Below are 144179 nucleotides of genomic sequence, written 5' to 3' on the forward strand. Positions count from 1 at the left end.
TTCACAGATAGCTGTGGGGGGGGGGAGGAGAGATGCACTCACACACATTGTGCTCATTCCCCCTTCCTGCCAACAAAGTTAATTAATAATGTAAGGTTTCTCTCTCTCCTTGGGATCTGATTGGTGAATGCTGTACAGGAAAACAAGCTGCTGCCCTGCAAGGGGAGCCCAATATCTGCCTGCTGCTGGAAAGTATAAAAGGAAACACAAAAACTTTTTGGTGGGAGGGACTTGTTACAATTTAGTTTCCCACATGTGGTTATGGAAGCTGCTTTAACAAGCTGAACCAGAAATTTCTGTGTGTCTTTTTGGCTGTTTTTTTCCATTATGCACACCCTATTTTATGGTCTGCACAGCCCAGTAAGATTATCAAGGCATTTGCCTCTCTAATGGAAACCATTCCGTGCATCCCTACTTGGTATCCAGGTTTGCATAAGAAACAATTATAACTCATAAAAACCTCAGCTATGGAACTTTTACTCAGCTGGAATTAAATGCTTTTTTAATGGAAATGGAAATGTATGCACGATGATGCAACTTTTCTAAATAAAGTAAAAAGTTTTCCACAGCAAGGCTGTAGGGTTCACATAAGAGTGTTCTGAAAAATAATCTGCTGTGGCCTTTTGCTCAGTATGAAATGGTAATTTCATATTAACTTTAAATATGCTATGGGACCTTTTCTACACAAAACACAGGGCTTCTTATGTTGAGTTCATTATTAGATACTTATTTCTGATGTATATTAGCAGGTTATTTTGTGCACCAGGGAACTGAATTATTTTAAACATTAGGCAGCTGTTGAAAAACTGTGTAAGGAAGTAATGAGCTTTTTCTTTTTTTAAAAAAGGCTTGCTCTTTATGTACAGGAATCACTGCCGTGGAAAGCTAACATTTTCCCACCCCTATTTTATACTAAAATCCTCAATTCACTTATTGGGGACTGAGTCCATAAATCTAGTTTTGTTCTAGTGAATCTAAAAAAAGAAAGGAGCCACCTTTTTAACTCTCCTGAATTAAAACCACTCTGATCTTCAATTTGGTTCTTAGATGAGCAGCTTACCTAACAGTACAACTGGATTTTTATAATATTATTTTCTGTAAAGCGCCATGGCCACACTTGAATAACCTTCATGGTACCATAAACTGAGCTTGTGCTTCATAGTGTGAAAAAATGCAGCTGCCAGAATTCTCTATTCACACAACAAATCATTACAAGTATCATTTTCTGAATATGATCTTTCTACATATTAAAAAGAGAGTAAGGGTGTAGAACCACATAGACCTACAGCATATTTGATACAGCATTCTACTGCTATCATTCCCCAAATGGGTAGGAAATCTTGATAATGTGAGAATGTATTGGTACACATTTGAAAGAGCTTTGCTTGAAGGGGAGGGGCTGTGGCTCAGTGGTAGAACATCTGCTTGGCATGCAGAAGTTCCCAGGTTCAATCACCAGCATCTCCAGTTGAAAAGATCAGGTAGCAAGTGATGTAGAAGACTATTACCTGAGCCCCCAGAGAGCTGCTGCAAGTCAGAGTAGTAGTACTAATCTTGATGGTCCAATGGTCTGATTCAGTATAAGCCTCATATTTTCATCTACAACAGCAATATTAACTAAAACCAGTGGGATCCTTTCAGAATAAACTTGTTTTTTGCACCCAGTATGACATGCTTGATGGCAACTCTGTACCAAGTGATTTTGTAAAATAAAAATAAACTTCATGTAACCTGAATTGTGCAATATAAAGAGATCTTGGCATGGAATTTCTCAGATGGTGCACAGATGGGGATTTTTTTTTTCCAATGGATCCTATTCATCCCTGTTTTTATTGGTTTTAAACAAAACAAGCTCTCAGGATGTGGCAGTCTATTACAAAACCTCCAGACATCTCTAAACATCTTCTGCATCAGTAACAAGAAAGAAGAACATCAGTATATCAGTGCCTGGTTGTAAAATTATTGTAAAAAGGAAATAAACAAGACACAAGAGTCTGCTTAAAATTACAGAGCAGTAACCTGAACACAAAGATAACGGCTCCTTTTCTTTGTCCCAGCATAGTGCAGAAAATGATGTAATGTAATAATATGATGTATAGCGGTGAGTAAGGAAACATGACTTGTTTGCAGAAGAAACAAGTTCCAGAGCTAACAACTGTGGTTAGCAAACTCTATTGAGAAAGATAAAGTTAAAAGGAGAACAAAGATGGTGGGAACCAGTACCTGGGATCTGATGCCTACCAAGGTAGAAAGAGCTAATGTTCAGCACTGTTGCTTGGTGAAGTAATTTCGATCATAAGTCTTGTGCCGCACCCATGCTATACCCTCAAAATCCATAAAGTAAAACCTAATATGTATACAGACTGGTTGTGGTTAAGTAATGTTAAGAAAAAACACTTTGCGTATGCTCAGAAACAATTTGTTCTTTTCTATGTTCCAAGATTCAGCATTGGCATGAATTAAATCTAGATTCTGTGGATGGGATTCTTATCAATCATTCTTGAAGTTATCAGTGTATATTCAGGTATAAAAGACTGGGGAGAGACTGAAGGTGGCAGTGCAAGTTATAGGAAATGACAAACAGCAGCTATGCAAGAGAGTAGTAAATTTTTCATAGCACCTTCACGAGATGAACTTAAATCGAAAGCTCATTGTGGCCCCACCCATAAAAAGCATATACAGTATGCTTTTTATGTCATACAGTATCAGTCAACAGGAATAGATTCTAGCTCTACCTAGACAGTCCTAGCTGGCATTTCTCCTCTTTCCTGTTTATATATTCAGTCCTTATTTGCTACCCCTTCCCTCTCTCATCTCTTTTTTTATCAGCATTCACCTTCTCTCACTCTTTTCCATCTGTCTCCATCCAATCCTCCCCTTCTTGTCCTCCTCTCCACCAGATTTCTCCAGTGCAGCTTTTGTCCCCTTGACCCATTTTGGTGCTCAGCCCAGCTCTTCCTATGCTGCTTTCCTTTGGGCCATCAGGGTCCTCTACCAACAGACTTGCCAGGTCTCCCAAAGGACTCCTACCTGCAAACTCAGTTGCCTGCTGCCGCTCAGAGTGGCAGAGGAAGAACAATTTTGAAAAGCAGCAATGCCCCCAATGTTGCCACATTATTTCCAGACAAAACCTAGAAGTGACAAGAGTTCTAAGAATCATTCGATTCCTAGAGCTACCCTTTGCCATTTCCAAGTTTTAATGTTAATGCATTGGTTTTGGTCTGACCCTCTGGCAGAACAGTAAATAAAACAGTGCTCCATCCTCTGTGACAGCCCTTCAAATACTTGAAGATTGCTATCATATCATCTCGCAGTCACCTCCTCTCCAGGTTAAACATCCCCAGTTCCTTCAACCTTTCCTCTCAGCATTTGGTCTCCAGACCAAATGCCCTCCTTTGGATACATTCCAGTTTGTCAACATCCTTCTTAAACTGCAGTGCCCCACAACTGAACACATTACTCCAAGCAAGGACTAACCAGAGCAGAGTAAAAGAATACCATTAATTCGCATGATCTGGACTCTATACTTCTTCTGATACAGCCTAAAATTGCATTTGCCTTTTTAACTACTGCATCACACTGCTGACTCATGTTCAATGTATGATATACAAAGACCCCTACATCCTTTCCACATGTACTACTGCCAAGACAAGTCTCCTCCATCCTATAATTATGCCTTTGATTTTTCCTACCTAAATGCAGAACTTTACATTTATCTCTGTTGAAATACATTTTTTTTAGTTTTAGCCCAGTTTTCCAACCTGTCAAGGTCATCGTGAATCTTGATTCTGTCTTCTACTGTATTTGCTATCCCTCCCAATTTAGCATCATCTGCAGATTTAATGAGCATCCCCTCTATTCTTTCATCCAAGTAATTTATAAAAATGTTGAACAGAACAGGTCCCAGGAGTAGAGATGGGCAAAAACTGGAAAAAAAACTGCATTTCACGAATCACAAACCACGAACTTTCACAAACCTTCCCCAGTTTGCAAACAAGTTTGGTTTGTGAAAGCATCACATCCTGATCAGCAAATCAACACTTCTGGGCCAGCAGAAGGCCACTTCCAGTTCAGCAGAAGGTCCGCAGAAAGTCCATCCCCTGTTACTTAGGAAACTGATTGATCAGTGCTAGGCTGTTTGCAGTGATGAACCAAAAAATGAACCAAATGAACTAGCCTAAAGTTCGTGGCGGTTCATCAGAAATGGGCTCTGACGAACCACCAGTTCACAAACTATGAACCGACCTGGTTCATGCTGAATTTTGGTTCATATTTCGGTTCGTGCCCATCTCTACCCAGGAGAGATCCCTGAGGCTCTCCACTTGTCACTCCTCTCCAAGAGGATGAGAAACCATTTACAAGCACTCATTGAGTGTAATTTGTCAACTAGTTACAAATCCTTCTAACAATAGTAGGAGCCAAACCACATTTTTTCAGCTTGTCTGTGAATTACCTAAGCATTTCCAGAGGGAGGCCTCATGTGTATCACTCCCAAAGCTTCAGGTACCTTGCGATCTTCAGATAGAGTCTCCACAGCCATTCTACAACAGCAGGCTCCAATTAGAGATTCAGTAGAGACCAGGCAAAGGAACACTTGCCTGGTAGCTCAAGGTATCCTGGCCTTTCCTACTCAGGAAGAGAACATGGCACTCTGTCTTGGCAGGATCAGGTCTCCCACTCTGGCAAAAGAAAGAACAAAGCTATCAGTTTCCTATATTAGCACTCAGACATATTCTGTCCTCTGCTGTTCAGCACACTGTAAAACCAGCGTGTGTATTAGTAGAAATAGTTATATTTTATTTTGTAGCAGAGTTACTTAGTCAGAACTGTTTCCCCCCAATGTGTAGTAATTAATCCTCAGGCAATCAAATTGTAGAAAAGATACAATTTATAGTATATTGAAGGTAGATGCCATTCATGGCAATATCTTGGAGTCGAAAGAAAGAGTCCTAGTCTGAAGAGTCATATTCCCTATATGCCACAGCCAGCTGCCTGGCATTGAGGCTGCAAGTGGGTCTGTGGAGGAGGCCTTCATGGCAGGAGCTCTGAGAAAAGTATCTTTACCCTTGGAAGGCCATGAGCAACAAAGAAATCATGCAAGAGACATAGAGATAGAGAAGGAGTCAGGAGGCACTTCCACCTTAATCAAGGAGAAGCTGTATACTATCAAGAGAGTTACATGAACAGAAAAACATGCAGCACCCCTCAATGTCCAAAGGCATGCTGAGTTGCCTATTCCAGCATGTATCAGCCTGGACAGCTCTTTTCTGAGAGGGTTTTGGGGACTATCCATCCCTCACGTGTGCCCACATACAGCTTTTGCTTTGTTCTCTCTTGGCTGCCTCTCTAATAACCTGTGACTCTCAGGCCTTTTTAGCTGGCTGGCCAGGTGAACAATATAACACATTTTATGTTTACTTTAAGTCTTTCTACTGCAAAGTACATTGGGATGTTACAAATATGCACATTTCCCCTCTCTGCTTGGATGCTCGCTAGTGTTTCCATGCATGCAAGGGCTTCTACTTGAGTAGTACAGTTTTCTCACTTTTCCCTTCTCATGGAAGTCCAGTATATCCCCCAAAATCATATTCCTCAGGTCTTCTGTCCTCCAGGAAAAGGAAGTCAGGGGGCATTTGAGGCTTCTGTGAGTAGGGGAGAGGCAGGAAACGCTCATTCATTAAGTAGAAGTGCTTCCACCTGCAAAAATGCTAGATAGCATCCAATCTTCCTTTTTTTCCTACTAACATGATTAAATAAATTATTTTGAAATGTACAATCAAACAATTAGCATGAGCATCAGCCACCTTGTAGTAACTTAGCAAAAATAGAGCAAAAATCGGCACAACCAAGCTTCTGTGGTCTTTCTTTGTGCATTATCATATACTCAAAAGAATACCGTGTGTACACTTTCATTAGTTTGGCCTAAAGCTACAGTCGGACGTCCCTGTATATCGAGAAGTTTGTATTGAAGACGTAATTTCTAGCTACAACATAACTTTCTTAATAATATGTAGTTGGGTAGATTAGTGGTTTCAATTTGGGACCCTTCTAACTGGATCATAAACATAAAAAGCTGAGTGTATTACTTCAGAAACTCTGCTGAGAGATTATTTACTGGTTATAAGAAAAGAACATGAAAGCAATACAAGAAATGAATATGCATTTGCCATTGCTTCTCCTTCAACTACCTCCAACAACATATGCGATCTGCTGTAGTAATTTATGTTAGCAAGATAGAACAAGTTTATTTATAAATTCATTTGCTATAGTGGGTGACATTTTTTCATTCAAATAATATAACAAATAATGATTTTGAAATATAAGTTCATGATTCCAATAATGGTTCTTTAAAAAAAACCCCTCACAAGTCAATCCACAGAACAGATTTTAAAAGAACTGCAAAGAATACTTAAATATAAACTAATTTGGTCCCAGTGATACCAGTGGGACCAAAATGATGTAAATAAAGCCTATCAATTAATTTACAAGATTTGATTTATTAAACTGCACAAATTAGCATGTGGGAAAATGCCCTCCACTTTGGATTACATTACTCTAATGGGAGGGTTGGAGCTACAAATACCTCACATTCATTCCAAGTAGTATCTGAGTAAAAGGAGAGGAAACAGGAGAGAGGTTAATTGCTGTAAAGCATCCCCCATTTTAGCAATGGCTTTCACAAGCACCCAGTACATAAGGTATGGTTATACAAATGCTTCTAGCCAGCATAGAACAAGCAAAGGGCCCTCTCACACCATGGCAGGAATGTGACACTGAGGAGGGAACAGAGATGCGGGAATGCTAAATGCAAGATTGTACCTCTTCCTGAGAATAACAGGAAGAGAAGAACTGACAGAGTAGATAGATCCTTTCTTGACAAGAGAGGAATACAGTCTATTTTGTCTGATTCCATCTGGGCATAACTTGCAGGAAGGAGCTCTGTCACTTGGGCTCTATCTTGATGGCTACCATTACTGCATGGAACTAGCAAAGGGCAGGCAGCCTGGACAAAGACTCAAGGTAATAGATGACTGATGAATACTGTAACTTTAAAAGTAAATAGCCTACCTAGAATAACAACATGAAGAGTAGAGGAGAGGTAAAAACAACAAGGCCAAGGCAAAAAAAGACCGTTGTAGAACAACCAATTCTTGTACTCAATGTTGTTTTAATGTTTTTCCTTAGGCAACGTCACAATCACACGTAGTAGGCAACATCCGTTCAGAGAGTGACCACCCGGGGGGGGGGGGTCCTCCTGACGGGAGAATGGCAACGGGTATGCCCGGCTGAATATCCCGTTTCGCTACACACACGCTTCTTCAAAAGCCTCCGTACAAATGCCAATAAATATGTTGATTACAAAGCAGGAGTCGTCCACCATAAATTTCCTCTACTTAATATCGGGCTCAAAGCCTCTACTCTCTCTCGATCCCCTGTAAGGACCTTGAGTACAAGAATTGGTTGTTCTACAACGGTCTTTTTTTGCCTTGGCCTTGTTGTTTTTGTCAGTGACCGTTCCCCCCCCCTTCTGTTTTTTGATATACTAGAGGAGAGGTAGACAACTGTGTCTGTGCACCTTTACTTTGTATCCTTGCTCTAGCCATTGCTGTGCAGGGTGCATGTGCATGTTTTTAAAATAATTTTGTTTACCTTGAAGGTTGGAAGTTCTTCAAAACCATATTAAATCCCACTCAAACATGTTACTAAAAGAGCAAGGGGAAGAGAAATGGTGGGTAAATATATTGCTAAGAATATATTGTCAGAAATGTATCACTAAAAATGTTTAAACACATAGTGAATGTGTGGTAAGCTATATGTCATGGGCTGGGCCAGCCCAAGTAGGGTGGTTCAAGTCCAAGCACCAACACAAAGCCCAAGAGGAGTTCAAGGGTCAAAAGCCAAGTAAAAACTGTGGTCAGAGCACAAACTAAACACCAGGAGTGAGTCCAGAGTCCAAGAGCCAGGTCAGGTACAGTCCAAGGTCAGTTCCCAATAGGGTCAGATCCAACGGCAGGCACGAGCAAGGCACACGGAGGGGTTGCAGGTGGTTTGTCACTTTGCTTCCACACCTGGCAGTTCCCTCAGCTCAGCTTTTATAGCCAGGCATGGATTACAGCCAGCTGCTGGGGCTCCATCCTACTGCTACTCATCATTGCTCTCCAGCAGCTGGCATCGGTTCAGGAGACGAGTGCTGCGCCATCTCTCCTGCAGCTCCAGCCTCAGCCTTTGTCTGTGACGTTCTTTAGACGTGGGCAAACCTGGGCGGGGGGAAGCCCCTGGCTGGGCTTCCCCTGTGGTGCTGGCAGTCCCTGGCTGAGCTTCCCCTGTGGTGCTGGGGCTGGAGAGTACTGGTGGCTGTGCTTCAGCTGCTGGCTGTAAGCTCCAATTAGCCAGAAGCTGTGGCTCCTGATTACCAGCCTCTGCAGAGTCAGGGCTGGCTACATGGAGCTCCTCTTCTCCTGAGGAGTCCTGGCTGGCTACACAAAGCCTCTCTCCTCCTGACGAGTCCTTTCCCTTACTGAGCCCAGACTGGGCCATGACACTATACCTATGGTAGCTAATCAGAGTCAGCAAGAGACACAGGCACTAGGTGGAGCATGTAAATGATGATGCAGGTGGTGCACTAGGAGTGTTGGACCTGGTAGGAGGAGATACTCAAATGACCAGCTTATGTCAATGTAGATACCGGAGACAAGTGAAGAACCCTCAGGGAGTCAAGTAGTGCTTTAGGCTCTTTCCTACTGAGAGTTTTAAAAGGAAACCCTGCTACTGCAGGAGAGAAGGAAAAGGGCCCTGAATCTAAATTTGAGGGACATGTGTATAATACATTGCCACATGTGTACTTCTACATAATTTGCACTATTAGAAAGGAGTAGAAGAAGAGAGATTTTTGATCATAATTATGGGCCCATAGACTTCTGCTCCATTCTGCTCCACGAACTTTTGCTGTTCTTAAAACTGTTACATAGCATTTTGTTCCCAGTTATACCTTCAACCATTATTCTGGCTGACCTCTTGAGTCTCCATAAAGGTCATGTTTTGGAGAGGGATGGGAATCTGCTTAATCAGAAAGCTTCTTGCAAAGTTGTTACAATGAAATTCTGCCAGATTGAATTATTTTTAATGATTTTGAATGATGTGAATTTGTTTGCATCTAATGTGTTAAGGAGAGTTCATAGTTCAGTGATAAGTAGATTTCATAAGTAGATTTCTCAGTGATAAGTAGATTTCATACATTATAACCACAAATATATAATGTATATTAAAATTACTTTAAATGATTCTCTAGCAGCTGGTCTGACATTGGCAATCATCTGGCAATTTGGTAGAATTCATTAATCATTAGCAATGGAGAATGGGAAGCAAACAACCAGAAGTCCAATCTGAAAATGCTCTGACTGTAACCAAAATAGTGGCTTCCAGGGACCTTGTCTTGCAGACAGAGAAGCAAATAAGAATGGGAATGGAACAAATCCAGATAAACTTCCATTTGAGGTCACAACAGAGTGTCTGCTGCTACAGCAGATAAATGGTTTATGTACCTGCTTTTATCTGTTTCCACACAGTATGGTAACTGTTCAATGGCTTTAAGCTGAGAAACAGCAAAAAAAAACAGAAATATAACTGGAAAATAAATGGACCAAGTAGATGCTATGAAAAACTTAGACAAAGAAGCTCCAAGCCTGGCATATCATTATACAGAGTGAGGGTGCCTACCTTAATGACACCATTGGGGATACCATTAAAGGGTAACAAATTGCCAATTATTCTGTTTCTATTTTTACTGTCAAGGGCGTGCAATTTGCATTTTCTGCTATAGACACTCAAATCTCAAGCACCAAATGGCCTCTCTGAAGAGGCTGCTTTTCTGTATCCTGAGGATTAACAAAAGCAAAGTATGAGCTGTGCTCTGTGTTGTACATTTATTATTGCAGTTTTAATTTATTTTTCCCAATTGCATGTTATGAGCAGCTTTGCACATCTGCACTGAGCAACTATTTCCCTAAAAATACATCTGCCACTCTGATGGAACTGGTGGCAACTCTCCCCAACAATCCAGAACCCATGTGGGGTTTTTTTGTTTTTCAGTTAACAGTGATTCTCATTTCTCACTTTGCCTTCTTAAAGAAGACTGCAAGACAGACAGACAGACAGACAGACAGACACCCTTGTTTCTATTTTTACTAGAATAAGCACCTCTGTGGGCTATCTCCTTGAGGCTTGCAGTGGGATTCTGTTTCTGTTGAATTGTCTGTAATCTGAATGGCTGTTGGGAAGAAAGTCACACAGATGCATAACCCTTTAACAATTTTCTTCCTTACCATCTGTCATTTTATAGTTTAGTTCATCCCTGAAGAGAATGGCCTTTTACCTACTTCTGCACTTTGCTATTATATGGTAGTCATGTAGATTATCCTTGATTTCCTGAAGGATTTCCATGTCCCTCCCTGTAGGAGACTACACTTTTCAGACCCTATCCAGTTTATCTTGCAAATAATTCTTTTACCACTACATGAGTTACAAAGCCAGAATCATCTTTCCTCCCAGAGGTTCCCAAGCAATTTAAAACCTTTATGCACAAAATCATTTTTTTGCTATGAAAATTCTGGCACTTGGAAGGAGGGAGGGGATGAAACAGACCATGAACAGCAACGATTTTATAGACAAATAATATATTCAGAACAAATATTTTAAAGGAAGATTTCTATTGAACTAACGCAGATATAGATGAGTCACTGTATCCATGGTTTGCAAATACATTGGTAGCACAGTCTCTTCTATCACTAGTCTTGGAAACAATTTTCCCAGTGGTTTCATTCCTGTAGTTAACCATGGGTTTGTAGTACATATGTACTGCTGCATAGCTAGCTACTACAACCCACAGTTCCCTAATAAACCAAAGGCTGAGACGATAGATTGAATTTGTTGTGTTAAGTTTATGTTAAGTACAATTTGTACTGGTGCAGGGAGGATATAGTTGAGATTTGGGAAGAGATAGAATAAGGGAACATGTTTTCCTCTGTCTGACTTCCAATGTACATTTTGCAGGAAACCAGTGTTATATTTGCCCCATCACACTAACCATGGGTTATTTTGGAATAGGCTCCCTGGAATAGAAACTACATTATGAAAGTGGCAAAGAATATAGTCTTTTCACAACATGAGCTGGAATGTCCTAGATTGATACCATCCCTGATTTGTTCTCAACTACCTTTTTTTGGAAGAAATTATGTTATTCTGCATACCTGGTTATTATCATAACATGCTAGATGAACAAGTACAATAGGCAACTGAAGTAGAGTACATCCTGTACTATCCATTAGGATTAAAAGTAATTAGGAAAAATACACATCATAATGTTCCAGTCAATGTGAAGCCTTCCTCTCATTTTTTAAATGGAGCTTAATGTCCTCAGTATTTCAGGCTGATAAAAAACAGGAACTAAGAAACACAGCATAAATACATGCAATGAACGGTTCCACTATATTCTTGCTTATAAGGTCTATACTAATTTAATTTAATAAAGGTAAAAAAAGTGTAGAGTTTGTTTTAAAATTAGGACTTGTCATGTATTTATTTTTCTTTGGGAAAAGTAGAGAGTGAGTCCACTACCTCATGTTTCCCCAAGGAGGAAATCTTATCCAAAACCTAAATTATGACATTTGTTTCCTATACGTCACACTGTCTTCTCTGAAACATTCTTCTTGTGTGTTAATCCTAACTGAAGAAAAATACAACTGTGTTTTATTTAAATGTAACAATGTGAATGAAATTAATTAAGCAAATGGGTTACTCCATGGTGTCTTTAAATTATTTTATTTCCAAGGGTTTCTTCACAGATTATGAAGTACAGGGTCCAGGTTCCTCACTGTGTGTTCTGTGTAACAGTTGCACATGATTTGCCAGTCCTCACCATTTGTTGTGCTTGGGTACTCAATTTGAATTGTGATTGTGGCATTTTCTAGAGAAATGCCACGGTCACACACACACCCTCTTTTTTTCTGAGCTGAAATGAACTTGGGGGTACTATTAGGACTGTTGAAAAAACTCACAAGTGTCCTCAAGGTTTCCACAATGGGTCAAATAGCATACCTCCAGGACCACTGCAGCTCAGGAAAATGCAGGTGGTGCTTTAGGCTCTTTCCTACTGAGAGTTAAAAAAGGAAACCCTGCTACTGCAGGAGAGAAGGGGTCCTAAATATGAGGGACACATGCATAATCTATTGTCACATGTGTCCTAATTTGCACTATTAGAAAGGAGTAGAAGAAGAGAGATTCTTGATCATAATCACAGGCCCATAGACTTCATTCAAACCAGAACTCTGCCTTTATTCCCTATGGAGGACTTTTATACAAGGAGCTAGAGTGGCTGTTTTTCAATCAAATGATACCAAAGTTGCAGGGCACCTTGTGCTGCCTGTCCACTGAAGTACCTACAAGGTTCAAGCAATTTGGACCAAGGGGTCCAATTCTATTGACCTCTGAACATAACACCCTCACCATACTACTTGTAAGGGGGGGAAAGGGCCCCATTCCCACAAAGAATGGAGGGAAGGAGAAAAAGTAAGCCAGAACTGCAGCTCTGCTGGAACCTGCACCTGGTTTCTTTCCCTCCACCTTCCCTGAGCCACTGCCTTGGAAATTTGAAGAATCGAAAACAGGATGCCTGCTTTCTGCCTAAGAAACTTGGATTTGTGTTACTCTTCTGGAAAATCACAGTAACAATTGGAAACAAAGATTTGTGTGTATTTTTTCGACTTGAGAATTGCAGAAGGCATATCGCTACTGCCTGTTACAAAATATAATACTTAGCTAGATGGCCCACTGCCCTAACTTGGTTACTTACTTGGTGGTGGAAAGTGCCCTAGTCATAGTTAACTTATGGTGACCCCTGGTGGGGTTTTCATAGCAAGAGACTAACAGAGGCCATTGCATGCCTCTGCAACCTTGGTCTTCACTGGAGATCTCCCATCCAATTACTAACCAAGGCTGACCCTGCTTAGCTTCTATGATCTGATGAGATCAGGCTCACCTGGGCTATCCAGGTCAGAGCAGTTATTTACTTACTTAAATGATATTGCTTTAACGGTCAACTGGCCACAAGCAGTATCACACTGAAACAACCCTTTTTTATCCCGTTACATTTAATTACTGCTGACAAAAATTTAGCAACCAACACTGTAGTCCTTTTATCATTATCTAATAGTAATATCTGAATTAATCACTGCAAAGAAGGAGATAGTTTATAAAATGTAAAGTGCCTATTTCTTCCTCAAGTCTTCCCCAAAGCAACACAACAACAAAATACGTTCCAAAGTCTCAATTTGACTACCTCCATATTTACACAATCTATCCAAATAACCATAGACAAAAAAACTTAGCCTGCATAAACACCCTTCTATAGTGGGCCGCCATTAAGAAATAAACATATTGTGGAACAGAAGTGGCCACTGAGCATACATGTCATGCTCTCTCCTGCGTTCTACTAAAATTCAAGGATGTCACAGTTAACTCATACATTACTGGGGTTAAAGCTCAACAACTGAAACCTATTTTCGATGACCTTTTTCCGAGGACAATGACGAATCCTTTCTTATAAAGCTTAGCAGCCCCTCATTGTTTGTATACTGCATTGGAATTGGATGGTCTAGCTGTTTGGCTTCTACAAACTAACAGGGCAAACTCCTTTGAAGCCAACTGATACACACACCAAAAGGAGATGTTTACATATACTAGCAAAGGAATGTTTTGATTGCTCCCTCCCCCTCCCCCCCTAATTGCCTCTTCCCTCTGCTCTTCTGTGTTTGACCAGTCTCTGTATCAGGCATCTGAAGAAGAGAACTTGATTCTCGAAAGCTTATGCTAAAATAAAATTGGTTAGTCTTAAAGGTGCTACTGGACTCTTTTTGTCATTGTTTGTAAGCATCTTTCGATATAGCAGAAATGATCTTTGCCACATTGAAGCTTCCAAAGTGTTCTGATTTAGCTCCACTCTGAGGGCTACCCCCGAGACACAATTTGGCATGCCTGATATTCTGTGAAGAATGTGCGTTAGTAGTTAGTCAATTGATTCATCTACCACATCAATCAGCACCCCGATACCATATAATATTAGGGGAATTACTTTGGCATCAAACGCTCTAATTGCTCCAGGTATAACATTCCCACTCAAGTATGAAAAAGGTGAATTTGTGTTTAATACTTTTCACTTTGTGTTTAATACTTTTCAGATGTAATTTCCTGTGGAGATTTGCTTGAAATATAATGCCCAGATAATCAAATTGTATAACTTGATCTATTGTCTTTCCATTAACTTGCCATTTATATTCAGGAATATTTCTTGCTTTGAAAAAGATCATGATTTTAGATTTCTGTGTATTTATAGAAAGTTCCTCATTTAGACAATATTCAGAGAAGGCCTTAAATAATTTACAAAGGCCTATTGGGGAGCAAGAAAGGAGCAAGGTATCATCCGTGTATAGCATTAATGGTATTTTCTGATTCGCCAAAGAAGGAGCATATGACAAGTGGGAGGCTAAGAAAATAGCTAAAACATTTATATATAGATTGCAGAGAAGAGGGGCCAATAAGCATCCTTGCCTAACACCTCCTTTGGGGGGATATCTTGCATTAGCTGCCCTAAACTTCCTGTTTGAACTTGTGCTGTGGAATACAGTTATTGGGTTAACCATAATAACCTTTTATCTATTGAGGATTTTTCTAATTTATTCCAAAGTTGCTCTCTTGTGACTGAATTGAAAGCTTGTTTTAAATCCATAAATGCTGCAAAGAGAGTACCCCATTTTACCATGCTGTATTTTCTCATCACCATTCATAAAACCAAACTACAATTTTCTGGGGATTGTCCTTTGTGAAAGCCAGCTTATTCTATTCCCAAAATGTTGGATGAATAGATCCAAGAAGTTATCTTATTATACAGGTTTATAAGTTTGTGGGTCAATAATTGTGTGGCTCTGAAAAGCTTCCTTTCTTATAAATAGGAACAATAATAGCTCTCCTTCAAAAATCTGGCATAATTCACATTAGATTGGCCTTGAATAAGTCGGCTGGACATAAATCTGGAAAAGGAGCCTTACAAGTTTTTAATCCTTTAATTAAACTTAATATTTCTCTGCTGGGGACTGAAGGCCCCTCAGGAGCCACTGGTATATTTAGTTCCTTTGACCTTACAAAAGTGGGATCAAAAACAACTGTCAAAAATGTTGTTCTCACACAGACGGAGCAATGTGGCACATAAACTTCCATCTTGACCCTGTAGCCTCAGTTATCATTTTCCAAAAGACACTAGAATTGGCTGATAATGATGCTTCCTGCAGCAGTTTCCAATCCTTTTTTTTTTTTGAAAAATTTTTATTGGGTTAGAACATTTTTATTTTTACATTACAGTCAATTTTCCCCTAATTTTTCGTTTCTAACCCCCTCCCTTTCCCCCCCTTTTGTTGACTTCCAACAGCTTTCCCACCCTCTGTCCCTTTTCCCTTACTTCTATTAAGTTCCTCTGTCTAAAACAGATATACATTCTCCATTATATTAAGCAGTACATCTTTAACTCCTTTACTTATTATACACCCAAACTATACGTCTTTAGATAAACAATTTATCCCATTTTCCAGTTTTGAATAATTCTATATAAACCTATATATCATAAACCATAAAAATTTCCCACATTTAAATCAAACAATTTGATTTTTTTTTTGATTTGTTCTCTATATATTACTCATTTCAACTTTTTATGGTAATTCTATATAACTCCTCAGATACTCAATCAATTTAACTCTTCTATACATTCAGTTTGGTGCATATAAATCTTGTCAAAGAAAGAAAATATTGTTAGTTAGTCAATCCTCATGTTTAAACCTTATCATTAATTATTCTCTATCAGTTGACCTATACATATCTATATATATCTCAATCAATTAATCTAACTGCTTATAAATTCACATTTCTCTTCCTCCCCCGGTAAAGTCACCCCTCTCTTTTATACTTTTATTATATTTCAGTAGTTCTCAAACTGCCACAGTTTTCCTCCCACCTCCCATTTCTTCTCCAGGTATTGTTTCAGCTTCTCCCAGTCTGTGTTGAACTGCCCTGAGTCCAGATCTCTCAGTTTTCTTGTCATCTTGTCCATTTCAGCCATATACAGCAATTTGTAGATCCAATCTTCAATAGTTGGTACTTCTTGTACTTTCCATTTCTGCGCATACAAAAGTCTAGCTGCTGCAGTCATATAAAAAATCAACGTCCTATGATGGGCTGGAATTCCCTCCATTCCCAAGTTTAGCAGCAGGAGTTCTGGGTTCTTATTTATTTGAAACTGTAAAATTTCACTCATTTCTCTTATTATTTCCCCCCAGAACTGCCTAGCTACCTCACACGACCACCACATATGATAGAGGGAGCCCTCATGTTTCTTACATTTCCAGCATTTATTAGAGGTATTCAAGTTCCCTAGCGCAATCTTCTTTGGTGTCATGTACCAACGATAGATCATTTTGAAAATGTTCTCTTTAATATTGATACATGTCGTTGTCTTCATTGTAGTTTTCCACAAGTATTCCCATGCCTCCATTGTTATTTCTTTATTGAAATTTATAGCCCATTTCACCATCTGTGTTTTAACTATCTCATCCTCAGTATACCATTTCAGCAATACTTGGTATACCTTGGATATTCTTTTCTTGTCTTCTTTAAGAAGGGTCTGCTCTAGTTCCGAGTTCTCTGTTCGTATGCCCCCTTTTGCAAAGTCTGAGTTGTATAAGTCTCTAATCTGTCTATACTGGAACCAATCATAGTTAGGTGATAGTTCCTCTTGCGTCTTTATTCTAAGTTTAGATACTTCAATCTTAGTTATTTCTTTGTACGTTAAACATTGTTGTTCATTATCCACAGCTCTCGGATCTATCACCTCATATGGAACCACCCACAAGGGGGTTCCTTCTTGTAGGTAAGTTCTATACTTCTTCCAGATTGTAAATAAACTTCTCCTTACAAAATGATGCAGGAACATCGAGTTGACCTTTACTTTGTCATGCCATAGGTATGCGTGCCATCCAAAAATTTTTTTATATCCCTCTAGGGCTAATAGTTTCTTATTCTTTAATGTCATCCACTCTTTTAGCCAAACTAGGCAGATTGCATCATGGTAAAGTCTCAGATTGGGCAGTTGCATTCCGCCTCTCTCCTTTGCATCTTGTAAAACTTTTACTTTCACTCGAGGCTTCTTGCCTGCCCAAACAAAATCTGATATTTTCCTCTGCCATTTTTCAAATTGTTTAGAGTCTCTGATGATTGGTATTGTCTGTAACAAAAACATTACTCTTGGTAACACATTCATCTTAACTGCTGCAATCCTGCCCAACCATGACAGGTTCAATCTATTCCATTTGATCAAGTCTCTCTCTATCTGAGTCCATAATTTTTCATAATTATTCTTGAACAAATCTATATTTTTTGCAGTCAGCTCAACTCCCAAGTATTTCACCTTACTAGTTACTTCACAATCCGTTGTTTCCATTAACAATTGTTGTTTCTGCTTAGTCATGTTTTTGCATAATATCTTTGACTTCTTTTTGTTGATGAAGAAACCTGCCAAGTCTCCAAACTCCTTGATCTTGTCTATCACTTTTGGCATGTTCTCCAGTGGGTCTTCTACAATTAACATTATGTCGTCTGCAAATGCTCTGACCTTATATGAATAGTCCTTTATTTTTATTCCTCGTATTTCCTCATCTTGTCGGATTTGTATCATCAGAATCTCCAATACTAAAATGAACAACAATGGAGATAACGGGCAACCTTGTCTTGTTCCTTTACTAATCGTCAATTTCTTGGTCAGTTCATCATTCACTACAATTGCTGCAGTCTGGTCTCTATAGATTTCCTTGATTGCTCTGACGAATCTTTCTCCCAGTTGTAGCTTTTCCATAGTGGCAAACATAAAGTCCCAGTTTAAATTGTCAAACGCTTTTTCAGCGTCTACAAAGAAGAAACCAACCTCTTTGTCACAACGCTTGTCGTAGTATTCAATAGCATTGATCACTGTCCTTAAGTTGTCTCTTATTTGTCTGTCTGGCAAAAAGCCTGCTTGTTCCTCCTCTATGACTTCCGAGAGCCACCCCTTCAATCTCTCCGCCAATATCTTCGCAAAAATTTTATAGTCATTATTAAGTAGTGATATAGGTCTGTAATTTTTCACGTTGGTCAGGTCTTGGCCCTCCTTTGGGATCAATGATATATTCGCTTCACTCCAAGTATCTGGAATCCTTTGATCCCTAAAAACTCCATTCATCACCTCTTTTAGGAATGGTGCCAGTTCATTGGCCATTGTCTTATAAAATTTAGCCGTAAGTCCATCTGGCCCTGGCGCCTTTCCTAGATTTGCAGATTGTATTGCCTTGCTTATATCCTCGTCAGTTACTTCACTGTTCAACTTACTTCTCCAAGCTTCCGAGATTTCTGGAAGTTTGGTTTTCTCCAGATATGATGCTATTGATTCTTTGTTTACTTCTTTTTTATTATACAGCTTAGCATAGAATTTATAGAAGGCTCTACTAATGGTAGTCTGCTCCAAGTACGTTTTATCTTCTTCACAGATTTTATTTATTATTTTCTTTTCCCTTTTCTTCTTCAATTGCCAAGCCAAATATTTCCCAGGTTTATTAGCACCCTCAAACGCTTTTTGATTCAGTCTTTTAAGATTCCACTCCAATTCTTTATTACTCATTGCTGTTAGCTGTTCTTGAAGAATTTTGATTTCCTGGTATATTTTCTTTTTCCCTGGTCTCTTTTTTAACTGTACTTCTTTGGCTTTTATTTTCTCCTCAATCTCTTGTCTTTTCTCCTCTTTCTTTTTTCTTGCTCTGCCATTTAAGTCCATTAGTATGCCCCTTACAACCGCCTTGTACGCATCCCAAACTTTATTGGTTGGTACTTCTTTATTCACGTTGTATTGTATAAAAAACTTAGTCTCTCTTCTCAATGTTTCCATATTCTCACTTTCCTGTAACAAGTCCTCATTTATTCTCCAGGCTTTCCTTTTTCTCCTTTTTCCGAATTTCCACATAATTGGGTTGTGATCTGAGCCTACCATCGGCATTATTCCTACCTCCTTAGTCCATAACGCTAAGTCCTTTGAGGCCCAGATCATATCAATTCTTGATAATGTAAGATGCCTTGCAGAATAAAAAGTAAACTGTCTGGTTTTAGGATATTCTCTCCTCCATACATCTTCGAGAGTCTCTTGTTGAATCAACTCAAAAAAAAGCTTTGGCAATAATCCTCTTTTCTTTTGTGCTTTTGTAGTCTTTTTGTCTAGTTCCAAATCTGTCACTCCATTGAAATCTCCAGCAAGAATTATCTGGTCATATACAAGATCGTCTAAGTGCTTCCTTAAGTCCTCAAAGAAGCTTTCCTTTGCACCGTTAGGTGCATAAAGTCCGACTACCAACACTCTCTTTAAGTTCCAGTTACATTCCACTGCTACAAATCTAGCTTCCACATCTCTCATAACAAATTTTGGCTGCAGCTCCTCTTTTATATACAACACCACTCCTCTTTTTTTCTTGTTGGAAGCCGCTACAAATTCTTTGCCCAATTTTCCAGATTTTAAATATTTTACATCCTGTTTTCTAATATGGGTCTCCTGCAAACAAACAATATCACATTTTTGTTTTAGTAGCCAATGAAAAATATTTTTTCTCTTATTCGGTGAGTTTAGTCCATTTACATTCCAAGATAATACTTTACTCTCCATATTCATGGTTTTGTTGGTAAGTCTTTTTCATTGTCCTTAATAAATCTCTCCATCTCCCGCTCAGATCTGATACGCTTTTTTGCCCCTCCAAACTCAAAGGACACTCCTTCCGGTAACTCCCATCTGTACCTAATGTTCATGTCCTTCAAAGTCTGAATTAACATTCTATATTTTTTCCTGTCCAGTAACACTGATCTGGGCAATTCCTTCATTATGATAATCGTCTTGCCATCAATCTCCAATGGGTCTTGAAATTGTTTTGTCACAATCCTCTCTTTCATATTTCTAGTTGTAAACTGCACGATCACATCCCTTGGTAGTTTCCTCTGGGTTGCAATTCTCGAGTTCACACGATACGCCACATCTAGGATAGCCACAATTTCCTCCTCCTCCTTCCCCAGGTATTCAGCCAACACCTCAGTCATCTGTTCTTGCACTGACTTCCCTTCAACTTCTGGCAGACCACGAAAACGAAGCTGCTTCTCCATGTGTTTAGTTTCTGCAACTGACATCCTCCCCTTTACCGATCTCATCTCTGTTGCGTTTCTATTAAATTCTCCATCGCGTCTTCTACTGTTTTGACTCTCTGTTTCGTTCCTTGTAATTCACTGCTAATCGTTTCCACGCCTTTTTTCACTTCTGACAGCTCCGACTTTACTGTCTGTGTAACTTCTTTGACCTCTTTAATAAGCTCCAATTTCAGCAGTTTCCAATCCTTCATTGAGTCTTCTTTTTCTTTTGGTGTGTTAGTTTTTTAAAATTCTTTTTCAGTCCTAGTAATTCCAGCAGATCCCGATTAAGATTGTATTTACGGAATCTTCTTTGCATTTGTCAAACCAGCCTTCTTAAAGATCTACAATCATTGTCAAATCATTGACTTTTAAAGAGGCCCTGGTTCTTAGAGAAAAGGCATTCCCGGAGAATGGGTGCCTCGATTTGCCCACCTGCACGGTGGGAGAGATGGATGCTGCGTTCCCGGGCATCCAGGTATTTTTTAGGGGGTGGGGCCTGGGCCTATATAGGCCAGCCCCGCCTTCCACCCTTCAGCAGTCACCACAGAAAGCTTGACCCACCCGCCTCACCCTTCTTTACAGTACAGGATTAGCTGGTCACTGTTTTGACAGGGCCAGGTAGGAATTTTTTTGCCCTTTCCTGATTGGCCTCAAGGGGAGGGGTGTTTTTTGCCTACCTTGTACTGCTAGTTAGTGAGTTTACTGGGTTTCAGTTGGTAGTTGTTGAGGTTCCTGGCAGGTTAGTTTGGGTAGGCAGAGCGGGCCAGTGAGCACTCAGTGGCACCTCCCCATTGGTGGGGAATGGGGGTCTGCCTGGGATCAGCTAGCAGGCTGTATGGCTGCCAGCTGAGAGAGCAGGCTGCCTGTGGGACTCCCTGTATTAGTCCTTCCCTTGGGCTTCACGGCTGGGGGTTTATGGAGCTTTAGGGGGGGAACCATTTGCCTGGCCAGCCAGGTTACAGCCATGCGCTTGGATGGCTCGTGCCTGGGGCAGGGGGTGCTCGCCCAGGCAGGTCGAGAAGGAGGTCTAGTAGACCCCTTGGCACAACCTGTACCACTAGTTATACCACTTGTCATTCTTAAGTTATGGTTGGTAAATAAATTTATTTTATTTATTATTTTTATTTCATCTTATTTATATTCCGATCTCCCCGCAAGCAGGCTCAGGGCGGATAACAACATTAAAACATTTAAAACATTTCATATAAAACATTTAAAAGCATTGTACAAGAATATTAAAAAAAATAGCAGCACTCTTTTTCTTGATGGCGGCAATATCATTAATTACAAATAGTGCAACAGTGCAGTTGAACATAGCAGCAGCTTAAGAACAGTGGTGGACAGCTCTCATAGGGAGGGGAGTAGTTGTATCCTCCAGCCAGTGGAGGCCCAGCCTCAGCCATAAGCCTGGCGGAACAACTCTGTCTTACAGGCCTGGCGGAAAGATAGTAGATCCTGCCGGGCCGTGGTCTCGGTAGACAGAGCGTTCCACCAGGTAGGAGCCAGGACTGAGATAGCTTTGGCTCTAGTTGAGGCCAGGCGGGCCTCCTTGGAGCCAGGGACTGATAACAATTTCTTTTCTCCTGATCGGAGGGTCCTCTGGAGAATATATGGGGAGAGATGGTCCCTCAGGTACGCTGGCCCCAGTCTGCACAGGGCCTTATAGGTCAATACCAAGACCTTGAACCTGATCCGATACTCCACTGGCAACCAATGCAGCTTGCGCAATATTGGTGTAATATGCGCCCTATTTGGTGCTTTCATAATGATGCACACCACTGCATTTTGCATCAGCTGTAATCTTCGGGTCAAGCACAAGGGTAGGCCCGCATAGAGCGAGTTACGGTAATCTAACCTAGAGATGACCATTGCCTGGATCACTGTAGTTAAGTCACAGGTAGACAGGTAAGGGACAAGTTGCCTGGTCTGCCGCAGGTGGAACAAAGAAGACCTGACAACCACTGTGACCTGTGCCTCCATTTTCAGGGAGGCATCTAAGATCACCCCCAGGCTCTTAACCCTTGGAACTGGCACAAGCTGTGCCCCATCGAGGGTCAGGAGCCGTAGTCCCAAATCCAGTCCCCCATGGCTCAAGTATAGGACCTCCGTCTTTGTTGGGTTCAGTTTCAGTCGACTCTGTTTCAACCAATCAGTCACGGCTGCAAATGCATGTTCCAGGACGTCTGGGGCTGAGCCAGGCTGGCCGTCCATCATCAGATGCAGCTGGGTGTCATCTGCATATTGATGGTACCCAAGCCCAAAACTTCGCACCAGCTGGGCAAGGGGAGCATATAGATGTTAAACAGTAAAGGGGAGAGTATTGCCCCCTGCGGTACCCCGCACACCAATGAGTGACGGTGTGACAATTTCTCCCCAAGCACCACCCTCTGTCCCCAACTGTGGAGAAAAGAGACAAGCCACTGTAAGGCAGTCCCTCATGTCCCCACATCGGCGAGGCAGTGAGTCAGAAGATCATAATCGACTGTGTCAAATGCTGCTGACAAATCCAATAATATCAGCAGTGCTGAACCACCTCCATCCAAATGTCTGAGAAGGTCGTCAGTGAGGGCGACCAGCAGTGTCTCCGCCCCATGTCCTGGCCGGAACCTGGACTGAAAGGGATCTAGGGCCGAGACATCATTCAGAAAACCCAGTATCTTTCCCACCGCCACCTGCTCAATCACCTTTCCCAGAAACGGGAGGTTTGAGACTGGGTGATAATTGACCAGGTCAGTGGAGTCCAGTGATGGTCTCTTCAAGAGCAGTCTCACCACAGCTTCCTTTAGTGGACTAACACTAAAACCCCAGTGCCCAAGGATATGTTAACAATGGCCTCCAACGAGGACCACAGACCATCGGCACTGGCCTTTACCAGCCACGATGGGCATGGGTCCAGGGGGCACATGGTGGGCCTAACTGATTGCAGGGTCCTGTCAATCTCTTCCCCGGAGAGTGGACTGAACTGATCAAATATTGACCCTAAAGACAGCCAAGGGGTCTCTAGTTCCTTCACTGTATCAACTGTGGCTGGCAGGTCACGGCGGAGAGACAAATTTTTTTCAGCAAAAAAGCTCCCTAAAGCCTCACAGCTGATGTCCAAATTCTGAATTTGGTGGTCTCCCCTGGGAGGGAGACTAGTGACTGAACCACATTGAACAATTTTGCTGGGCGTGAGCTAGCTGATGCTATGGAGGCTGTATAAAACTCCTTCTTCACAGCCTTCACCGCCATCTCATAGGCTTTCATAAAAACGTCCTATAAGATGATCTTGCCTCTTTGTCGCGAGATCGCCGCCACACTCACTCAAGCCGTCTTAGCTCCCGCTTCTTTTCTCGAAGCTCCTCTATATACCAGGGAGCCCGTCTTACACGGGGGCAAAGAGGGCGACGGGGAGCGATTTCATCAATGGCTTCGGAGAGCCAGCATTGCCAGTCCTCCACCAGCTCATCTAACGAACCACCGTGGAGCATAGGATCCCGCAGAGCATTCTGGAAACCAATTGGATCCATAAGTCTCCGCGGACGAACATAAATCAGCTCACCACCCTTGCGAGGGGGGGTGGCATCTCCAGTCAAGCCCTCAAAACCGAGTGGTCTGACCATGGGACTGGTTCTATTGCCTCTAGATCCACATCAAGGCCCATCTCGAAGATCAAGTCTAGCGTGTGGCCCACTCTGTGTGGGGGGGTCGATACAAATTGGGAGAGTCACAGTGCTGCCATGGAAGCTACTAGGTCCGCAGCCTGTGCAGAGGAGGCGTCTTCAGCATGGACATTTAAGTCCCCCAAGACCAACACTCTGGAGAACTCCAAGGCCCACCCCATTACCACCTCTAGCAGGCACAACAGGATATCTGCTGGTGCGCTAGGCAGCCGGTACACCAGACAGATGGCCAAACTCTCCTCGGCACCCCATACCAGGCCTACACATTCAATGTCAGAGATCTCAGGGGCGGGGAGCAGCTTGAAGGAGAAAGACTCTTGAGCGAGGATTGCCACCCCTCCCCCCCAGCCTCCTATTCGGGACTGATGAAGGACTGAATACCCTGGGGGGGGGTCAGTTCTCCCAGGGCAACCATTTCGCCCTCCCTCACCCAGGTCCATATTGCTCACTGCAAAAAAGTCTTGCAATGTAGCAGTCTTATTATTTATGGACCTGGCATTGCATAACATCAGTGTCGAAGGGGGGGGTTCCTTCTAGCTCCATCCCCAGCGTATTTCGGGATGGGACGCAGGTTAGAAGGGCACCGAGCTAAACCATATCTCCGTGCCCTTCTCAGCCGAGACCAGCTCCCACTGGGATCTCTGACTCCATACTGGCCCCCCTCCCTATGCCCACCACTATCCAGTTCACTTCTCGTTTCGACCGGCAGCAGTAGACAAGCTCAATACCAGTCCAAACAGCAGTGACCTATGACACTGATATTAACCACATATCTTATAGCAAAGACCTAGCCATATGCATATCTCAGACCTTATGAAACATTCCTATCAAATACAATTTACTCTTCAGTCAATGTATTTGAACACAGTCCTCAGTAGCATAACCCTAACCATGTAGTTTAGCTCCCCACCACTCATCAACTTTTTAAAGCGTCAATTTGCAGCAGTCTAGGAAAAGTTTTCTTTCTTTTTTAATAGTTTCAGGGAATGATTTCCCTTTTTAGGCCACACTAACAGGGTAGCATAAACCAAATTCAACCCTCAAACTAACAACCCTTTTGTCCAGAGGTTAGAGAATATGTTACTATATTAAGGCCACAGTAGATTGTGTGGTGCAGTAATATATCCCCCAATTTAGTCGGTTCAATTTTAGTTTAATTAACCTCAGCAATACCTCGCCCCCCCTCAATCTAATATAACACCACATTAACTTCAATTACAACCAGCAGTTTTGATTTACTCAGGTTGATATCTTAACCCCCCCTCCTTTTTTTGTTACTTTAAACCACAGCTAAACAGGGTGGTACAGTAGTTGCAATCTTCCAATCCTAGGGCACAATAATATAATCAACAGAGGGCCAAGCTACACATGACAAATGACACTTGAACAGCAAGTGGATTGAGTGGAGGGCAAGTGAACAGGGAGAAATACACTTGCCGTTCAAGTGTCATTCGTCATGTGTAGCTTGGCCCTAACTCTAGATTTCTCAAGCCCTACTCTTCTCTCAGTGATTTAGTTCTTCAGGCTGATAACTCCAAGGTTTAACCAGCTATTTCAAGGCTCAGCAGGTTACAGCTGTAATTCTGTTTGTTATGCACAGAAGAAAGGCCAGCAGCCTCCTACGGCCTCTCCAGAGCTCCCAGTCCTGCTCCACCCCGAAATTCTTAAGTTCTCCGAGAGTCTCCGAGGGAGCAAAGGGAGCAGTTTCGTCTTCCAATCGCCTTACAACAGCTGCCAGTTCACCACTGCTGGTTTCCTCTTCGCCTTCCTCCCAGTCTCTCTGTCGGCTCCCAAACCTCCAGGTAAAAATCCTTTCCAACTGGGTAATTGGGTCGCCAACTTGAGTTTGGGCCTAGGCTGATCTCTCAAACACAGCCTCAGTGTCTTCGTCCTCCTCCTCCAGGCTCAACTCACTTGCCAGAAGCAGCTGTAACTCTGTTGCTGTTGCTGCTTAAGTTAAACGTTGCTAATTAAAGTTATGGGGCAGTTGTAGCTCCGCTGTTGTTATTGTTGTTCTGCTTGCTGCCCGCTTTGTTGCTGTTAGGTACTGTCCTGTTGCTGTTCCAGACTTAATAACTCAGTAAAAATTGTAAAAGTTGTTTTAAAAAGTTGTTTTAGGTGCTCAGAATTTTCCACTGGCATGTTATTTCGCAGTGTTTGCATTTTTTCAGCAGAGCACTCACCAGAGACTCACGCCTGTGCCATTTTATCTAACAGATAAGATGGCCCTGTTTTTCACCCAAGCCTTGTGTCTGTCTCTTTATTTTGAATAGGGGGGCAAAACTTGTTTTGAAATAATAGATTTGAATTTTTCAAAAAATTCTCTAGTATTTTCAACTTTTGTACAACCAAAGAATTATCCCTAATTTGTTTAGCCATACTTAGGCATAGATCTGAAAACATGGTTTCCCTCACTTCCCTTTCCAGATCTTCTGTTCAAGGTTTCACTTTTACTTTAATATTTCCCTTTATTAAAGAATCATGAGAAAAATAATTCACAGAGAAAACTGTCACTAGTTGTAATGCATTTTCATTAGTCAGTATGTAATCAATAATGCTAGCCGCCCCCCCCCCCCACCCAGTTTATATATGTAAACTTTGTGTTCTAGGATCTGTTCTAGGATCTTGAATAGACAAGGACTTTCAATAGTCACTTCCTGAGAAGTTTCTGCCCTCTGTAACAAATCTTGCAATGTTTCATCTTGCCTTTGCTCCTTGAGAAATTCTGCACTATGGATTCCTTTAAAAAGCTGCCTGTATCTATCACTCTGTTTGCAAATCTTCCACTAGAAGGCTAAAACTAGTATCCATAGCAACCCCTTGAATCTCAGAACTAGACATGGGCATGAACCGAAAAAATTTAACGGACCACAACAAACTTTTCCTGTTGTTGAACCAGTTTAAGGTTCATGGTTCGTGGGCATCAGAACGGCCCCCGTTGGAATTAGAGAGCCCATATTCCTAGAGAGTGTTTAACAAGCTCTCCTCCAGCCATTACCCAAGTTTTGTCAAGATTGCAATAGGGATCCAAGCTCCAATTAAATTCTCTCTGTCTCTCTCCCCAAAGGCTAGCAAGTAGCAAGCGACAGCTCTGTCCCACTCCACTGCTTGCTGAAAGTGAAACCCAGCCTGGGAGCCCACGGCTATTTATAAGCACAGGTCCCATTGAGCAACGCAGGAGGTCTGTGTTTGGCCATCAGAGATGCCTATCAGGGTTTGCAGGGATGAGATTGGAGTGCCCATGGCTACAGAACACCCCACCCCCTCCCTCCCCCAGGTATCTTCTCCCAGGTTGTAACCACTTTGCGGCTCCATGGTTGGAAGGAAGACCTGCCAATCAAGGTAAGCTGGGCTTCCATTCGGGTTTCCAGGGCAACAGAAGGAGTGCAGACAGAGTTCAAGCATTCCCCCAGCTCTGTTTCCAAGGGAATTGATTGATGGTGCCTGACTGTCTGGCTTCACGAACCGTGGAAGAACACACCGAACCGCGCCTTTAACGAATGCTGGTTCGTTGGCCATGGATACTCATGAACCGCCGGAACGTGAACGGATGATTGGGCGGTTCGTGGGTTTTTTTGGTTCATAATGCGGTTCGTGCCCATGTCTACTCAGGACTAGTCTGCTGCTCTGAAGCCTGACTTTGCAACCTACTCCAGGTCACTACTTTAACCACCCTAGCCTGTGAGGACAGGTCATTCCTTAACAAAATAGTAACATCTAATTCTTCCCTCACTCCCATAATCCATTTTCCCTGGAATTCTTTATACCTAATAGGGAGTTTTGCCAAGTTCACCTCAAACCTTGGGTCACTGATTCCTTTAATCCTGTATGTTTGTCCTGGTTAATATTGTTCTTTCTTCATTAAGTTAAGCTTTATTAAGGTGACTTCTGCCCCTGTATCCCTCCAGCCTATCACTTCTTTGTTGTTTAAGTCTACAGACTCCAAGTCTTCTCTGTTTAAATTCGTCTGCACTTTCCAGACTTGTAAGATTCTAGCTGGTCTCTCTGTTTGGGCTTTCACTGCAACAGGGACTGGGAGGAGTTCTGTGACCACTTCTGTTGTTTTAACTAATTTGACAATCTTGGCTGAAGTTTCCTGTTTTTCTTTGTCCATTTTTGGACACTAGGCTTTCATGTACCCCTCTTCCTCACTGTTAAAACACAGTATCTCTTTCTATTTTGCTCAGGAGTGTTCCACCTCACAGGGTTGGTTTTAGATGGCTTAGTTTTTTTCTGAGGTGCCCCAACTTTATTTTTCTTGATATGGGGTGGGAAAAGAGATCCTCCCAAGCCCCCTTCTATCCCATTGAAAAAAAATGGTAGCTTCATCGACGGTTTTTAACTTTTTATCCCTCAGAAACCATCTAAGTTGTGTGGGAACTTGTCTGTAAAACTGTTCTAAGCCTATTAATTGCTTCAGTTCTTCAAATGTCTGTACTTTACCTAGCTGCATATATGTTTCGCCCTGTTTTCTTTTAATTTTCCTGGAAACTTTTATACTTTGCTCAGCAGTAAGTCCAAATCTAATCTGACCCTCTCTTTGAAAAGCAAATAATTTGAGGTTTCCTCATTCCTCATCTCTGAGTAAACTTTGCTCAGTCCTCCATAAATCTGTGGGCACCACAAATAAATCATTCTGCCCTCATCTGGGCCCCCAAAATTGTGACGAGTTCATTCAAGGCTGAAGAAAAATGCTTCTACCTCATCCCCTTTTTGACAACGTGGAAATTTTTGTCCCACTGAGGCGCTTTCCTCACCTCTCTGCGGAAGTGAATTTCCTTTATCTTCATATTATACATCTCTTTTTTATATTTCCTTTCAGCTTCCCTCTCTCTCTCCCACTGTGCCATTTTAGCTAATTCTTTTTCTCTATCTGACTGAATTTTGGCTAATTGTATTTGTTGCTCTTTTTCCACTTCAGTTCTGGCTTTGTCTTTATTTGCTTCTATTTTTGTCAGTTCAGCTTTTATTCTCATAATTTCTACCTCCTGGCTAGGATCCTCCTCAGCAGATGTTTCTTCTTCTTCACTTCTGTATGCCTCTCTAGGTGTATGTGGTGGTACCATTTCTGACAGGAATTCTATGGTAATTCCTCAGAAATTTATAAAATAATAATAATAATAATATGTTTATTGCTTTTCCGGCCGAAGCCATAAGCCATACAAACACCAACAAAATATGAACTGTACACTTGAACATACCCAATTCACATAGACATAACTCGTCATTATCACTTTGAACTATCTAAACTCAAGAAAATCTTGTTTCTTTATCACCGTGGCTAAAAAGGAAGCCACTATAGCAGAGGTTTGATTGTCAGGAAAGTTATCAGACAATAACACTGAGATTGCCCAAGGAAGGAAGGGAAGCTTTTCTTTTAACATAATAGGAATAATAAATCTCTCTCTTTCCTTACTCCACTTAGGGCAAAAAACTATTATATGAATCAAGGTCTCTAACTTTCCTTGTCCACAGTCACAAACTCGTTCAGAATAAGGGAGTCCAGAGAAACGACCAGAAAGCACTTTAGAGGGGAAGGAGTTAAGTCTAGCCAATGTGAAGGCTCTGTGTTGAGCTGGATTCTTTAAAGAATAGCAATAAGATGGAATAGCCTCTGGGGGTGAAAGTCCCAGGGATAAGCCCGAACATGTACGTCTGGCTCTCTGGAGAGTACTGCTGTAATCGAGATCCTTTAGTTTTAATTTTATAACTCTTAGGGCCTCATTTGTCTGTAAAGATGTTATATCAATATCCAGAATTTTTAGTTTCTCGTTAATTAAATTAGTTCGGCTACTCTTATAGGTATCCTGCGAGATCAAATGTGCAAAACCTACTTTCCCTGAATTGTCCTTGTAAATTTCCTTGTTCAAGAACAACTTAAAGGCTGTAATCCATGCTCTCTTCTCAATTGAGGGTTGGGCGAATTCCACCCAAAGTGCAGTACCTGCTACGCATCTCGGGACTGCCGCTATCTCCCTCAAAAATGTGTGTAGAGGGGTGTCAAGGTTGTCGGATACACCTTCAATCCACACTCCACACCCATAAAGTATCTGTGAATTTATAAAATTCTTCCTTTGTATCTGTGATAGTACAAACTACTTGTGGGTTTTATTTTCATACTACCACCAATTATGAATTCCCCCTGCATTTTTTACTTAAATAACTTAAATGGCACTAGAGGTGTTTTTAAAATTTAAAATAACAAAATATTTTATTTAACTAGATGGGAAAGTTCAGGTGATATCAGTGTTGAAAATTTCTGAGGTAACTCTGAGGTAAAATCAGTACGTGCACAGACTTAAGGCCTAATGTTTCAAACTAATGAGAGTTTCTTAAGATTTTCACAGTTACTTAAATCTTTATATTGAGAGGCTTTTGTTCCAGTGTTTTTCCAAACACTCCAGTACACTTTCTTTGAGTATTCTCTTACTCTTTTTGGTTTACAGAAGGTTGGTGTCCTCGTTTATTACCAAAACCCCTTCTCTTGAAACACCAGTATTCATCTTGAGTTTCTAACTGACCTTAAAGTCTCCAAAGGCTATTTTTAACCACACCAGACCAGGGATCTCTCCACTCTTTAGAGCTAACTCCCTGTTTGACTGGGTAGGGAAATTCTCCTCCCATTTGAAGATTTATCGCCTTTCTTTGACCCAAAGGAGAGTCTTTGCCGACTTCCCAGATTTCCTTGCCAACTTCCCCCTAGTTCTCCTGTCTCTGTTAAATTGCTCTCAGTTGGGGCTGAATCTTGAAACTGTCAATATTCAACTCCTCTCCTCTACAGCTGAAATCAGACTCCCTTCTCCTCAACATCCAGTTCAGAAGACTTTTTTTCCTGTTCATCTCATGCTACCCAATCAGATTCCTTGGGGTAGCCTGTCACTCAAAGCTCTCTGTCTCTGTGAAGAATTAACCCTTCATATTCCTTTAGCTGTTTGTACAGCACTTTTAAGCTTTTAAAAAGTGCAGTCTGTCATAGATGCCATGAGTGAAGAGATTTGAATACCTCTTCTCTTTGCAATGTTTTAAACTTCTTTCTAACATAGAATATACATTATTTGCATTGCCAGTCAAGGTTATAATGAATGCCAGCTGTAAATAAGTTGGCAATTAGACTTGCTTCCTAATGCCAAATTTCTGCCCTTGGATGGCTGCTTTACTGTTCCTGAGGAAAGAAATAAGAAAACACTTGGTAATTGCCCAGCAACAGCAAGACCTCTTATGCAGCCAGTAAATAGTTGGCCTGTGCATTAGGCAGCTGTAGACAGCTATAAAGTGGTTTCATGCAAAACTGAAATCTCTGAAGAACCTTCAGAATAGGAAAGAATCAAAGTAGTGCTAATTTTGTTCAGAATATTTATCTGAAATCTCTCATACTAGCACTTAGAGTCTCTCTACACAAAACATTTTACACAGGGATGCTCAAGTGAAAGATCTTACACTTGTTCTCCCATTGCAGATACACGTGCACTGCTAGGGAGACAGAGTACGCTTGAATATAAGACCACACAGAAAGTAAGTCCTTTGAGCATCCTCCTGTAAGATGTCTTGTTATAGAGAGACTCATAAACAAAAATCTTTTTCAGACCAAAAGGGTTTGAGACCTCCTTAGTATTATGTGCCTTAAATCAGTCTTTTTATAGACAACTTATTTATGGTGGGCATCATGACTGAAAAATGCCATTTTGTTAGGGTTTTTTTTTCTTTAATTCACTGATTTTATTGCTGCTCTTTTAATTTGTTGAGGTATTTTCTGATTATTAGTTGGAAAACACCATGGAAGCTAAGGGTGTAGGTATAAATACTTCAAATAAATAGTTTCTGGTGAAAAACTACCCCCTTTCCCCCCTTCCTTCTGAACTTCCTAGCAGAGATAGCCTCTCTGCTGTTGTAGACTTGTTTTTATCCTGTATGATGGGTACATCATAGAGCCAGTTTGGTGTGGCGGTTAAGAGCTCAGGACCCTAATCTGGAGAACCGGGTTTGATTCTTCACTCCTCCACTTGAAGCCACCTTGGGTCAGTCACAGCTTCTAGCTCTCTCAGCCCACCCACCTCACAGGGTGTTTTGTTGTGGGGATAATAATGACATAGGTGGTTGTTGTGGGCTTTCCGGGCTGTATTGCCGTGGTCTTGGCATTGTAGTTCCTGACGTTTCGCCAGCAGCTGTGGCGGGCATCTTCAGAGGTGTAGCACCAAAAGACAGAGATCTCTCAGTGTCACGGTGTGGAAAAGATGTAGGTCATTTGTATCTACTCAGGAAGGGTGGGGTTGAGCTGAGTCATCCTATAAGAGTTTCCCAGGGTGTGGAATGCTAATGGCGGGAGGCTTCACTGTATCCTGAGGAGGTTCTTTTGCATATGGATTGGTACTTGATGTGCTAATCTTCTCTGCAGGGCTATTGTCGGGGATAGAATGTTTTGTTAGCCTGGTGTTTTTCAGAACTGGAAACCATGCTCTGTTCATTCTTAAGGTTTCTTCTTTCCTGTTGAAGTTTTGCTTATGCTTGTGAATTTCAATGGCTTCCCTGTGCAGTCTGACAAAGTAGTTGGAAGTGTTGTCCAGTATTTTGGTGTCCTGGAATAAGATACTGTGCCCTGTTTGAGTTAGGCTATGTTCAGCCACTGCTGATTTTTCAGGTTGTCCAAGTCTGCAGTGTCTTTCATGTTCTTTTATTCTTGTCTGGATGCTACGCTTTGTGGTCCCGATGTAAACTTGTCCACAGCTGCAGGGTATACGGTATACTCCTGCAGAGGTGAGGGGATCTCTACTGTCTTTTGCTGATCGTAGCATCTGTTGTGTTTTTCGGGTGGGTCTGAACACTGCTTGAAGGTTATGCTTTTTCATAAGCTTTCCCATCTGATCAGTAATTCCTTTGATATATGGCAAAAACACTTTTCCTGTAGGAGACTGTTTTTCCTTGGTTGTTTGATTCATCCTGGGTTTGATTGCTCTTCGGATTTCATTTCTGGAGTAGCCATTTGCCTGAAGTGCGTGGTTTAGATGATTAATTTCCTCATTGAGAAAGTGCGGCTCACATATCCGTCTTGCACGATCTACTAATGTTTTCATTATGCCTCTTTTCTGTCGGGGGTGGTGATTGGAGTTTTTGTGTAAGTACCGATCAGTGTGAGTTGGTTTCCTGTAGACCTTGTGACCTAACTGAAAGTTTGCTTTGCGGATGACCAAGGTATCCAGGAATGGGAGTTTTCCCTCGATTTCTTTCTCCATTGTGAATTGTATGTTCAGGTGGATGTTGTTGAGATGATTCAAAAACCCCATCAATTCTTCTTCCCCATGGCTCCAAATGATAAATGTATCATCCACAAACTGGAACCATACACTAGGTTTGTGGAGTGCTGATTCTAGAGCTGTTTTTTCAAAATGTTCCATGTAGCCACAGCTGCTGGTGAAACGTCAGGAACTACAATGCCAAGACCACGGCAATACAGCCCGGAAAGCCCACAACAACCATCGTTCTCCGGCCGTGAAAGCCTTCGACAATACAATAATGACATACTTTGTAAACCGCTCTGAGTGAGTGTTAAGTCATCCTGAATGGCGGTATATAAATCAAATGTTGTTGTTGTTATTACATTTTAGAGGACATGCTAGGAGATTTTTGCTTAGCTCCTTGGCCATTAGCCTTTAGTGCTGCACATGATTCCACCTTATTTCCCATGCTATTTAACATCTACCTGAAACCAATGGGAGAAATCATCTGGGGATTAGGGTGATTCTATATTTCTTTTCTGTAAAGATCTAGGGAAACTGTATATGAGCTTAACCAATGCTTGGAGCTAGTGATGAATTGGATGATTGTTCAAAACTAAAATTAAATCCAGACAAAATGGAGATACTGTGGACTGGGGGTAAATCTGATCCACATATAGGGGGTTGACCTTTTCTATGTAAGGATGCACTTCCTCTGAAGAACTTTGAAGAAACAGAGTTCCGGTTTGGGTATGTTTCTGGATGCCCCACTAACTCTGAATGCCAAGGTGATGGAAGTAGCTAGGAGTGCCTTTCTGCCACTTAGACTAATTCTTCATATCTGAACCATAATCACACATTCCTGGGTAACATCCATGTAGGATTCCTGTAACATAATGAATGTTGGGTTATCTTGGAAGATGGTTCAGTAGCTTCATCTGTTTAAGAATGTGGTTGTTAAGATGTAAAAGGAGCTTGGCCACAATGATCATATTACTCCCATTTTGAAAATCAAGTGAATTAATCACCTTCCAAAGGTGGTCCATCACAACTGGCCCTCTGCTCCTTCAGGAACCCGAAGTTACTGGGTATGTCCATGATAGGACAGCATTTATTTTGCACAACTAAGGTGTCTGCTAGGTGTTTTATACTTTTGCAAACACACAGGTATGCAGTATTTCTCCTAGGACCAACATCATGTTCAAGCACTCAATATATGAAACCACTCAACAAGTTAGAAATAGCAGAAAATAAGATTTTAAAACTCTATTTATCTAAAATGCTCTTACTCTGTCTTTCTCCTGCAAGTAGAATCCCAGGATACTTAGAAAAATATCATGTGACGTGGATCAAGAGAGTCACATTCCTTACCACCAGATCAAAGTTTTTAAGTTTATCACAGAGGAGGTTGGGGCTGAGTAGCTGGATTCTGTCAGCCCTGGATAGAGTTCTATCCCCTCTGGCAGCAGTAAGCTCCTGAAAGCAGATGTTCTTATATTGCCCCCAAACACAGAGGAGGGAAGGGCTGAAGTTGGTCTCTCTTCTCCTGGCCATTAATTATACACAGTTTAAGAACATCTGGGAATTGCTACTGAAAAACCTACTGTTTGTAATGGACTGAAGTGACAGTTACCTCCATCTCAGAAATTCAAATATGGATCTTTATTAAATCAGTGTAAATTTGAGTACTTTGGAAGAGGGATGTTAGACCTGTTTTAATACATGATTAGTGTATGCAGTTTATATATACAGATATGCATCTAAGTGTGTTTGTGTATAAAGTGCCGTCAAATCACAATTGACTTATGGCGACCCCTGCTGGGGCTTTCAAGGCAAGTGAGAAGCAGAGGTGGTTTGCCATTGTCTTCATCTGCAGAGTCTTCTTTAGTTGTCTCCCACCCAAGTACTGACCCTGCTTCTCTTCCAAGATCTGATAAGTTCAGGCTATACCATGCCACCTTCCCTCCATATGCATTTATACACAAATGCATGTTAGATTCTTCAAGAAGCATTTTTGCCTCTTTGAAATGTAGGCTTACTGTCTACCCCACTCATGTTATCATGGGGCAAATTTTCTCTTCAGTTCCTAGTTACTGGGGGGGGGGGGCTTATTTTTAAATGAGTTAATTCTGCAAAGCTTCATTTGTAAAAATCATAGACTCATGCAAAGACAAATGGCCTCAAGCTTTAATTTCCATTTCAAATGGAAATACATTTTTAAGAACAGCAGTTCCTACCAGATTCTTTACTTTTCTTTATCTTTTAGTTCATAAAAAATCCATTATCAAGCTGTAGCTTCAGTGCTGAAGGAAGTCATCAGCCTCATTTAAGAATGCCAAGACATATCTTCAACCCACTTTGCTATTTATCTGTATAACTTAACATCAAAAAGAGTAAGATGAATAGAAGTAACTCATATCTCAAAGTAAGCTATATGTACAAGATTTGCATATTGGGAAAGATGCCTTTGTTGAGAATTTGTATTTAATTTAAGCACATCTCATGAACGTTTAAATGGGACACATATAGCCTATATATCTTACAGACAAGAAGGCAGCATATGTTCAATGTTTTGATCCCGTGAATGCATATATAGGCATAAATTCTAGAAAGGTATTCCAGAAGGGTAGTAGACCTAAGAAAGAATTGAAACCAGCCAGTCTAACTCAATTGCCTTTCTTACTATAGCCTCCATCCCGTGTGGCTCTTATCCATGCAGGAACTAAAATTCTAAGCATAGTTTTTTGGGTAGTCAGAGTGGAATTCTCCCTCCCATTTTCAACAGTGGAAATTATTATGGTTTAAGTAATTATGGCCTTATGATTGTTATGACTATTGTTATGGCTTATATTTCCAAAACACAGTGCATCAGATGCATAAATCAGCCCTGTCTCACTTATGACACAATTAATTACATGGTCTTTAAAGTATCAGAAGACTCTTTGTAGGCACAATATAGGACTGGTTCAAAGTATTTTGTTGCTTCACGTAATTATGCTTCCTATTACCTCCTTCTGAAAGACCAGGCTCAGCGCCAGAGCAGCTAGTAATTTCTGGTTGAGACCTGTGTACCTGTAGCATGGGACAGGGAGTTGATTTGGGGTACAAGTTATGTCTGTTACCTTCTCCCATGCTTCCAGCAGCTGGAAATGGCAAGTCGGCATCCTCCTTATTGTATCACCCCAAGTGTCTCTGAAACAGTACCTTCTAGAACAAGGTGCAAAAGCCCTAATTCTGGCATAAAGAAACAAAATGGTAATCTTTCACTTGAAGTATGTGGGTGAAATCTGGCTTATTGTACTGCTACTTGTCTTTTTAATCTACTATATTACATATGTGGTGTGAGTTAGGGTAATGGAGAAAGAAGGGGCTCTGCAGAGTACAAGCTTAAAGTCTCAAAATGAAAATATTAAGGTGGTTTTGCTTTAACAAAAGGCAAAACTATATAGCCATGTCCAGCTTGCCATGGGAAGATGCCACTGCATGTTCTGCAGAAGAACTCACAGTTCTTCTGCAGAACATACAGTGTAACTAAAATGTATCTATATAACTGGACTTCCTGTTGCATTAATGACTGGTTTGTCTTTAATAACTTGCAATGGACAAGGAATGTAGAGAAATAAGTTCTCTAACAAGGAAAGCAAATATTGTTTATAATAATTTTAGAATAAGTATTATTGTTATCTTTGTTTTATTTATGTGTAGAGGCTCTGTAAAGGGGATAGCAGGAGGGTTTCAAAGTGGTACAATGTATTTTCAGTTGGTGAAACAAGTGACTTTCGAAGGGGAGGTTAAAGGGTCACTAAGAAGAGCTTTCAAGCTCCGAATAGATTTTCAGTTAGGAGGGATGCTCTCAGGGGGCTTCTAAATGCCAGAATCAGTCAGAAGAAGGCTGGACCAAATGTCAGCAGTTGATTAGATGGAACGTTCCTGAGAGAGTCTACAAGGGACAGTTGAAAGAGGCGGAAAAGTCAGTAGAGAAAAAGCTGGAATAGGCAGAGGGTCCCCTGCCAAAAGGCAGGAGAAATCTGTGTGATGTCACATCTCTCCATTAATCTCAAGAAACTCTGTGGTAAGACCATAGAGTTTCCAGCAATTCCTAGAAAGAACTGGAATCACTTCTGGGGAAAACCCAGACTGACATCACTGCTGGGGAAAACCCAGAAGTGATGCAGGTCCTCTCTAGGAATCACCAAAAACTATGGTTTTACCAGTTTGGTGTAGTGGTTAAGAGTGCAGGACTCTAATCTGGAGAGCTGGGTTTGATTCCCCACTCTTCCACTTGAAGCTAGCTAGGTGACCTTGAGCTAGTCACAGTTCTCCGGAGCTCTCTCAGCCCCACCCACCTCACAGGGTGTTTTTTTGTGGGGATAATAATGACATACTTTGTAAACCACTCTGAGTGGGCATTAAGTTGCCCTGAAGGGTAGTATATTAATTTGTTATTATTATTATTATTTTTATTATTATTATTATTACTATTACTATTATTATTATTAGAATTTCCAGTGATACCTAGAGAGGTTTGACATCACTTCTAGTTTTCCCCAGAAGTGATGCCATGCTTACACTGGTTGCCATCCTCTCCAGGCTCCCTCTAGTCTTCTGCTGGTTGGGGTTAAGCTGAAACACAGTTGGAAAGCAGATGATCTTCAGAAGGAAGAAGTGAAGAAAGCTATCAGCCAAGGCCTTCCAAGAACTGAATGAGTGAGAAGCTGAAGGCAAGGGTGATTCATCATTAAAAAGTCTCAGAAGACACTGCTTTGGATTTCAACACAGGAAGTGTTTTATGGATGTTAAATGATAACTAAACAGGAGTGGACAACTTACAGAGATCTATTAGAGTCTTACGAGGAGATTGTAAATTGAAAACAAGGAAAGTGTTAATAGCTAAAGGTTATAAATAGAGATGGGAACGAACCGCATTACAAAGTTCAAAAACCCACGAAATTGGCAATCGCGCGATCACGATCCGGCGGTTCGTGATTGTCCACGGCCAACAAACCAGCATTTGGGAGAGGCCTGGTTTGGTGTGTTCGGTTGCGGTTTGGGAAGCCAGACACTCAGGCGCCAGCAATCAATTCCCCTGGCAATGGAGCCGTGGGAATGCCTGAACTCTGTCTGCACTCCTTCTGTCGCCCTGGAAATCCAAATGGAAGCCCAGCTTACCTTGATCAGCAGGTCTTCCTTCCAACCACAGAGCTGCAAAGCGGTTACAAGTTGGGAGAAGACACCCAGGGAAGGGAGGGGGAAGGGGATGTTCTGTAGCCATGGGCACTCCAATCTCATCCCTGCAAACCTGACAGGCAGCTCTGATGGCCAGACACAGACCTCCTGCGTTGCTCAATGGGACCTGTGCTTATAAATAGCCGTGGGCTCCCAGGCTGGGTTTCACTTTCAGCGAGCAGTGAAGTGGGACAGAGCTCTTGCTTGCCACTTGCTAGCCTTTGGGGGGAGAGACTGAGAGTATAATTGAGCTTGGATTTTTGTGGGAGTTTCCTGGGGGCCTTGGATTGGAGAGGGTATAACTCCAAGATCCCTTTTGCAATCTTGTCCAAACTTGGTTGATGGCTGTAGGAGAGCCTGCAAAACACTCCCCGGGAATACGGGCTCTCTAAGTGCTATGGGGGCCATTCCACGCTCCACGAACCACGAACCGGTTCGGCAACAGGAAATGTTCATTGTGGTCCACGATCTTGGGATTGTCATCAGCACCAAACCACGAACCGCTGGTTCATTAAATTTTTTTGGTTCCTGCCCATATCTAGTTATAAATATCAATGGTTCTTTTATGCACAATTATTAGAAAGGCTTAAACCAGATAAAAAATTATGGGGTTTTGACCACAAAAAGATAGTTTGAAAAACTTCTATTGAAATTCGATATGGAAGAAGAATATGTTAAAGATTGTATGATAAAATGGGTTAACAATTTGGGTATAATATACAAATGGATCAGTGAGAAAATATGTGCATAAAGGGGCTCAAATTTACTTTGTTCCACACTTAAAGAAAACTTTTATAAAATGATTGGTGGTATATGTCTCCAGATAGATTAGCAAAAATGGTCAAAGGTATTTCAAAACAAATGCTGTAAATGTGAGCAGCATGAAGGAACATTCTTGTCGTCTTTGTGACTTGTCGTCACAAAGCAAAACAATTTTGGTCACAAATCCATATGATAATACAGAAAATTCTGAAGAGTAATATACAATTTAAACCAGAAGCCTTTTTATTGGGCATAATGGACAAACAGTTGGAAAAGAAATATGGTATTTTATTTTTATATATGACAAAGGCAGTAAAACTTTTATATGCGAAAAAACAAAAAAGTACAGTATGTTCTTCAATGGATGACCGGATTATGAAAATGATGGAGTTAGCGGAGATGGCTAAACTTTCAGCTTTGATCAGAGATAAAACATTGTCTACATTCATAACAAATTGGAAACCTCTTATTGACTTTCTGCATGAAATAGGAAAAAATGAACTGGGCCGTTTCCACACGGCTTACCTTTTGCTGGAACACAGCATGTTCTTGCATGAAATCGCGTGATAACAGCGTCTTCCTGGTGCGATTTTGTACATAAAGACGCTGTGTTCCGGCAAAAGGTAAGCCATGTGGAAACGGCCCTGATTATTTATTGATTGATTTCTAAGAAGATAATTTTGAAAAAATTAAATAGGGGGAGTAATATAGAAAAGGTAATTTTCTGAGGTATTAAGTCTATAAATATAATGTTTGTAAAAATATAGGTGCTGCAGGGAAAATGGAAAATAATTTCCTATACATCTATCATTTTTCTCTGTTCTTTTTCTTCAGTTTGTTCTCTTCTTTTTTCTTATTCTCTTCTATTTCTGTTTTTTTTTCTTGTCTTCCTTTCCCATTTCTTTTAATGGGATTTTAAATTTATCAATAAAATAAAAAGTTTGAAAAGAAACCTGACTGAAATTGTTGCAATCTCAAACAAATTACAAACCTCGAAGAAATTATTGTCACTTCCATATTTTCCCGTACAAACTTGCACTCGGAAAGGGAGGTAGACTACTTTGGAGAGGGCTGACTGGTGGAAGCCTGGATGTTCTTGAGCATGCACAGGTGCTTCTATTGCCACTAGGATTATTGGGAATCACAATTGCTAATGCCTACTGGGTCAGTGAATCCTAGTTAACACAACAACTGATACATCCAGGCAGGGGTCATTTCGTAGAAAAAGAGATGGAGGAACTCATTAGCATAACTGATTTGCATATGCCATGCCCCTTGACATCACCAGCGGTGTGTCATTAGCATAACTGATTTGCATATGCCACACATCCCTGACATCACCTATCCTGGCTGTTTTGGACCCAGTCCTGGCCATTCAGGGCTGAAATTGGGCCCAAAATGGTAAAAAGGGGCTGAAAATGGCCGAAAAGGGACCCAAAATGGTCAGGATTGGGCCACTGCTGAGTGGGAGAGTGATCCATCACCCGTCAGCGGCCTGATCTGGGCTGTTTCAGCCCAATCAAAGCTGAAACAGGCCCCAAATGGCTGAGAATCAGGTGGGTGGGGCCACCTGACATGTGACCTCTTTGGGGAACTGCTGGAACTGCATTCCTGTGCATTCCTCCTCGAAATGAGCCCTGCATCCAGGTCTTTAAAAAACCTCTACTGTTGCTGGTTGGCTATCCTTGCAAAAGCTTTCTTGTGAAAGGAGGTGGACCTTGCAGGCAAAACTGAGTCACTGACTGAGCCCATTATTAGATGAACCTGAGTTTGAAAGCTCATAATGAGCTTGAGGCAAAGGAGAAATTAATATAATTAAGAAATGCTCCCTTTAGGAATCATGACATTATCCAGTTCCTGATCTTTGTCTCCTGAGACTATTTCCTCTTGAGGATCTGCTTTAAGAGATATCATCATCAACATCAACATCAAGGTATCTGCCAACACCTCCCTGATTTCAGCATGTTGTGCTACTTATTACCTGTAAAAAAGCCCTTTGGGCTGACAATTAGCCAACTGATACAAGGTTAGCATCTTTAAATGTATTGCCTTCTGCTTGTCCAGCATCTCTTGGCTATACTTGTGTGCAATGACCTGGAAACCACCACTCAGAAATCGCAACATTTAGCTTGCATTATTGGAATACACTTGTTCCATCTCAGAGAACTGCTGACACACAGGAGATTACAAAGGAGAAAACTGTTACTTACACAAACACTGCAGGCAAAAGGACATTATTTACTGCTGTTTGCCGAAGCATTCAGCATTAACACCAAGAATCTGCAGCCTCTGTAGTTTGAAGAGGATGAAATAAACAGAGAAATTTAGCAATGAACTCTGTTAAGTACTAACAAATATGAGAAGAAAAATCTCTTCTGAACCATATATGAGAACTCATTCTAGTTCTAGCAAGGTGTCATTCCCTGGCAGTTAGGTCCCTTCAAGCTCTCCACAGTTAACACACAGGTGTTCCAGCTGAAGCAACTTTATTAGAGATCCATACAGTTCCTGCTGTTCACACAAAGGTAGCAATTGGCAGAAGTGGCTATTCAAAAATGGACACTACTAATTATAGGGAAATTTCCTGCCCTTTGGGCCCATTGACATTCTGGTGCAAAACCCCAAAGAGTTATATGGGAACTGATTAGTTTAGGCCAGACAGAGTACAGAATGAAATTATTGCAGTCTCTGAGAAAAGATACATTGCTGCTGCCCACAGCTTGCATCCAAGGACACTTGCTCCAGAAGTGAAAGTAAATACTTGCAATAGATAACAGACAGCCCCCACTGGCTCAGTGCATTGTAAGTTAGCAGTTTACCCACTCTCAGATGATTTATACAAAATACAGAATACAACCTTAGCAAACAGTTATGATCAGCACAAGATACATAGCACAATATTGACAGGTATGCTGGCATACATGACGTAAGGCAGCAGCATAACGGTATATGCACCAGTTTTTCAATACTTGAGTAAGGCATTATTTTATTTATTCAATTTATATACCGCCCATCCCAGGGGCTCTGGGCGGTGAACAGTTAAAATTGATAAAAACAAAACTAAAATCAATATACAAATAATAAAACAAATTAACAAGGTGCAGTGGTGGGGAGAACCTTCCCCACCCCAAAGGTGGGAGGCCAACATGGCACCGCCCCCTTCAATCACCAAACGCCTGGCGGAACAGCTCTGTCTTACAGGCCCGGCGGAACGATAATATGTCCCGCTGGGCCCGGGTTTCCATTGACAGAGCGTTCCACCAGGCTGGGGCCAGGACTGAAAAAGCCCTGGCCCTGGTTGAAGCGAGGCGGGCTTCCTTAGGGCCGGGGACCACAAGTAAATATTTATTCGCTGATCGGAGCGATCTCCGGGGAACGTACAGGGAGAGGCGGTCCCGAAGATATGCCGGTCCCAACCCACTCAGGGCTTTAAAGGTAAGAACCAACACTTTGAACCTGATTCGGAATTCAACTGGAAGCCAGTGCAGCTGGCGCAGGACAGGTGTGATGTGTGACTGGTAAGGTATACCAGTCAGGACCCGTGCCGCCGCATTCTGGACCAGTTGTAGTTTCCAGATCAGGCCCAGGGGTAGCCCAGCGTAGAGTGAGTTACAGTAATCTAGCCTGGAGGTGACCGTTGCATGGATCACTGTAGCCAGGTCCTGGGGCGTCAGGTAGGGGGCAAGTTGCCTGATCTGACGAAGATGGAAAAATGCAGACTTGGCAACCGCCGTGACCTGGGCCTCCATCGATAGGGAGGCATCCAGGAGCACACCCAGACTCTTTACCACTGGCAAAGTTGCCAGTGGTGTCCCATCGAGGGCAGGGAGCTGGATCCCAACATCTGACAGCCCCCGTCCCAGCTGCAGGACCTCCGTCTTCACTGGGTTCAATTTCAGCCTGCTCTGTTTCAACCATGCCGTCACAGCCTCCAAAGCTCTGGCCAGATTGTCTGGGGCCGTGTCTGGCCGGCCGTCCATCAACAGAAAAAGTTGGGTGTCATCCGCGTATTGATGACAACCCAGCCCAAACCTCCGCACCAACTGGGCGAGGGGGCGCATATAGATGTTAAATAACATTGGGGAGAGTATCGCCCCTTGGGGAACCCCGCACACCAAAGGGTGACGGGCCGATAGATCTCCCCCGAGCGCCACCCATTTATGCATCATAGTTAGGCAATTGTTCATGAATGAAACCCATCACAGCTGTTAGCAATTGACCCAGAGATACTATCTGGTTAACTTTACAACTTAGATTTGACTGCCAAACACAGTGAATACGCAGTCTTGCAAACCATGCCAAGACTTGATTCATTGCTCTGCTTCATTTTTATTCTACTTTAGCCCCATTGAGTTTGGTACCATTATTATAGCAACATAAAATACTGATGATATAAAAAAGCAGTAAAACTTTATTGTTTACTAGTGCAGCACTAAGCAGAGTCACATGCTTCTAATTCCATTGACTTTCATGTGTTTAATCCCATAGGATTGCACTATATATCTATAGGAGCTTCAAATTAGAGAGTTTTGATCAGTGATGACTCAAACAGTTTAACATAATGGGATCCAGCCAATGGAAAAACTCTCTGAATCATCCTCTTATGTATTTCTGCACAGTAGTATCAAGGGAAGGATTCATTGTGTCAGAAGTTCATACCCAAACCCTACATTCAACACACACTCCATCTTCAAGCTGTGCTGGTACCAGCTAGGGATGATCTTGCTCTTCTACAGCAGACCAACACGGCTACCCACCTGTAACCAATAAGGAACATTAGCAACAAAAATGGGCAAAATAAAATAGTTTGTCAACATACAGGAACAAAAACCAACAAACAAAAGAGCCTATTCATATATCCCTAGTATCAAAACCTGACTCTGTTTATCCTTAGTAGTCACTGCAGGACCAACATAAAACAGTCTGTTTTTCACAAAGTACTGACTTGGTTCTATTTCTTCTAACTTCTATGAGCTATATAAATTAAATAACTCTAAGAGCAGAAAGATTTTTCCTGGCTCATCCTTTAGCTATAAACTCTTTGGCTTCCTATGGAGTGTCAATAAATACTTATGTCACATGTTTGTATTAATATGGATGGCATCAATTTTATACATTTTGTGACCATTGAATGGCAAACTATTTTGGCTTCATTACTGTTGAAGAATGATAAGACATTAGCCTTGTTCACAACTTACAGCTATCGTATACCCTTGACCGAAGAATGGTACACTCCTATCTGGGATGGTTGTCCTCTTCCACCAAGTGCGCAGCTTCGAGAGGGATGCACATGAAGCAGTGAGGGAGGAAGGGGACACCCGCCTAGCCAGCCAGATCAGCCGAATCAACCCTGGCGATCAATGGGGTGACAGATGTCGTAGCCAGATCGCCTTCACAGAAAACATGTGCATCTTGCAGGACATATGTACATCTGTTTGTAAGACAGAGCCAAATTATGTTCACTTTAAAAATAAAATTGGAGACACTACCTGGATAAATGTGTGGTTTCAATCACTTTTTCAGCTGTACACACATTGAATGTAATGTAATAATTAGCCAATGCATATATAAAGAAAAATCAGGTGTACACCGTACACATATTGTGCATGCATTAATTATAAATTATGAATAGGCTTTCCTGAGTAGACATGGGCATGAACTGCATTACTAATGCAAAAAACCCACGAACTGCCCGATTGTCCGTTCACGATCCAGCACTTTGTGAGTGTCCATGGCCAACGAACCAGCATTTGTTAGAAGCCTGGTTCGGTGCATTCTTCTGTGGTTCATGAAGCCAGACAGTCAGGCACCACCAATCAATTCCTTTGGAAACGGAGCCGGGGGAATGCCTGAACTCTGTCTGCATTCCTTCTGTTGCCCTGGAAACCCAAATCGAAGCCCAGCTTACCTTGATCGGCAGGTCTTCCTTCCAACCATGGAGCTGCAAAGTGGTTACAACCTAGGAGAAGACACCCAGAGGAGGGAGGAGTGAGGGGGTGTTCTGTATCCATGGGCACTCCAATCTCATCCTTGCAAACCCTGATAGGCAGCTCTGACGGCCAACCACAGACCTCCTGCATTGCTCAATGGGACTTGTTCTTATAAATAGCTGTGGGCTCCCAGGCTGGATTTCACTTTCAGCGAGCAGTGGAGTGTGACAGAGCTGTTGCTTGCTACTTGCTAGCCTTGGGGGGAGAGAGACAGAGAGAGTATAACTGAGCTTGGATTTTGGGGATAGGGATCTATCTCCTTTGGTTCCAGGGCTGCTGCTAGGCAAGCTCAGTAGGCCAAGCTCAGTGGGCATCTTGGCTGAGGGCTCACATTATTATCACTGCCTGATCTGGTGGTCAGGCTTGCGGGTGTGCTGAGCTAGGGCTCTAGCTTCAGCCTCTGGTTTCAGGGCTGCTGCCAGGCCCTGAGGCCAAGTTCAGTGGGCACCTGGGCTGAGGGCTCATATTATTACCAGTGCCTGATCTGGTCAGGTCTGTGGGAGTGGTGGGCTAGGGCTGTAGTCCCTCTGGTGCCAGGGCTGCTGCCAGGCCTTGGGGCCAAGCTCAGTGGGCACCTCAGATGAGGGCTCTCAATGATTATTACCAGTGCCTGATCTGGTCAGGTCTGTGGGAGTGGTGGGCTAGGGCTCTAGCCCCTCCCTCCCTCTGGTACCAGGGCTGCTGCCAGGCCCTGGAGCCAAGCTCAGTGGGCACCCCAGCTGAGAGCTCACATTGATTATTATCAGTGCCTGATCGGGTCAGGTCTGTGGGAGTGGTGGGCTATGGCTTTAGTCCCTCCCTACCTCTGGTGCCAGGGCTGCTTTCAGGCCCTGGGGCCAAGCTCAGTGGGCACCTTGGCTGAGGGCTCACATTGATTATTGTCAGTGCCTGATCGGGTCAGGTCTGTGGGAGTGGCGGGCTACAGCTCTAGTTCCTCCCTCCCTCCCTCTGGTGCCAGGGCTGCTGCCAGGCCCTGGGGCCAAGGTCAGTGGGCACCTCGGCTGAGGGCTCACATTGATTATTACCTTTGCCTGATCTGGTCAGGTCTGTGGGAGTGATGGGCTAAGGCTCTAGTCCCTCCCTCCCTCTGGTGCCAGGGCTGCTGCCTGGCTCTGGGGCGAAGCTCAGTGGGCACCGTGGCAGAGGGCTCACAGAGTCATCTCCTTTTCTGTCCTCCTTAATTCTAGTTTGGTGGCACAATTAGTCTGCCTGTTATGTTGGCCACCAAGGGTGGTTGTGGGGTGAAGTGTGATGGCAATCCTCCTGGTTTACTTGTGGAAAGCAGTAGTGGGTGTTGCTTGGTGCAGCAGAGAGTCCTCCCACTCCCCCCAATTCACCTGTGGGGGCTGTGGAGGAGGCCAAAGAAGTCTTTCTGCAGGGGGGAGAGAATCTCTCTCAACATTTTGAGGAGGGGGTGGGTGACGGATCCCTGGATGAATGGTTTGTGTGCTATGAAAGATCCCTCCCATTCCCATCCCAAACTCTCGGTGGTGTCCCCACCTGCAATCCACCCCTCACCCTGTTGTCCATGGCCTGCTCCGCAGCGCAGCCTGTAACCATTCATCCTCCTTCCCCTGGGACAGTTAGTGGTCCACGTTTCAATGCCTCCATATGGAGGCATTTTCGGGCCCTTCCTAATGACCCCTGTGTGGTGCGGTGCCATGCCTGTGATGTCCTGGTGCACAGGTGCAAAACCCCAAAGCACCTGTCTTCGACGGCCCTGACTCAGCACCTGAAGAGGCACCACCTGAGCCTGTCTCCCTCCTCACCCAGTGAAACATCCGTTGGGGGGGAGAAAGGGGGCGACCAGCTCTTCTGATCGGGGGTCAGTGGGAGGGTCACTTTGCCCTGAGGGTGACGCTGGTGGGAGCAGAGCCCTCCTGCAGGCTGTGCTCACGGAGGTTGTCCCCTCAGGGTCTGGGAAAGCACCACTTAGAACCTTGAGGTTGATGGCTCAGGAGGTGGGCCTTTGTGTCTTGGCAGAGACGATTGCCTTACATGGCTTGCCCCTATCCATCGTGGAGTGCATGGGCTACTAAAACATTTCTCCCCTTGGTTCTCCATGCTGTTGCCATGCACTCTTGCCCGTCGAGTCCTGTGGGTATCTCAAATGATGGCTGGCATGTTTTGGTCAGGTTTAGCCAGGTCCAGTCCCACTGCTAACAGGCTTCTGAGACCTTGGAGGCCTTCCTGGCACAGCCAGATTATCATGACACCTCCTTTCTGCAAAGGCAGGAAAGTGGGTACTGCTGGCGGCAGCCTCCTTTGGGCACTTGTGCAACAGCTCAGGAGCTGTTGCACATATAGTTGAGCTGCACAGTGCCCCTATCCATTGCAAATGCTGAGCCCTCTGAGCAGGGGGGAATGGGTCCCTCGACTCATGTCCTTCCCACAAAGGCAGGAAGGTGGCCGATGTCAGCCATTCAAGCAATGTCTCCTGTCCTGCCCATCCCCTTCTTTCTGCAAAGGCAGGATGGCGGATCATGTCAGCCACCACTTCATGAGATACTATCCTGTTGCTGCTCCCTCCTTGGTCACATGGGACAGCTCGGCTACAATTGCACAGCCGATTTTATCGTATAGGGATACAGTCGGTTGCACAGCGTGGCAGCTCCCCTGTCAACGGGACTGACGGGACCTCTTTAAGTCCCGCTACTCCCGTCCTTTCCCTACCCCTCCAAATGACATGCGAGCACTACAAATAGATTCAGAGTCAGACAGAACAAGATATCCAGATAGATAGAAAGATGGATTGAAAAACAAAAACATTGGGAAAGGATTGACACATGAGCATACATATAGATGAAGATAGAGAAAGGTATGTAGAAAACGATATAGTTATAGAAAGAGAGAAAAAGACAGCTGGAGATGGAAAGAAATAGGAAAGGGCAGATATACATAGAAAAATATAGATTCAGATAGACAGTGGTGGAATCACATAGGAAGAAACTCAGAGAGATAGAAAGTTGCGAATAGACTGTGAGAGGGAGATACAGAGAAACAGATAGAAAGGGGCACACAGATATCAGCTGTTCTAGAACTAGAAATAGAATGTGAATGCAACAAAGAGATATTGAATCGAACAGAACACGACACATCCATGGATAAAAGGATTGAAAATAAAAAACAAAGAAAGATACAAACAGAGAATGTATAAGTATAATGAACAATACACTAGAATGTATGTACATACATTAGAGAATGTATGTTAACAGTTAGAGAATGGTATATAGTTGGAGAATTTAGGAGGCACACCTCTCCCAGCAACTTCACATAGAAGTTAAAAAGCATGGGAGACGATGGAATCTTGTGGGACTCTATAGGACAGAGATAAAAGGGGCAGAGCAGCAGTTCCCCACAACTACATTCTGGAACCTAACATTGAGGTAGGACCAAACCAACAGTAAAATGGTGCCTCCTAATCTCAACCCTGGAAAGTGGTCCAAAAGGATACCAACTTTGATGGAAGCAACACCCACTGAGGGGTCCAAGAAAATCAACAGGGTCACACACCCCACTGTCCATCTCCTGGCTTGGGTCATCCACAATTCCACAACCAGGCCAGAAACCATATTGGAATGGATCCAAACAATCTGCTTCATTCAGAATCTCTGAAATTGGCCAGCCACTAGTCATTCATTCACCTTGCTCAAGAATGGTATACTTGAGACTGGATTGTAGTTATTCAAGAGTAGGTTTCTTTAGGAGTGGACATACCACTCACTTCAAGGCAAGTCAACCGCCCCTGCTCTCAAAGAGGCATTTACTCTGTCCTGGATTCAGTCTGCAAGCCTCTCTGAGCACATATAAGCAGCCAGGAGGGGCAACTGGTAGTACGTCTCAAACATTCAAAATTCCTGTCCACATTCTTGAAGTGAACTAGCAGAAAGAACCCCACTTGAAATAGATGTGAGGGCCAATAGGCCTAGGACCACTTTGTCTCTGCCATTTTCAGTTTCAAGGGATTATCCTCCCAGCAAAAGGAACCAAAGCTAATGGTATGCTGGAGATCCCTGTTCAGGTCTTCAGATGTGTATTTTTGGAGTATTCTTTAAAAAAAAAGATATATCATTTCCTCTACCTGCCAATTATCCCCTCTCCCTTCTGAAGAAGAATATCCTTATCTTTGAGAAGAGGTAGGGGGTAACTAGTTGGGGGAGGGCTGGCTAGATAGAAATCCCATGCTGCTAGACCTCTACAGATGATTATTTTGAGAGCATGCTTAGGCATTGCATTTGTACCAATGTGGGACATGGAGTATGGATTGGTGATCTAATACCAATTGCTGACTGATTATGCTTCATTAAATTCTTATGTCTGCTTCTCAGTATAGGTGTGCCCCCCTCCCCCAAAAATTGGGAAATCTGAATTTGGGATTCAGGGATCCCAAAAATTCAGAATTCCCAGAATTCTGTGAAGGTTCTCTAATTTGGTCCAGCTATATCAGAGAAATTTGGTTTAATTTGGCCATTATTTCCTATGGGGAAATCCATCCAGGGGCTATCAGGGGTACTGGAGGGGTCATTTTTCAAACAAAGTTCACCAAATTTTCAGAGAACCCACTCCTGACTGTCCTATAAAGACACCTCAAATTTCAGGAATATTGGACCTCTGAGTCCAATTCTATGGGCCTCTGAGCAAGGTGCTCCTAGCCATTCCATTTGTTCCTATTATGGGGAAAAAGTCAAAGCTGATTCATACACTGCAGCAAGACTGTCATCGCTGAAGGCAAACTCTCAAATGCAAGGACCACACAAGGAAAGCCCAACAGAACCAAAAAGAAGCCTTCCCCCCACCATTAACCAAGTGCCCCTGAACAAACTGCCCACAGCCACTCTCCATTCTTTCATATGATGAGAAATTTTCCAGGCTCGTTCTTAGGGCACAAACACACAAGGACTAGGATGTTAGTGGCAAGAAGTACACCACCAATGCAAGGTCCCTCTTGAGAAAGCCCAATAGAACCAAAATGAAGCAAGGGAATGGAATCCCCCCAGAACCAAAGTCAAGCAAGGGAACCAACATCAAACTAGAGAATCACAACAATCCCACCCAAGCCAAACAGAAGCATGAGACACTGTTATAACTTAGCCCAACAGAACCAGTGTCATTCACAGCGTCCAGGCACTGGGTTCAGCCAGAAGCACAACAGCAAACAAGCAAAACTGTATAAGATGGATCCCAAGAACAACCAGCAAATATTCACAGTAACCATGAAACACCAAACTTCTATGCAAAAAAGCACCCACAAGAGGAGAAAACAGAAATACTGCCCCACAGAAGAACAACTGAACCAGCGAAAATTAACAGCAACTATAAAACACCAAACTTCTGTGAATAAAGCACCCCGAGCCCCAACAACAGGGGAAAACAGACCTCCCCCGCAAAAAACGATCAGCAAAAATATACAGCAACAATGAGACAACCAAATTCTATGCCAACAAAGCACTTACAAGAGGGGAAAACAGACCCCCCCACACACACACACCCAAAGAACAAACAGCAAAATGAACACGAAGTATAAGTAACACTAAGTTCAAAAACCAAACTAAAGCACATACCCCCTACACAAACACACAACAGCAAAAGCAGTTTTTAAAAGAAAAACTAAGAAAAAACTTGTCCCTCTCCCCCAACCCTATCCCTCCCAGACATCAGACCAACCCCCTCTCCTCAAACGCCCAGCAAAACTCAAGCCAGCCAGATGGCACGGAACAGAAGTCCTCCAGGTACAGCAGGTCTCTTCTTCCTCAATGATGCAGCAGTAGTAGAGAGGCATAGGGCAGATTGGAATCCACTGGGTAGGCCAAGCAGGAATCTGTTCAAAAAGCAGGGCACTCAGACCAGAGAGAGCCAACAGCAACAGGAGCAGTATCTCAATCTCAAGGCCAGACTATGCTACACAAAATGGAGGCTGCTTTGAAGCAAGTCTCCTTATTTAAGTATCACAAACAGTTTGAAAAAAACTCTGTTCTTCTTAGAGAATCCCATTAGCCAGAGAAGGACAGCTCCTGCATGGATTGGCCACTCACTCTCCCTCCCTACCACACCCCCCCACCCCCACTCCTGCCTTTGCTTCACTACCTCTTCCCTACTCCTACCTCCCATCTTGCAAAAAATGGCAGGAATCACTGGGTTTTTTGCTGCTTCTTTGTAAGGAAACAGCAAAGGAACAGCCAAGCCTGGTTTCCCAAATTAAACCAAATTAATTTGGTTGCTTGAATTCAGGAATCCAATTTGGTGTTCTCTACTTTGGTCCGGAAAAGCTGAATTTTACCAACTCACCAAAAATTCAGCTTTTGTTCTCCAAATCCCAGTCCCAAACTGCACACCCCTACTTCTAAGTCTGCAGGGCAAAGAAAAACAGCCAACTTGTAAACTGCAACTGTTCCTGAACTATCCTGTATATTCAGCACCTTTAGCATTGATAATTTCCTAAGCCATGTTAAGTAATAGAAATTGCTTGCAATAATGTATGAAAAGGAAAAGTACAGGCTAAAGAATGAGGTTCAGTCCTCTGGCAACTTGTTTTTGTTCCATATCAGTATGGATACATGATGTGCAGAAACCTCTCTATGTAACTAGCCTCTCCCACAACCAGCCCAACAAGATAAAGGGGAGCAATCTGGTTCTGACCAGGAACAGGGCGCACCTACATTTTGGATGCTGAGGTAGAAGAGCAAAAGAGGCAGAGAGGGCTCATCATGACACCATGATATCATCAGCCCTACAAACAAGGGCACAAAGATGGGCCAAGGCAGAGTTCTAGTTCTGGCCAATCTAGAATAGGGTGAATGTGTTGTGTGAATGAGGTTAACCTAGGATGTGTACGTGATTTCTATAAAGCTTTGTTTCATTTAAAGGATCCTTGCCTGTTAATTGCTGAATACAAGGCCCATTACCCAGAACCCTGCCTAATCAGCCCTGTCTAATCAGCCATGAGGGAAAAGTTAAATGGGCCATAGGTGCAATTTTGTACCTGACACCAGAACTCCTAAATAAGGATACAAACCATTAACTAGTTTAGTAATGACTGCTCTGTATTAATATTCCTCCTGAATGAGTGGGCATTACTGCTAACAGGAAGCCTACTTCATTTGGGCTCAACTCACCTGGTTCCGAACTAGACTTCGCCATTCACCTGGCAGTGGTGGGCATTATTCTGCTTTTGCTGCCACCTTCTTGCTGCTTTCCTCTGAGCAACAGAAGGAAAATAGAGGGCACAATGTCAAGTGTGTCACATGTCACAATATCACTTCTGGAGAAAAAACAAATGGCATCACCGCTATTTCCTGCATTGTGCAGGAGGTTGGACTAGATGATCCTTGGGGTTCCTTTCAGCTCTATAGTGCAATGTTTCTAAGTAACTGAGGGTTTAGTTGATGCTACTCAGCCACTACAGGCTCTCTCACCCCAACCCACCATACTCCTCAGGCTAGCTTGGGAGAGTTCTACATCCTTAGAGGATTCAGGGCTCTTGCCAGTTAGCGCTATCTACTGAAGCTACTCACAATATTCCTACCATAACTAGTTACGACTAGAGATGGGCACAAACAAGGGGAAAAAATGAACACAATGTCTGTTGGTTGTTGTGGGTTTTCCGGGCTGTATTGCCGTGGTCTTGGCATTGTAGTTCCTGACGTTTCGCCAGCAGCTGTGGCTGGCATCTTCAGAGGTGTAGCGCCACAAGACAGAGATCTCTCAGTGTCACAGTGTGGAAAAGATGTAGGTCATTTGTATCTACTCAGGAGGGGTGGGGTTGAGCTGAGTCATCCTGTAAGAGTTTCCCAGGGTGTGGAATGGTAATGGCGGGAGGCTTCACTGTATCCTGAGGAGGTTCTTTTGCATATGGCTTGGTACTTGATGTGCTAATCTTCTCTGCAGGGCTATTGTCGGGGATAGAATGTTTTGTTAGCCTGGTGTTTTTCAGAACTGGAAACCATGCTCTGTTCATTCTTAAGGTTTCTTCTTTCCTGTTGAAGTTTTGCTTATGCTTGTGAATTTCAATGGCTTCCCTGTGCAGTCTGACAAAGTAGTTGGAAGTGTTGTCCAGTATTTTGGTGTCCTGGAATATGATACTGTGCCCTGTTTGCGTTAGGCTATGTTCAGCCACTGCTGATTTTTCAGGTTGTCCAAGTCTGCAGTGTCTTTCATGTTCTTTTATTCTTGTCTGGATGCTACGCTTTGTGGTCCCGATGTAAACTTGTCCACAGCTGCAGGGTATACGGTATACTCCTGCAGAGGTGAGGGGGTCTCTACTGTCTTTTGCTGATCGTAGCATCTGTTGTATTTTTCGGGTGGGTCTGAATACTGCTTGAAGGTTATGCTTTTTCATAAGCTTTCCCATCTGATCAGTAATTCCTTTGATATATGGCAAAAACACTTTTCCTGTAGGAGACTGTTTTTCCTTGGTTGTTTGATTCATCCTGGGTTTGATTGCTCTTCGGATTTCATTTCTGGAGTAGCCATTTGCCTGAAGTGCGTGGTTTAGATGATTAATTTCCTCATTGAGAAAGAGCGGCTCACATATCCGTCTTGCACGATCCACTAATGTTTTCATTATGCCTCTTTTCTGTTGGGGGTGGTGATTGGAGTTTTTGTGTAAGTACCGATCAGTGTGAGTTGGTTTCCTGTAGACCTTGTGACCTAACTGAAAGTTTGCTTTGCAGATGACCAGGAATGGGAGTTTTCCCTCGATTTCTTTCTCCATTGTGAATTGTATGTTCAGGTGGATGTTGTTGAGATGATTCAAAAACCCCATCAATTCTTCCTCTCCATGGCTCCAAATGATAAATGTATCATCCACAAACCGGAACCATACACTAGGTTTGTGGGGTGCTGATTCTAGAGCTGTTTTTTCAAAATGTTCCATGTAGAAGTTTGCTATAACTGGGCTGAGTGGGCTCCCCATGGCCACCCCATCCATCTGTTCATAGAATTCGTTGTCCCATTGGAAGTAATTGGTTGTCAGACAATGGTGGAATAAGGCTGTTACATCCTCTGGGAAAATCTGATTAATAAGTGCAATAGTGTCTTTTACTGGAACCTTCTAGTAAGGTTCCAGTACTGGAACATTCTATCCCCGACAATAGCCCTGCAGAGAAGATTAGCACATCAAGTACCAATCCATATGCAAAAGAACCTCCTCAGGATACAGTGAAGCCTCCCGCCATTAGCATTCCACACCCTGGGAAACTCTTACAGGATGACTCAGCTCAACCCCACCCCTCCTGAGTAGATACAAATGACCTACATCTTTTCCACACTGTGACACTGAGAGATCTCTGTATTTTGGTGCTACACCTCTGAAGATGCCAGCCACAGCTGCTGGCGAAACGTCAGGAACTACAATGCCAAGACCACGGCAATACAGCCCGGAAAACCCACAACAAACATCGTTCTCCGGCCGTGAAAGCCTTCGACAATACAATGTCTGTTGTTCATTGCCATCCATGAACAGGGATTCACGAACATCAAGGGACATGACCTGTTCACAAAAATGTTCATACTTGGAGGTTCATGGGAGCCAGAACAGCTCCCTTGGGACTTACCTGAACTTGAGCCGGGGAAAGAAGAGTCCATGGGTCTCCCCCTTTCATGTCATTTTCTGTTTACAGTGGCAAAAACTGGACTGTCTGCTGGAAGCTCATTGAGGAATTACAAACTGACCTTCCCAATGTCCAATACCCACCAAGTTTCAGAGAGATTGCACCCCGGGAAAGGCATGATCCATGGGACTCCCCCTTTCATGTCATGTTCTCTTCACAGTGGCAAAAACTGGACTGTTTGCTGGAAACTATTTTGAGGGGTTACAAATTGACCTTCCCAAAGTCCAGTACCCACCAAATTTGCAGGGGACATAGTCCTTACTGTCCTTTGAAGACCTTCCAAGTTTCAGAGAGATTGGACCCTAGGAAAGCCATGATCCATGGGTCCCTCCCCCTCCTGTCATTTTCTTTTCACAGTGGCAAAAACTGGACTGTCTGCTGGAAGCTACTTTGAGGGGTTACAAGGCAGAAGGAAAGCCAGAAGGAGTTGAGACAGAGGTCAGACAGTCCATGCCTATGTTGCTAGGTGAATTGATTGAAAGACGCCAGGCTGTCTGGCTTTACAAACAGCAGACAAACACCACGATGAAGGGTTGGAACGAACACGTTCACCGGTAAACGGGGCCTCATGAACAGCTTGCTTGCAAACAGCGGACTGGGCTGTTCGTGGCTTTTTTTGGTTCTTATTGCTGTTCGTGCCCACCTCTAGTTACGACCTAACCATTTGAAAGATTAGGCCTATTTAAGAGAACCACAACTCACCATGATGATGAAGAACAGATGAGTAGGCCTTAATATATGAACGTTTCCGAAAACTGAATTCAGCTGAAAGCAAAGTAGCATGTCAGATGTGAGGCATGAGATAATAACACAGTTTCTTTTTGAACAGTCAAACCTATAAAGGCAAACACCTACTGAGAGACTTGCAGGAGCAGTTCTTGGACAGTGAAATACCTGTCAGCTTGGATGTGGGGATATTACATAGTGCTAATGAGAAAATGACTGTGGACTATCAGTGCATTAATTTTCTAATTAAATATGAATTCCTAACAGTTCTTCTTTCATTATGTAAGGCACAACTCAACCTCTGCACTTCACTAACTATTTCTTAAATCATTGAAAAAATGCCAAAAGGTTGTAAGAGTGGGAAAATGAACTCTAGTTAATATTTTTAGAATAAATGGATACATTATATTGAAGAGGAGGAGGAAAAAAGCTTCCCTATTTTTTGATCCAGATCTCAAAGTTTTACTGAACAGCTCATAGATTCTATATTTAGCACTAAAAAAAGAGTATTATTTCCAACCTATTTATTGTTTCCAGAGCATAAATGGCACTGTTGTTGCACTATGGCATGTACCAGCAGTCATACTAAGCCTCACACACAACATTGTGTCACTTGTTTATTTTTGCTTTTATTTTGCTGTTGGGAACAGGATCGGCCCTGTATAGTAAGCATATTAGGCAGAGATTAATGGATTTCTCATAAAAACACGGAATCAAGGTACATGTGTTACTCTAGCAGTATTTCTGTTTGTTTATTCCCACTCTGTGCATCCAAACCTCAGAGCCATTTTCAGTAGGTATGGATATCAACATGTTCTATAGATTATTTTCTTGTTTGATTTTGAGCCTCTAATTCAGAAGTAAATTTTCTGGTGCACCGCTAATTTAAGCAGTCACTCTATGCCTATGATAGTTTAAAATATTCAGTAAAGCTGTAATAGATTGATATTTGTTGAGTTTTTGCATAGTATCATCCCTTTTGTGCTGCATTTACCTGGCCAAATCTATTGACAAATTTTGACTGACATTCTAAGACTCACTATTTAGTTCATTCTTCCTCAGCCATTTGACTCTGATATCCAGGCAGTGGTCTAGGATGCAAACTTACAGTGGCTTACAATGAAATGCTAAGCATGTATACTGAGAAGTAAACCCCGCTAAGAGTATTGAGACTTGCTTCCTAGCAACTGTGCTTGGGACTGCATCCTCTGTCAGTGAAATATAGAGCCAAGCTTCATAAATAGATGATATCCCAACTCAAAGCTATGGACAATCCTATTCAGTAATCCCGGTAAAAACCACAGCTAATGAGACAGTACCATGTAGCACCCCACAGGCCAATTGCCAAGCTGTTGATTCAGCAGCCCCAAGCATAATTTTGAATCTAATCAGACAGAAAGAACTGTGGCCTCTCCCCTACTTTGATTTTTAAGTATCTCAATCAGATGATTGTCAACTGTATTAAAGGCTGTTCACAGATCCAGTAAGATCAAAAGGGATGCATTATTGTATCCATTTGTAGGTAAAGATCATCCACCCAAGTGATCCATGCTGCCTCACTCGCAACACCAGATCTGACACCAGGCTGAAATTGAGCAAGGGCAGATTAGTCATCCCGGAATATCTGTTGCCCGGACACAACCCCACTGAATCATGTTCCCCCAAAAGACTACATTGGAAAGAGATGTGAATTAGGCAAACATTTTAATTATATATATATATATAATTAAAATGTTTGCCTAATTCACATCTCTTTCCAATGTAGTTTTTTGGGGGAACGTGATTCAGTATAATATATTATAATATATATAATATATATATATATTATTAAAATGTTTGCCTAATTCACATCTCTTTCCAATGTAGTTTTTTGGGGGAACGTGATTCAGTATAATATATTATATATATTATAATATATTATAATATATATAATATATATAATATATATATATATTATATATATATATTATTAAAATGTTTGCCTAATTCACATCTCTTTCCAATGTAGTCTTTTGGGGGAACATGATTCAGTGGGGTTGTGTCCGGGCAATAGATATTCCGGGATGACTAATCTGCCCGTGCTCAATTTCAGCCTGGTGTCAGATCTGGCGTTGGGAGTGAGGCATTATAGTAATAGTTTTTATTACTAGTTATTTTTAAACAATAAACTGTGATAACAAAAATATAAATACCAGAAATTTAATGTCAGAATTAATATTAGCTCATAACGTTAGTATATAGAACAAATGTGGAACTCTCAGTTACAAGATTAGTGATGTCCTTCTTTGCTTCCTGGTCATCATGACTGGCCTCTGCACTCTGGCCCCTGGGAGACTACTCCAGTACAGATTTCAAATTTTTATCAGCTTTCTGGCATCCAGAAAGCCGCAACAACCATTTCTGGCATCCAGTTTTGATGCTAAAATCATGTTCTGGTAGGGTCATCATAGGGTATATTTGTGACAGCCTGAAAAGGCCCTAAAGGTTTACATACCTCTCCAGGTCATTGGCCTTAAGTCTTAAAATGGGGAGAAAAAAAAATTAAGTGCAAATCAAATGTTTATGCCACTCTGTGCCTCACTAATGTACTGTGGCCAAGATGAGGCTCTAGTAGTCTCTCCCCGTAGGCCAAATTTCCCTATTCCTCTTCTCCAGCCAGTACTCCATGTGCTTACTGTTGGAGAATGTTCTGACTAGCCTGGTACATTCCTGCTTATGCTGGTATAGGACTGCCTCAAACCACTTCACAGTCTTCCCTCTGGTCCTTCTGAGGCACTCTTCCAATCTCATCAGACAGACTCAGCCATAGATCTTTTAGCCTCTTCCTAGCCTATCTGTGCTCTTCCACCTGCCTTCTCCTCAAGGGTGAATCTTCCATGCTTTCAGCCTCTCACTTACCCAACTCTTGGAAGGCCTTGGCTGGTAGCTTTCTTCACTTCTGCCTAAAGATATTCTGCCTTCCAACAGTTTTCTGCTGCTGCTCTGCTGCTTCTCTCCTCCCTGCTTCTCTCAACTTCTACTTACATACCTGCTTGGGAAGGTTCCATCCAATCGACTGCTGGCACTTGCTCAAGCCTTGTTCTTATTGACTGTGGGATCTGGACTTTATGAGCCCCTACATTAACAAAATAACCATAACCATAACATATATTCTAAAATTATTACAAACATATTTGTTTTTCTTGGTAAAGAACTCCTTCCTCTACAGTATTTTCTCATTATCACCAGCTGCAGCCAATGACGTTAAGCAGAGTGGGGAAATACACAGTATGATGACATTAATCCATGTGGTGTTGTACCACATATTACATCAATGACCACACTTCCTCCAAAGGGCTCAGAGCAGCACACATGGTTGTCCTGTGAGATTGGTTAGGCTGAGGGGGAATGAGTGACTGGTCCAAAGTCACTTAATGGGCTTCGTGGATGAATTGCAATTCAAATCTGTGTTTCCCCAATCCTGTTACAATGCTTCAACAACTTCACCATGCTGGCTGTATTGGCAGAGAAAGAATGGGAATGACACATTGTTTTTGAAGCAGTTCCTTGTTTCTCATAATGTTCATTTCCACCCACAGAGAATGCTTCATGAGTGAGAGTCCAATCTAGAAAATATATGCAAAGAAGTTATGGAAGTTCATGTCAATCAGAACACAAAGAATAATGAATATCTTATATGATGAATATAGGAGTCTTATAGTATACATAAATGTGAGAGGTTGCTAAACATTGCTAGTCTGGTATTTAGGAGCCAGAGCAGTTCCTACTAGTTCCCCTGTAGGAACTTAACTGGTACCCAAATGTGCAATTAGCATTTAGTGTTCATACATATGGCTCCTAGTGACTCTAATTTATTTATTTATTTATTTTATTCGATTTATACCCTGCCCTCTCCACAGATGGGTTCAGGGCAGCTAACAACATTAAAAAATACATTAAAATCACAAAAACATAAAATCAATAATAATTTTTTATAAATCATTAAAATAGTCCAGGAGCAGGTTATTTAAACAAATATTGGGAGTCCTTATATGGGCATTGCAGACGGCCGAGGGCAGCCCCAAAAGAAGTGGTGGTCTTAGATGGAAGAAGGAGGACACCCGCTGGCACTCAGCCGAAGGCCCGGCGGAACATCTCCATTTTACAGGACCTGTGAAACTGTAAAAGGTCCTGCAGGGCCTGGATCTCCAGTGGGAGAGTGTTCCACCAGGCCAGGGCCAGGGCAGAAAAAGCCAGGAGTTGCTTGTCTGCAGAGCACAACATCCTGCAAGGGACATAATAGAAGAGGAGGTCCCGCAGGTATGCAGGTCCCAGTCCATGAAGGGCTTTAAACACCAAGGTTAACACCTTGAACTGGATGCGGAACTCCACTGGGAGCCAGTGCAGCTGGCACAGCACAGGATGAATGTGCACTCGGATTGGAGTTCCAGTAAGGACGCATGCCGCTGGACCAGCTGTAACTGCCGGGTCAATTCCAAGAGCAGCCCAGCACAGAGTGACTCCAGCAGTAGTCTAGCCTGGAGGTGACCGTAGCATGGATTACTGTGGCCAGGTCCTGGGGTGAAAGATAGGACAACAGTTGCCTGTCGAAGATGGGAAAAGGTAGACCTGGCAACGGTCTGGGTCTCCATTGAAAGTGCGGCATCCAAGGTCACACCCAGGCTCCTTACCATCAGCAAAGTTTTCAATTGTACCCCATCAAAGGCTGGGAGCTGGGTCCCCAGCTCGATTGCCCCACAACCCAGACACAGAACCTCCATCTTCAGGGGTTCAATTTCAGACAACTCTGATGTAACCATACTGTCACAGCCTCAAGACCCTTGGCCAAGGAATCCAGAGTGAGATCAGACTGGCTGTCCATCAGCAGATAGAGCTGAGTGTCATCTGCATACCCAGTCCAAAGCTGTGGGCTAACCGGGCGACGGGACGCAAATAGATGTTAAATAGCATTGGGGAAAGAATCGACCCCAGTCCAGGCATCGCTGCAGATCATCTGTGAGGGCGACCAGACCCATCTCTGTATCATGGCCAGGCCTGAAGCCGGACTGGAATGGATCCAGGATATCCAGCCTCACCCTTGCTTTCAGGATGCTTTAAAAAGAGACAGAAAAATGACAGAAAATCTCATCTGTATAACTGGTGGAGCTGGTGGAAATTAGAATGGAGCCAACAGTTATAGTCTGCTAGATTATCATTCAGTTAGCAATGTAAAGTGCTGTGCTGGGCAGGGGCGAAAGGGGATTTATTTTATTTTTATTTATTTTATTTATTTCAAATTTGTATTCCGCCCTCCCCACAAGTGGGCTCAGGGCGGATACCAACATATTAAAAATACAATTAAAATACAATTAAAAATTCATATTCATTTAAACAACATATTTAAAACAAGATGGTGGACAGCCTTCACAGGGAGGGTTTTATACACCCCCCCTTTCCCCGCCCCCAGGCCGGCGGAGGCCCAGCCTCAGCCATATGCCTGGCAGAACAACTCTGACTTGAAGGCCCAGCGAAAAGATAGTAAGTCCTGCTGGGCCCTGATTTCAGCAAACAGAGCATTCCACCAGGTGGGAGCCAGGACTGGAAAGGCCCTGGCTCTAGTTGAGGCTAGGCGGGCCTCCTTGGGGCCAGGGACCACCAACAGCTGTTTGTCCCCTGATCGGAGTGTCCTCTGGGGAATATATGGGGAGAGACGGTCCCGTTGATACACTGGTCCCAGTCCACACAGGGCCTTATAGGTCCGCACAGGGCCTAATTTACAATTAGGACTTTTGTGCCTCTTGCAAAATCTAAGAGAAATAATTTTATATATACACACACACACACACACACACATAAACACAATGTAATGCTGCAATGCTGCAAGAGCTTTCATTATAACAAAACCGCAGGTAAAAATGCATAGCGGAGTCAAGTACAAATAGTTCAGCAGAGATGATGAATGAAGCCTGACTTCCTTCACAATAAGGAGAAACAGCAATCAGAAAATATTGTTCTATAAATAATGAATGACAGGCCTCTCGGGAGGGATGAAAATCCATGCAGTTTTTATTCTTTCTTTGTCCCATTTCAGCACTGAATGGCAGTTAAGTAGCTACCAATGCTAGTTCCAATGGATGAGCATCCACTTCCTGAATCCATTATCCAATGAGACTTAATTGCAATGCTTTGGGGCAGTCCCAACAGCAAGGCAATTAATGTCATATCAAGACCCTCAAAGGTAGACTATTGCTATACTGCAGCATAATCCCACTACATCATCATCTGTACCACTGCTGTTCCTAAGACAGAGAACCCTGAGGCTTTACAGTAACACAGCTTTGTCATGAAACCCAAAAAGGGAATGAGGCTGAACAGAAAAACAAAAAAGCAGAACAGAAACAAACAGCCTGGTGGGCTGTAAAGCGGATTGTACGAAATATCAATTTTTTTCCCACTGGTACTATATCATTAATGAATGTGACTGAAATATTTTGTGGAGACTCCATACTTATCCATTTCTGTTGGCTTTCAGTACTGGGGTTGGGAAGCTTGTAAAGGCAGTCTGTAGTTGGTAAAGGCAGGTCTTTTGCAGCGTAATCCTATGCATGTTTACACAGAGTTAAATCTCACTTTGATCAGCATGCATAGGATTTCTGCACTAGTTGCTCAAACCTGTGAACAACCCTAACTTGGAAGCTTAGCCTTGCTTCATAAGTGCAGGAGAAAGAGATGGGAATGAGGTGGTAGGACAAGGAGCTATCTGAATGGACTCCATGCTGCAGGTAGAGGATTATATTTTGGAATGTTCCCCTCTGTTAAAATAAATATCTACCAAACCAAAAGTCAACCAGATGAATACATCAATTATAAACACCAAACAGTCAATTCTATCACAAAACGGTCAAATGAATCACATTCGGTATCCTTGCACCTAAGAACGCCCCTGAAGAGGTCATCTGATGAAACATCGGATTCAAGCTGGCACTGCATGTAGGGTGACGTGGGCTTGCACTTGGCATTCTGCCTCCACCGGCTCCACCTCCTATAAAAATATCAAAGTGCACATTAATATAAGGACTTTTCTGAAACTTACCTTACATTCATTTGTGGAAGCTTACCTGAGGGATGTCTTCCCAGTTGTAATTGTATTGCACCTAGATGACAGTGACACTTGCCTGATGTCCCTGCATTGAGAATATTTTGTAAATTGTGTTGACTGTGAAAAAGAATTGCGATTCCACTTCTAATTTTGCATTCTTTGAGTTAGGTGCCTCTCTTGATTGTATTTGGATTTATTGTTGTAGCTGCCATCAGTTTAAGATCCATTGAATAGATCAAATACTGACCAAAGATATTTTTTTTTCTGCCTTGTGATCTATGTCTAGGATTTTAGACCTTCTCTGTGCAGTTGTAAGTATCCTGAAATAGTCTAAGGATGCTTTCGTAGTGTTCCAGTTCTGCTAGATGTAGAATTAGACTAACAAAAAGAAGTTGTTCCAGGGCTGTTTCCACATGGCTTACCTGAAGCCGGGCCATGGCGCAACGTTGTGGGTCATGCTGGGGAAAACGCGACGTCGTGCAAAACTCTAGTGAGAAAACGCAAAATATCGCGTTATCTCACGCGAGTTTTGTGCGACGTCACGCAAAACTTGTGCGAGAAAACGCGATATTTCACCTTTTCCCCGGCATGATCCGCAACGTTGCGCCATGGCCCGGCTTCAGGTAAGCCGTGTGGAAACAGCCCAGGTCCAAGTTTCCATAGTTTAGCTCTGTTTTAAGAAGTGTTTTGGTCATTTGGGTGTCACAGAATATGTAAAAATATCTGCATATGATCCATTTTACAGTCTTATGTCTTCTGAAGCTTTGCCTCTATAGCTGACATATTTTTAATTAAACAATAACAATCAAAGCTCACAGCATTTACTGGGATTAATGACTAGCTAGGAGAGCTGATTGCTTCAGGCAAACTAACCAGTCATTAAATTTTCATCAAAAGTGCCCTAGGCACCAGTCCCCTTTGCTGTTCTAATCAGCCTGGATTCAAAGTCAAATTAACGGCTTTACATTTTTTTTTTCATTTAGAGCTGTCTCTTACATTGGAATAGCAGGAGCTTGAATTAATGTCCATAGAGTTGTTATCGATTTCATTGATTTTATGCACTGGGCACATTTTTTTTTCCACACTGAGCTCTTGTCTCAACAGATAAAGCACATAGTGAAATCTACGAAGGGTTCCCATTCAGCCATCCCTTCTTTGTGCCTCTGTGCTTCCCTGGTAAGATACCCTCAAACATCTCAAACTTCTGCAAAATCAGTCTATATGTATTTCATCCACAGTGATACTGGTGTGCAACTGAGTAGATCTGACTATGAAAGGTTTTTAAGTCGACCATGTATAGAAGCAATTCCAAAAGATATGATTTCTAATTGTCCTGATCCAGCATTAATGAACTAGAAATGGAAGTGATATGCTGTAAGTAGATAGATACTGCTTTTGTATACAAGCATGCCATTGGTTGCTAAATCTGAACTGGGGGACATGCATGCAGTACAAAGCACTTGGTCAATGTAGGAATGATGTTGGGGCATATTTATTTATTAAGTCATTTATTGTAGTCTGCAATATCTCTAATACGTAAAAATACTGTGAAAACAAATACAAAATAATGTCATAAAACAGTATAGTGCATATAATAAAAACCGCAATAAAATGGATTATGAAAATTACTTTCCGTGATAAACATCTTGAATTGAAACTCGAAGCAATAAAGCCCTTTGCTGACAAGTTAAACGAAACTGATCAAAGGGTTGGCTTAATTGAGAGTGAAGTGAAAACCATTAAGGAAGCAGCGGGGGGGGCGGAAAAGTCTGCTCGGGAAAATGCAGCACTCATGAGGGCAACAAACAAAGACCTAAAGCTGTTGGAGAACCAACTGATCGGGTTGCAAGTGGACCGTGCTCAGACAATATTGCGTCTCCAGAATGTGAAGGAGGAGGAAAATGGGAATTTAAAGGATCTGGTGTTGGAACTTTTGGCGATACCCGCGAAGGCAACTGAAGAAGAGTTAAAAAGCGCCATTTTGGAAGTCCGTTGGGCTTCTTCAAAATATGCAACGAAGCATCAGCTGCCACACGAGATTATTATTGACTTTTCATCTAAGAAGATCCGGGACACCATCCTATATAATTCATACAATGCGGATTTGGACTTTCTGGGCAATAAGGTTAAGATATTGAAGGACGTTCCATTTTTAGCTTGGAAAAGAAGATTTAAATATAAAAGGTTTGCAGCTCTTCTGAGGAAACGTGAAATAAAGTACAAATGGTTATTTCCGGAAGGTATTTGGTTTAGCTACAAAGATCAAGCTCACAAGATAACATCAGAAGATCAGCTAAGGGACTTTGTGTGTAAACAACCAAGATTTTCAGCAAGAAGAAGAGGATTTCAAGCCTGAAGGGGGAGGGGAGGAGGGAACGAGCACAGTGACTGTAGCTGTTCAGAGAGAATTGCGACCGAGACCCAGAGGGGGGAAGAAGACCTAATCCTGATTGTAGTCTGTATTTTATAAGATCTACCAATCTAATAGCATTTTACAAAGTTCTAATGTTAAATAATTGCAGTATGAAGGGAATGCATTACTTGTAGATGTAGTGTTTGTGTTGTTATGTGTTGTTTCTTCCCCTTCTCCCTGTTCCCTGTTTTCCCTTTTGTAGTACTAGTAATTAAAAAATAAAAAAAACTTCCAAAAAAAAAACCATCTTGAATTGAAACCAGAAAATAATCAGTAACCAGCTGAGGGATTGCAGTTGCAGAACAAGTATAATATTCACACTCTACTTAGCTTCCATTTGTAATCAAGCTACAGTGTTCTGTACCAGCTGAAATTTCCTACGGTCAAGGGAGGACCCATACAGAGTGTTAACAAATAGTCTATCCTCAAGGTTACTGTGGCATAGACCCCAAGAAGACATTGTAGCTGTCTCAAGGAGCCATCATCATTGATACGTTGGTTGGGAAATGTGACACACAAACCATCCCCAGGTTTGAAGAATCTGAAATCTAAAATGAAATGGGGGAAAAGCACTGAGGGTTACCTCCCCATGATGTTTCTTGTCCTTAAACAACAGAAATGGCATCAGAGGCATTTTTTAAAATTCTAAAAGTAACTAACCAGTTTATTTACTTTAGAGAAGAAAGGTCAGGTGAAATCAGGGGTTGAAAATTTTTGAGGTAATTCAACATATACAGAATATGCACAGACTTCAGTTCTTAAGTAGAGATGGGCACGAACCGGAAAAAAAACCAAACCATGTGGTTCATGGTTCATCAGATTTCATGAACCACGAACCACTAACTTTCACGAACCTGTTCCTGGTTCGTGAAAATGTCACATCCAGGTCAGAAAATCATTACTTCTTGGTCAGCAAAAGGTCACTTCCGGGCCAGCAGAAGGTCACTTTCGGGTCAGCAGAAAGTCTGCAGGAAGTCCATCCCCTGTTGCCTAGGAAACTGATTGATTGGCACCAGGCTGTTTGCAGTCACGAACCAAAAAATAAACCAAACAAACCAGCCTAAAGTTCATGGCAGTTCGTCAGAAATGGGATCTGATGAACCCTGGTTCACGAACCATGAACCAGCCTGGTTCGTGCTTAATTTTGGTTCGTATTTCCATTTGTGCCCATCTCTATTCTTAAGTTCTTCACAGATACTTAAAGGCTCCTGTTTTGAGGCTTTGGTTCCCTTGTTTTCCCCCAAGCACTCTAGTATACTTTCCTTTAGTATTCTCTTTCTCTTGTGGAGTTAGGAATGCTGGTATCCACTTTCTAGTAGTCCAATCCCCTTCTCTTCACATACCAGTGCTTTCCCTCAGTTGTTAACTGAACCTAAAGGTCTCCACAGGCAGTTTCCAACCACACCTGACCAGGGATCTTTCCACTCTCTAGAGCTACCTCCCTTTTTGACTGAGTAGGGAAAATCTTCTCTCCTTAGAAGATCTATCCTCTTTCTTTGGCCTGTTTGGGAATCAGCACCTACTTCCCAAACCCCCTTGCCAACTTTCCCCAGTTCTCCTGCTGGTATTAAAATTGCTCTCTGTCTCCCAACTCTTCACATTCTATCTCCTTCTGCTAGGACTAAAAAAAATCCCTGCTGTTTCCAGCTCATGCTACCCAATCAGATCCCTTGGAGTAGCCTATCACTCAAAGCTCTCTGATTCTGTGAGTGATTAATTCTGAACAGTGCTGCAGCTGGGTGTGTACAACACTTCCAGGCCTTAAAAATCATGCAGTCCATCACACACTCCATAATAGAAGCAGTGCCTGTAGCTTAAGAAATAAATGCCCCCAGTGTCCATTGCTAGGCAAGCACAACAGTTGAAGCCTTCATTTCTGTCAGTAAAAGGCAATAGGGAGGGCACAGGTCCTTCTAGATCTCCTTTGGCCTTGCAGGGAGGGCTTATCAAGGCAGGCCTACCTGCAACCTCCAGGAGACTTCCTACCACCCAGCTTGCTTGATTCACAAATATCTGGCTGCCTGCTACTGTTCAACAGCAACCACCCCATGAAAGCCAGTGTTGTGTACTGGTTAGAGTTCCACACTAGGAGCTAAGAGATCCAGGTTCAAATCCCCGGTCTGCAATGGAGGCACATTGGATAATTGACCTTGAGCCAGTCATACACACGCAGACTCATATATCTTGCAGGGTTGTTGTGAAGATAAAATGGAGGAAAGAAGCATGATGTAAGCTGCTTTGGACCCCCTTCATGTAGAAAGCAGGGATCACAGGTACCCCACCATAGTAAGTACCCCATCCCTAGTATTTGCCAACCTCTGCACGCCCACTCACCTGGCTGGCAGTCATGAAAGGTGTACAGGAATGGGGAGGCAGGCCAGAAGGTACATGTGCAAAGCTCAAACACACTACTGCATCCCCTGGTGATGAAATCATTCTTGCAGTGTCCAGAAAGTGACAGGCCCCGCTAGGGCCAATTTTTTTAAAGATGCATAGCATTTGAAGCTGACTTTTAAATAACTGGCTCCTGGTACAACCTGTTGCATCCAGGTCACAGTGGAAATGACATCATTGCTGGGACATGTATGTAAAGGTAAGTGCCTGAGGCTCCCTCGCCCCCTTCAGTTTAGAGATGGGGCACATGGCAACCTGGAAGAAAGATAAAGGAGTAAATAAATAATAAATATTGCTGAAGATGGGGGGCAGATAAAGGGTAGGTTAATTGGTGAGTTGGAAGGAGAGAAAGAAGCTGGAAAAGGTGAGGATATGGGGCCTGCCAATAGGAGGGAATAGTGAGGAAATAGTGGGCATATAAAATGCCTCCTGCAAATGTTTGCAGGTTTTTTGTTTAATTATATATTTACTCCACCTTTCAGACATAATGGTTCACAAGGCACACAAGTTAAAACTAATTAACAGTAAATAATAATAAAGTATTAGGAAAAAAGCAAAATAAGTGATGGTGGAAGAACTAAGGCCTTCTGAGTGATGATTTAGTCCTTCTCCCCAGGACTTCTAGATTTTCTGACTGCTGCTGTTTCCTTCTTCCATGGGCTGGCAGCAATTTTGGGCAAATTTTGCCCCGCTCAATGGCATGAATACAGCAGACCACAGATTTGCAGCATCAAGTGGTGATCTTTTCTCAGGATGGAGCCTCTCCTTTCCTGATTACTGATAACAACATGGCCCAGGCTGTGTTTGGTAGTTGCAGAGGCACTGTAAGAGAATGTTCTCTGTCTTTTCAGCCCTGTAGTTGTTCTATCAACTGCTATTTCCTCCATCATAAAGTGAGTAGGTAACATGGCTAGGGAAATATCAGTCAGCACCAAATGCTGATCTTCTTTATTCAGCTTCATATTGCAGAATAGACCTACAGTGAAATCCTAAGCAGAGTTGACAACTTCTAAGTCCATCAAAGCCAATGTGACTTGGTTTAGAATTGCACTGCAGCAGAGGATAGGACTCAAAACAATGGGTTTAAATTACAGGAGGGAAGGTACAGGCTGGACATTAGGAAAAACTTCACATTAAGAGTAGCTCAGCCGTCGAATCAGCTGCCTAGGGATGTGGTGGGCCCTCCCTCATTGGAAAAAGCTGTTGGATGAATATATGTCAGGGGTGCTTTAGGCTGTTCCTGCATTAGGCAGAGGATTGGACAAGATGATCTCTAAGGCCCCTTCCAACTCTATGATTCTATGATTCTACTATGCTGGCCACTGAAGTATTTTGCATTGTTATGAGGAGGAGGAGGTTATAATGTTTTGCAAGTAATTCAGTTTGTGTGTTTTATTTCTGCTTTTTAATGCAAGGTTTAAAAAGTTTTTGTTCCTGTGAGATAAATATAAGCCTCTGTGAGAGGGCTAAAAAACAGGGGTTCCACAGGGAGCTATCTAGGGGGCTGGGGTGGTATTTTGCAAGCAAAATCTACCAAATTTGCAATGGACCTACTTCTAACTGTCCTCTAAAGACCCTCCAAGTTTCAGGGAAATTGGACCTTGGGGAGCCATTTTATGACCCTCCTAAAGAAGGTGCCCCCAACCACCCCATTTGTTTCTACTATGGGAAAATACTGACTCCATGGCCACAGGCACACTTTCATTTACAATCTCCACACCAGACAGCCCAACTGAACCCCCCTAAAACCTCAGCATCCTGTGAGCAGCCTGCATCCCTTGAGCATAGAAACAGATGGGGTAGTTGGGGGTACCTTCTTTGGGGGGGGGCATAAAATACCTTCCCAAGGTCCAGTCTCCCTCAAACTTGGGGGTCTTTAGAGGACAGTTGGTAGTAGGTCCACTGTAAATTTGGTAGATTTTGTTGGAATATATGTGTGTTGCAAGGTCTGAGATTCAGTCATTATGGGGTTAATGTGTTTACCTACCATGCTATTGTTTAGATTGACCTGGAAAGGGAACCTGGCACAAAGCCAATAATATGCAAGCCCGGGAAACTTGAGAGTGTTTGTAAACTGTTATTGGTCAACAGGTCAGGTGACTGTCCTTTCAGGGTCAAGAAGAAGGAGGAGGAAGAAGATTCTCCAATTCCATTATCCCAGCTCTTTGTTGTAAACAGTAGTGAGAAATGTAGCTCCAGGTGTTTTTGTTTTGTAGGCAACCTGTGACCCTTTTTCCCTTTAGAAGTAAATGTTTTTTAAAAGCTAAACTCGTGTGCTGACTCTCTATTGATCCAAGATCCATTGCACCTATGATTTAAAGCTATTTTTAACCTTTTTTCCCAACAGATTTTACTTGCAAAATGCCACCCAGCCCCCTAGATAGCTCCCCATAGATAGCTCCCCTAGTTTTTCCCCATAGGAAATAATGGAGATTGGAGGTAGCTGGGGGCACCTTCTTTGGGGGGGGGCATAAAACAGCCCCCAGGGTCCAGTCCCCAGGAAACTTGGTAAAATTTGGTCCTAAAATGCTCCCCAGGCCCCCAGAAATCCCCAAATCGCATTTCCCATTGGAAACAGTGGACAAATTTTACTGAATTTGCTCTGTATTGCCAAGCCAAACTGAAGAATGAATTCAGTATTCATTGAAGAATAAATATCTTTCCACCCTGTTCTTTTCAGGTTCATGTATCAGGCATGTTTCTGAACTTTTGTTCTGATGCTTAATTGTATTGCCGTAATATTTCTTCCCCACCTCCTCCTTATCCCGACCAAAGATGCTGCATGGAGGGGAGGAGGAGGAAGTTAAGGGGGAAGGAGGGTGCAGGAAGGAGGAGTAGGCAAGCAGAGTCATCAACTAGAAAACAGGAGAATTTAAAACAAGCCAGATTAAAAGCAAAATAGTTTGGGGTAAGCCAGATCTAAGGGCAAAAAGAGGGGAGAGGGAAGTGGAAGCCGCTCAAAATCGTCACTCTGCAATGGCAACTTGCTGATGATGACCATGGACATTTGCAAGTGCAGCTACATGCATAGACCAAAGTTGACGGACACGTGCACAGACTGAAGGTACAGGACAGATGCTCAGCTTGGGGAAAAGTTGACCCAGGCACATTGAAGCACACATATTTCTAAACACTCGCAGAAACTTGTGTCATGTAGTTCAGCTCTCAGAGAAGGGATTCTGGCTAAATCAGGCAAACTGTGTGTGAGCCTGAGTCAGTTTGTACATATCTAAGAGAAAGGTAATTTCTATGAATCAGTTGAGCTATGTGTGATTAGGCCTGAGTAAATCTATGTCTGTGTGGATGTGAAGAGAGCTTAGTCTGTTAGTGAATATCTGTGGGGGAAATTAGTCTATGAAACTGAGTCTGTGAAAATATCTTTAAGAAAATATAATTATATTTGAAACTATGAAGCTTGCAAACACCAATCTGTTTATCAAAACTCTGCAAACATCATGTTTATATACCTATAAATAAATTCTATTTTTATTAAAGAAAAAAGATCCCTTTTTTTTACCTCACAAGCACCCTCATGCACTGAGTGTTCTGTCTAACTGCCATCTGTAACAAGCCTCCCTATATTACTAGTTAAATTAAGGAGATCTAAGTGATGGCAGTGAGAACCTGGAAGGGAAAGTGTTTGAGGTATAAGGCAGGTAAAGCAGACAACATATGAAACTCTGTGAGTGTGGAAATATAAGGAGTATTGATTGGGACCAGAGCCCTTCTGAGGTAAAAGTTTAAGGTGACATAAGGAGGAGCTGAACTAAAGGTCCAATAGCAAAAGTTTAAGGTTAAAACAAACAGCAAATCATTACAGGGGCATTTTGTTGTCATAATAATATTCCTTAGCAGTGTATAATGTGTGTGTGTGTGGGGGGGGGTATTACAACCAGAGATTCTGCCACTTAGTACACAGGCACATTCAAGTGGAGGATGAGAAATAAATATGGGCTGTAGGGATTACATAGAAAATGGGGAGATATCCCTATTGATTCTATGTGTTCTTAGATCAATTCATAACTTGGTGCATGAATGACTTAAACTTGTAGCAACACTGGGAACTGATTGACCTCTTTCTCTTTTACATTGAAAGGCAGAACTCACCCGTGAACCTGGACAAAGTACTTGCAGTAAAACCAACAGAAGAGGGAGGAAGGGAGTAGGATTGTCAGGTGTCTGGTTTTCACCCGGACAGTCTGGTATTTTGTTAGACTGTCTGGGAAAAATGGACTCAAAATATCAGACACTTAGAGGGGAGGGGGAGGAAGAGAAGGGAAAGGCAAGGAAGAGGAGGGAGTGGGGCAGTGCACAGGAAGCCAACCCACTCACCACCGCAGAACAGGTGGGACTCCAGGGGCTGGTGCCACTCATAGGCTGGTCCCACAGCACCCCTGCCTCTCTGCTCCCCATCAAGGGGTGTGCCCCCAGGAGCACTAGGTTGGCTAGGCCTGCTCCCCATCACCAGCCCCCAGTTACATGACCCCAACACTAAAAGAATTGGGGCCTGGGGCCTGCATGGCTTGGTGCGATGATATAACTTCCAGAAGTAGCATCATCTCACTGGGGCCAGGAGTACATGCACAAAAATTTTACCTAAAGTGAGTAGTGGTGGGATCTCCCTCTCCCCAGGGTCCATATTTTTTGGGGAACCAGGCAACCCCAAAAGGGAGAATAAATTTGTGACAGGCCTTTTTTTTCCAACTGAGGAAACCCACACAACCTCCTATAATTTTAGGGATTCAGGTTGCTTTTGAAATGTTCACCTTCCCTCAGTTGGTAGTGGTGAGTATAAAGGTTAATTGTTGTGAGGCAATTTTTGTACTGTGCCTGAAGAGTAAGGAGACCACTGAAGCAGAAGATTTAACAAACAACAAAGATTTGTTTATGTACTGGTGGTTTGGAAAGAACAAAACAGCAGTACAGATCTCCAGATAGTCACAGGAGAAGCCTAGCTGAGACACTTAAACTACTGATAGCTCCTGATGTTATTTAAATTCCTTCTAATACTTGTGGTTGCAAACAGGCTTTCACATCCTAACTGCTGGGATGGATCTTCTCTCACATAAGATTCACCTACACCAGCCTGCCCTTTCTTAAGAGTCAGACTTTTTTTTTTTGTAAAAATTTTTATTGGATTAGAAACATATCGTATCATATCATTTACACTCACATTCCTTTAAATTTCCAATTCTAACCCCCTCCCATTCCCCCCCTTTTGTTGACTTCCAACAGTTTTCCAACCCCTCATCTATTTTCCCTTTACTCATATGAACTTTACTATATTTATTATAATATACTTTCAAATTCTTCTAAGCTTATCTATCATATTTGTGCTATTTCTAATTCCTTTCAATAATATTCATTCTGATCACCTATACTCTATTTTACTCTTTCTACTCTCTTCGATATGGGACAAGCAATTTGCCCCACCTTACACATATTTTCTAGTACTTCTATAAACTTTGCATGCATTCATAATAAATCAATCAATTTGACTTATATTCTATATATGTTGCTCCTTACTTCCTTTTACATATCATATCCAATATAATTATCTAATTTCTCCGTTATAGAGCTATTTAATTAGAGGAATCCATTCATATATTCGTTTAACATAAGTCAATCTGTTATATCCACATTTCACCTGCTAATATATATCCATTCACCCTTTTGCAACTATTATTTACGTCGGAAAGATGTTTAGTTTAATTTTTACATTTCTTATAATAATAGCACTACTAATACCCTATATAATAATCCAATATGATATTTGCCTAGAATTATTCAGTCAACTCTCCCCCCCTCGGTATAGTCACTTCCCTCTTTTTCCGTTGTGTTTCAGTAATTTTCAAACTGCCACAGTTCTCCACCCACCTCCCATTTTTTCACCAGATATTGTTTCAGCTTCTCCCAGTCATTGTTAAACTGCCCTGGGTCAAGGTCTCTCAATTTTCTTGTCATTTTATCCATCTCTGCCATGTACAGCAATTTGTAAATCCAATCCTCAATGGTTGGCACCTCTTGTACTTTCCACTTCTGCGCGTACAAAAGTCTAGCTGCTGCAGTCATATAGAATAACAATGTCCTGTATTGTGCTGGCATATCTTGCATTCCCAAGTTCAGTAGCAGGAGTTCTGGGTTCTTATTCACTTGAAATTGTAAAATCTCACTCATTACTTTTATTATTTCCCCCCAGTACTGCCTAGCTACCTCACAAGTCCACCACATATGGTACAAAGAACCCTCATGTTTTCTACATTTCCAACATTTGTTAGACATATTCAAATTCCCTAGCGCTATCTTCTTTGGTGTCAGATACCAACGATACATCATTTTATAAACATTCTCTCTAATATTAGTACATGTCGTAATCTTCAACGTATTTTTCCACAAGTATTCCCACGCCTCCATTGTTATTTCTTTGTTAAAGTTTATAGCCCACTTCACCATTTGCACTTTAACTACCTCATCCTCAGTATACCATTTTAGCAACACTTTATAGACCTTTGAAATTTCTTTTTTATCTCCCTGTAGAATTACTTTCTCTAATTCTGAATTCTCCATTCTTATTCCTCCCTTCGCACAGTCCGAATAATAAAGATCTCTAATTTGTCTATATTGAAACCAATCATAGTTTGGGGACAGCTCTTGTTGTGTCTTTATACTGACTTTAGAAAATTCTGTTTGAGTTATCTCCTTGTACGTTAAACACTGTTGCTTGTTATCGACCGTTCTTGGATCAATTACTTCATATGGAACCACCCAGGAGGGAGTTCCTTCCTGTAGGTAATCTTTATATTTCTTCCAAACTGTGAAGAGGCTTCTCCGAATATAGTGGTGTAGAAACATAGAATCTGCTTTCACTTTGTCATACCATAAATATGCATGCCATCCAAACAGTTTTTTGTATCCCTCTAAGGCCAGCAATTTGCGATTTTCCAGCGTCATCCAATCTTTCAGTCATACCAGACAGATTGCATCATAGTAAAGTCTCAGGTTGGGCAGTTGCATTCCACCCCTTTCTTTTGCATCCTGCAACACTTTCATTTTCACCCTAGGTTTCCTGCCTGCCCACACAAACTCCGATATTTTCCTTTGCCATTTTTCAAATTGTTTAGAGTCCCGAATAATTGGTATTGTCTGTAACAAAAACATCACTCTTGGCAAGACATTCATCTTAACTGCTGCAATTCTTCCCAACCATGACAACTTCAATCTATTCCACTTAATCAAGTCCTGCTCTATTTGACTTAAGAGTCAGACTTAATGGTACCAGCTCTGTTCATAACTAGAGAGAGGCCTCATGACTGGGTACTCTGTTCTCTCCTGAAGCTAAACTACTCTGCTGCACTACCAAGCAGAGCTACCCTTGACACTATCTGCTGTTTGGTTAAGGCAGATACCAAGTGAACTGCTGCATCATTTCCCTCTAACATTCCATCTCCCCTCTGAAATGTGATCAGATGCTGGAGCAGCACTCCCATACACTCAGGAATAAAACAGCTGAGAACTGAACTACACGAGATGAATTACATGTGGAGAACATTTGATTTCACTTACACGTGTTTCTCCCATTTCTTTCCTGTTCACTCACATGCTTCAGCCACATGGCAGTCAGATCCAGTGTAAAAACTGGCACGGGTTTCCTCCCTGTTCTTCCAAGATGTAAAATCCAAGTAAAATCCATCAAATTTGCAAAGTGCCTACTCCTAACACACACACACAAGTTTCAAGGAGACTGGACCATGAGGGGCAAAGAAAGTGCCACCAGCCACCCCATTTGTTTTTATTGTAGAAAAAATTGACTCTTACTGCAGAAATACATGGATCATGGCTGCCATGGCCACAGCTACACTATCACTTATAATCTACACACTAGACAGCCCAACAGAACTGAACTGAAGCCCCCTTTCCCCAAACTCAGCATCCCCTGAGCAGGCTGGCCAGCCACTCTCCATTAATGTCTATTGTGGGAAAAATTACTTCCACAGCATAAACACATGGATCATTGCCCCCCCCCGGTCTAATCTCCCTGAAACTTGGGAGGTCTTTAGAGGACAGTTAGGAGTAGTTCCCCTTCAAATTTGGTGGATTTTGCTTACAAAATGCCACCTCCAGCCCCCTAGATAGCTCCCCTAGTTTTCCCCATAAGGAATAATGGAGACTGGAGGTGGTTGGGGGCACCTTCTTTGGGGGGAGTATATAATGCCCCCCAGGTCCAATCTTCATGGAACTTAAGGGTCTTTAGAGGACAGTTAGGAGTATGTCACTTGTAAATTTTGTGGATTTCTTTTGCAAAATGCCACCCCCCATTTCCCTGGATAGCTCCCATAGTTTCCTCTGTACAGAATAATGAAGATTAGAGGTGGCTGGGCTCACCTTCTTTGGGTGTGCATAAAATGCCCCCCCCCCAAAGTCCTGTCTTCACAAAACTTTGAGGGGCCATTTTATTGACAGTCAGGAGTAGGTAACGAGCAAATTTGGTAAAATTTGGTCCAAAAATGGCCCCCAGGGCCCCTGAAATCTCCTAATTGTGTTTCCCATTGGAAACAATGATTGAATTTTGCTGAGCGTGGAAAGAGAAGTTACATCATGGGATACCATCCCTCGTCTCCCCTACTCTGACCAAAATTGGCACTCTGCACTGGTGGCTCTCTGATTATGACCATGGACACTCACAAATACAGCTACATATACAGGACATGTGCATAGACTTAAGTTACAGGACACAAGCTCAGCTTGGGGGAAAGTCAGCATGGGGGGGGGGTTGGAGCACATGTACTTCTAATTACTTCTACAAACTTGCCTAAGTCATCTTGTGTAGCTTAGCTTATCTCTGAGAGGCTGTTCTGCTTTTCAGGCGTGGATTCTGTCTGTTACAGAGTCCAAGGAAATACTTTTAAAAGCCCACATGTATGCCTCCCATAATGAGAATGACTCCAGTGATTTTGGATGAGGTCAAAGTAAGCTCTCTGATCTCACCTGAAGACATCCTGACTGGTTCTGACTACGATGAAAACAATAAATAAGGACAAACAAATACACAAACACCACTCAAAGGTTGCAAGGTGATTGTTGTTGTAATCACATTGAAGACCTCCTTACTTTTTTGTTGCTAAATTTTCTGGAGGAAAGAAGTTGCAGAATGCCAGTCCTGTTCATCCTCAGCCCTAACTGTAATTACAAACAATGGAAATAATCTTTTTATTTATATAAAAAGATGTATATCACCTTTCTGTTAATCAGTTTATTACACAAGGCAGCTCATAACTACAAGCAGGAAAAATAAAAGGAAAAAAATCAAACAAATATCAGGTTGGATCCAGCTAGCTTTTTCACTCTTTTTCATCCAATTCCCTTATGACAGCTCCCATTCACATAATGTTTGTACATGCAGGTTGCAGGATGCTCAGCATAGCCTTCCTTGGTGATCAAAGGGAAACCCTCCTTCCTTTTTCACTAGTAGAAAGACTGGTTGGATCGAACCCACAGTTTACCCACCTCTCTCTTCCCTTCCATTTTTTCCTATAAAATTTACATTTTAGTGTTTTCATTAAAAGAAATCAGTAGTTTTGTTTAAACTGTTTAGGCACCAATAATTATACTGGATAAATAATAATACCATTCTAAATGAAATTTCATTGATACATATGATAGCTGAGATGCTTCCTCTATTAATATGTGTTTTGCCGATGATAAAAAAATCAAGTACCAATAGACCAGGATTACTGAGTTCTCCTACCCACCCCTTTTTAATTTTATTTTACAGTGGGACATTCCCTCCAGGGACCTAAACATTCTAACTCATCCATCTCATCTAGCAATGCTGACAAATTTGCCTCTGGCAAAGAAAAGGTGATGATGCAATGACAAGAGGCAATTAGAACAAGCTTGATGTTTTGTTTCAGTTCATTTTCTTTTGAAGATAACAAATTGAAAACATGCAATCCAACCAAGTCAGGATAGTGACGCTTTCTGCACTAAGTAGTAGCCATTTGGGTGCTCTTCAAACACTTTCCCTCTTTTTGTTCTCAACTTCCTTAATGTCTTGCTGGGATTTAAGTAAAATGAAATCACATTAAAATGTGAAGGCAGCTGATGATAGACAGAGATGCGAGATATTCTAGGTACAAAGGCATAAGCTAGTGCGATGGATTGAAAATAAAGGTGTCATTGTGTGAGCAGAAGGCACTTGTGTAAGGGTGCGGCATTCTGTGCTGTTCCCAAGGATTAAAGAGGCATGGTGGTTTGGAAGGTTACAGAAGACAGAGGAAGGAGCAAGGTCCATTCCACAGGAATCCATAGCCTCATGTACAGGAGTTGATAGGAGCAAAAATAACAGCTCCTCAAACTGCCCCTTTGCCATTAAAGAGAAAATTGCACCAGATCTTTTCAGAGGGGTTTAATCCTCTTATCCCCCATTATGTCTTAAAGTTTCCATATGAACCATGGCTTACATGAACATGTACCCTTTTCCTCAGATAACCTGTTGTATGGATGAAAGTTTTCTTGTGTGTTTATGCATGTTGTGGGGAGGGTTCACAATCTTAAGGCTTTCTTCAGTACCTACCTTGTGCAAAATATGGAATCAAGCATGAAATGAACCTGTGATTATGCGGCCATACACGGCAGCTGCTCAGTGGCTTTGGCTGTAGGGCCGAAGTTTGCCTCCTTGGAAGGAGGAGGAGACAGAAGCCTTCCCCGGCCATCCGGGTCCTTACCTTGGGAGGGGTGTTGGAGTCAGAGCCGGTAAAGGCAACTTTGCCCCTTGAGGCTCAGTTGCTCCGTGCGATCAGTCGGAGCAGGAGGCTTTTTTCTGAGCTCCTGCTCTGCATCACAGGAGGAATCCTTGGGTGATGGTGGCAACAGCTGAGGAGCAGCGTCTTGCACCTGCTCCTCGGCTTCTGCGGCGGTGCTTTTGCGGCGGCAGGAAACTCTGCATTCAAGCACTTCAAGGCGATCAGGGCGGCATGCAGGGCGTTCTTGCCTGCATTCCCCACTGGGGGAATGGTTTGCTGTCACGGTTGTGCTGAAGGGGGCCTGCGAGGGTGGTTTTTTGCAAGGTGCTGGGATCAAACAGGTTTCTGTTTTGTGTTCCTCCCCCCCCCCCCATTTCTCCGGCTGCTGCTGGGGGGTTCCCTGCTGGCCTTATTTCACAAAGGGGCTTGTGTGGAGCTGTGCAAGCCTGCACAGCCTCAGTGTCCAGTGGCTAAGCGGGCCCAAGTCTCTGTGTCGCTTTGTGTGGCGACATTGCTGGGGCTGCCATTTTGGGTGTGTGTGTGTGTGTGTGCTTGGCCGCCATTTTGTGGTGGTGGCCATTTTAGATGCAGCTGCTGCTTTTTCCTGCCCGGCATTGGGAGCAAGATAAGGAGCCATCCTTTCTTCCCATATTAAGTGTGGGGCTGCAAGCCTTGTCAGGGCATTTGCTGTGTGGCACTGCTGTTTGTGAAGTTTTTCTCTCTAATCTCTTTACTGGAGTTATAATAACTAATAAACACAGTATCCTATAGAGGGTGGTGATGCACAGCAGTCAATTCTCTGCCCTATTGTGTTTTTTGTGGAGATGGCATCCAGGAAAGGCATGGGTCAGGCCAAGGATAAGCAACCTGCTAAGAAACAGCCTCCCAAGAGACCCTCCCCCTGCAATCTCCTCTTCTGTAGTTTCAATTTGGAGATATTGAAACGATTAGAGGCTTTAGAAAAGAAAAAAGGGGTTGCAACTCCTTTTGGGGACACGAGTAAGCACATTCAGCCAGTCAGAGTATTTTCCAAATCAGCCTTTCGCTTGGAAATTCTGAACCGTTTGGCAGCTCTTGAGTCTGCTGCAGGTTCTTTGGATGTGGGACCAGCTGCTGGCAGTGAGACACATGAGGCAGAGGAAGAAGTGTCTTGTGTAGTCGAAGCAGAGGGACAACCGGAGGAACGTCCAGTTGCCGTGGCTGTAGAGCATAGTGGGACAGAGGGTAAGTCTGCCCTGCCACAGCAGGCGTGCACCTGGCCATGGGGACCCTGGGGTCAGGCCACTGCCTCTGGGTCCCCAGGTCCCTCCACATCATCCTCCTTCATTAACACATCAGCTGCGCAGATGTCGGGACACATGGGGTGGTCGAGCCTGGCCCCCGGTGCCACTAGTTCCCAGCCGGCAGTGGGGAGCCTTCAACATGCCTGGGGGGCTTCTGATAATCAGGCTTTTGGTGGAGCTTCGTTGGGCTGGCAGTATGGACCATACCTACCATTGAGCTTCCTGCCTTATGGTGCATATGGTCAGGTCCCTTACAAGCCGCTCCCCTTTGGTGATACAGCCCTCCCCCTTGGAGACCATCTTACCCAGGCCACCAGAGATAAGATAGTTAAAGGGGAATATGTGGATGTTTTCACCCTTCTATTCCGCGAATTGGAAAAGAAGGATAAGGATGATCGAGATGATCGAGACAGAGAAAAAATCCAGTGCAGGAAGGTGGATCACAGTTGGCACAATTGGCTCCCGGGGTTCTTAATATACGCGGGGGTTTGGGGATCTCTGTTCTGTGCGTTATACCTCCTTTAACCAAGCGGTAAAAGTGGTGTGCAGATGCGGGTTTGGGGCCAAGATGGCTAAGTGCAACATTAAGTCGGCATTTCGCCTTCTGCCAGTGCACCCAGAGGATTTTGAGCTCCTAGGATTTTCCTTTGAAGGGGAATTCTATATGGATAGGGCCCTGCCTATGGGATGTTCGATCTCATGTGCCGCTTTTGAATGCTTCAGTTCCTTTACGGAGTGCGAGTTGTGTCAGCGGTTTAAATGCCATGATATGGTGCATTATCTTGATGATTTTATGTTCATGTGACCAGCAGGCACTGCTCAGTGTGCCAGACTGTTGGCTGGCTTTGTGGCCCTGGCTGGGGACCTCGGTGTTCCTCTTGCACATGAGAAGACAGATGGCCCATCACACCCTCCATCTCCCGGATCCATAAACCTGTGGACCTGGGCACCTCGGGATAGGTTGTGTGGGCGGTACTCGTTGAGGCCTCGGCTGGGGAGGACGCAGCGGGCCTGGAGGTACTTGATGAGGTCGAAATGGTTGCAGTGCTGGACCTCTTCGGGTGGGAAGATGAGGCGGTTGCTCTTGTGGCGGCGGGAGTCTCAGAGGCTGTTCTTGCGGTTGAGGTTGTAAGGGAGGAGGCTGCTCTCATGGTTGAAGCAACGGTTGAGGCAGTTCTCGAGGTCTCTCTTGGCCCCTGTCCTCCGCGGGTCCTGCCGGGTGACGATTATCATCTTGAGGAGGTGGAGGAGGTCCCTGTGGGAGGTTGTCTGGCAATACGTCTGGTGGCCCTTGTGGAGGGTCGGGTGTCGTCGTCACTGGCCATTGTTGATCATCCTCTGGCACTATCGGTAGGTCTATGATTTGAGGGGGGACCTGACCCTGTGCTGGTGTTAAAACGGGGAGATCCCTCTGGACAGGCACTGATTGTTGTTGCATTAACTGCTGTAGGGCTGCTACCCCTTGGCTCACCGAAGCTCCAGGATGCTCCCCAGCCAATTGCTGCGGCCCCTCACCTCTTCTTTCCATGACTAGCACCGATAGCAGATGAACGGCATGGGCCAGACTCTCCTCCATTGTACCAATCCTATCCTCCAGTCTCTGGACATGAATTGGCACCAAGGTATAGACATCCTCATATGGTATTTCCTGAGGCATTTCACTCGGGAATTGTACTGTATCCACATAGTCCTCAGAGGAGGTGGTAGCGCGGGACCAGGGTCAAATCACACCCATTCCTGTAGCGCCTGCCGTCTCTCCTTCCTCCGATATTCCAGCGAGGATTCCTTTAGCTAGTCCCGTTACCGCTGAAATCCCCGCATCTAAGCTTGAGTTTGGCCCTGTAGTTGCTGCCAGCTTTGATCAGTCGACTCCCGCTGCCCCGTCCGTGGTATGTTCCACATAGCCACTTCGGCGTAGTCCCAGCTCATTAAGTCACGACGAGTGGTCTCCCAATCCTGGATATTATCGGCACCCCTGGGGTCCCATTCCTCCAGTTGATCTGATTCTTTATTCCACATAAACCATGGTTGGGTTACTAGTCCACGCCTCGATTGGCATTCGGAATTGCTTGGGTAGCTCCCAAATGATGCTGGGTCCTTCGTCCATTGACGAACCGACCGTACGTCTCACGTCAATGAGCAACCAGGAGAACATCGTACTTGCTCTCCTCTCCCTTGTTTCTCTAGGCCTGGAGCCCCACTGCCTCGGTGTAGGCAGAGATATCAGGGGTTCCGCCGCCACCCACGGTCGAGCTCCCAACTCCCTCTGGGCATCCTGGGTGTCAGCTCTCATGGCTATGAGGGGATACACTGTAGCAGGACCAGACTCCGTTCCCCCCGGAATGGGTTGACTTGTTGTAGTAGGTTCCACACCTGCCGTGCTGGAGACATATGGATCAAACAAAGGGTCCCTGTTGGGCTCGGCCTTGGTATCCATCTCCTCCGGTCAAGGCATTGGAACAGAGGTGATTCGTAACAAAATGTCAGACTGTGGCTTGCTAAAAGTTGCAACTCAGCCCACCTCTTGCAATAAGACAAAAGTCCATTGATTTCAAAAGGCTTTACTGAAGATAGTCAACCATTTGAGTACACATTCCAAGATACACGGATCTTAGCTGAACTGTAAAATTGTTACGAATGCCAAGCAAAGGATTAGGTACAGAATAAGCAGTTCCCCTCAGGCCCCATCCTCCCCCACAGTTCTCAAAACAAATGACCCGAGGGTGAGAAAAGGAAAGTTTCTCAAGGGCGGCAGGAAGGTGGAGGTATGTAGACATAACAATCCCTCTCTCTCTGCAAGGCTTCCAGAAGCAGTCTTCCCACCTGCAAAAAGCACACTTGATACACTGACAAAGTTAAAATGGAGTCTCCTTGGCTTAAACACAATCAGAACCTGACACCCGGCTGATAAGGTTGACAAACTCAGGGAGCGGTTGGCGGAGTTTTGGAGTAAACAGAAAGTGTCTCTGCTTGAGCTTCAACAATTAGTGGTCTATTTTAATTTTGCATGCAAGACGGTTGCTCCTGGCAGACCTTTCTTGCGTAGGATGTGCGATGCAATGGCATCCCTCCGATTTCCCCATCACAGTGTCCGCATTGATAGGGGTATGCGAGCTGACATTGAGGTTTGGGATGAATTTTTAAGTTCCTTTAATAGAGTGACCTTCTGGCATGAGGAATTACTGTTGGAAGCTCAATTACAAGTGGCTTCTGATGCTTCAGGATCCACGGGCTTTGGCTGTTCTTTAGGGGTCACTGGTGTGCTGACCAGTGGCCCTCAGACTGGGCAGTGAGTGGGTTAGTTAGGGATTTAACTTTCCTGGAGTTTTTCCCCATCCTGGTGGTGGTTTGTACTTGGGATCATGAGCTAGCTAACCATGTCATGCACTTCTGGTGCGACAACATGGCCGTCGTTCAGGTGGTTAACTCCCTTACTTCCAAGTCTGCTAGAGTCATGTGGTTGGTCAGGGCATTCAGTTTGAAATGCCTGCAGCTGAATATACTGTTTAGAGCCAGGCACGTCCCAGGTATTGACAATGGAGTGGCGGACACTTTGTCTCACCAACAGATGGACTGTTTCTGGCAACTCGCCTCCAGAGCTAACAGCCATCCCACCAGAATGCCCCCAGATCTGTGGCGGCTTGGCAGGCAGAAGTGAACATAGCAATTCAGATGGCCATTGCTCCCAGCACTCGGAGGGCATATGAGTGTGAGGTAGGACAGTGTCAGGGGTTTAGGGATGGGGTTGGGCTGCGTCATGTGTGGCCTATCCCCCCTGAGCACCTCTTGCAGTTTTGTGTCACTCAGGGGGCATGTGGGCTGGCAGTTAAGTCCATCAAAGGTCAGATGGCTGTGTTGGCATTTGCCAGCAAGGCACATGGCATGCCTGAGTTTATGGGGGACTTCTGGCTCAGGAAGATGTTCGAGGGCTGGGACTGAAAGTCTGGGGTTTCAAAGGATCAAAGGCAACCTATTTCCCCTGCTATCTTTAAGGGTTTAGGATCACTTTGGGGAGAGATATGCAGTTCCAATTTTGAATGTCAATTGTTCCATGCTGCAGCACTGACGGCATTCTTTGGTGCCTTGCGGGTAAGTGAACTGGTGGTTCAGTTGCAGAAGGACATTTCGGGCCGTGCTTTACTTGCCCAGGATATTAAGTTTGTAGGGGACAAGATTTTGATTAGGATTAAGAGGTCCAAGACGGATCAGAGGCAGGCGGGGTCCGTGGTAATTCTAGGCCCCTGTGACGAAGAAGGCTTATGCCCAGTACGGGCACGTCATCAGTACTTGGAAGTCAGGGGTGATGATCAGGGAGTTTTGTTTCACCATTGTGACCACTCTCCCTTAACTCGTTACCAGTTTGGGGTGGTGACGGATAGGGCTTTGCACCAGTTGGGCCTGATGGGTGTCAAATTCAGCACCCATTCATTTCGGATTGGGGCGGCATCCACTGCAGCTGCCATGGGGTATACTGACAAGACCATTTAGAAGGTGGGCAGATGGAAATCATCTGCTTATCAGTCTTATATTCATCCTCTACCTCTGTTTGAGTCTCACTCAGCTTGATTTTTTCTAGGTGTGATATGCCATCTTGAGAGGAAGTGGATCCTCATTGCTGGGCACAGTATGGTGTTCTGGGCTGCAGTACAAGCCAGACAGACGCTGGTTGGGTCTCAGCTCGGGCTGAGTGAAGATGCCTCGATAGAATGGCTAGGCCGGTGTGGCCTCAGATGGTCAGGTTTGCTGCCTCTCCTGTTTGGAGGAAGGACGGGTCCTCCTCTGCATATTTTGGTCTTACACTTGGGTGGTAATGACCTGGGCTTGTTGAAAGGCAGGGCCCTGTCCTTATAAGTTATAGCCGAACTTAGGGTGCTCAAGAGTCGGTGGCCTGGGGTATATATTTTTTGGTCAGAAATGCTCCCTCGGCATATGTGGAGGGAGTCGCTTGACCCTAGGGGTATGGCTTGTGCTAGGATTAGGGCCAATAGGGCCATACAGGAGGCATTGGCTTTGGGGCTGGGTATTTATCTCCCTCACCCTAGGATTAAGGCTGCATTTGCCACCCTCTACAGGGACGATGGGGTTCACCTGTCAGCTTCTGGCAACAACGTCTTCTTAGATGACCTGCGGCAAGGGCTCAGGTTGGCACTAGGCCACCTGTGGGGTGTGAGGGCCTAAGCAGAGGCTTGACCCTTTCACGTTGGCAGGAGAAAGTCGGGGAATAGGGAGCAGGCTGGTGAGCACCCCTTTGGCAATTCCCCATCAGTGGGGAAACGGGGTCTGTCAGGAGGGATGGTATGCTTCATGGCTACCACCACCTGTGCAGACTGCCTCCAGGGAACCCCAGGTGCAAGTCCTTCCCTCATGCTGTATGGCTGAGGCTTTAGGAGCTTGAGGGGGGAACCCTTTGCCTGATCGACCGGGCCGAGGCCATTCCATGAATGGATCATGCCCAGAGCAGTGGGGCCTCTTCAGAGAATTCTTTAAAAAAAAAAAGATAAGCAGTAAAAGGAAAATATATACAAACTGAAACAGAGGCCAGATCACACAAAGGCAGGCAGAAGAGGGAAAAAATATAGATTTGTTCCACAAACAGAAAATATAATGAGACAGAAACAGTGGAAAAGATGTTCAAATTAGATAAAGAAAGTCAGAAAATTGTCAGCAACTGATAGACATAAAGGAACAGAAAAGACTTGGGAATTAATTGCAATTCAAACATGAAGATGAAAATAGTGAAACTGCAATAAATTATGGTTTTTTTAAAAAAAAACTGCTCATCTGATTTGAATATTTGTTTATTTGTTTATTTATTCTATTTTTAAACAGCTTCTCTTCAGTTAAGATCTCAAAGCAGTTAAAAGCAATACAAAAATATAATATTCAACAAAATTGCAATAAAACAGCTTAATACAATAATTAAAATAGAGATGGGCACGATCGGCATTACGATCGAAAAATACTCACGATAATGGTGATGGCGCGATCGGGACCCAGCGGATCGGTGCCGTCCATGGTGACCGATCCAGCGTTCGGGGGGGGGGGGGTGCTTGATCGGGGCGATTGGGCTCGGATCGGGAAGCCAGACACACAGGCGCCAGCAATCTATTCCCCTGGCAACGGAGCCAGGAGAATGCCTGAGCTGTGTTTCCCCTCCTTCTGTTGCCCTGGAAACCCGAATGGAAGCCCAGCTTGCCTTGATCAGCAGGGCTTCCTTCCAAACACGGAGCAGCAAAGCATTCACCAGTTGGGAGAGGACACCCAGGGGAGGGAGAGGGAAGGGGGTGTTCTGTAGCCATGGGCACTCCAATATCATCCCTGCAAACCCTGATAGGCCGTTCTGACAGCCAAACACAGACAAGCAGCCAGACCCCCCTGCCCCCTGAGGGGAGGCGGCTCATCGCCATCTCCCCGTGCCCGCTGTGCCCGGCAACCGCCATCTTCACCCACCATTCATTTCTCTCCAGCACACTCCTTTTTGGCCTGGCGGGTGGGCACATGGGGGGTGCCACCGTCAAGCGGCCAGACCCCCTGCCCCTGAGGGGAGGCGACTTGTCGCCACCTCCCCGTGCCCGCCAGGCCCGGCGGTCACCACCACCACCCACCTTCCCACATAGCTGGGAACATTGGGGACCCCTCCGCTTTGGCCTCCCCGATCACGGATCGGAAATGGGAGATGATTGGTGTGGATCGCTAGTTTGGGATCGTCGCCGGCGCTGATCCATGATCAGCTTGATCGGTAATTTTTTTTTTTATTGTGCCCACCTCTAATTAAAAACACTCTAGTCCCAACCCCAGCCTATAAAACCCTGGGAATAACATAAAAATTACAGGTAGATAAAAATGTACAGCAATTTCCTCTGCCTCACAAAATAATATTACATAGCAAAGGCACATCAGAATAGTTCTGCGTTACAGAGTTTCTGAAATATCAACAGGTCCTTCTGAGCATGAGTACCTTCAGACAGTGCATTCCAAAGGAAGGGCACCACAATGAGAAAGGCCCTCTTCCTGCTGGAAGAAAGTCGAGCCACCCTGGGGCAAGGAACAACCAGCAAGCCCTGAAAAGATTAATGAAGCAGGTATGTGGGGGGGCATAATGAGGGGGCAGACCCAAAAGTATGAGGGTCCTAGACCATGAAGGTCTTTAAAGGTGAGGACCAACACGTTGAATTGGATCTGGAGACTAATTGGTAACCCATGCAGCTGCTTCAACATCGGTGTTATATGAGCTGACCATGGTGACTTTGCCAGCAACCTAATTGCTGCATTCTGCACCACCTGAAGTCTCTAGAGCATCTTCAAGGGTAGCCGTATGTGAAGTGAGCTGGAGTTGTCTAAATGAGAGGTGACCATCACATGGATCAATGTGATAAGGTCAGGTTGAGATAGATATGTGGAAAATTGTCAGGCCTGGCAAATATGGAAAAATATTGTTCTAGCCCCCATGGACACCTGTTTGTCCATGGAAAGCTTAGAATATTTGTTCTCTGAATCAGCACAATGTGGATAGTGTTAAAATATGATCTATTTCATGAAAATGTCAATTTTAAAAGTATATGAAAATTACAGTTTAAAATTAATATAGAAAGCTGTAACATTTTTGTTTAATCCCCCTACCTTTAAATCTGATGAAAAACAACAAATTTATTGGCACCCGTGAGGGCCCATGCTACTGGGGCTTTGCATATATCTCTTGGACATAACAAGCAGCACTGGGAAGCGTCGTTTGAACTTCCCTTGTTGGTTCTGCCCTGTAAGGTCCAAAGCTGCCCTCAGAGGTCTAATAAGAACACAACAAGGTTATGCTGTAAGGAATATAAGAGATACTGTAAAGTCTCACTTACTGTACTTGTTTATAACATATATTTTGTGTTAACCTTCCTATTCAGCCCCTATTTTTCTTCCTCTGCAAGTTGAGTGAAACATTGAAGCTGAGGACATACAAGGATCACCTTCTGTACTGACTCATGCCTTCTTCATGTGCTATCAGTTGTAGAAGGCAAGGGAATCAGAAGGGAAGGCAGCTGCCCATTTTCCCTGTGTGTGCATTCATTTGGGTTTGTGGAAATGGATGGATGAGATGAAGGACTGGGGCAGTTGAGCATTATGTTGGTTTTGTAGATTTGCTTGTATTGTGTACTTATGTCATGCATAAGTATTGGAGGTATATTGACAGAAAAAAACTAAGGAAGAAAGGGATGGGGAGTGGAACATGGTGTTTGTGTGCATATAAAGAGCAGTCAGATGCTAAATAGTTTATATAGGGTGCATGGCTCAGAGAGGTAGGGGTGGGCAGGTAGGGGTGAGAAGGGGTACCTTCATATTCATGAAGAAGCAGAAAGAGCGATGTGTGGTGTTTATTCAGGGACATGGGTTTAAAGACAATTACTGCTTAATATATGACCTCTTATCTTACCATTTTATCCAGTTCTTTGACAATTCTTATTAGGGATGTTATGAAATTCATGGTGATCACATTCAACAAATTAACATATTCAACAGCTGTGATCACTTATGAGCTGAAACGCTGGTCCATTCGCCAAGATAAAATAGGGAGGGACAGACAGAAACATTATGGATGGCGATACTAGGCCCAAATCGATTATTTAAAAGTAGGGTTGTACTGTCACCCACCTGATCAAACCCTTGAGGCTGATCTCCAAATGCAGAAGGAAATAAGGGAGGTGACTAAAGTAGATAAATAGTGTAATACTTGGTGACCACCCTCACATTGACTGGATAGACATGTGCTCAAATCATGCTGTTGAAATGAGGTTCCTAGATATCATAAATGTATTGGGACAGTTGGTCACAGAGCCAACCAGAAGGGTTGTGATTTTGGACTTGCTTCTGAGTGGGACTTGAGACCTTGTGCAAGATGTAGGTGCAACAGTTGGGACTAGAGACCATAATGGTTTTAAGTTTAGCATTCATATAAATGGAAAGTTACTCCTAAACACAATAACATTTCATTTCAAATGAGGGAAATTTAAAACATGAGAGGACTAGTTAGAAGAAAACTGAAAGGGGACTCAGGAGAGTCAAATCTCTAAAGGGTGTTTGGAAGCTATTTAAAACCTCATTAACCCAAACCCCGACAGAACGTAGCTTAAACTGAGAGTGTGTGACAGACCAAGGTCACCCAGCAAGCTTTCATGGCAGAGCGGGGATTCAAACCTGGGTCCCCCAGATCTTAGTCTGATACTACTATAGCATGCTGCATCTCTAAAGCAGTTCCTAAAAGCAACCTGCATATGTCTAAGGGGTAAATTCCCCAAAACCAATTTCTTTTGATTTCTTGTTTATGTAATTATCCTGAGGCAGAAGGATGAGAGACATATTTAATCACAATGTGTGTTTTCTGTTGAGAGTTCTTGAATATAATATGAGCAAGTACCTTTCATAATGTGTGTATTCCCACAAAAGTTTGTCTTTTATGTAACACACATTTAGCATATCAAAGAAAGGCAAAGGAATGTGGAGATGAAAAGAGAATGTTAATAAAGACACAAGGTCCAAATGAACCTAAATTGTGTTACATTTGGTCCATGAACAATGTATATCCTTCATTTGAATTTTATATTTAAGTCAAACTTACCCACATACTTTAAATATATTATGGCAATACAGACTGTCAACTTGTTATTATGAGTCAAAGTATGCCATTCACACTGTTTTAACAATACCAAAGAACCCTTTTAATGTAGCAGCAGAGTTGGCTCATAATGAATGACTTTAAATGTGAAAACTACCACTTCCCCCACATAATTTGTCAAATGTGATTCTGGCATCATTCTAAATCATGTGTGCAGGGTAATACAAAGGAACAATATGTTCTGCTTCATTTCTCAGAGCCATGTATATGTTAGAATCATTGTCTCTGTAATTTATGGCAGTGCTGCGTACACAATAAGCAAACTTCAAGCAAAGGCAGACCCCAGTGTCATGAAGAATGCATTCATTCCTTTCAGAAGCAGCATCTACTTTATCTAATTCCTTGCAGATTCTGTTTAAAGGAACACTGAATTTCAACTAGGCCTAATGTGAGGGGATGGAATGGAGGGAGAGAAAAGGTAAATAATGAGTAATTAAAGCATATAGTTGCATAGGGGTGGGACTGGAACAAAGAATGCTATTAAATTTCTCCCTAACTAGAAACCAGCCTGATGATGAGATTCCTGCAGGCAGCCAACTATTTCTAGATTAGAAGAGTATTTTGCTAACTTGTAGTGATGTGATAATGCCATGGGCTCAGACGTACTCTGGTAAATCTGGAGTCCAAATAGGGTTGCCAGTGAGAGTCTGGGGAGGGCAGGGATATGGAATGGGAGTCTGCAGGTGGGGATATGGGAAGTCTGGGAGATGGGGCATGGGGGGGGGGTCAATGTCAGAAGAGATACCATGCCTCTGTGGCATGATTCCTAGAGAGGCATAATGTGATTTCAGGGTTTTCCCTGTAAGTAATGCCAAAAGCAATTTTTAAATTTATTTTTATCTCACTAGTCAACAAAGCGTTGATGGGAAGTGAGACAGATGCCGACAGGCTTGACTTTTGTCAGAATATTCTGAAGTACTTCTTAATCATGTTCACACAGACAATAGCCTCAGTTTAAGAAATTTATACTGTACATTTTAACTCCAAATTGTTCTTACTAAAAGAAGTTAACAGAAGGAAGACTTCTCTGTTGAACAATTTTAGCCCCTGGAATAAATAGTAAAGAATTGTGTCACCACTACAGATGGGCACGAACAGGAAAAAAAATGAACATGAGTTTCGTTGTTCATTGCCATCCACAAACAGTGATTCACGAACATCAATGAACATGACCTGTTCATGGACATATTCGTGGTTGGATGTTCATTGGGGCCAGAACGGCCCCCTAGGGACTTAGAGAGCCCATATTCGCAGGGAGTGTTCAGGAGGCTCTCCTCCAGCCGCCATCCAAGTTTGGTCTAGAAACCTGACCTGAGCAGGCAGCAGGACAGGTAATAATAATAAAGAATAGCTTGGCCCCAGAGCCTAGCAGCAGCCATGGAACCTGAGGGTGGGTAGAGCCCTACCCCACCACTTCCAGAAACCTGACCTGAGCAGGCAGCAGGAAAGGTAATAATAATAAAGAATAGCTTGGCCGCAGAGCCTGGCAGCAGTCCTGGACCCTGAGGAAGTAGAGCCCCACCCCACCACACATAGAAAAAATTCAAACTCCAATGCACTCTCCTTTTCTGTCTCAAATGCCAGCAACAGCTCTCTACCACTCCACTGTCTTCTAAAACTGAAAGCCAGAGCTGGGCGCGTAGTGCCTTTTATAACCAGAGGTCCCATAGAGAAATACAGGAGGTCTGTGGTTGGCGGTCAGAACTGCCTAACAGAGTTTGGAGGGATGAGATTGGTGTTCCCATGGCTACACAAGATCCCCTCCCCCCTGCTCTTTGTTCCCATGTAACAAAATGGGAGCTCCACACTTGGAAGGGAGACCTGCCTATCAAGATAAGTTGGGCTTAGATTGTGGTTTCCAGATTGTGGTTTCCAGGGCAACAGAAGGAGTTCAGACAGAGTTCAGACAGTCCCTGCCTATGTTGCCAAGGGTATTGATTGAAGGTGCCAGACTGTCTGGCTTTATGAATGGCTGACGAACACCATGAACAGGGCTTGGAACGAACACATGTTCATGGGGAATGGGGCCTCATGAACAGCTTGCTCACAAACAGCAGATCGGGCTGCTCGTGGCTTTTTTTTGTTCGTATTGCTGTTTGTGCCCACCTCCCAGCACCTCCACCCATTGATGTATTTTTGATGTAACTATCTGTTGGAATGACACCAAACATTGCATTCTTGTATCAAGGTCTCTCAAGCATTTATGCTGTATTGTGACATCAGAACACATGGTTTTTCTTGTCCCTCTTCCACAACACTGACTGCTGTTGGAGATGTTGAGATGCTACATAGTAAGGGTGAAAGGTAGAGATTTTATATGAAATGTCGGGGTTTTTTAAAAAATTTTTTATTTTATTTAAAAAGACAATCAGAGAGTGGAAAGAAATACAGTAACAAAAAGAATAATAAACCATGCACATATTAACATAGTTACAACTAATAAACAACAGAATGATAAACAGTGCATAGAGTAATATAAACAAAATAAAGACCAGTTATATGAAAATATAGAAAAAAGTATAACTCATGACTGCAGACTATTCTCTCCATCTCATTACTTGCATATACTCAGCATTTTATTCAATATTTTAAATTTTTAACTTTACAATTGATCCACTTCAACAACAGCCATTCTTAGTTTTTCTTAATTTTCTGCTGCCTATTCAAAAAAGAAAGTCTCCCCCTGCCTGAAATTCTAAGATTGGTCTGTTATACAAAAAAGAAGTTAATTTTTGCCATTTTGCCATTGTTATACTATAATACTACTAGGTAAAATATCTAATAATATATTTTTAGGATTCAGCACAAGGCAAAACATTAAACATTTTATATTCAACGTTATGTTTGACCTCATCATATTTTGTATATTAGCTTGCAAATTTAACTATTTAACTTAACAATCTATTTTAATATTAAACAATTAATCTATTTTAATATTAATTATACATTCTTAACTTAATGAATTGACCTGTTGTGTATATAAAAATATCATTAAATCATGAAAAAACAGCAATAGCAAAGATACTGGAGAGAAAGGGAAAAATCTATAACATAGTTATATAAATCAAGAATAATTATAAGTATCAGAATATACAAGCCTCAAAATGAATCTCCCCTTCATCTCTGTTGTATTTCTTTTCTTCATGTCTTCTTCCAATTTGCATACCTTGAATTGATTCTAGTAAGTTGCTCAATTTCAGTGGGCAAAGAAATGCTGAGGCCTGAATAAGTGTAAGATAGTCACAGCAGTACACCCTAATACCATCTGAGAAATTATTTTGACCTAGTTGATTGTTTCCAAGAACTTTTTGAAAGTAGTCCTGTAAGTGACTACTTTCAGTCCAGTCTAAAAGTTATCAAAGCATGTGTAACTTTGGACAGGCCACTTTCCTTTGTGGAAGGACACAATTGATGTTCTAGCGTAATTTCCCCTTCTTAATCCTATTTAACATGGCTTCCTCAATCTGCAGTTGTTTTTCTTCCTCCCCCTCCCCCTCATTAGTTTTGTCTTCTTCCTATAGTCTTCATATCAGTGATTCCAGCCAATTGGAAATCTTGTAGGGCATGGGATTATATCACTAATGACACCACATATACAGTCAAGTATAGTTATGTGATGATGTCACCAAGGACAAACAGCTGAGAAAGCAGAAGAGACAGAGGAGGTCATTCATATGTCATATTTTTGTAGCAAATCAAAAAAATGAACGAAGAAGGAACTTTTCAACATTCGGCTGTAATATAGTATTTGTCTAACTTCACTGAATTGCTAAGTCCCTTTTGCATTTTTTTAAAACCCTATAGTTCACTATTTTACTCTGGTGTGTTCACTCCCATAATTCCTTATGTGTAACTTTTTCACGAACTATGAAAGTACTGAAACGTATAAATTAACAGCCATAATGGAACTGTCACTTTATTTCACTCACACTAAAAGTCAACAAAATTTATGGGGAGGAGTCCTCTCTGTGGCCAGATATATTATACATTGAGGCCCCTAAAGCATGTTTGTAGAAATTCAGATCCATTTTCCTGGTTTGTACATTTAATAACTAATTAAGCATGTACTATCTGAAACAAAGCCATAATCACCTAGGTAATATTAATTGCTTTTTTGATAGGGTGTTATGTTCGCACCTTTTTAATTAAACACAATGCCACTTTTTAATTAAGGAAAAGTTACTGTACATAATTATGCCCCTTTCTGTAATTCACAGAATAGCCCACCCACATAAAGTGATGCATATGAGGCCATTCATACAACAGTCAAAGGAAAACAAACTTCAAAGAAAACTTGCTTCTGAAATCTTGCCCTGAATGGTTGTTTGTACTTGCTGCTACTTCTTTTTCTCACTATTTATTTATTTAATTTATAGTCTGCCTTTCTCACTTTCTCAAGGCAGATGATACTATTAAAATGATATAATAAGAACAGTATAAAGCATACAACCAACAGTGTGGATTACAAAATTAAAGAAAAATGCACTATTGCCACCTCAGTCGGAATGAAAGGCAGACACAACATTTGGGTTCTAAAATGAGCTGCTTTATTACAGTTACAACATGCAAACACCAACTACGGCAAGGGCCTAACTAGTGGTACAGGTCAGGCCCTGGGGTCACTCCTGGACCTCTGCCCTGACCTGTCTGGGCGAGACACCCGCTGCCCCAGGTGCAAGCCATCCATCGTATGGCTGGGACCTGGCCTGCAAAAAGCAGGAAAGCCTTCCTCTAGGGAGTTGCCAAACAAAGGAGAGCCAAAAGGCTCGAGGAAGTGCACCAAAAGAGACACCAGAGAATAAATTGTACGAATTATATTATCAATTAATAGACAAATACTACGTTATATCATATCATAACATGTGTTTCCAAAAAGGTCCGCACAGATAAGTTCAATGACAATTCCAACACGAAATGCGCTGCTCAATGGCTGCAGGATGCAGAGGCGTTAGTAAACTGCAGTTACCGCACCGTCAGCGGTTTCCAAAGTCAATAATTTGGGCTCCAAAGTCAATGGGTTAGGTGCTGCTCAATGGTCGCAGGACGCAAAGGCGTTAACAAACAGCAGTTGCAGCGCCGTCAGCGGTTTCCAAAATCAATAATTTAGGCTCCAAAAGCAATAGGTTAGGCAACGAGTCGTGCTGGCTTCCTTTCTTCGCCCATTTCAGAGAATTTCTCTTTCCTCAGGCCATTAAGTTTGGAGGAGGGTGGCGCCCCAGACCATGCCGGCTCTCCCTTTCGCCTCCCCGGCAGCCCACCTCTGGCCAGCCTGGCCAGGCGAAGTGGTTCACCCCTTTAAAGCTCCCCCACCCAGCAGTAGGGGGAGACTGGCTTATCCAGGGGTTCCCCACCAGGACGTCTCTCCTCGCAACTGGGCCAGACCCCTATTCCCCACCAATGGGGAGGTTCCAAGGGTGCTCACCAGCCTGGTCAATTTTTTCCCTAACTTAAATCCTGCCACCAGGGAATTACCTCAGCCCCACCATGCCAATTACCACCCTCTTCTCACAGTGAAAGGTAGGCAAAAAAACTCCATTCCCAAGTGCCAATCAGGGACAAGGAGAGAAAAATTCCTACTGGCCCCAAAAGGCGACCGGCTAATCCTGCAATATAATCGGGTGAAGTGAGTGGGCTGAGCACGAGGCACAACTGAGAGCAACAGGGGTGGAGAAGCCTAATAAGGCTACTATGCAACAGAGCTGCAATCCGCCCTGAGCCTGCTTGCGGGGAGGGCGGAATATAAATACGATAAAATAAATAAATAAATAAATTTCAAAGCTGCAGAACAATGCAGTAAAACAGTGCAATGTATACAAGAACAAAGCAATGAAAACTGCCTAAAATTCCCAATTATTACCTTATTCCCTATTTGAAAAAAATCTTCCCAAATAATTCCATTTTTTACATTCTACAAGAAACATGAAAACCACAACCAAGAATGCTTGGGTACAGACAACCTTGCCCATTTACAGAGTGGCATATTCAGAAGGCTTTGCTGCCATAGTTTAGTATATTGGGAAGAATGGTCTTGCAGATTAGTGAGTATTGCAGTGTTACCAGAACTGCTCTTTATTATAATGGGGAATTAGCTATAGCAGTCTGTAACTTAAAATTAAGCGCGGATCATAACCTATGTATACGGAGGTCCCGATCCCAGACACTCTAGTGAAAAAGAGGCAGACAACAAATAGGTTCCAAACACGTGTATTTAGTGTGGCGTAAGCCTAGCTTGCACAATCATACAAGAAACACACAAGATCTAGGAAATACAGAGGATGAAATACAGAGACGTTTGCATTAGCTGGTTCCCAACGATGATAGGGGGAATACTCACTTATCCTGGAGCGAAGCAGAGACACAGCAGCGAGGGTGGCCCAATGCCAGCACTGGGACCACAGACGGACAGCAAGGAGGTCTGGATAGGGAATGGCCGAGGCCACGGACAGCAAGGGGGGGGTCTGGATAGGAATGGCCTGAGCACTGAGTGGTCTGGGAGACCAGCTTAAATACCCCAAAACGTACCCTGGGGCCGGTGCTGTACTTGGTGGTTCTCACAGTCTAAAACAAAGGTTCTAATGGGCTACTGAATGGCTTGGATGGGCCACTTTGGTAATCAGATTGTGATAAGTGACACCTCAGGAAGAGGGGACAAAAGAGGGAGGGGGAAATCCAAGTGGGCTGAAAGGATGTTCCAGCGGACAGGGCTTGTCCTGATGTCATCAGCTCTGGAATGCGGGGGTTTCTTTGAGATGCATTCTCTAAGTGCTTGGGATGGTCGGCACTTAGTTCCTTCTCCGGGGCGGCTCCTAAGATATGCAGAGTGGGGCGAGGTACTCTCGCTGCGGACGTGGTGTGCCCGCTTCACCGAAATGGCTTCCCAAAGCAGTCTTCTTCCCAGGGTCTTCTGGCTGCCTGAGAACATGGATGCCGGCTGGGCATAGCTGGGGCTGGATAGCAGGCTGCCCGGTAGCAAGGGCAAGCTCGGCGACCGGCTCGCGGGAGGCTCCAGACGGGAACTGACCAGGGAGCGCCTAGCCAGGCTCGCTGGAGGTTTCCCCGGCAGGCGCCCGGCTGCTAGCAGCGGCTTGGGCCCATATGAGGCAGGCTTCCATGGAGGCAGGGGGAACAGCACACAAAACACAGTCCAAAGCAGGGAACAGGCACTGTCCGTGGCAGATGGCAATGCAGGCACGGGGCACACTTGTAACAGAGTCCAAACACACACTGGGAATTCCAGATACAGGCCAGGGCAGGGCTGCCCAGAAAAAGAGTCCTTTGTGCAGTTATCCAAACATGGAGTCAGTAAACTACACAGTCTATTACAGCAGCAGGGTAATTGACACGCAGGCAGGAAACTGACACGTGTATTAGAGCACACACCTGCAAAGCAGTCTTTGGTGCAGCAGTAAAACAGTAACGCAGGAAACTTTAACACAGTTCATGGCAGGCTTTAAAGCAGGGGAGGGGGCCTACTTGGCAACAATTCCCCCCCTCGGAGACCCCGTGACATCAGGCGCGTGGGTCTCCGAACTTGACTTCAAAGGCGAGGTGGTCGGCAATGTCCGGTGGTCGAGCTTCGAGCGAAGAAGGAGTGGGAAGGGAAGGAGGGGGAGGCGTCACTCAAAAATTTAGTTTGGAGAACCACATAACCGAATAAGTGCAATTTAGATCAGCCAATGGGCTGCAGGTCTCTGGGTTCACACCAGGGGGTGTGCTAAGTGCAACCGTCAGAATAAATAGCAATAATTCATAGGCAATAGCAATTCATGCATATAAATAGCAATAATTCATGTTTGTGTACATTGATCAATTCATGGCGGGAGGTAATTCATACGTAATTCATGGTGGATTAAAAGCACTAAAAACCAGGAGCAATTCATATACATGGATTAATTCATAGGCATAGGCTTAAAAACAAAGGCAATTCATGGATACAATTCATGAATGTAAGAATAAAAGCAGGCTACTTCATAGGAAGTTAAAACAAAGCTCATAGGTGAGGGAATAATTCATATAAGAAAGTGCAAGTCAGGCATAGATCAATTCATAGAGGGTAGAGCAATTCATAAATGGTTAAAATCATAAATACATATATATATATATGATTAAAAGCAATAAACCGGGAAGTTAAAACCAACTCATAGATAAAAGCAGCAATGATAAAAGCAAGTGCGAGGAAATAATTCATGAGGGTAAGCGGCGGAAGGGCTCATAGGGGCAGAAAAATAAACTTCGCAATTAAAAGGCTAACTCATGCAGCCAGATTAAAACCAAATTCATAAAATGATAAATAGGCTAGAATTACCTCGGCGGAGGGAGTCAGGTTAAAAAGGCAATTCATAAGGTTAAAATCAAATTCATAGGGATAAAGTTAATAGGGGGTGATAAAAGGGTCCCAGTTCATGGGAAGATCATGGGCGCACTTGCAGCAAATAGAGGGAGGGACTAGTTCGGGGCTAAATTCATGGGAGTAAAATTCATAAAAAGCAATGGGAAGAAATTCATAAAACAATAGAGCAACAAAGATCGCAGACGGCTCAGTCCGCAGTACAGCTGCTGGACTGGGTTGCATATTTACAAGAACAAGCAAGCTTAGTCTATGTGTTCCAAAATACACTTCCACCCCCCCTTGCTGTCTGCGTCAATCCGCAGGGCAGGGTCGGCAGGCGGCGAGAAGGGCTTCAGACACACAGTTCTAGTCCTCATGGAGGTGGCGCTGCTGGCGGTCGTTTGGAGACGGGCCGTGGGCTGGGAGGCAGAGTAATATGTCCCCCCCTAGTCCACAAGAGGGCCTCGGAGCGGTGTCCGGCAGCAAAGCGTCCATGGGGCCGGTGCAGAGTTCTTACACATAAATGCACAAGCATAGTTCGTAACCACACAAGCAACAAAATAAACAAGGGCTAAAAACGGGGCGCCAAGAACAACCACTAAGGCAGAAGGAGGTCGGGGTTATAGTGATCCAAGCGGTAAGACAGCTGGAGTTGCTGGAGCTGTCGGCGGCTCCAACAGCCCAAATAAAGTAGTGAGGCACATAACAAAACTTGAAAGGCCAAAATAACAACGATCGGGTGCAAAGCCAAATTGTAAATTCCAGTGGCAGTGGGGCTCCAGCCAAAGAGGGTCTCCCACCACGAATGCTCGCCGGTGGTCTTAATCCGCTGGGCAAGATCCAAAATCTCCTTTCCGTTGTGGGACACAACCAAAGCAGTAGTGTCCCCGTCCCTCTGGATGCTCTGGAGGGTGCGGTGGAGCTGGGGGTGGGTCAGGAGCTCGTGGATTAGCTCCAGACTGATGCCAAGGGGAATGGGCTTCACATAACGATAGATGGAGGGTGCCACCAGGATCTCTTCTTGGGTCCAGACCGGTACCGTGTAGGTGAAGTCGCAGGCTGCCACCGAAGACAGGTTGCAAAAGCAGCGATTGACTCCTGGGATCACGGGCTTGAGCTGGAACGAGTTCAGGATCACAAAGTCGCAGGCCGTTAGCACACAGGCACATCCTTTCCCAAGGTAGACCACAGCGGAGCTGTTCTCCTGGACGACCTCGAAAGAGCATTCGTTGAGGGCGTCGACTTGCGGGGCTACACAGGGGTGATGCGGTGCAAAGGCTTGGTCTTGGCAAATGAAGCCGGTCTGGTCTCGATGCTGGCACCCTTGGAGGCTGACGAGCTGCCATCCGGTCGGGGTGAAGCGGGCCCAGTGGTCGGGGTGTCTGGCGTAGAGGACTTCGGTATCGCTGACTTGGAGTCCCAGAGGCACGACTGGATACACGTGGAATGACTCGTGCGCACTGGCCGTTAATAAAAATAATTTAAGCTCCTGGGTGGTCGGTGAGAATGAGGAATTTACAAGAGACCACCAGGATTCAAGCTCCAGTTCAATGGGTGACAATTTGGGCATAATCAATCTTTTAATTTCCAGGGGCAAGTGCCCGTCTGTGGCTTGCCGAATTAGCCCCATGGCCACAGCCTGATTTAATTGTTGGGCTTGCATGCATGCCGTGGCTATTGACACGTTGCGTTCAAAAGACTGCGTTCCTTTGAGCAGCAGAGAAAAATCTCTTTCAATTTGACTCTCCCAGTTAACTAAAATGGAGCTGATCTCGTGTTGCCCATTTGAAATGGAATTTAGGGACTGCACCACTGGTTTACCTAAGTCGGAGATGCTAGTCGTGACATGGGCAAACTTATTAGCGAGAGTCTCAATGTTGACCGAATCCATGATTGCTAAGCCTCCGGCCGCAGGAGCAGTCCTGTCGGCAATGCTTCGTCTGGCACGCGAGAGAGAGGGGGAGGGATCGATCCACAGTTGTAGCCATGCATTCCAACCCTTGCTACCGGCCTCCAGATAGGGAGCGCACTGCGGCAGCCTCTGGGTTACATTTAGCTCAGCTAAGTCTATGCGGATCTCTTTTAAAGACATTTGCGGGTGGACTAGAACTCTCTCTTGAATGTCAGTTTTCAAAACATGGGAGCCCACTATATGCGTGCCGCCTTGGCTTAATTGTTCATTGCTAGCAATCAAAGGGTCAATTTGGATGGTGTGGGTCTCCTGGGTCCGGATCAGCAGGGAATAATTGCCTGGTTCGTGAGTCAAATTTACAAAGAGCAGCCCAAGCCGGTGAAATTTCTCTACTAGGGGCTTGGTTTGGCATTCGGGCGTCTGTTGAACCAGTATCCAATCGGGTGGGCCGTGTTTGGCTAGATCTTCCTCTTTTACAATCCAGGTCAGGTCCTCCCAGCGCTCTATAGCAAAGGAGAGAACTGCGCCTGAAGGGGGCGTGACAGTGACCGATGCAGATTCAGTGGTAGTAGTGCCTAGTAAGATGGTCATTCTAAAGGGGTCTCCTGCCTTCCATACTGCGGCCGACACTAAAATAACTTCACAGTATGGTCCGAAAGCCTCAGTGACAAATGGCGAGGTTTCGAAGTTGGCAGGGGTGGTATATTTGTCTACCACCGGGACTGCGGTGGGGGCAGGCCTGATGCGGGGGAGGAACATACATGGAATCGGAGCGAGAGGTGAAACCGTATCAGTAGGCGAGTAGCATACTAGCTCTTGGGACATAGTTTTTACTCCCACACATAAAATAACAAGCTCTGGGGGTCGGATCCACTGCTCTTCGCAACTGCGGAAGTTTGTGCGATCCGTGGGGGTGGTCATATTGCTCTGCTGTACAACCTTGCAGACCATCATTTCGTTTCCTGCTAGTGTATTGATACATCTCCAGTGGGGGTAGGGCATTAATTTGGACGGGCGTCCCTCTATTAGGGTGCCTGCCAGCATGAGCAAACACAGAGTAGCCAGGTGCCTCATCTCCTGGCCTTCCTTTTCCTTTTTGTGCCGAAAATATCCTGGGGAGACCTGCGGATATAAGTACAGGTTCCCTGAGTTTGTTGCAGCATAATAAATGAATGAAGTGAAGTGGGGAAAAAGGGAGGGCGTTTTTCTGCCAGCACTGTTTATTAGGCGGGGTTCGAACGAGAAGTCCCAGAGCATTAAGCGAGCCTTCCAGCTTGTTGCTCTGGGGGACTCCTATGCGGAGGCTTCTTCCTATAGCATGTATATTTCATGGGGGACGTCTTTGCGTCGAGCAAGGGTCGGCTGTGCGTTAGGCGGGATTATGCAAACTCGCCCTAGGGGTCCCTGGGTGCCTGGACTATGTGGCCTTCAGGTGCCCCTTGCTCGGTGGCGGGCTGCTTTTATTTTGCGGGCTGAGAGCTATCGGTCCAGCTCGGCCTGGCCTTGCCGTTTTGAAAAGAAAAAAACTAGAGAGCAGTTTCCATTAACTATAAGGGTTGCTGCAGACGGGGGCCCTCGCTTTAATTTTCAAAAATAGGCCTTCGTCATATATTTGCAGGACAACCAATTTTTGGAGGGACTCCCTCGGGAGGCCCTGTTTTCAGGTATAAAAAAAGGAAGGTACACCGGGCAAAAAGAAAAATACACTGAGCAAAAAGAAAAATACACGGGGCACGAAGCATATGGGTGTGGGGTGCTTTTAGGTTGCCCTCACTTGGAAGGCCTGGCCTTGCTTCATTATAACTTCAATATGTCTCCCCCCCCTTCTTTTCCCTTATACGGTACGGGCAAGGGAAAAGATTACATTAGATGGGGCGGGCGGCTGCTGGCGGAAAGGGCCGAAGTGGAGCCGAAGGTGTTCGGCAGCGTTTATCGAAAAGCGGCGGAGGCGGCCGAGATCTGCCGGCGCCACTGGGTCTGGGTTGTTCGGGGGTCATCTTGGCGCGGGGGATCCTGGCTATGTAAATGAGGCACGCTGCCCCTTGTGCATGGTGAACGCACCCCAATAACACATTCCAGGGGTAACATATTTACAAAATACTGGCGGGTCTTTTACTTTTGCACTAAAGCGTACTAAGTGGTGGCGCCGTGTAGCAACTCACCATAACGAATATGAACATTAGTAAAAGAGGGATGTTGGGCTATCTAGGGGTCCTTTTCCAGGGGAGGCACGGCCCTCAAAGCCAAAGCCGACCATCATGCGAAAGCGTGGGTCTGGCAGGTGAGACCCCGAATCTACGTAGATGCGGGATCTTCACCAGCACGGCGGGTGATATATTTTCGAATACAGGGATCACTATGTTCAAAAGAATGCATTCACCTCTGGGCTAAAGCCTCTCCAAACACCTTCACACACAGCAAATCTCTTTTGCCTGTGCAATTTTTTCCGAACACGCGGCTTAGAATCCAATTAAGAATCACCTTTGCTGGTGGTCCTATTTGGCTTTGGTTGCCGTGTTTCCCCCTAGGGTCCCAACTGTGGGGCCCGCCTAGTGAGGTTAAAGAATAGAACTGACAAGAAATAACAAAAACACTAAATGATTATATGAAGCCAAGTTGGCTTTTTACATCTAATTTCAAAAGGGAATTGGGCTTCAGGTTCACACACACATAAAGTTAAGACTGCACAACGAAAAGGGAAGGGGGCTGCGGGGACTTGAACTCAAGTCTCCTTAAGGTGGCTTTTCCACTCCTGGTTCCAATCCCTTCCAAATTCTGACATGGAACCAGTGATTACATTTATTTGGGCTTACTTCAGCCTGGGAGAGGACAAAAGGAAGAATTGGGAGGAGGTCAGAATCCTGGTCTGGCCAGTTTTTCCATTTCAATGAGGGGTGGGGGTGTAGCGCTGAGTGGAAACAGTCTGCTTTAGATGCTGCTAGCAACTGGGAGTCTTTCTGGAGTCTGCTCACTTGCATTATTACATTCCTGACTGCACTTACTGCTGGAGGCTCTACCTTTTCACTAAGTTTTGGGCTTGAGCCTTTTAAAATGAGGAAACAGATACACAAATGTCTCTGAATTAGCTCAAGCACTACTAAACCACACAGGCCCAACATGAGGTTTTCTTCAGGGGTGTTAGTCAGGGAAGGCTGACAGAAAGCTATTTGGTGTGTAGTTGCAAGCACTGGATTCTCAAAGCAATTTAATTCTTTTAAAGGAACTGCATTTTTACTCTCGTCTGTTTGGTTTTCAGGGTCATTGCAAGAGGGCACAGTCACGGTGGGCTGTGTATAGCTTGGCTGGGGGCAGTCTATGGGAGCCAAGACAATTTCTTGGGGAATGACTTTTAAACTCTGCACATGCTCAGAGGCTAAAGTGAATTCTGGCTTCTTGGGCATGGGGGCTGAGGCAGAAATTGGAGGCAAAGGTGACTGACTACCTGTTTCACTGCCTTTGGCGGGGCGGGGTGCTGATTCAATCACTGATTGTTCCTCTAAAGTCTTTAATCTGGCCTCAGTGAGTCTCTGGGATTCCAGGAGATTTTGCATCAGGGTTTTTAAAGTGGCAGTTTCATTATTCTGGTCCTCCAGCAAAGTCTGCATGTTAAGGAATTTATTGTAGAGCTGCTCTTTCTCTATTGTGCAAGCATTTAATTTTTCTTTTAATTCCTCATTCTCTTTATTAAGCTCATTTATTTTTAAATTCTGTTCCCTATTTACACTTATGAGTTCATGGATTTTATTTTGCAGCTCTGCCAGATTTCCTTTAGAGGTGTCTGGTAAAGTTGGTGCTGGGTTCTGGGTGCGAATCACCCTTTGGAATCTTTCCTTCTCTCTTTTGAGTTCCAAGCTATTTTTAGTTCCCGGAGGTCGAAGGCTAGCCTCAACCTTTAGTTTTCTCCCACGGGCAGTTAAGTGGGGAGAATAATGTGTGACCCCCGGGCATCCCTATTGGAAAAAGGGGTTCCCAGCTGGTGGCGGTTCTCCTATGTCAGAGGGCTCCTCATGGTCCTTTGGCTGCGGTCTCCAGGAGTCAGCCTGACTTGGGGGAGGGTAGACCTGGTGATTGTAGGGGTGAGGTGCCCAAGGGGGCAGGGGTGCCGAGGGCAGCGCAGGTCTCCAGGGCTCAGAGGGTCCCTGTGGGGAGGAAGGGTAGCGACTGGGGGTGGGCGCAAAGGTTACTCCTGGATGAGAGTCCCTTTGGCTGCGGCCCCGAGTGAAGCTACCGCTTCTCCCACGCAAGATGCCACCTCTAGGCTCCGAGTACGAGCTATGCCCTTGGGGCCGATATTGGGAGTGGGGACCATGGTTGGCATACATGACTGTGTTGATGGGCTCACTCTCTTTCCTATGGGAGGCCGGGGACTTCACATGGCGGATGGCGCCGGTTTCTCGCAACAGGCCAGCAATGCTCCTGATGCGGGCTTCCTGGTCTCCCCATGAGATGCTCCCGGGCTCCACTCCTGCTAGTGCTAGGCGGGTAGTGCTATTGAGACCATCTATAACTGCCCTCCTAAACTCTAAGTCATCGAAGTCAGGCATGTCGCTCAAGTCTAAGTCTACCTCGTCTGCTAGTTCGGCTAGGAGCTCCTTCCTGGCTAAATATGCCTCTGGGTCCTCTCCGGGTTTTTGAGATTCTGCTATGTATAAGGCCTTCAAGCTCTTGGTAGGCCAGAGGAAGGCGCACAACTCCTTCATGGCACCATACTGACTGCGAGTGGCTAGTCTCCGGTTAGAAATATATGCATTAAGAGAGGTGACTATTTCGGGGCTGGCACAATGGCGAGCCAGCTGAGCTACATCAGAGCCACTGGCAGAGGGCTGGGACATGGTCACGTGTGCGAACCATTGTATAGCTGAGTCTCGGTTCAGGGGTCCCATTCGGTCCGCTATGGCTTGGAGCTCATCGGGCCTCCAATTGCGGGTCTCTTTAACTATTCGGTCTGTCTTCCTGCCATCCTCGTCTGTGGAGACAATTTCCTTGGTAGCTATCGGATGGAGGGGCTGTGGAGCTTCCTCGGGCTGGGGCGACTGAGATGTCCAGCTATCCTTACTATCTTCTGGGAGGGCCAAGAGGGCTGAGGGGTGCACGGCGGAAATTACGGCCTGTTGCATCCCCAAGTGTCGCTTCAGGGCCTCTAGCTCCCTCTTACAAGCTGAATGGTCCGCGGCTGCGGTTTTAGACTGGTTGTGGTCCGCCATGAACCGGGCGGCATGGGTGAGCTTAGTAATCTCCTCTTGTCCCTCGGTTAATGCGTGCTCAGCCATGTCGGCACGAGCGGTGGCCGCTTCAGCCTTGTGCTGAGCGTCCTGGAGGGCGGTAGTTAATCCTTGCTTTTCTAATATGAAATTGACACGTTCAGCATGCCACTCAACTGCCTTTTCCTCATGGTCTCTCTCCTGTTCGGCTAGTTTGGCCCTGAGACTCTGGATTTCTAGATGCAGGGCGTCCTGTTCTCGCTTTGCTTTTTCCTCTAGCTCCTTCCTCTCTTTGTCCTGGGCTAATCTGAGCCTCTCTATTTCCTGCTCACTATCTTCCTGCGCTACCTGCAATTTATTAATTAGGGACACGCTGTCCTGTAGGGCAGTGAAAAGTGCCCAAGCTCCGTATCTGTCTTTCTTGCTCGACTTGGGTTTCTCCTTCTCACAAAAATCTTGGAAGGCACTTCTAACTATCTGGAGTGGGTCGGGTCCCTTGAAGGAACCGGCTTCCCAAGGGCAATCTCCCTTCTTAACTAGCCACTTCTCCAGGCGGGGCACGGTGGGGTTTGCCCGGTACATTTTGCTTTCGTTTAAGGCTGATCTCGGGGCGGTTAAAGAGTGGATCAGCGACACCAGGGGTGGGGCGATTAAAGCTGCTCAGGGATTTTAACAACTTCTTCCTCTCTATGTTCCTTTTGGGAGGTTTATCCTTCCCTCAGGTCCTCAAGGGTTTTTACCAGGGGGTTTTAAGGTCCTACTTTTAGGTTCACAAGGGTATTTTTAAGGGCTCTACACTCGGTTCTTCTCCACTGGGGGAGAAGGAAAATTCCTATTCCCGTTTCAAGCTTGCCTACAAGCCACGGGACCAGGAAAAGTTTACTGGCTCAGAAGGTGCTCCCAAGCTCTCTAAGCCCAAGAACAAAACGCTCAGCGCTCCCAAGCCTCTGCCTAGAAGCCAAAGCTCAGGGGTCTCCCAAGCCTATACTCGGAAACCAAAAAGTGTCCCCAAGCCTCTGCTCAGGAACTGCTACTAAGGGGGTCTCCCAAGCCTCTGCTCAGGCAACCAGAAATGCTCCCAAGCCTCTGCTCAGAAGCCAACAATGCTCTCAAGCCTTCTGCCCAAGAACTAAACTCAAGGTGTCCCCAGGCCTCGTGCTCAGAGACAAACGGTTAAACTGTCTCCAAGCCTCGACCAAAAGACTAAGACGCTCAAGGATTGCCTCTGCAAGTCCCCAAGCAAAAGTGCCCAGGAGTAAAACTACGGTACTCCCAAGCGGAAAAGCGCTCAAGAGTTCAAACAACTCCCAAGCAAAAGTGTGCCCAAGAGTCCTACTGACTCCCAAGCGAGGTGCGCCCACGAGTCTGACTTAAAACTCGCAAGCGGAAAGGCGCCCAAGAGTCTACCTTAAAACTCTTAAGCACGGTGCGGCCGGCTGCCGCGGGGCTTCAGGAACCTGGCTTTAGATTCCCAAAGCTAAACTGACTGAACGAACGGACTATCGATCCCTTCACGTTTCCTCCGGAGCGGGGATTGAAGCCTAAGTGCTGGCAGGAACGGGGTTTGGACGGACTTAGGAGAGACGGGGGAGGGCGGAAAAGAGTTTTATATGTGCTGCTTCAGGATGTATATATATAGAGCCTACTTCTGGGATCCCACCCACATAGACGCGTTTAGGCAGCCCGGAAGGTGGCCAGGAACTTCACCAGTTCAGAGGTCCTCACCCACAGTACACCGGTTATAACGGCTGGAGGGCCTCGCGGTGCACCACAAAAGGCAAGTAGTCCAAAGCTGGCTGAAGGAGGAAATGGGGAAAAGCCAACCCACAAGATAGAAATGCTCGCTAGAGCCACACACACTCACACTTTTAATTCCCTGAGCTAAATTGCGCTCTTTACACTGAGGTCTGGAAAATTTTCCTCTAAGTCAGTTCGCCGAAGACACGCGTGTCGACTCACGTGTATTCACACAAACTGGGTTATGCCCGCATTCTCCACCAGTAAACTGTTACCAGAACTGCTCTTTATTATAATGGGGAATTAGCTGTAGCAGTCTGTAACTTAAAATTAAGCGCGGATCATAACCTATGTATACGGAGGTCCCGATCCCAGACACTCTAGTGAAAAAGAGGCAGACAACAAATAAGTTCCAAACACGTGTATTTAGTGTGGCGTAAGCCTAACTTGCACAATCATACAAGGAACACACAAGATCTAGGAAATACAGAGTAGGAAATACAGAGACGTTCGCATTAGCTGGTTCCCAACGATGATAGGGGGAATACTCACTTATCCTGGAGCAAAGCAGAGACACAGCAGCGAGGGTGGCCCAATGCCAGCACTGGGACCACAGACGGACAGCAAGGAGGTCTGGATAGGGAATGGCCTGAGCACCGAGTGGTCTGGGAGACCAGCTTAAATACCCCAAAACGTACCCTGGGGCTGGTGCTGTACTTGGTGGTTCTCACAGATTAAAACAAAGGTTCTAATGGGTTACTGAATGGCTTGGATGGGCCACTTTGGTAATCAGATTGTGATAAGTGACACCTCAGGAAGAGGGGACAAAAGAGGGAGGGGGAAATCCAAGTGGGCTGAAAGGATGTTCCAGCGGACAGGGCTTGTCCTGATGTCATCAGCTCTGGAATGCGGAGGTTTCTTTGAGATGCATTCTCTAAGTGCTTGGGATGGTCAGCACTTAGTTCCTTCTCCGGGGCGGCTCCTAAGATATGCAGAGCGGGGCGAGGTACTCTCGCTGCGGACGTGGTGTGCCCGCTTCACCGAAATGGCTTCCCAAAGCAGTCTTCTTCCCAGGGTCTTCTGGCTGCCTGAGAACATGGATGCCGGCTGGGCATAGCTGAGGCTGGTTTGCAGGCTGCCCGGTAGCGAGGGCAAGCTCGGGGACCGGCCCGCGGGAGGCTCCAGGCGAGAACTGACCAGGGAGCGCCTAGCCAGGCTCGCTGGAGGTTTCCCCGGCTGGCGCCCGGCTGGTAGCAGCGGCTTGGGCCCATATGAGGCAGGCTTCCATGGAGGCAGGGGGAACAATACTTTAAAACACAGTCCAAAGCAGGGAACAGGCACGGTCCGTGGCAGATGGCAATGCAGGCACGGGGCACACTTGTAACAGAGTCCAAACACACACTGGGAAATCCAGATACAGGTCAGGGCAGGGCTGCCCAGAAAGAGAGTCGTTTTGTGCAGTTATCCAAACATGGAGTCAGTAAACTACACAGTCTATAGCAGCAGCAAGGCAATTGACACGCAGGCAGGAAACTGACACGTGTATCAGAACACACACGTGCAAAGCAATCTTTGGTGTAGCAGTAAAACAGCAATGCAGGAAACTTTAACACAGTCCATGGCAGGCTTTAAAGCAGGGGAGGGGGCCTACTTGGCAACAGTTTTCCCATGGGTTCTCCCTGACACAAAGGCAGGCTGTATTGAATCATCTCCTGTTCCAATAAATAAACTCCAATTGGCTCTTTGCTTTGGGGAAGAAGCAAGCAAGTGCTAGGAAATACATCTATGGGTGTCATGACATCCACAGGTACCACGACGTGAATCAGTCTAAGGGCTGAGGTTAAAGGCAGAAATATGTAAAGTGGTCAATGTGTGTGTCGGAGTGTGTCTGATACTTGACATTCTATTCAAGATGGCTCTGTTAGACCTCTCTAACAAAACAGAGCATAAAAGGTGAATTCAGAGCCATCAACATTCAAGTTTCATCTCAGGCTCCATGAGTGTTGATCTATGTGCTGCATTCTTTATGCAGTTCTTGGAGAAGTCATTCCTTAAAGTTTTATTTTTGTAATTAAGTGGAAACAACTTGGTTAAGCTTAAGCATTACAGTTTGTGATTAATCTAATTGGAATCAATGAAATTCTAACTGACCAAATAATTGGAATGTTATTTACTTACCACTTTTGATTGTTAGAAACCTTAATAAGCACTGATTTTAAGACTATAGAACCCGGTGGTGGGGGCCAATAACTCTGAATGTAAAACTAACTCCTGGTGGTAACAATACCATCTGTCCCTGGTCTGTGAGCCTGCCACACACACAGCCCCTTCCAATTTCCCATCTGATATGATTTTCACCAACCTAAGTGGCCTTTTGCAGGCAATAAGAGTGATGCTATAAAGAAGGCAGCAATCACAGAAGCCTTAAGAATTCAATCCAAACCAGGAAATGTGTTTGCATTTTCAACCAAAATGTGGGATTTTATTCATTCATTCCTAATGGAAATAAAGCTTCTTTGTGTATGAAGTGCCTTATAATACCTGTATTGTCCAGTCGCATATGTTTACAGCTCTGTGAAATGTTCCCTTATATAACCATTTTAAGAAATATTAAGCTTCAAAACTGTGACCACCTAGTTCTGGGAAACCATCACTACTTGTAGAAGAGACACTATTAGGATAACAGGATTGATTTTCTTTACATTATTAGTTTTGGAGGTTTTTTTTTAAAATGTAGAGACAGAATGACACATTGATAAGGCCAGAGTTTGCTTGATAACTTTGGAAAGGGCCTCAAATATTGAAGGAAGGAATTATATACTGTACTTGTACAAATCCTCCTAAAATACGAACATAAAGGGTGCAAGTTTCTGAAGAACTGAAGATGGAAAGATCATTTTATAGAGATTTTCAAGGGGATAACTAAGCCATTCCTATATTTTGTAAAATGTAAGAGTTGCTGAAGATAATGAGATAAGATAGTTATTCCAGAATAAGATAAAATAGTTATTCCAGATATCTTGTACAAGGCAGCCATGTGGATTCTCCTAGACTTTTTTGTGTATAGCGCCTTTAAGGACAGTTTGGTTTGTGCGTGTGCATTTGTGTGTGTATGTATGCATGTATCTGTGTGCATACACATCCCTCAGTTTGGCTGATGGGCTGATTATGGCCATTCTTTATTAATAGTCTACCTAGGGCTGTCTTTGAAGATGTTTCAGAAATTTCAAATGGTTCAGACAGAGCGCTAACTGTCACAGAATACATAGAACATATCCTACTAGTTTAAAAAAACAAACCACTTATTTATACAAGCTTCCAGTTCATTTTCAGGCACAGCTTGACATGCTGAACCCTTAAAGCCCTAAATGGTTTGGGACCAGAGTGCTTGAAAGACAGCCCACCAGTTGTCCACCAGGAAGATTAGTAACAGAGACTCTGATTTCTGTACAGCTCCCTCTACAGTGACCTGAGAGGAAGATTTTTCTTTTCAGAGCAACTGAAACTCAGGATAACTAAGCAACAACATTTGATTTACATACCACCCTTCAGGACAACTTAATGTCCACTCAGAGTAGTTTACAAAGTATGTTATTATTATCCCCACAACAAACACCCTGTGAGGTGGGTGGGGCTGAGAGAGCTCCTAGAAGCTGTGACTAATCCAAAGCTAGCAAGCTGTGACTAATCCACATCCAGCTGGATTCAAGCGGAGGAGTGCGGAATCAAACCCAGTTCTCCAGATAAGATTTTTCAAATATATGCCTAGACTTTGAGGAAAGGCTTCCTTGTACTTATTGGATTCTTTTGCTTTTAACTGACAAAGCAGGTCATTCTCCTATAATTATCCCCCACCCTATGCTTGAATAAATATATTTTGTTTTTGTCACATCTCAGACGCATGAATGCATTTGCAGAGGAGGAGGCAATTAAGTTGGAAGGAGACACTTTAGGTTGGGGGAAGTCTTCAAACTTTGTTGACCAGAATTAAATCTCCCCCCCCCTGGCCCGCCCAATATCTCCTGGCAGAGAGTTGGAGCCAGTTGAGTTAAAAAAAGAGAAAAGTTACTCTTTGAACCTGGCTCTTGGCTTAACTAGAAGGGTTACACTGAGAGTCTCTGCATCAGATGTCTTACACAAAATGCTCAAGTGTAGAGACATAATATTAGCCAGAAAGCATAATTTAAAAAGACAGGACTGAAGTCTCTGTCAATTTCACCTCTCTACAGAGCTGGCAAAGATCCTCAAAGGGTTTGTTAATTTCCTCTTCATCTCCCCTAAGGGGAGGTGAAATTGACAGAGCCTTGGGGAGGCAAAGAGGAAATTAACAAACCCTTTGAGGAGCGATCTTTGCTGGCTCTGTAGAGAGGTGAAATTTAAACTATGCTTCCTGGCTAGCATTGCGTCTCCCTATACTTGAGCATTCTCGTGTAAGATGTCTTGTGTAGAGAGAAGAATCTTACTGTTCCCATTTTCTTCAGAGGAGAAGTTAAGGCTGAGAGGCCAAGGAGCTGGAACTTGAAATCAGATTGCCTTTTTGTCTGCTAGAGTTGCTCTCCATTTATCACTCTGTATGGCAATTAGAAACTAAATAGCTTCACACTTGCCTATGACATCTCCTTTTTAAAAAGCTTCCCATATTTAACTTCTGCCTGCTGTTATGAGCATTACAAGAAAACAGTAACATTCCAACTGAACACATTATCCACTGGGCTTACAGCAGCCTTGATTCTTTTTATGCTACAAGTCTCTCTACACAAGACACCTCAGTGCGTATTCATCAAGTGTAGGGAGATGCAATGTTAGCCAGGAAGCATAAAGAGCCGGCAGAGATCACTCCTCAGAGGGTTTGATAATTTTATCTTCACCTCACTGAAGGCTCTGTCAATTTCTCTTCTCCAATCTAAAACTGTGTGGGATTACAGCCAAAGGGAAGCAAAGAATGGAGATGGGCTGGAGCTGCCTTCCAGAGCTGGGCAGGATCTGGAGAGGTTATAATGGGCTGAAGTTTCTGTTCTGGCATTTCATAGCCCCTTCACACAGCTCCAGTGTATAGCAAAACCTTTGCCCTGCCACCGGCTCTGTCTTTTAAAACTACCATTCTCACTAACATTGCTTCTCCCAACACGTGCTCTTCATACATCAGATTTCTCATGTAGAGAATGTAGAGCTGTTTTCATCTCCATATCAAAGGAGTTGTTTATATCCCTCCTCTCCTCCTCCCCTCCTCTCTCCTCCTCTATATTTGACCAGTTTCTTTCTGCCCTCCATGCATCTGATGAAGAGAACTGTGATTCTCGAAAGGTTATGCTACAATAAAATTGGTTAGTCTTAAAGGTGCTACTGGACTCTTTTTGATTTTGCTACTACACAGCTAACTCCTCTGGATCTATGCTCATGTAGAGAGTCTCTCAGTTTCATTTTCATAGTAATCCCTTATTTTGAGCCACTTCATGGAAGTCCTATTGCATGACACCCATTTAAATGACTGGGATTTGTATAGCAGAACTTCCCAGTGTGTTGTGCGCTTTGACATAACATCACGTTTCCGTTTTCTTTCCACTCTAGATTTTAGTAGCATCTGAAGAAAAAGTTGTAACCAGATACTGTTTTTTCCATTTTTAAGCACCCATTTCTTCAATCTGTAGCATCGTATTTACATTTCAAGTCTTCAATAGCTACTGTTGGATTAAATACTTTTTTAATTTAAATTTTGTGTATTCTGTTCCAACCACTTCTATTTCTAGGGTATATGCATTCATCAAATATTCAGAAAAACAGAAATATAAAATTGCCCTGGGAGGACAATTTCTGGAGCACATTCATGCATTAAATTTGTTCATTACAATAAGAATATAAAATTGCTTAGGAAGTTGCCACCCAGCTTCTCTCTCCTGTTCGGCTAGTTTGGCCCTGAGACTCTGGATTTCTAGATGCAGGGCGTCCTGTTCTCGCTTTGCTTTTTCCTCTAGCTCCTTCCTCTCTTTGTCCTGGGCTAATCTGAGCCTCTCTATTTCCTGCTCACTATCTTCCTGCGCTACCTGCAATTTATTAATTAGGGACACGCTGTCCTGTAGGGCAGTGAAAAGTGCCCAAGCTCCGTATCTGTCTTTCTTGCTCGACTTGGGTTTCTCCTTCTCACAAAAATCTTGGAAGGCACTTCTAACTATCTGGAGTGGGTCGGGTCCCTTGAAGGAACCGGCTTCCCAAGGGCAATCTCCCTTCTTAACTAGCCACTTCTCCAGGCGGGGCACGGTGGGGGCTGCCCGGTACATTTTACCTTCGTTTAAGGCTGATCTCGGGGGAGGTTAAAGAGTAGATCAGCGACACCAGGGGTGGGGCGATTAAAGCTGCTCAGGGGTTTTAACAACTTCTTCCTCTCTATGTTCCTTTTGGGAGGTTTATCCTTCCCTCAGGTCCTCAAGGGTTTTTACCAGGGGGCTTTAAGGTTCTACTTTTAGGTTTGCAAGGGTATTTTTAAGGGTTCTACACTCGGTTCTTCTCCACCGGGGGAGAAGGAAAAATTCCTATTCCCGTTTCAAGCTTGCCTACAAGCCACGGGACCAGGAAAAGTTTACTCGCCCAGAAGGTGCTCCCAAGCTCTCTAAGCCCAAGAACAAAACGCTCAGTGCTCCCAAGCCTCTGCCCAGAAGCCAAAGCTCAGGGGTCTCCCAAGCCTCTGCTCGGAAACTGAAGTGCTCCCAAGCCTCTGCTTAGAAGCCAAAAATGCTCTCAAGCTCTCTGCCCAAGAACTAAACTCCAAAAGTGTCCCCAGGCCTCGTGCTCAGAGACAAACGGTTAAACTGTCTCCAAGCCTCGACCAAAAGACTAAATGCACTCAAGGACTGCCTCTGCAAGTCCCCAAGCAAAAGTGCCCAGGAGTAAAACTACTGTACTCCCAAGCGGAAAAAGCGCTCAAGAGTTCAAACAACTCCCAAGCAGGGTGCGCCCACGAGTCTGACTTAAAACTCGCAAGCGGAAAGGCGCCCAAGAGTCTAACTTAAAACTCTTAAGCACGGTGCGGCCGGCTGCCGCGGGGCTTCAGGAACCTGGCTTTAGATTCCCAAAGCTAAACTAAACGAACGGACTATCGATCCCTTCACGTTTCCTCCGGAGCGGGGATTGAAGCCTAAGTGCTGGCAGGAGCGGGGTTTGGACGGGCTTAGGAGAGACGGGGGAGGGCGGAAAAGAGTTTTATATGTGCTGCTTCAGGATATATATAAATCTGTAGCCTACTTCTGGGATCCCACCCACATAGACGCGTTTAGGCGGCCCGGAAGGTGGCCAGGAACTTCACCAGTTCAGAGGTCCTCACCCACAGTACACCGGTTATAACGGCTGGAGGGCCTCGCGGTGCACCACAAAAGGTAAGTAGTCCAAAGCTGGCTGAAGGAGGAAATGGGGAAAAGCCAACCCACAAGATAGAAATGCTCGCTAGAGCCACACACACTCACACTTTTAATTCCCTGAGCTAAATTGCGCTCTTTACACAGAGGTCTGGAAAATTTTCCTCTAAGTCAGTTCGCTGAAAACACGCGTGTCGACTCACGTGCATTCACACGAACCGGGTTATGCCCGCATATTCTCCACCAGTAAACTGTTACCAGAACTGCTCTTTATTATAATGGGGAATTAGCTATAGCAGTCTGTAACTTAAAATTAAGCGCGGATCATAACCTATGTATACGGAGGTCCCGATCCCAGACACTCTAGTGAAAAAGAGGCAGACAACAAATAGGTTCCAAACACGTGTATTTAGTGTGGCGTAAGCCTAGCTTGCACAAGAAACACACAAGATCTAGGAAATACAGAGGATGAAATACAGAGACGTTCGCATTAGCTGGTTCCCAACGATGATAGGGGGAATACTCACTTATCCTGGAGCGAAGCAGAGACACAGCAGCGAGGGTGGCCCAATGCCAGCACTGGGACCACAGACGGACAGCAAGGAGGTCTGGATAGGGAATGGCCGAGGCCACGGACAGCAAGGGGGGGTCTGGATAGGAATGGCCTGAGCACCGAGTGGTCTGGGAGACCAGCTTAAATACCCCAAAACGTACCCTGGGGCTGGTGCTGTACTTGGTGGTTCTCACAGTCTAAAACAAAGGTTCTAATGGGCTACTGAATGGCTTGGATGGGCCACTTTGGTAATCAGATTGTGATAAGTGACACCTCAGGAAGAGGGGACAAAAGAGGGAGGGGGAAATCCAAGTGGGCTGAAAGGATGTTCCAGCGGACAGGGCTTGTCCTGATGTCATCAGCTCTGGAATGCGGGGGTTTCTTTGAGATGCATTCTCTAAGTGCTTGGGATGGTCGGCACTTAGTTCCTTCTCCGGGGCGGCTCCTAAGATATGCAGAGTGGGGCGAGGTACTCTCGCTGCGGACGTGGTGTGCCCACTTCACCGAAATGGCTTCCCAAAGCAGTCTTCTTCCCAGGGTCTTCTGGCTGCCTGAGAACATGGATGCCGGCTGGGCATAGCTGGGGCTGGATAGCAGGCTGCCCGGTAGCGAGGGCAAGCTCGGCGACCGGCTCGCGGGAGGCTCCAGACGGGAACTGACCAGGGAGCGCCTAGCCAGGCTCTCTGGAGGTTTCCCCGGCAGGCGCCCGGCTGCTAGCAGCGGCTTGGGCCCATATGTGGCAGGCTTCCATGGAGGCAGGGGGAACAGCACACAAAACACAGTCCAAAGCAGGGAACAGGCACGGTCCGTGGCAGATGGCAATGCAGGCACGGGGCACACTTGTAACAGAGTCCAAACACACACTGGGAATTCCAGATACAGGCCAGGGCAGGGCTGCCCAGAAAAAGAGTCCTTTGTGCAGTTATCCAAACATGGAGTCAGTAAACTACACAGTCTATTACAGCAGCAGGGTAATTGACACGCAGGCAGGAAACTGACACGTGTATTAGAGCACACACGTGCAAAGCAGTCTTTGGTGCAGCAGTAAAACAGTAACGCAGGAAACTTTAACACAGTTCATGGCAGGCTTTAAAGCAGGGGAGGGGGCCTACTTGGCAACAGCAGAACAATGCAATCCTAAACAGAATTAATCTACTCTAAGCCCATCCTGTGAAGTAGTCCCCTTGGAGTATGGATGTGTGGGATACCATAGCCATTGGCAGTGGGCTGTGCTGATCTCACACCATTCATACGTATATTCTACATGGCCAGTTGGCCACTGCAAAGTATTTGGTGATCACTGGACCTCAGAAAGAAAGGAAGGAAGGAAGGAAGGAAGGAAGGAAGGAAGGAAGGAAGGAAGGAAGGAAGGAAGGAAGGAAGGAAGGAAGGAAGGAAGGAAGGAAGGAAGGAAGGAAGGAAGGAAGGAAGGAAGGGTCATGAGCAGGGCTGGGTGAGGGAGAGAGCGAGCGAGAGTCCAAGACACACCAGGGTCGAGAGCCAAAAAGTCAGTCCATCAGTGGAACGAGAAAATGAGAATCAGAAAGCCAAGCTGAGGTCAGAAAGCCGCGTCATCAGTCAAACATGGAGACAAGCAAGGAGTGGTCGAGGACAAAGCCGAAGTCAGGAAACAGGAGGTCTATCCAAGCAAGGTCAGGGTACGAGGCAGAGGTGAAGCTTCCAGGAGCTGAGCTGCTGGGCGCAAGGAGTGGTGAATGACGTTGCTCCCACGCTGGGCCCTGCCTAGCATTCTCCTTATATACTCAGGACGGTGTAAGAGGATGAGGACCAGGTGTTTCTCCTTCACTTGATTGCCCCGCCTCACCCTCGGCATCCAGCTCCGTTCTTGCAGGCACACACTCCTTCGCCATTCCCAAACAGCCTCCCTCGCTCAAGCCCGCTGCCTTGCTGCTGGCTCGAGAGGCTTGGATCTCCGAGGCACCGGTTCCTACTCCTCTCTACATGACCCCTCTCCCTCTCTAGCTTTCGCCGAGGGACCTGGTTGCTGGTCGCTGGATGGCTCTTCGGGGACTGTGGGGAAAAAGGTGATGGAACTCTCTATTATTAAATATGACAGAAAAGTGCTATGACATCACTTCCGGAAGTGATGCCACTTCCTGGAAGTGATGTCATCACACAGGGCACAGCTAACTCCCGGAGTGCTTCCTTGATTTTACCCCCCCCCCCCTTTCAGCTGGCTTGCAGGACTGCCCCAGGCCAGCTAAACCTGCCCGAAGTACTCACTTCTGTGTGGCCTCCCACATAGAAAGGGCTTTTAAAAAGGGTTTTAAAAAACCCTTTCAGCTGGCTTGCAGGACTGCCCTGGGCCAGCTGAACCCATCCTGCCAGAAGTACTCCTTTCTGTGTGGCTTGCTGCACAGAAAGGGCTCTTTAATATTAATTTTTTAAAAAACTACAAAGGGTGGACTCACCTCTGGCTAGCCCAGGAAATCTCCTGCTGCTTTGCTGGTAGAAGCAGCTTCTCCTGGGACATAGCGCCTGCTCCTGTTTCGCAGGACATAAGGCTCAGTGGTGAACTGCGTGGGAGGGAACAGAATGAGGTGGGGGGGCACCAGACATATGATCTCTTTGGAGACCACGTGATCTCTGTGGAGAACTGCTGTAACACCGTTTTGGCATGTTCCAGCAGAAAAAAAGCCCTGTTTATATGATTATTTAAACAATTGCCTGCTGGGTGCAGCAATTACACAGCAAGGATGGGGGTGGGTGGGTAAAATCTTAATCCAACTATGATTATGTGCATATGTAAAAAGTCAGTTGTGGTGTATTGCATGGTTAGGAAAGAATACAGTGAAGTAACCTGCTGAAAAAACATGAATGGGTCAATAAACTGTCAAACTGGTCATAAAAAGTCAGCTTCTTGTCTGTAAGCAGTGAACAGGATGTGAGCCAAACTGGTACATGTTTGAGCATCCCTAGATAGATTATGGTGTGAACAAACCGTCTGCACATAAGGAGGTAAACATGAAGGCTCAATTTCTTTATCCTGGAGGCTTGCCTAAGTTCGACCATTTCCACACATCCTTATAGGCATGGCCCACCCATAGAACTCTAGTGGCTTTTCCCCAGGGTTCTACACATTACAGTTTGCAAAATGTTTGCAGGCTGTTTTTCTACTGTTTTTCCAGCATTTTTTTTTATCAAACTGAGCTTTCCCTGGTATTTTCTTTTGCCTTGGGTTGACAGAGCATTTCTTCTGCATTCCTGGGCATGTGAATGGTTAAAGTGCTCTGAGGAATCCTCCGGTCACTGCCCAGCTCCTCCCCCGAAGCTCTCAGCATGAGATAGCACATGTGCAGAAGTGCCCAACCTTCTCTCCTAAACCACTTTTTCTACGAACTTTGAGTCTGTCCTGCAACCTCAAAGTGCAAGGTAAGTGCTTTTGGGGAGTGTGTGTGGAGGCCGAGTTTTTGGAAAGACTTAGCAAAACACACAATAAGCAGGAAAAGGGCAGGAATGACTGGAAATGGCCTTGGATTGTTAGGATTTGCAGAAGTACTACACAAAACAAAATTTTGCCTTGAATACTCATATATTTTGTCAGGGTAGTTAAAAAGAGGGAATTTAAAATTTATATACTATTTTATCATCTTAGATTTGAATGACTGGTTAATTTGCTGGCTTTATTGGAGTGTGTGTTTGTGTTCCGTTAGCACCAAGAATGGGTCCAGTTCAGAACTGGAATCCATAAATTATCAGGGTTGCAATACAACACAGAGTTTGATGTGCTTATTCCACTGATAACTTCAGAGTTAAATACACTTAATTTGAGGGTGCTTTGTGCCTCAGTGTTAAATCAAACCCTAAAGAATACAAAGAAATATGTTCAGATAAAGCAAGACAGTGTTATAGGGACAGAACTAGTTCTAATTTTAGCCTTCCATGACTAGTGAGTGTGATTCAAATTACTAAAATTAATAGGAGCTACAATCTACTAGAACCAGCCATTTGTACAACTGTCCAATAGCTGTTTGCACTTCTTAATATACAAAATACAATTCTTTGATGGTATACTTGTAATAGGAATCTTATTGTATATACATAGATTTCTAAATGATACTTCAGTAAATCCGTATACTAATTTGCGGTACTAATCTTCTGTAGATGTTATATTGTGTGTTAAAGAAAGATCACTAAATAATGTCCTTTTAAAAAAGCTGAATTTGACAGCAATAATTGCCACCATTATATGCTGCTCTCTTCTTGTTTTTAAGGTTATCTGACACCCATGTTTAGATGTTAATTTTATGCCAGTTTTCTGTGCAGATTTTTTAATTGAAGTTATGCATCACTGCATTAAATGAATTCAAATATTTTTTTAAAAAAATAGAACAGAATTGTTAACCTATAACATTAATATTAAGAACCAAACAGAAGTTGAATAACTTAGAAAGAGCATGCTTATATTTTAATGGGCCTACTCCTTGATTGGTGAGGCATATAAAGTAAGAACAGTTTAGAGTTTATTGTCAGAAAAAATATATTCTACATGGACAAAAATGGTCATTTAAAGTAAGACTAAGTACTACTGCAGCTTATGCAAGAAAATGTAAGATTTTTTTCCCCCTCCAGTTGCTGGGTAAGACAGAGTGTTATGTTCTTCCCACAGTGTACAGAGTGTGACAGATTAATCTCATCTTGTAGAGCTGGTTCACTTGATAATTATTTTTCTGCCCACACAACCAGTCCAAATGTCACACTGGGAATATTCACGTGGTGAAATGTGTGAACTAGACATTCACAGATATAGCATCTGGACAACATGATTCTGACAGTTGAAAAGAAGTGCTTCTATGAGCATATGAATTACAGCATTATTCATCAATTTCTAGTTGATATATTTATGCATGCAAAGATGTTAGGGACTTTCATGGTCATAGTAGTAGTATGTAATCTGATTTTAACAAATAAAGGTAATATGTTAAAGTTCATACACTAAGCCAGAGCAAGACATTCTCTTCTGAATAAAAGCAATAAAAATGTCAGTCTTCCTTACATGTATTTAGTGAGCCATGTAAAATAACTTCCCCCGCTGAACTGATTTCATATGGGATTTTATTGTATACAGGGGTCATTTCATAGAAAAAGAGCTGGAGGAACTCATTAGCATAACTCATTAGCATAACTCATTATCATATGCCACGCCTCTTGCCATCATTGGAAGTGTGTCATTGGTATAACTGATTTGCATATGCCACACCCCCTGACATCACCTATTCTGGCAGTTTTGGACCCAATCCTGGCCATTCAGGGTCGAAATTGGGCCCAAAATGGCAAAAAGGGGATAAAAATGGCTGAAAAGGGGCACAGAATGGTCAGGATCGGGCTGCTGCTGAGTGGGAGAGTGATCCACCACCTGTCAGAGGCCCGATCCAAGCCATTTCGGCCCCAATCCAGGCCAAAATGGGCCCCAAATGGCCAAGAGTCAGGTGGGTGGGGCCACCTGACATGTGACCTCTTTGGGGAACTGCCGGAACTGCGTTCCTATGCGTTACCCCTTGAAATGAGCCCTGATTGTATATAAGAAAGCTTTATTCACTGCTGTCAATAACATTTTCCATGGCCATTATCCACAGATGCTGCATCTATGTGCTGGTAAAAACTACATGTACAGCTTAGCTGTCTTGTCAAAGACTTGGCTGGATGCTTCAGAATTGTGGCAATGTTATGTGTATGTTCAGTGCTAACAAGTCACTTCAGATTTATGGTGACTTTATGAATTAATGACCTTCAAAACTTCCTATCATTGACAGCTTTGCTTAGGGCTATGTCTTCCTTTATTGGGTCAATCAATCTCATGTTGAATCTTCCATCAGTTTCTGGTCTTGTTTTAACAGAGAAAATGGAGCTTCTCCATCTTCTGCTTCCAATTCTGTAATCTATTTGACTTCTGAATTGGCCATCCAGTGATGTCCATGTACACAGTTCTACATTCTGTTTGCAATGAACAAAATGTCGGCTTCACAAAATGTTATGAGTTCCTCTCCTGCTTCATTTCGTGAGTCTAGTCCAAAATTTGCAACAGTGTTTGATTCTACTTTGTTTCCCACTTTTGCATGAGTATCAGCAGAACTTCTTTAGGTGTATGATCAATTTCTTCCTGGACGTATTGTCGAAGGCTTTCACGGCCGGAGAACAATGGTTGTTGTGGGTTTTCCGGGCTGTATTGCTGTGGTCTTGGCATTGTAGTTCCTGATGTTTCGCCAGCAGCTGTGGCTGGCATCTTCAGAGGTGTAGCACCAAAAGACAGAGATCTCTCAGTGTCACAGTGTGGAAAAGATGTAGGTCATTTGTATCTACTCAGGAGGGGTGGGGTTGAGCTGAGTCATCCTGTAAGAGTTTCCCAGGGTGTGGAATGCTAATGGCGGGAGGCTTCACTGTATCCTGAGGAGGTTCTTTTGCATATGGATTGGTACTTGATGTACTAATCTTCTCTGCAGGGCTATTGTCGGGGATAGAATGTTTTGTTAGCCTGGTGTTTTTCAGAACTGGAAACCATGCTCTGTTCATTCTTAAGGTTTCTTCTTTTCTGTTGAAGTTTTGCTTATGCTTGTGAATTTCAATGGCTTCCCTGTGCAGTCTGACAAAGTAGTCTGTGCAGTCTGACCACCCCTGACAGAAAAGAGGCATAATGAAAACATTAGTGGATCGTGCAAGACGGATATGTGAGCCACACTTTCTCAATGAGGAAATTAATCATCTAAACCACGCACTTCAGGCAAATGGCTACTCCAGAAATGAAATCCGAAGAGCAATCAAACCCAGGATGAATCAAACAACCAAGGAAAAACAGTCTCCTACAGGAAAAGTGTTTTTGCCATATATCAAAGGAATTACTGATCAGATGGGAAAGCTTATGAAAAAGCATAACCTTCAAGCAGTATTCAGACCCACCCAAAAAATACAACAGATGCTACGATCAGCAAAAGACAGTAGAGACCCCCTCACCTCTGCAGGAGTATACCGTATACCCTGCAGCTGTGGACAAGTTTACATCGGGACCACAAAGCATAGCATCCAGACAAGAATAAAAGAACATGAAAGACACTGCAGACTTGGACAACCTGAAAAATCAGCAGTGGCTGAACATAGCCTAACTCAAACAGGGCACAGTATCTTATTCCAGGACACCAAAATACTGGACAACACTTCCAACTACTTTGTCAGACTGCACAGGGAAGCCATTGAAATTCACAAGCATAAGCAAAACTTCAACAGGAAAGAAGAAACCTTAAGAATGAACAGAGCATGGTTTCCAGTTCTGAAAAACACCAGGCTAACAAAACATTCTATCCCCGACAATAGCCCTGCAGAGAAGATTAGCACATCAAGTACCAAGCCATATGCAAAAGAACCTCCTCAGGATACAGTGAAGCCTCCCGACATTAGCATTCCACACCCTGGGAAACTGTTACAGGATGACTCAGCTCAACCCCACCCCTCCTGAGTAGATACAAATGACCTACATCTTTTCCACACTGTGACACTGAGAGATCTCTGTCTTTTGGTGCTACACCTCTGAAGATGCCAGCCACAGCTGCTGGCGAAACGTCAGGAACTACAATGCCAAGACCACGGCAATACAGCCTGGAAAACCCACAACAACCATTCTTCCTGGACATTTACATAAAAGCTTGCAATTTCTTCCTCTTCAGCACCAATAGATGGGATGTAAATTTGAATGATAGTTTTCTTAATAGGCTTTCCATGAAGTCTGATTGATATTATTCAGTCAGATTTCATGTTACAGCTTCTGACTGCTTGTGCTATGTCTCACAACGCCATTTCTTTTGAGTTTGTCATTTCCAGAATAAAACACTTCGTAAGTCTCTGACTGAAAATGTCCTAATGAAGTCCACTTTAGTTCACTCACACCCAGGATTATAATGTTTAAATTCTCCATTTATCATTTTACGATTTCAAGCTTACCTGGATTCATACTTCTCACAATCCATGTTCTTATTATATCTGTCACACTTTGGACTTCCCTTTTGCATCTATTCCCATCAGCAACTAGATGTCCTTTTGGCTTTAATCCAGACCCATCATTAAGAACATCTCTATTCATACTTATCCTAAGCTCTTCCCCAGTAGACAATTGAGTACCTTCTGACTTGAAGGGTCCTGTCTTGCAGCACTATATCTTTTATTTTCAGGTGTCTCATCATAGGGTTTGCAGGTGTGAGAGAGTCAGAAGTGGATTACCATTACCTTCTTCTGTGCAGTATTAACCAGAGTTAGCTGAAGTGCCACTGACATTTTCTATAAAGTGCTTCCACCTTCCACTATGACCGCTGCCCAGTAACTACCCTTCAAGAATTCCCCCATACTCATCACCTCTGGAATTGTCAGTTCTGTTCTGTTGATGTGACCATTGATTCTTGAAGGGGGTGGATTCATCTTCATCTGGTGTCTCAGCTTTGACCATTCCATTTTGAATGACTCTGCTAGGAATTTACATTCTGATATTAATTTTAGAAAATAACTAATTAATTTAAAATTAATCTCCTGGTTAAATTCAAATGAAGGTGTTGTAAAATGCAACACCAAGATAAATTCCAGAACAATAAAGAAATTGAAGAAAGGAAGCCTTCTCATGCCTAAAATGTAAATCAGCTCTAAACCTTTCTGCATCTGAGAACGGAAGGCTTGTGAAATGGTCTTAGATTCTGTATCATGGTTTCCTAGTTGTACTCTAAATCTACTATTTCCAAGAAAACTTGAGTAGAAGCAGTTAAACCAATTTGATGGCAGTTATCAGAGACTAGCAGTGCAATCCAGAAGGGGAAGGTGCTCAAAGAGCTAACTAGGTATAATACCAGCAAATCTAAAGATTATACATGTATATCCTGGTGGTGGTGAGCACAAACTCTGCTGTGCTCCATGGTACTGCATTCATGGCTTGTGGTGTGCCCCACTTAAAAAAAAACACACTATTATTTCCTAGTTGGTATTCAAGGGAGGGATGTTTACCATGGTTGCTGACTTTGAGGTAGATCACTACCAGTTATGCCTTAGTTTTTAACCAACTTAAATAGCACTTGTGGCATTTTGAAATTCATTAATAACAAGATATTTTATTTAACATAGAGGGGAAAGGTCAAGTGAAATCACGGGTTGTAAATTTGTGAGGTAACTCAATATAGATAACTCTGAGGTGAAATCAGTACATGCATAGACTTTAGTTCTTAGATTTCAGGCTAATGAAAGTGTCTTAAGCTCTTCACAGTTACTTAAATCTTTATGTTGAGAGGTTTTTGTTCCAGTGTTTTCCCTACTACACTTTCTTTGAGTTTTCTCTAACTCTTTTGATTTCCAGAAGGTAGGCACCCTATTTTCTATACCCAAACCCCTTCTCTTGAATCACCAGTATTCATCTTGAGTTTCTAACTCTTAAGGTCTCTCCAAAGGCAATTTCTAACCACAGTAGACAAGGGATTTCTTCACTCTTTAGAGCTAACTCCCTGTTTAATGGGAGAGGGAAATTCTCCCCTCTCCCGGATTCTATCCCCTTTCTTTGGCTCGAATGGGAGTCTTCACCTACTTCCCAAACTTCCTTGCCAACTTTCCTCCAGTTCTCCTCTCTGCATTAAACTGTTTAGGGCTGAATTTCCAAACTGTCTGTACTTGATTCTTCTCAGCTAGGACTGAAATCAGATTTCCCTCTCCTCACCATCCAGTTCAGAAGTCTTTCTCTGTTCGGCTGATGCTACCCAATCAGATTCCTTGAAGTTGCCTGCCACTGAAGACTAGATGTGGTCATGGACCAGAAAAGGGACCTAAATTTTCCACAAATTTGCTCTGTTCGGGGTTTGCAAGTAGGCGTGTCATGGACATGCATTTTTTTTTCATGGATGTGATGCATTTTGGGTCATTCCGTCCATCTGTCTGTTGGACTGTTAATCCAGAAATCCCACCGGTGCCTATTAATCAGTTCCCTAGGCAACATAGTGGAGTTGCTTGCTGCCTTTGGAACACACCACTCTTAGCCCTGAAAACCTTGATAGACAGCTCTGACTGCCAATCAGAGAGCTCCCATCATTCTCTATGTGAGCATTTAAGGCGGAGCCATGGTTCCAACCTGCAGTTACTGAGTGAAGAACTGCTTGTTGCGGGAGGGGTTTTTTTGCATTACACATTGTGAGAGGGAGGCTTGAAGCTTGTGCTACAGCAATGTGCGAAGCTTGTGCGAGCAAGCTTATTATATCTTATTGGGTTTCCTCAGCTGAGGGCTCACTCTTCTGTTTCATGCTTGGCAGGAGATCTGAAGAGAAATGTAGACAGGGGTGAGAAGTTGCACCTGGTGGAAACTTCTCTCTTAAAATCATCAGTATAGACCATCTTCTGGCCAGGAGAAAGGAGGTGGGGGAAGAAAAAGGGGAAAGGGGTGCTTTCATTTATGTGCTTTTGGTGAAACAATCAGCATCCCTAGACTGTCCCCTCAAAGAGTACTTCTCTTCCTCCCCATTCCAGCTCCAGAGCAGGTTTTCTGCTCCCAGGAATTGTCATTCCACTCTGGTAGCCATCGTTCCATTCTCAGAGGAAGATACTCCAACTCCATCCCAAGTTTTCATTGCAACTTTTTCATGCTGCAAGCCAATGCAAGTCAATTGGCATTTGCGGCACCTGGTCTATCTACTGGAAGTTTTCTGTGGGTGGTTGTTTGGGGGTCTGTAACTCGGACCTCTGAAATGCAATCTTGGCCAAACTTGGAAGGTGGCTGGAAGAGAGCCTGCTGAAGACTCACTGTGAGTTTGGGCTCTGTGAGTGTGAAGGGGCGTGGCCAGGGCTGGCAGAAGTGACAGGCCACAGACTGATGAACTGGTCCACGAACCGGACTGGTCCATGAAAAAGTTTGTGACTGTGGTCCGTGAAAATCGACAGACCACAGACTGATGGTCCATTGCATTTTCCCAGTCCATGCCCACCTCTACTCAAGACTTTCTGTTAATGAGAAGAATTAACCATTCACAGTCCTTTGGCTGTTAGTACAGCACTTCTAAGCTTTTAAAAAGCTCTCTCTGCTGACTGAACACATGAAGCTGCCTTATACGGAATCAAACCATTGGTCCACCAAGGTCAGAGTTGTTCACTCAGACTTGCAGTGGCTCACCACTGTTCCAGGATGAGGTTTTTTACATCACTTACTACCTGGTCCTTTCAACTGGAGATGCTGGAGATTGAAACCGGGACCTTCTGTATGCAATGCAAATGCTCTACCACTGAGCCACAGCCCCTTCCCTGATTCCTATGGGAGTTAAGCAGCAGCCTAGCAGAATAGAGGTGGCCAGCCACTGGCTTTTAAAAAACCCTGCATTCATTTCAGTTTCCTACTGTTACAGAGACTGACTGACAATACATTTTTTTTTTGCTTTTTCACCCATGGCTAGGGGTTTGCTCAGAGAAGAAAATGATTATAATTTCAGGTCAGTATTGGGGGAGGGTGGATTTTATTATGAATGCTGACTTTTTTTTAATGCCACTGGCATTAAAGAATCCCTGTCTGCATCCAATTCATTTTTTTACTCTTACAGAGACTGACAACAACAAGTTTTTACCTTTCCTCTGAAAAGTCTGTGTTTGCCATCTTTCCTTCTTGTGGTCAGTTCTTTGTTTCCTTTCACAAAATGAGAAGGGAGAAAGGAAAGGAGAACTGCAGTTCTGCCCTTATTCACTATGGGGGACTTTTTTCAAGGGGTCTGGGGAGTTTCAGCTAGCAACAACAGTATGAATAATGATGATAACAGACCATTATTGTAAGGATTACAAGAAGATAATGTATCTGAACCACTTAAAATAATCTGAAGTTTTATATAAAAACTAACTATTATCATGCAAATTTTATTCTGACTGTGTCGATGATTCACTGGAATATTTTATATATTTTTTCTTTCTGTGTTAATTGTTATTCTTTGCTGATAATTAAGATAAATTAGCAGAAGAATACTGAAGTGGAGGCTGAATCACAGAAATTAATGTCTGAACATCCTCTAAATTCTTTAAACAATATATTAATGATCTGCATAGTAAAAAATGACTTATCACTTGAAGAATATAAATGTAGTGGAAAATGCAAGCTTTTTGATTTTCAGTGTTTATAGATTGGCTTTCCACATTACCGGTGCGCTGCAAAACAGGGGCATGACGCTAAACCTTGATCCACAGACCTAGCAAACAAACGGAGATAGCTGATATTTATATAGAGGCTAACCAATTCAGGCCATCATTATATTTTCTCTGGATCATTTGCAAAAATTCACAATTGTCAAAGAGATTGATGGGAGAATGATTGAGCAAACAAGAAAAAGTACATTCATTATGTTGTTTGGATACATTTGTAATCCAAAATGACAATAATCAAGTTGCCAAGGGATCTGAATGAATGTGTAGAAGGTTTGCTGGGAAACTTCAGGACTAATATAAATCCAAATCACAACTGATAGGGCATCAGCAGGGAATGGATTTCTGCTCCATACCCCACCACCACCAAAAAAACCCATTACATAGTACACAGTGAAGCTGGAGATCAGAAGTGATCATCTTTTGATCTCCCCACTGCAAAAGAGAAAGCAAAAAGTGATCACTTCTCTCTTTTTCTCTGAAACCCAAGCTGGTAGCTTGAGGTACAGAGAAGTGGCCTGTTTCTCCCTCTTCCTAAACTGAAAGCTTGTACTTCATAGAAGAGGAATGATGTCATTTTCTCCACAGCTCAAGATGACAGCTTGGGTTGGGGAGAATCAAAATGAGCTGTGCCTGTCATAACACCCCCCCCCCCCAATTTCCTACATCTCAGCACATCTGGAATGTAGCAAAGTTTCCAGGGCAGGGGATCAGAACAATCCAAATTTCAGCTGATCACTACAAGCTGGGAGTGGCCTTCTGATTCCCACCCCACCCCTACCCGCCTCTAAAACCTTTGCTGTGAACAGGGCAAAGTTTTCCCAGCATGTGATCAGAAGCCAATTGCCAAATTATTCCTCATCAGCTGGGACCTGGCTTCTGATGGCTGCAAGTAGCCTCTTCCTGCAATAGATGTAAACAGGTTGTTAACAGGCCTGCTTCCACACCAGAGTGGTTTTCTATAGTGATCAGGCTCCCGGTATGATTGTGCATGAAATCACCCTTGAAATGGAGATTCCAGATACCATAAGGGAAATAGTTTTTTTCCCCACAGTTACCAATGGTTTTCCTTTCATATCTGATGCACATTGAAGTCTCCCCTCCCGCATGGTCTCATGCAACCATTGGTTCTCCACCCACCCTGATTTAACTTTCTTATTGGGAGGGAGGCATGGATAGGGCAATACCACAAACTTTTTCATACCACCTTCACATATTTGCATAGTTCCCCTTCCTTCCTCATGTTTAAAAGGCAGCCTGAGATATGAGCAAGTCTATGCTTTATGCTAATTCCTGCTAGTGAATGGTCCCTTGTAGTTGTCAAAGAGATAGCAGTTCACCGAAGTTGCGTATCTGCTGTTTCGAAGTGCTTTTTTAACATTTGAAGTTTTGAACAGTAGCACCTCCCCCCCCCAAAAAAACCCAGGTCAAATGAGGAAGGAATGGGGAGAATATAACCACAGATTTTATAGGCACTAACAGAGTGCTTGGAGAATGTCAGAACAGTGGCTCTGTATTGCTGAAAAAGCACTACTAGTGTATTGTTCCATTCTGACCCTCTAATTTTTTGAAAAAAGATTTATTGGTACCAACAATGCCAGGCAGTGTGTATGTGGGCACTCCCTCCACCAACAGAGAGCCAGATTGGTGTAGTGGTTAAGAGCGTGGGACTCTAATCTGGAGAGCTGGATTTGATTCCCCAATCCTCCACTTGAAGCCAGCTGGGTGACCTTGGGCTAGTCACAGTTCTCTGGAGATCTCTCAGCCCCACCCACCTCATGTCAGACTTGTGGCTAGATAACGTTCTTACTCCAGACTACCTCCTGCAATTAGACAACAGTCCATTGTTTCCAAAAGGCTTTTACTGAAGAATTAGTTCATTATAGTCCACGAGTCTGAACACAGGTCCAGGATGGTACATGTGCATTGTTACCAATGACAAGCAAAGCATGAGATACAGAGTAACAGATCACAGCAGGCCCAACCTCCCCCCACAGTTCTCAAAACAACCCCTTTGAAGTCGGAAGAGCAAGAAGCTCCCAAGGCCGGTTCTTGGTGGAACGTCGGTAGCCAAAACAATCCTTTTCTGCGAGATAGCTGCCTGGGAACCTTGGCACCTGGAAGAGAGCACTTACACACTGAAAGGATTAAAATGGAGTCAGTTAAGCAAAGGCATACAAGAAAGCAGTCTGGACCTGACATTCTGCCCCCTCTAAGATGCTCCCCCTCCAGGTTTCTGTGGGTAGCGGGAGTGGAACGCCTTAACTAATCTAGGGGCATGAACATGTACAGAGTTCACCCATTCATCAAACCCAGAGTCAAAGTCCTTCCACCTGATGAGATAAAATAACTGGTTCCTTTGTATTTTAGAGTCCAGTATTTGTTGCACTTCATAGTGGGTTTGATCATCGATCAGAGTGGGGATTGGAGGTGCACGGGTGTGCCATTGGTTAGCAGGAGGGGCTTTTTTCAACAAACTTACATGGAAGGTATCATGTACATGACGAAGATTCTTTGGCAGATTTAGAGCAACAGTCACTTTGTTGATTACTCTGCGTACAGGAAACGGACCTAAAAATTTCAATGCTAGCTTGCGGCTGGTTTGGGTTGTTTTTAAATTCTTTGTGGAGAGGTAGACCAGATCACCCGGCTGTAATTCCCATTCTGCCGCGCGGTGGCGGTCAGCGTATTTTTTGTAATCCTGTTTGGCTTTGATGAGATGTTTCTTAATTTGCGTCCATTGTTGGGCTGCTTCCCCCCACCATTCGGTGACGTCGTTGGAGGCTGTAGTAGGGGGAGGAAGCGCCTCGAATGGGAAGGGCTTGAAGTGGAAGCCATAAACGATTTTGAAGGGAGTTTCTCCCGTAGAGACGTGCACGCTGTTATTATACGAGAATTCTGCCAAGGGGAGCAAATCGAACCAATTATCCTGTTGGAAATTAATATAACAGCGCAGGAATTGTTCTAATATCTGATTTGTTTTTTCTGACTGTCCGTCTGTTTCTGGGTGGTGGCTTGAACTCAGACCTTGTTCAATACCCAGTAGTTGTAAAAGCTCCCGCCAGAAGTTGGCAACGAACTGTCCGCCGCGATCCGAGATCACCTTGGATGGAAAAGAATGTATTTTTACAATGTTTTTTATAAAGATGTCAGCTAGTTTTCTAGCCGAAGGAATAGTAGTACAGGGTATAAAATGGGCTTGCTTGGAGAATAAATCGACCACGACTAAAATACAATTGTGTCCCTTGGAGGGGGGCAAGTCTGTGATAAAGTCCATGGAAATTATTTCCCACGGTCGGCTTGGCGTTTCTAGGGGTTGTAGGAGTCCCGGAGGTTTTCCTTTTCGGGATTTGGCGCTGAGGCAGATGGGGCAAGACGCTACATATTGTGAAATGTCCTTGCGCATGCCCGGCCACCAAAATTGGCGCTGTACCAAATGAAGTGTTTTTAAGTACCCATAATGTCCCGCTGTGGGAGCATCGTGACAGCGTTGTAACACTTCTTTCCTTAAACTTTTGGGTACATAGAAGCGATCTCCCCAGAGCCATTCCCCCTGATTGGATTGTTGCAGTTTGTCTTTGGGCACATCTTCCCCCTCCTTTTCCACTTCCGCTTTTAATTTTTCTCTCCATCCCTGGTCAGGTTGGGGAAAGCGGGTGGTGCGGCTGCGTGTTGTCACCACGCCCCCTAATTGCGTAGGCGAGAAGACTGTGTCTATTGTCTCCTCCCTTTTGCTTTTGTGCTGGGGCATGCGTGATAGAGCGTCCGCCAAGAAGTTGGTTTTCCCAGGGAGGAAGTTTAAAGTGAAATCGAATTTAGAGAAAAACTCCGCCCATCTTAGTTGTTTGGCGTTTAGTCTGCGAGGGCTGCGCAGGGCTTCCAAATTTTTATGATCCGTCCAGACTTCGAACGGATGGCGGGCTCCTTCTAACCAATGTCTCCAGGTATTGAGAGCCGCTTTTACAGCAAAGGCTTCTTTCTCCCATACATTCCAATTCCTTTCTGATTCTGAAAACTTCCTAGAAAGGAAGGCGCAGGGTTTGAGCTTTTCATCCGCCCCCCGCTGTAGTAGTACACCCCCAATTGCCGTATCGCTGGCATCGACCTGTACTATGAACGGGCGACTTTCGTCGGGGTGTTGCAGAACGGGCTCTGATACAAACTGCGTTTTAAGGTGATCGAACGCCGTTTGGCATTCCGCCGTCCAAGCCAATTTCGCACTTGGTTTTTTGGCTTGGTCCCCCTTATCTTTGGTTTTCAACAGTTCAGTTAGGGGGAGTGTGATTTGGGCGAAATTTGCAATAAATTCTCTATAGAAGTTGGCAAAGCCCAGGAAGGATTGTAATTCCTTGCGGGTTGTGGGGGTTTGCCAATGTAGTACTGCTTGTATTTTACTTGGATCCATCTTCAAACCCTCCCGGGAAATACAATAGCCCAAGTAAGTGAGTTCCGTCTTGTGAAATTCACATTTGGAAAGTTTAATAGGTAACTGGTTATTCATGAGGGTGGTTAAGACTCTTTTAACCAGTTCTACGTGTTCCTCTTCAGTTTCTGAATAAATTAACACATCATCCAGATACACCACTACACCTTTGTAGAGGAATTCATGCAGTACCTCATTAATCATGGACATGAAAACTGAGGGGGCTCCGGCCAGGCCGAAAGGCATAACTAAGTATTCGAATTGGCCGAGTGAAGTGTTGAAGGCCGTTTTCCATTCATCCCCCTCTCGAATACGAACGTGAAAGTAAGCATCTTTCAAATCTAATTTCGTAAAGATCTTACCTTGAGCCACGACGTTGAGTAGATCTCATATGAGCGGAATAGGGTAGGCATTGCTGGAAGAGACCGCATTAAGACCTCGGAAGTCCGTGCATAACCTCAAGCCCCCATCTTTCTTTTTTACAAAAAGTACTGGCGCTGCATGGGGACTGTTAGCTGGCCGGATAAATCCTCTTTGAAGGTTGAGGTCGATGAATTTGCGGAGCTCCTCTCTTTCGTTGGGACTCATAGGGTATAGGCGGCCTTTGGGCAGCGAGGCGCCAGGTAAAATTTCCACAGCACAGTCTGTCCTCCTGTGAGGAGGTAACGAGTTGGCTTCTTCTTCTGTGAAGGCTTGTGTGTACGCCCTGTATTGTTTGGGTATTAGGTTGACTTCTTCCTGGGAGAGGAGAGCCGGTTCGGTTGTGGTTGGATCTTTTCCCCAATTTTGATCCCACCGATGACTTTTGCATGACTCATGGGTGAAGGTGATGCTTCCCTCTGTCCAGTTGATGTAGGGGTTATGATCGCATAACCACCGGCTTCCCAGGATCAAAGGGTACTTTGCGGTGGCACTAATAACGAAAGATCTTTTTTCCCAATGTTGCCCCATGCCTGTGATGACTGGCATGGTTTCTGTAGTCACTGGATTCATGTTAGTGCCATCCATTTGCTCGAAAATGACCGGTATGTCTAATTCTTTGACGGGGAGCACTAGTCCGTTTACCAAGGCTGGTGCAATAATGTCTCTAGAGCAGCCCGAATCAATAAGGGCTTGTACCCGGATGTGCATCCTTTTGTCAGAATTCACTAAAGTCACTGGTATGAAGAGTATGGACCCGTACGGTCGGTTCGGAACTGGAACTGACTGAGGTTTGATCTGTCGTTTGGGTCCTTTCACGACAGATCCATTTCGTTTCCCAAGGAGGGGCTTTCTGGATTCTCCCCTCCCGCCATCGCCGTTGGATCATATTCCATAACTTCTTCCAGTTCTAGCCCCCTCTCAGGGGGATTTCTTCTCGGCGCTCCCCTACCTCTTGCCGTTCTGGGAGCTGGGGTAGGGCGCGGTGGCGCTGGGTAGGCAGCGGGGGCTGGGCATCTGAGTTGGAGCAGAGGTCTTTGCACAGGCCGATAAGGACATTGCGCTGCAAAATGACCACTTTGTCCACACTGCAAACACAATCCTTGTTGCCATCTAGCATCTCTCGCTCCACGGATAGCGTAGCCAGCCCCCCGGCTCCCTCGAGCAGGAGTGGAGGAGCGTCTTTGGCCCGGAGGTTGTTGGTGTTGCTCCACCAAACGAACTTCCATCAGACGGTTTTCTACTTCATAGGTCAATTGTATCCACCCTAACAGCGTAGGAGGATTATCTTGCATTAAAGCCCTGTCCAGCAATCTAGGGTTTAAACCCTGTTTAAACATGATAATCTTGGTGGATTCCTCACACCTTGGGCATTTGGCAGCAAGTTGTCGGAATTTGGCGGCATAGTCTCTAGCCGACATGTTGCCTTGCCTGATAGCCTGCAATTCTGTTCGGGCTCTGGTTTCTTCTAGGGGATCCTCATATTGAGCTCGGATTGCGTCTACCAGCCCTTGGAGTGTATCTAACTCAGGGGCCCCCACGTTATACAGTCCTACATACCAGTCAGCTGCTTTGCCTTGAAGACGTGACCCCAGATGTTCGATTTGACTAGCTTCACTTCCGAAAAGATGCCCCCAACGATTAAAAAATTGTACTACTTGTACTAGAAAAAATCCCAATTTGGAAGGGTCCCCATCGAACGTAGCATCCAACTTGACCCAACCCATCGGGAGGTCTTGTCGAGGGGCCGGTGCCGGCATTGGATAGACATCGAGTGGGCCGAGGGGTTGTCGTGGAGCTGGCGGCATCTGTGGTAGAGGTTGCTGCGGGCGCGGTTGCGGCTGGCGCGGTGGAGGCCCTCCCGGAAGCGGCTGGGGGGGGGTTCCTCTCGGCATAGGTCGCGTTGGCCGACCGGGTGCTGGTTCCCCTCTAGGCAGCGGCTGATGAGGGGCCGGCCGTAATGGTAACGGATGGAGAGGTAGCGGATGAAAAGGTACCGTATCCCCTCGAGGCCCTGGCGTTGGTCCCGTCCCTGGTATGTTTGGCGGTTGGTTCGCTTGCGTTGTAGGTGGAGGGGCTACCGGCTGGTCCGCTTGCGTCGTGGTTGGAGGGAGAAGCGGAGCCGTCGGCAGTAGTGGTTCTCCTCCGCCGTTGGTAGGAGTGGTGGGACAGGGATCTCCCGGCTGCGGCCCGTCACCTCCTCCATTGGTCCCATCGTCAGCTGGTCCCCCCGGTTGGTCAGGATGGGAATCATCTGGACACGGGTCATCTGGGCCGGGTCCTTCTCCGGTGACCGAGTCCTCATCTCCCGTCTCCGGTGGCTGCTGCGGCCAGGGTTGAATAGGACCCCCTGGCCGAGGTAGGAGCGTTTGAAGGTTGGCCAAACTCTGACTGATGTCTGGTAATCCAGCGGGCCGATCACGACCGCTGTCCCCCGCAACTAGCACCGACAGCAGGTGGACGGCACTAGCCAAACTTTCTTCCATATTTATGAGTCTGTTTTCCAAAAGCTGCACTCTATCCATAGATTCCTCCCCCTCAGCAGCTCCGGCCGTCAGCGAGGTTTGCCTAGTTTCCGTCCGCGATCCCGTGGTGAGCGTTTGCTGCCAAGGCAAGGGTGTCTCGTCTCCTCGCTCCTCTTGGGACCTCGCGGCTAAGACTCCTTTTGTCAGGCCGGTGATTGCCGAAATCCCTGAGTCAATGGCTAACGTTCTGCTTTGCAGTTGCACCCACTGGTGCTCACTTACTTCTTGTTGCCCCGACCACGGGGTGACTTCCGTATAATCCCAACTCAGGGTGCCACGGCGGGACGTGTCCCACTCCGATTGTTCGGTCGACCTATTCCAATATAGCCAAGGTTGTTCACCGGTTTGCTCGGGGATGGATTCCAGGCTACGCCGACTATCCAGCTGTAAATGCGTGAACATCGCGCTGGCCCTCCTATCCCTCGTTTCCCTTGGTCTCGCACCCCACTGTGTCGGGGTAGGCAGCGACAGCAGAGGAAGAGCTGCGGCCCGAGGCTGAGTATCAGCCCTGCTTGGAGCAAGGGTATAGATCGTTGTAACCGAGGAGTTATCCTCCCTCGGTGCAGGTATTTGAGAGTCCGAGCCTTGAGAGCCGGGAGAGGCATATGGGTCAAACAAAGGATCCCTGACAGGGACAGCTTTGGATTCCGTCTGATCCGGCTTAGGCATTGGAAAAGTTGATTGGTAACAAAATGTCAGACTTGTGGCTAGATAACGTTCTTACTCCAGACTACCTCCTGCAATTAGACAACAGTCCATTGTTTCCAAAAGGCTTTTACTGAAGAATTAGTTCATTATAGTCCACGAGCCTGAACACAGGTCCAGGATGGTACATGTGCATTGTTACCAATGACAAGCAAAGCATGAGATACAGAGTAACAGATCACAGCAGGCCCAACCTCCCCCCACAGTTCTCAAAACAACCCCTTTGAAGTCGGAAGAGCAAGAAGCTCCCAAGGCCGGTTCTTGGTGGAACGTCGGTAGCCAAAACAATCCTTTTCTGCGAGATAGCTGCCTGGGAACCTTGGCACCTGGAAGAGAGCACTTACACACTGAAAGGATTAAAATGGAGTCAGTTAAGCAAAGGCATACAAGAAAGCAGTCTGGACCTGACACCTCACAGGGTGTTTTGTTGTGGGGATAATAATGACATACTTTGTAAACCGCTCTGAGTGGGCATTAAGTTGTCCTGAAGGGCGGTATATAAATCGAATTTGTTGTTGTTGTTGTTATGTAGGTAGAAAGGGAATGAAGGAAATGAAGGGAGCATTTCCTTTCATCCAAACACAAAGAATAGTTTTCTTTCCAGACATAAGCAACTGCCTCTGCCAATAGTGTCCTGTTGGGGAAATGCCATTTTTATAAGTTTACAACAAACCAGGGTTTTTTCAAAAAGAATGAGCTGTTCTTGATTTGGGTATGAATGCAGGACAAAATGGGGAGGGGGATTGCACCACTAGGGTGGCAGAAACAGGGAAATCCTGTTCCAGCTGACCAGTGTGTCAATTAATCAGTTGTCAGATCACCACTGGTGAAGGAGAAATGAGCCAAACTGGCAGGTGTTCAAGCATCCCAGTAATAAGCTTGCCTCACAGCCCCCCCCCCAATCTTTTCTGCTTCTCTTCTCCCTTCCTCCTTTCCCGGACATTCCTTGAAACAAGGGAAAGTGAGGCTAAGGGGCTAAGGAAGACTGGGTTCAAACAGAAGGCCCAACTTTCATTTTGAGAGATCTTGGCAACAAAATGCAAAATTCTTTCCATTCTTAGAAGCTTCTAATCCTGCCAGGTATGCTGGGATCTATAGTTTTAATTGAGCTAGAAAGAATTAAACAGCACAGATTCCAATTTTTATGGTGGTCCTTCTGTGAATATTCAGACGCCTTTATTCTGTGAATGAGAATCCTGGGGATAATCTCAAACATCTATGATTTCAGTTCCTCTTTTCTCCCGCTTAGCAAGGTATGTTTGCAGAAAACAACTTCTTTCCTCAACACCTGGATCCATGCTATGATAAAATCAAAACTTGGCTATTGTAATGCATTATACATAGGTCTCTCATCTAAGTTACCTAGTAGGCTCCAATTGGTGCAAAATGCTGTGGCTCAACTGTTATCAGGAGCAAGCAGAAGCATGAACATCGCTCCCATCCTGCAGTCACTCCATCAGCTACCTGTTAGTTACCATGCTCAGTTTAAGGTATTGATTATCACATACAACGCTTTTCACAGTCTTGGCCCAGCATACCTACGGAACTACTTCCCTCCTTACGTTCCTCCATGGCAGCTTTGCTCATCTGAACAGGGTCTCCTGCAGGTGCGAGCCTGCACATGGGCAAAATCAACAGCAGCCCAGAGATGGCCTTTCTCTGTGGTGGCCCCTACCCTGTGGAATGGCCTGCCTGAGGAGGTCAGGAAAGCCTCCACTCTCCTGGCTTTCCACAAACAATATAAAACCGAATTATTCAAAAAAGTCTTTTTAAATAAGAGGGCTGTATTGTAGGGAGGGGGTCTCAGTTGTCTAATATCAGACCTAGAATTGATTACGTTCTGTTTCAGCATTTCTTCAGCTCTGTATTGGATCCTTGTTAATGCTATGTCTTTGTAAACTTGTATTTATTTACCCTATGGCATTGTCTATAGAAATATCCTTGACACTGTGAAAATGCCCTTGATACTGATTGTACGAATCTCACACTATGTACTCTGCCTTGAGTCTCAGTAAAAAAGGCAAGCTATAAATGACATATTAATTAATTAATTAGCCACCTAATTGATTGATTGATTGATTGATTGATTGATTGATTGATTGATTGATTGTAAATAAAAATAAACCATTCTGAACTCCTTAAAGGAAGTTTAATGGGATAAAACGTGATAGAAATAAAATACAAGCAGTTCAGAAAGTACTGTCCAAGTGAGCATTTAACAGTTGAACCTGTGTCCCAGTTTTCTCTCTCACTACTGCTCGAAGGACTTGGAGGAATCCGCGGTGAAAAGAGACCTTTGATGCCTTCTCTGCCATCCCCTCTGTGTGGCGAAGGGAAAAGAGCCGCCATGCAGCTAGCTCAGAAATAACGGCCTGAAGAAGGAAGTGGGCTGAAACGAGCAAAAGCGAAAGAGACCGGTTGAACTCGTCGCCGTGGATACTGCTTCTAGTGAAATTAACAGCCACCGTTACTAGATTGTGGCATTGCTGCTATTACTGAACATTTTTTGAACACTGGGTATATATATATACTTATGACGGTTAACTTGAACCGGGGAAAGAATTGATTCTGTTATTCACCAGTCTATTTATTGGGCATTGTATTATAGTAAATTTTGGGACTATATGAGTATAATCACTACAGTCTAATTACAACTTATTACACTGTACTCATTGATCGTACTTTGGAACTTATTTATTACATTGTACTCATTGATTGTACCTTGGAACTTCCTTGAGCCTGCGTGCTCTTTCGGTTTTGCATTAAAAAGATATCACCTGCTGAGTTTTCCACTCAGTGTTTTCCACAATACCATTCTGTTACACGAGCGTATTCAAAAGGCTACTTCCCTATTGCTGGCAAAAGTCACCTCATCAGTCATTGTGAATTGTTCTTGACTTCTTCATTTTTACCTGTCCAATGTACAAAATTACTCAAAAGACAATGATCTGATTCACTTATTCCAATGGCATCCATAAGAGTATTTGCAGCCCATAACATCCTGGCATCACCTTTTTTCAACTAGAAGGGTTTACTTCCATGTAATATGTTTAAGACTGAGGCGAGGTTTCACAAAAGTATGACTCAAGGAAGACACTTCTTCATTTTTCCAGAAACTGGTTATGTACTGCTCAAAATAACAAGAGTTCATACCAAGACTGAAGTAAATTTGCAGCAAGATACTGCCTGAATGAATCATGTATTCTAGACAGATGAAAAGCTTTAAACAATCCTGCTTGTGAGCAATGGGTAATTAAGTCATAAAATGTTAAAGTGCCTTCTACTGGCTACAGACACAGAGAGAAAAAGCCAGTCAGGAGGATTCACCAATATTTGCTCTCTCCTCCAGTCTCAAACAAAATAATAGGAAGTGGATTATTCTGCTTGTTTCTGAATATGTGCCTTGTAGCTGAAACTGATGTAGAGCTATTGCATTCTAGCTAATTTTAAAAGAATCATGAAGAAGAATGTGAAAAGCCCATGAGTGGAAATAAATGGCTTAGACCTTAAAAGATATTTGAAAACAAGGTTTAAACATCTATTGTTAAACAACTCAACCTTAAGACCTCTAATTCATTTGAATGGGACTTGTGCTGGCACAGCAGTTGTACAGGGCCTTTGGGGGGGTGGGGTCAGAGTTTGGTTTAATAGTATTAAAGTAGAATTGTGAGCAAGAAAAGGTTCCAGAGGACAAAGGTAGCTAGCACTTTTATTCAACTCTCACTTAAATATGAAAAAGAAACGTCTCCAAGTATCCTGGCAGAAACTGAGTTTTCAAGTAGAAGTCAACTTCATGCAGCAGTGGCAGCCCTGCTTCCTTGGTGTATTCAGTCTGGTGCAACATTTGCAGAAGGCAACAAACCTTATATAGACTTCAGCTTCCTTCCTATTCACCTTTCTGACTCCTTATATTATAGATGGTTGGAGGAGATGGCCTTAGCCATGACCAGTAAGGATGGAAGAGGGTTAAGCAAGATGTGGCTTTACACCACCGCAGATAGGAAAAATCATGGTTTCAAAAGAAGTTGCAAACCTAAAATAGTCTTAGAATCATTCCAGTATGATCATAGCTTGCTTAGTTCTTGAACAAAAAAACCACAGGTTATGGACCCATGGGGAAATGATAGGGCAAGGTGGTTGTTTAGATAATTAGCAAATGTCCTCAGGTTGCAAATGATTGACACATCTCAGCTTCAGGAGTAGATATCTTGGTTCTGGGTCACCTCGTTCTAAGATCTACAAAACAGTTACTTGGAGGGAGAAGCATCACATTCTGATCTGAACTTGCTGGTTTCTCATTCAGATCTGTTTTTGCTTTCTTTTGCATATCTGTATTAGACTGTCAAGATTTTTTAAAGAAAAATACAGAGCTGGCTATAGATGATAGCCAGCTGTATTAGCTAAAATAGGTTAAAGCAGGTAAACAATACTTTAGTGAAGCCATGTTGACAGTGCGTTGAAATAGCTAGCCAGTAACATTCAGAGTCTGCAACAATATCTATTCTCAGAACTAGCTCCAACGCCTCACTCTCAGATACAAGCTGTGGGCTGAGCACTATTAATGGAAAACTCAATTACCGTATTTTTGCTGAATGCTGGGGAGTATTGATTGGTGGAAATCACAATATGGCAGATCTCCATCTCCTCTGTCCCCCATGGAGATTTTATTGTAGTAGCCCCGTTGATTAAAGCGGCCACAGTAATAAATTCAATTTAATTATGGCTTCAAAATCACTGCCATTTATTAAGTCACTAAGTACTTGGAGATCAAAGAAAATTTCTTCTAATTGGGAAGAGCATGCTATCATTTGTAAAGCTGCACTCCCCATTGAGCTCAACAGGAAGTTATGCTTACAAAGTGATGGCACGATATAGTGACATATTGATGCTAGATAATGTTTTCATTAAGCAAATGAAAGTCTCCAGCCTGCCCATCTTACATTGTAAGGAGATTTCCCTAAGAAGTGCATATTACTGGTTTAAACTTTTCCTGTACAAACATTCTAACCTGAATTTGCTTGCTGCTAGGTAATACTGTTACCATTCTGCACATAAAAATGAAATGCTGAGAAAAGGGAACAGAGAATGAATGGAAACAAATGGACTTCCTTCATCAGAAGAAGAATATTTAAATCAAGTATTTGATTTAATGTAAAGTTTACTTTTAAATTATAGATTCAGGAAGTGCAAAAGGCCCATTCTTGCCACCCCAACTTGTGGACACAACTAATCCTTCTTTTGCCACCTAAAAGCTATGCTCTGATTTGATAGTATGTAGAGAAAGTCAGCTATTATGATGTTGTTGTTTTGACTATTATTTAAGTATGTAAATATTATTTACTTGTTTGTTTTAATACATTTATATTCCACATTTCTACCTAAACAGGGTCCCCAAAAGGTACTTGTATCTGTCAGTTTCTGTTCAATGAATCTTCTCAAAATATCCGCCTCAATCAGACCAAGCAGAGACAGATTTGGTAAATGGTTTTATTCAGGAATCCAGTACAACCAACCAACATAAGGCAATTGCTGAGAATGACCGTTTAACTGTAACAATGCTGACTATATACTCCTTGCCCCTCCCCTTTTCCTATGGAATGGAACTTTTGGCTTTGACAGCTTTCAACGCTAGAAAACTAAACTGCGACTATGTAACTTCCCTACTTTCTATGACCAACAGGTTAACCCCTGTCAAACATTAAACTGCAACTATGTAACGTCTCTACCTTCTATGCCAGTCAGGTTAAACCCTGTCTGACATTCTGCCCCCCTTATTTTCAACTCCCCCTCGGTTTATCTGGATATCGTTTGTGAAACTCCTTAACTTTGGAGCTTTAACATTTCCTGCTGTGACCCACTCTTGGTGACTTTGATTAAAATGTTTCCACCAAACAAGGTATAATAATGTCCCTCATTTGCATTTTGAATCCAAAATAGATTCTACTTTATGATGAGGTTGGTCATTCATCATCAAAGGGGAGGGGGAGTCCCCGGGTCTGGGTGCCACTGATCCAGATCTGGTGCCCTTTTTAGGAGGCTGCAATGGAAAATGGGGTGGACATTCTTTAAATTCTTTGGCAGCTTTAATTTTACTGTTACTCCATTAATGACTTCTATTATTTCACATGGGCCTACGAACTTCCAACCTAATTTTTTACTAGACTGTTCTCCCCTTAAGTTCTTTGTAGATACAAATACCCATACCACTACTTTTAAGTCCCATTGAGGCAACCACTTCCTGTCTGCTTGAGCCTTGTAGTCCTCTTTTGCTTTTCTTAAGGTTTGTGAAATTAAGTCCCAGTGTTCTACAATTCCCCTCCACCAGTTGTGGAGTTCGGTTTTCTCCCCTCCTACTTTCTCTGGAGGAGTGTCTCTAATAAATGGAATGTCTCTGTGGCAAATTGGCTGGCACTGTCAATACTTGGGTGCTTTGCAGGAGTTCCCTCATTCCTCCCACTATCTCCCTCATTGCCACTTCAAGCTCTTCTACTTCCTCCCATAGAGCTTGTACTTCCCAGGTGCCGCAGCCTTTGGAGACCTCCCCCTCTGTTTCCTCTTTGCACTCTTCCCTCTCATCACTCAGGACGGCTTCTTCCTCCCCCCCCCCCCACTGGGCTTGAAGAGCTTAGATCACATCCGGTCTCTAAGCTCTCTCTCCTCAGTGGCATGGGAGCGAGCTTCAGGAAGTCGCTGTCAACCAGGTTAAGAAGTCCAGGTCTGTCTGCAGTATTACCCCGGGCCCCCTCACCTCCTCTGCCTTTAGCTTGGGTTCCTTCCGCTGGGTTCCTTGGTCTCCTTTGGATTTCACCAGATTGTCCTTCCCTGGCTCAACTGCCATTGCATAGGGACCAACGGTGCGTCCTCTGGGGTCCGTAGGAAGAAAAGATGATTCTCAGCAAAATGTCAGTTTCTGTTCAATGAATCTTCTCAAAATATCCGCCTCAATCAGACCAGGCAGTGACAGATTTGGTAAATGGTTTTATTCAGGAATTCCAGTACAACCAACTAACATAAGGCAATTGCTGAGAATGACCATTTAACCGTAACATTGCTGACTATATACTCCTTGCCCCTCCCCTTTTCCTATGGAATGGAACTTTTGGCTTTGACAACCTTTCAACGCTAGAAAACTAAACTGCAACTATGTAACTTCCCTACCTTCTATAACCGACAGGTTAACCCCTGTCAAACATTAAACTGCAACTATGTAACTTCTTTACCTTCTATGCTAGACAGGTTAACCCCTGTCTGACAGTATCATTTTATATTTTAAAACAATTACAAGGAAACAACAATATAAATTAATGGTTGTTGTGGATTTTCCGGGCTGTATCGCTGTGGTCTAGGCATTGTAGTTCCTGACGTTTGACACTGAGAGATCTCTGTCTTTCGGTGCTACACCTCTGAAGATGCCAGTCACAGCTGCTGGTGAAACATCAGGAACTACAATGCCAAGACCACAGCGCTACAGCCCGGAAAATCCACAACAACCATCGTTCTCCGGCCGTGAAAGCCTTCGACAATATAAATTAATATTCAACAACATTAAAAAAATCATCCTTTTAATAGTTAAGTAATCCTCCCTACTCTTCCACCTCTTTCTCTCTGCTGCCCTTTTCAGGTTTGCTGCTTTCCTGTCCCACAGAATCTTGGCTGCCTCTGTCCCTCACACAATGCTTAAACTATTTATGATATCTCTTCTCTGGTGTTTACTTCCAACTTCTGCTCTCCACAGTTTTTGGGTTCTTGTATCAATAAGTTCAGTCTCATTCCAGCTCCTTCATACTTTCTAGAAAGTTTTCACATTGATTGTTCTCTTTCACACATTCCCCACTTGCATTCCGTGCTTACCTAAGGAGATTAAAAAAGAAAAGAAAAACTTGCCTGGGATGGTACAAGTATAGAGGACATTGAACAAAACCAGGGAGATGTATTGTCGAAGGCTTTCACGGCCGGAGAACGATGGTTGTTGTGGGTTTTCCGGGCTGTATTGCCGTGGTCTTGGCATTGTAGTTCCTGACGTTTCGCCAGCAGCTGTGGCTGGCATCTTCAGAGGTGTAGCACCAAAACCAGGGAGATGTCTGTGGGATAAGCCTACCAAGGCTTATCCTATGGCTAGTGAACCAAGATCTTAACTAACTCTCTTTATTTCATTTGGCCCTTTACCAAGCTAATTTGGGCTTTACCCTAATTACTCTACAGAATGGCAAAGTTGTTGTAGGTTGCTAATACAAATAAATATGAAAATCAAATATGCTTCAAAGCTGTCAGGGTTCTATCCAAAGTTCAGGCACGACAGGAACTGTTGTATAATGGTGATAAATTGAGATGGGTAGATGTGTTAGTATGTCTGTAGCAGTAGAAAAGAGCAAGTGTCCAGTAGCACTTATAAGACTAACGAAATTTGTGGTAGGGTATGAGCTTTCGTGTGCATGTGTGTGTATAATCTGCCTTGAATCTCAGAGAGAAAAGTGGGCAGTAAAATGAAATGAAAGGTTGTTCTGCTGAAGAACAAAACTTTGCCTCTTTTCTCCTTTTGCTGCATATCAATACCCTGCCTTTTAGTCCACTAGGGGAAACACACGACAGAATAAAAATAAGACTTTTTTTCTTGTGTGAAACACTGTTGAGGTAAGTTAGGTGCTGAGCAGACGAGAAACCCAAAGACCAATCCATCTTTCTGTTCCCTACGATCATCAGTCATCAGTACCCATCTCACACACGATCTTGTTTTCCTGTCTTTGTTATGTCAGCAGCAGAAAATTGATCAGGGGACTATAGGATGCCATAGGCTGCTCAGTAAATAATCACTCTAACCAAAGTATAGATTCATTCCAATACATTCCATAGACGGTGGTGGGATAATCCTGATTTTAAAGCTTTTGATTGTGTGCCTGCTTCTTACAAAGATACTCTAAATAGTACTTTGATATAGATTGCTTTCTATAAACAGCACTAAGGGTATTCTCCGAGAATAATATTTCATTCTAAAAATAACCATTGCATAAAATATGAAGGAGAGAAAACTCAGTTCATGCTGAAAGTCACTCATAAAGTTATGTATATGCGGAAATTGACACAATGTGCATATATTAATTTGTTACTTATCAATAGCTCAGCTTGTTTTTTTATGTGTACAGGATGAGCCAACTTCTCTCTAACCCTTTTCAAGATGAGTTAGGCAGATGAACATTGGCAGACTTATAGTTTATATAAATTTTAACATGGAAAATTCAAAGTTGGGGAATTCTTAATCAAGAGGAACACATACACACATGCACATACTTCTGGATCATGATTTATATATAGTGATTTAAATGTAGGTCAAATTGTGGAAGTAATATTAACAGATTTACATACAACTCAAATCTCACAGTTAAAACTGTCTCTTTCCTCATTGTGAGATGAAATTTGTATTGTATATAAATGGGCTACAGCCTTGCTATGTCAACTTAAATTCCAAAGAAATTGACTGACTTTCAATTTTCCCATATTCAAACTTCACTTTCATTTCAGCAAGTTAATTAACAGTGGTTGTTCAGTACACAGGTCAAGGTTCTGTGTCACAGTTATGCAAGGTACAATTTTTAAATCACTTTATATAAATAATGAAGAGCCCCGTGGCACAGAGTGGTAAGCTGCAGTACTACAGCCCTAGCTCTGCTCACAACCTGCATCAATCCTGGCGGAAGCTGGGTTCAAGTAGCCGGCTCAAGATTGACTCAGCTTTCAATCCTTCCGAGGTTGGTAAAATGAGTACCCAGTTTCCTGGGGGTAGAGTGTAGATGACTGGGGAAGGCAATGGCAAACCACCCCGTAACAAAAAAAAAAGTTTGCCAAGAAAACATCG

This window comes from Eublepharis macularius, chromosome 8 (genome assembly GCF_028583425.1).
Source record: "Eublepharis macularius isolate TG4126 chromosome 8, MPM_Emac_v1.0, whole genome shotgun sequence".
NCBI classification, from domain to species: Eukaryota; Metazoa; Chordata; class Lepidosauria; order Squamata; family Eublepharidae; genus Eublepharis; species Eublepharis macularius.